The following is a 132,655-nucleotide window of genomic DNA, read 5'->3' as shown; positions in this document are numbered from 1 at the left end:
GAACTCACCGTCACCTGGTGATTAGCCCAAAGTTACCCACATGTCTTTCCTGCCTAAAATGGCACTAGAACTCACCGTCTCCTGGTGATTAGCTCAAAGTCACTCACATGTCTTTCCTGCCTAAAATGGCACTAGAACTCACTGTCTCCTGGTGATTAGTCCAAAATCACCTACATGTCTTTCCTGCCTAAAATGGGACTAGAACTCACTATCTCCTGGTGATTAGCCCAAAGTTACCCACATGTCTTTCTTGCCTAAGATAGGACTAGAACTCTCCATCTCCTGGTGATTAGCTCAAAGTCACTCACATGTCTTTCTTGCCTAAGATAGGACTAGAACTCACCATCTCCTGGTGATTAGTGAAAATCACCCAGCTGGCTTTCACATTTAAGGCAGGACTAGAATTCACCATCTCCTGGTGATTAGCTCAAAGTCACTCACATGTCTTTCTTGCCTAAAATGGGACTAGAACTCACTATCTCCTGGTGATTAGTGAAAATCACCCAGCTGGCTTGCATATTTAAGGTGGAACTAGAACTCACTATCTCCTGGTGATTAGTGAAAATCACCCAGCTGGCTTGCATATTTAAGGTGGAACTAGAACTCACTATCTCCTGGTGATTAGTCCAAAATCACCTACATGTCTTTCTTGCCTAAGATAGGACTAGAACTCACTATCTCCTGGTGATTAGCTCAAAGTCACTCACATGTCTTTCTTGCCTAAGATAGGACTAGAATTCACCATCTCCTGGTGATTAGCTCAAAGTCACTCACATGTCTTTCTTGCCTAAAATGGCACTAGAACTCACTGTCTCCTGGTGATTAGCCCAAAATCACCCAGCTGGCTTGCATATTTAAGGTGGAACTAGAACTCTCCGTCACCTGGTGATTAGTCCAAAATCACCTACATGTCTTTCTTGCCTAAAATGGGACTAGAACTCACTGTCTCCTGGTGATTAGCTCAAAGTCACTCACATGTCTTTCCTGCCTAAAATGGCACTAGAACTCACCATCTCCTGGTGATTAGTCCAAAATCACCCAGCTGGCTTTCATGTTTAAGGTGGAACTAGAACTCACTATCTCCTGGTGATTAGCTCAAAGTCACTCACATGTCTTTCTTGCCTAAAATGGCACTAGAACTCACCGTCACCTGGTGATTAGCCCAAAGTCACCCACATGTCTTTCTTGCCTAAGATAGGACTAGAACTCTCCATCTCCTGGTGATTAGTGAAAATCACCCAGCTGGCTTTCACATTTAAGGCAGGACTAGAATTCACCATCTCCTGGTGATTAGCCCAAAGTCACCCAGCTGGCTTTCACATTTAAGGCAGGACTAGAATTCACCATCTCCTGGTGATTAGTCCAAAATCACCTACATGTCTTTCCTGCCTAAAATGGGACTAGAACTCACCGTCTCCTGGTGATTAGTGAAAATCACCCAGCTGGCTTGCATATTTAAGGTGGAACTAGAACTCACTGTCTCCTGGTGATTAGCCCAAAATCACCCAGCTGGCTTTCATGTTTAAGGTGGAACTAGAACTCACCATCTCCTGGTGATTAGTGAAAATCACCCAGCTGGCTTGCATATTTAAGGTGGAACTAGAACTCTCCGTCACCTGGTGATTAGTGAAAATCACCCAGCTGGCTTGCATATTTAAGGTGGAACTAGAACTCACCGTCACCTGGTGATTAGCTCAAAGTCACTCACATGTCTTTCTTGCCTAAGATAGGACTAGAACTCACCGTCACCTGGTGATTAGCTCAAAGTCACTCACATGTCTTTCTTGCCTAAGATAGGACTAGAATTCACCGTCTCCTGGTGATTAGCTCAAAGTCACTCACATGTCTTTCTTGCCTAAGATAGGACTAGAACTCTCCATCTCCTGGTGATTAGCCCAAAGTCACCCAGCTGGCTTTCATGTTTAAGGTGGAACTAGAACTCACTATCTCCTGGTGATTAGCCCAAAATCACCTACATGTCTTTCCTGCCTAAAATGGCACTAGAACTCACCGTCACCTGGTGATTAGCCCAAAATCACCTACATGTCTTTCTTGCCTAAGATAGGACTAGAACTCTCCGTCACCTGGTGATTAGCCCAAAATCACCTACATGTCTTTCTTGCCTAAAATGGGACTAGAACTCACCATCTCCTGGTGATTAGTCGAAAATCACCCAGCTGGCTTGCATATTTAAGGTGGAACTAGAACTCTCCGTCACCTGGTGATTAGCCCAAAGTTACCCACATGTCTTTCCTGCCTAAAATGGCACTAGAACTCACCGTCTCCTGGTTTCTAGGTCAGCACCCTAACTACACCAAACTAACTTTCTCATATATCCATGAGAAAAAGAAAAGTGTTGACTTCCAACTCCCTTTGATGCATTAGAATAGGATAACGGCATCAAACCTCAACTTTTATTGCTTTTATATAATTTCGTGCTTCTGGGAGAAGCTGAAGCCTGAAGATGACGAATGAGACTTCGTCGAAACGTCGCCAAGACACTTCCAATTTTACGCGGGAGAAAACCCGAATAACCAAAGACCGACCGACCGACCTACCTACCTACCTACCTACCTACCTACCTACATACATACATACATACATACATATATATATATATATATAAAATACAAAAGAAAATAAGGGAGGAAAAAGGGAAGAGAAAAGTGTAGGGCAGAGAAGAAGAAAAGAAAGAAAAGTGTTGACTTCCAACTCCCTTTGATGCATTAGAATAGGATAACGGCATCAAACCTCAACTTTTATTGCTTTTATATAATTTCGTGCTTCTGGGAGCAATGTGTGATCGCAGCTGTTTCAATGTGTGAAACAGCTGCGATCACACATACTCAAGCTAAGCCTGAAGATGACGAATGAGACTTCATCGAAACGTCGCCAAGACACTTGTTTTTACGGGAAAACCGAAGAATAGAACACAGTGAAAACCTCAGAAAACAAATATATATATGTTAATATATGTTATGTTAAACATATATGTTAAACATATTAATATGTTTTCTGAGGTTTTCACGGGTGTTGTATATATTGTTTTTCTCTGTATGAGACGTTCATTCATCTAGCTTAGCTAGGTGTTCAGCAGCTTTCTTCCTTTTAACTGCTAGTGGGGTTTGAACTGATTGGGTGGGAGCTTGGCTGTGCTCTGATTGGATGGGGTTTTCTGTGCTCTGATTGGCTGTCCTGTGATTTGAGCAGCTGCTATAGTTGCTCTGGCTTTGCAGCCGACCACAAAGCCAAACAACAGCTATGCAGCTCACCAGCTCAAACTGTTTGCAGCACAGACTAGACTGAGCACAACCAAGCCCCCACCAACACAGGACACACCCCAGCCAATCAGAGCACAGAAAACCCCCATCCAATCAGAGCACAGCCAAGCTCCCACCCAATCAGTTCAAACCCCCACTAGCAGTTAAAAGGAAGAAACAGCTGCGATCACACATTGCTCCCAGAAGCACGAAGCTGAAGCCTGAAGATGACGAATGAGACTTCGTCGAAACGTCGCCAAGACACTTCCAATTTATAATTTACTTGGACTTCAGTAAAGCATTTGATAAAGTAGACCATAACCTACTACTAGATAAAGTAGAAAAATGTGGGTTAGACAGCACCACCACCAGATGGATTCGTAACTGGCTGACCAACCGCACTCAACGTGTAGTCCTCAACGGAACTACATCCACATGGAGGGAAGTATGCAGTGGAGTACCCCAAGGCTCTGTTTTAGGCCCAGTACTCTTCAACATCTTCATCAATGACTTGGACGAGGGGATAGATGGGGAACTCATCAAATTTGCAGATGACACCAAGCTGGCAGGAATAGCCAACACTCCAGAAGATAGGCTCAAGTTACAGAAAGATCTTGACAGACTTGAACATTGGGCGCTATCTAACAAAATGAAATTCAACAGTGAAAAAAGTAAGGTTCTACATTTAGGCCAAAAAAACAAAATGCACCAGTACCGTATATGTGGTACCTTGCTCAATAGTAGTACCTGTGAGAGGGATCTTGGAGTCCTAGTGGATAACCATCTAGATATGAGCCAGCAGTGTGCAGCAGCTGTTAAAAAAGCCAACACAGTTCTGGGCTGCATAAACAGAGGGATAGAATCAAGATCACGTGAAGTGCTAGTACCACTTTATAATGCCTTGGTAAGGCCACACTTGGAATATTGCATCCAGTTTTGGTCGCCACGATGTAAAAAAGATGTTGAGACTCTAGAAAGAGTGCAGAGAAGAGCAACAAAGATGATTAGGGGACTGGAGGATAAAACATATGAAGAACGGTTGCAGGAACTGGTGTTGTGACCCAGGTTCCTGGACCCAGACTCCTGGACTCGGATGATTCAGAAAATGAGGGAGAAGACCTGGCAAGCCCTGCTTCTCTTGAGCCCTCTCCCTCCCTGGCACCCACTCAAAGGGAGGGGCCGGCAAGGCCTGATTCTCCCGGGCCTTCTTCTGATTGTAGCGCCCCAAGAACAGTTTTGGAGGACGCGATTACGAAGGCTTGATCGACGTGCGCAGCAGCGGAAGAGTTGGGACAAAGCCAAGTCATAATTGTCATGCAGTGACATCTGCAGAGACTATAAATAGGAGGCGGGACTTCCTGGTTTTTTGTCTCGGACAAAGCAATGAATTTGGCGCAAGCTAATTCATGGAGGGAAGAATATATTCGTGAGTAATTCTGGCCTTATCTATAATTTCCTCGTTATCTCCAGAAACTTGGCAGGCCCGTGGGTAGGCGTGGCCAGGACATGTATCTATGTAAATAAAAGGAAAAAGGAAGGCCTCTGACGGACTCTTTGCTGGGAGTATTGGGGAAGGAAACAGAACATTTTGTCCAAGACCTGACTAAAACATCTTCCACCAAAGATGGATCAGCAGCAGGTACAGCAGCAGTTAGAGCAGCTACAGCGGCTAATCAACAGCTCCAGCAGCAAGTGGCTCACTTGGCAGGCCAACTTGCTGCCAGGAATGTGCCTGCAGCCCCCCATCCTCCCACCTCCTCCTCGTCGCAAGTGCCCGATAACCGTGCGGATAAGTTTTCTGGGCAGCCTGAGATGTTCCCGACCTTCTTGGGACAGTGCCAGCTCTACATGGCTATGAGGCCAGAGGATTTCCCAGACGACCGGGCTAAGGTGGCCTTCGTGATTAACCTTCTTTCCGGCTCGGCTGCTCGATGGGCCACGCCCTCTTGCTCCAGGACAGCCCCTGCTGGCGGACCAACAGCGTTTTGGCAGCACCTCGCACCATGTATGAGGATCCCGTTCGAATGCTGACGGCAACCAGGCGCCTTAAGGGACTCTGTCAAGGGGAACGCCCCCTGCCGGAGTACATCGCCGAAATTCGTCTTTTGTGCCAGGACTCTGACTGGAATGATGCAGGGCTGGTGGGCGCGTTCAGGAGGGACTCTCAGAGGAATTGCAAGACGAGCTGGCCGCGTGGGCGCCATGACCCTCGACAACTTGGTGCCCTTTGTCTCCGCCTCGATGCCCGTCTGCAACGCGGCGACCGTCCCGTCGCCCCCGGGACCCTCCGTCGACATCTGCACCCCACTTCCTGCACCACCAGCACCCAGGGTCGCCCCACGCTTTGTAACCGCTGCGGAAGAGCCCATGGAGTTGGGAGCGGCCAGACCTCGCCTAACAGCCCAGGAGCGGAACCGAGGCGCCAAGGGGATTGTGCCTGTACTGTGGGGAGCCCGGCCGCCGCTTCTTGCCCCAGAAAGCGGCGGGCACGACGCCGGTCCCCGAATCACAGCGTGACCAATCGAATGGAGCAGGCCCGACCTCGGGAAACCCTAGGTCGGGCACGTACTAAGCCCCACTGGACGCTATGGAAGTAGACTCTGGGCCCCTCGGCATCTGATTCTGGACACACGGATATGGTTGGGGAACCAGTCGGACGGGCTCCAGGCGCATGCGCTGGTGGACTCAGGGGCCACAACAAACTTTATGGACCAGGCCTTTGTGACCCAGTTTGCGGTCCCGTGGTTCCGTGGACCCTCCGATGCGGTAGAGACAATTGATGGGCGAGAACTGGTGTCCGGCCCCATTAAATTCGCCACCCAGCCTTTGCGCCTGGCTATTGGGGACCATGAGGAGGCGATCCAGTTTTATGTCACGGCGGACCTTCATTTTCCCTTGGTCCTTGGGTTGGCCTGGCGGACCCACGATCCTCAGGTGGCCTGGTCGCGAACGCCATCTCTTTCCCGAGTCTGCAGTGCCGATCACATCCGCCACACCTGTGCCGGCCAGAACGCCCCACCGCTGCCATCACCTTGCCTCCTGAGCTGACGGACTTCGCCGACGTGTTCAGCGAGAAGGAGGCGGACCGACTACCCCGCATCGGCCCCACGATTGCCCGTGGACCTTCTGCCCAACGCACCACTGCCTGTGGGACGCCTGTATTCCATGTCGGAGCCCGAGTTGGCCGCCTCAGGGACTTCCTGGACAAAAACCTGGCCCGAGGGTTCATCCGCCTTCAAAGTCCTCTCTCGGCCCCGGTCCTCTTTGTGAAGAAGAAGACAGGGACTTGCGCCTATGCTGTGATTACCGCCAAACGCCATTACGGTGCGGAATCGCTACCCCTGCCGCCATCCCGGAGCTACTGGAAAGGTTGCGGGAGGCCACGATCTTCACCAAGCTCGATCTCCGGGGCCTACAACCTGGTGCGGATACGAGAAGGAGACGAATGGAAGACGGCATTCGCACCCGATACGGACACTACGAATACACTGTCATGCCATTTGGGTTGACCAATGCTCCCGCCGTTTTCAGCACTTCATGAACGACGTGTTCCGAGACATGTTGGATCGGTTCGTGGTTATCTACCTGACGACATCCTGATTTACTCCCGGTCCAGGAAAGCCACCTTCGACACGCCAGTCTGGTTCTGCAACGCTATGGAGCAACAACTCAATGCGGCTGGAGAAATGCGTCTTCTTCCGGACTTCCATAGAATTCCTCGGCATATCATCTCGCCCGAGGGCATAGCCATGGACCCATGTAAAGTAGAAGCTTTGTGTAGCTGGGAAGCCCTCGTCGGGTGAAGGATGTTCAGCGCCTACTGGGCTTCGCCAACTACTACCGGACCTTCATCCCGGGCTTCGCCACACTGACAGCTCCACTTACCCAGCTCCTCAGGAAGAAGGTTGCATTCGGTGGGGTCCCCGCAGCAAGAAGCATTCACAGCCCTCAAGAAAGCCTTCGTCACGGAACCCGCCCTGAGGCATCCCGACCGCTCCGGCCTTTTGTGGTGGAAACGGACGCGTCCAATGTGGCTCTGGGAGCGGTGCTGCTACAGGCTCCGGCGAATGGTGGCACACTTTTTCCCGCGCTTACTACTCCCGGAAACTCAACCCTTCCGGCGCAACTACACTATCTGGGAAAAGAGTTGCTGGCTATCAAGGCTGCATTCGAGGCTTGGCGACACCATCTGGAGGGCCCGACATCAGGTGGAGGTCGAGCGGACCATCGGAATCTCGAGCACCTCACCACAGCTCGGAAGTTAAACCAGCGGCAGATCCGGTGGTCGTTGTTTTGCCCGGTTCAACTTCCGCGTGACCTACATTCCCAGCGGTCACAACCGGGCGGATGCCCTGTCCCGCAAGCCAGAGTACCTCTGCGCCAAGGACCCCTTCCTCCACGGACAGTGCTGCGGCAGAAGCCTTGGCCGCAGCACGGGAGCCAGTGGACTTGCGGGCCCAGGTGCGAGGCGCAGCGCCAGGACGCCTGGTCGCAGCAAAGGAGAGCGGAGGTGGGCCCCACGCCTCCTTGGACCTTGGAGGAGGACTTACTCAAGTTTGGGCGGTTATATGTGCCCACAGGACCACCCCGAGCCCTCGTCATGACCCAGTGCCACGACAACCCTGCAGCAGGACATTTTGGGTTCTTCAAGACCCTCCACCTGGTGACACGGACCTTTTGGTGGCCCCGAGTGCGGCATGATATACATGCCTATGTGACATCCTGCGTACCGTGCGGCAAGCCAAGACCGCCACGGGGCCCCTCCCGGCTCCTCCAGCCCTTGCCGACACCCGACAGACCCTGGGGGGTGATCTCTATGGATTTCCTGACAGACCTGCCGCCGTCCTCTGGGTTCACCACGGTGCTGGTGGTGGTGGACATGCTCACCAAGATGGCACACTTCATCCCATGCCGCGGACTGCCCACAGCCGCAAAACGCCCGCCTCTTTCTGCAGCACATCTTCCGCCTCCATGGTCTACGGACAGGGTGGTTTCGGACCATGAGTTCAGTTCACAGCCCGCTTCTGGAAGAGCCTGATGGCCGCGTTGGAGGTGCAGGTATGTCTGTCGTCATCGCACCATCCGGAGACCGACGGGGGTACAGAGAAGGTCATCGGTATACTGGAACAGTATCTCCGTTGCTTCATCAACCAGCAACAGGCCAACTGGGCCGACTACCTGTCTCTGGCGGAGTTTGCTTTTAACAACTCTCAGCACACCTCTACTCAGATGACCCCGTTCTTTGCCAATGTGGGGTACCATCCGCGGCTCTTCCCTCTGGCACCACCGGACTCTCCTGTTCCCGAAACGCAGACCTTCCTGACGGAATTGCATGCGGTCCAACAGTTTATTTATTTATTTATTTATTATTTAAATTTGTATACCGCCCTTCTCCCGAAGGACTCAGGGCGGTTCACAGCCAAGTAAAATGGACAATACATACAATTAAAATACTAATAAAAAACTTATTTAAATTGGCCATAATTAAAATTTGGAAGTAAAACCCATTTAAAAACCCATAACTTAAAAAACTAACCCAGTCCAGCGCAGATAAATAAGTAAGTTTTGAGCTCATGGGCAAAGGTTCGGAGGTCCGGAAGTTGACGAAGTCCTGGGGAGCTCGTTCCAGAGGGTGGGGCCCCCACAGAGAAGGCCCTTCCCTGGGTGTCGCCAGACATTATCGCGCCGCACCTGAGGAGTCCCTCTCTGTGAGAGCGCACGGGTCGGTGAGAGGTATTTGGTAGCAGCAGGCGGTCCCGTAAGTAACCCGGCCCTATGCCATGGAGCGCTTTAAAGACGTTCACCAACACCTTGAAGCGCACCCGAAGGCCACAGGTAGCCAGTGCAGCCTGCGCAGGATAGGTGTCACTCGGGAGCCACGAGGGCTCCCTCTATCACCCGCCAGCTGCATTCTGACCAACTGCAGCCTCCGGATGCCCTTCAGGGAGCCCCATGTAGAGAGCATTGCAGTAGTCAGGCGAGGGCGTCACAAGGCGTGAGTGACTGTGCACAAGGCATCCCGGTCTAGAAAGGCGCAACTGGCGCACCAGGCGAACCTGGTGGAAAGCTCTCCTGGAGACGGCCGTCAAATGATCTTCAAAGACAGCCGTGCATCCAGGAGAACGCCCAAATTACGCACCCTCTCCATCGGGCCAATGACTCGCTCCGACAGTCAGCCGCGGACTCAGCTGACTGTACCGGGATGCCGGCATCCACAGCCACTCCGTCTTGGAGGATTGAGCTTGAGCCTGTTTCTCCCCATCCAGACCGTGCAGACTTCAAACACCGGGACAGCACTTGATAGCTTCATTGGGGTGGCCGGTGTGGAAAATACAGCTGAGTGTCATCAGCGTACAGCTGGTACTCACACCAAAGCCACTGATGATCTCACCCAGCGGCTTCATATAGATGTTGAACAGAAGGCGAGAGAATCGGCCCTGCGGCACCCACAAGTGAGGCGCCGGGGGTGACCTCTGCCCGTCAACACCGTCTGCGACGGTCGGAGAGATAGGAGGAGAACCACCGATGGCGGTGCCTCCCACTCCCAACCCCCAACCGGCGCAGCAGGATACCATGGTCGATGGTATCAAAAGCCGCTGAGAGGTCTAATAGGACCAGGGCAGAGGAATAACCCCTATCCCTGGCCCTCCAGAGATCATCCACCAACGCGACCAAAGCCGTCTCAGTGCTGTAACCGGGTCGGAAGCCGGACTGGAACGGGTTCAGATAGACAGTTTCCTCCAGGTGCAGGGGAAACTGATATGCCACCATACTCTCTACAACCTTCACCGCGAAGCGAAGGTTGGAGACCGGACGATAATTACCTAAAACAGCGGGTCAGGAAGGCTTCTTGAGGAGGGCCTCACCACCGCCTCTTTCAAGGCGGCGGAAGACTCCCTCAACAAGGCCTCGTAATCCCCTGAGCCAGCCTCGTGTCACCTCCTGAGTGGCCAGCACCAGCCAGGAGGGCACGGGTCCAGTAAACATGTGGTGGCATTCAATCTACCCAGCAACCTGTCCATGTCCTCGGAGTCACAGGGTCAAACTCATCCCACACAACATCACCAAGACCGCCTCAGATACCTCGTCTGAATCGCCACAATTTTGGTCCAGACCGTCCCTAAGCTGAACGATTTTATCGTATAGATAACCGTTAAACTCCTCAGCACGTCCCCGCAACGGGTCATCCCGCTCCCCCTGGTGAAGGAGGGAGCGGGTCACCCGAAACAGGGCAGCTGGGCGGTTATCTGCCGACGCAATGAGGGAGGAGGCGTAGGAACGCCTCGCTTCCCTCAGTGCCACTAGGTAGGTCCTGGTATAGGATCTAACTAGTGTCCGATCAGCCTCTGAACGGCTGGACCTCCAGGAACTCTCTAGGCGCCTTCTCCGGCGTTTCATCCCCCTCAGCTCCTCGGAGAACCAAGGAGCCGGTTGGGATCTGCGCCGGGTCAGAGGCCGCAAAGGCACGACACGGTCTAGCCAGCCCCAGCCGCAGCCCGCTCCCAGGCTGCAGCTAGTTCCTCTGCCGTGCCGTGAGCCAGACCCTGAGGAAGTGGCCCAAGCCCCGTCCGAAACCTCTCTGGGTCCATCAGGCGCCTGGGACGGTACCACCGTAATGGTTCCGTCTCCCTGCGGTGTTGGGTAGCGGTCAGAAAGTCCAGGCGAAGGAGAGAGTGATCTGACCATGACAAAGGTTCAATGACTATTTCCTTTAAGTCCAGATCTCTCAACCACTGACCAGAGACAAAATCAGGTCCAGTGTGCCTCCCGATGTGAGTGGGGCCATCCACTACTTGAGTCAGGTCCAAGGCCGTCATGGAGGCCAGGAACTCCCGAGCTACCGTCGATGACGAGCCGGCAGATGGCAAGTTAAAGTCCCCATGACTAAAAGTCTGGGGTCTCCACTGCCACCCGGCAAGCACCTCCAGGAGCCCGGGCAGGGCAGCTCTCACGCACCAAGGAGCCAGGTACGCGACCAGCAAGCCCATCTGACATCTATGACCCCACCCCACAAAGAGGGATTCACACCGCAATCTGAGGTACAGTGGTCTCCTCGGCTCTAGACTCTCTTTAATAGCAACCGCCACCCTCCACCCCTACCCTGGGCCTCGGCTGATGGAATGCAGAAACCGGTGGGCACATCTCGACCAGGGCACACCTTCAGTGCCCAACCAGGTCTCCGTAACGCCTATAATATCCGCTGCACCCCTGAATCAGATCATGTATTAGGGGGCCTTGCCACGGACCGTGCGTTGCATAACATCAGACGAAGGCCCAGGCTCTGAGGGTCTTGGCCATCCGGGAACGGGAGAAGTCAGGATCGGGCACGCGATCGCCTGCAAACATCGAACGCGTGACCCCTATGTCGATACGATCCCCTTCCGCCATATCTGCCCCTCCCACTTACCGTGCAAATAGACTCACCCTCACACAAAGGAACACACTCCCCCATAACCTCCGAACCCAATTGATAGTCGCCACGAGCATGCGCTGGAACTGGTTTCCTCCCGACGGGCTACCCCTCACCCACCCTAACCCTCCACCCCACCCAACACTACCCTCCTCCAACCCAGACCCGTCAGTTCCCACCTCCTTAAAAGTCCCATTAAAATTCCCTTAAAACCCTATTAAAATAATTAATTAAAAATCCCTGAGTCTCCTATTTTGGCATGCCATCTCTCGGGTTCCAAAACCCGTCCTCAAGATGGGCCCTCGATAATGGGGCCAGACCCACAGAGAGGGAGTCTCAGGGCAAGAAGGTCAGCCGCTGTAAATGTCCGCATGATAAAGTCCGCAACAGACCCATCCTGGACCTGTCAAGATGGAAATTGACGCCAGTAGTTCCGAGTAGAAGACAGCCGGGATATAGGTCTTGGGCGGTAGATGAACAAACCGCCATGATTCAGTCAGAGCTCCAACCCCTCATCTCCAGTCCCGAGGGGTGGTCTATGGGCGCGGGGGGGGAGAGAGAGGATATAGTCCTACAATAGACAGGCTAGGATTGTCCAGGACAATCCTCAATTCCCCCTGTTGGGGACCAAACAGTTTTTTTAAAACTCTTTCAATAAAAAAAAAAAAGATCCCCTACCGACGAGGCATCTCTCTCCAAATCCGGGGGGGGGGCAAAGGATTCAAAAAAGCCCCCATAGACGGTCCATAGACGTCCTCTAGATGGTAGCGAGGGCGTCCCCTGGACCCGTGGACAACCTTCAAGATGACAAAGAAGGCGACCATCGGGCCTCTTCGTGGCCGCCAAGCCAGGCCTCCAGCTGGAATAGGCCACTCACCCGTCGGGTTTGCTGGGTCAAGCCACGGTTCGCCGGACCCAGTCAACCACCAACAGGCTAGGCCCTGGCCAAGCCGGTCCAGCCAGGCCGCCACCGCCACCACCGCCACCGCCACTGGTACGTCAGCAGCTGAATCGGGCAAAGGAGGACTACAAACGGTCCGCTGACCGCTCCCGACGGGCAACGCCCCCGCTGGCAGTTGGAGACCGGGTGTGGCTCTCCACCAAACACCTCCCGTCCGACCGGCCGGTAAAGAAGTTGGACCACCGATTCATCGGCCCGTTCCCTGTCGAGGCAGTCATCAACCCGTAGCTCACCGACTGACCCTGCCACGATCCATGCGGATCCACCCGTTTTCACCGGTCCCTTCTGGTTCCTGAGGCCACACCGAGTCCCCTTCGGTGCCCAACAGCACCCGTCACTGTCGCCGAGGACGGGTCGGAGGAATACTGAAGTCCACAGCGTCTGAGACTCTCGCTGGCTAAAGGGTCGTTTCCAATATTTGATCGCGTGGAAGGGATACGGGACTGATTTCTCCTGGGTAGATGCCTCCGACGCTCATGCCCCTGACCTGGTGCAGGCCTTCCATGAGCAGAACCCAGCCCGACCGCATCCCGATCGTCAGCCCGGGGAAGGGCCCTGCGGTGAGGATAGTGTTGTGACCCAGGTTCCTGGACCCAGACTCCTGGACTCGGATGATTCAGAAAATGAGGGAGAAGACCTGGCAAGCCCTGCTTCTTGAGCCCTCTCCTCCCTGGCACCCACTCAAAGGGAGGCCGGCAAGGCCTGATTCTCCCGGCCTTCTTCTGATTTGGCAACGCCCAAGAACAGTTTTGGACGCAAGATTACGAAGGCTTGATCGACGTGCGCAGCAGCGGAAGAGTTGGGACAAAGCCAAGTCATAATTGTCATGCAGTGACATCTGCAGAGACTATAAATAGGAGGCGGGACTTCCTGGTTTTTTGTCTCGGACAAAGCAATGAATTTGGCGCAAGCTAATTCATGGAGGGAAGAATATATTCGTGAGTAATTCTGGCCTTATCTATAATTTCCTCGTTATCTCCAGAAACTTGGCAGGCCCGTGGGTAGACGTGGCCAGGACATGTATCTATGTAAATAAAAGGGAAAAAAAAGGAAGGCCTCTGACGGACTCTTTGCTGGGAGTATTGGGGGAAGGGAAACAGAACAACTGGGTATGTCTAGTTTAACAAAAAGAAGGACTAGGGGAGACATGATAGCAGTGTTCCAATATTTCAGGGGCTGCCACAGAGAAGTGGGAGTTGGGCTGTTCTCCAGAGCACCTGAGGGTAGAACAAGAAGCAATGGGTGGAAACTAATCAAGGAAAGAAGCAACTTAGAACTAAGGAGAAATTTCCTGACAGTTAGAACAATTAATAAGTGAAACGACTTGCCTTCAGAAGTTGTGAATGCTCCAACACTGGAAATTTTTAAGAAAATGTTGGATAACCAACTGACTGAGATGGTGTAGGGTTTCCTGCCTGGGCAGGGGGCTGGACTAGAAGGCCTCCAAGGTCCCTTCCAACTCTGATGTTATGTTATGTTATGTTATGTTATGTTATGTTATGTTATGTTATGTTATGTTAATTTTACACGGGAGAAAACCCGAACAACCAAAGACCTATATACATATATATATATATATATATATATATATATATATATATATATATATATATATATATATATATATATATATATATATATATATATATATATATATATATATATATATATATATATATATATATACAAGAGAGGAATATGGGAGGCAAGTCCAAAAAAAAGCATAGCAATTGAAGCGGGCAAGAGACGATGGATAGAAGATCTCTCTTTTGTTATTCTGATTTGCTTTTGCTTTTCTTTTTTTAGGTAGGTGACATGACTAGAAGTTAGGTAGGGTAGAAAGAAAACATCTTTTAATAAAGGGTGACATGATTAAAAGTTAGAATAAGAAATAGGAGGAGGAATATTAGTGTATGCACTTTTATATTATAAAACAAAAGCAATAACAAGAGAAAACACGGAATAATTGAATAACGACAGACTGCAACTTAATGTAAATGTGTATCATTATTAGAAATATATATTTCTAACATAAGTTGATTGTAATAATTATGATTAATTCTACTAGTTTTATTTGTATTAGAATGTATTTACACTCAGGTGCCCTTCTGTTCACGCATTAACATGCTTATAAAAAAATAAAAAACTTGTGAAAAAAACCCTATATACAGGTAGTCCTCGACGTATGACCACCGCTGAGCCCAAAACGTACGTCGCTAAGTGAGAAATTTGTTAAGTGAGTTTTGCCCCGTTGTTTACGCCTTTTCTTTGTTAAGTGAATCGCTGCAGTTGTTAAATGACTAACACAGGCGTGAAGCGAATCTGGCTTTCCCCATGGTCTGTGCTTTGTCAGACGGTCGCAAAAGGGGGATCACGCGACGCTGCAACCGTCATAAATACGAGTCAGTTGTCAAGCGTCCGAATGTAAATTTTATGTACACTGAGAGCATCTGCACCAAGACAAATTCCTTGTGTGTCCAATCACACTTGGCCAATAAAATTTCTATTCTATTCTATTCTATTCTATTCTAAATCACGGGACCCTGGGGACGCTGCAACAGTCGTAAAAAACTTACAACTCCGTCGACTTCGGCACGACCTGTGTTTAACACACAAAATCATCTATTGCAATGTCCTTCCTGTAAAAGACTACTTCAGCTTCAATCGCAATAATACAAGAGCAAAGAATAGATTCAAGCTTAATGTCAACCGCTTCAAACTTGATTGCAGAAAATATGACTTCTGTAACAGAGTTGTTAACGCTTGGAACTCATTAACTCATTAACATAAACTGTTTCAACTCCTACCCTCAAAACGACGCTATAGAGCGCTGCACACCAGAACAACTAGACACAAGAACAGTTTTTTCCCGAAGGCCATCACTCTGCTAAACAAATAATTCCCTCAACACTGTCAAACTATTTACTAAGGCTGCACTACTATTAATCTACTTTCTCAAAGAAAGAAGCAACTTAGAACTAAGGAGAAATTTCCTGACAGTTAGAACAATTAATAAGTGGAACGACTTGCCTTCAGAAGTTGTGAATGCTCCAACACTGGAAATTTTTAAGAAAATGTTGGATAACCATCTGACTGAGATGGTGTAGGGTTTCCTGCCTGGGCAGGGGGTTGGACTAGAAGGCCTCCAAGGTCCCTTCCAACTCTGATGTTATGTTATGTTATGTTATGTTATGTTATGTTATGTTATGTTATGTTAATCTTCTCATAGTTCCCATCACCAATCTCTTTCCATTTATGACTGTATGACTATAACTTGTTGCTGGCAATCCTTATGATTTATATTGATATATTGACCATCAATTGTGTTGTAAATGTTGTACCTTGATGAAGGTATCTTTTCTTTTATGTACACTGAGAGCATATGCACCAAAGACAAATTCCTTGTGTGTCCAATCACACTTGGCCAATAAAAAATTCTATTCTATTCTATTACCTGACTCCATAGTCTCTACTCAAAATCCCAAAATTTTCAACCAAAAACTGTCTACTATTGATCTCACCCCATTCCTAAGAGGACTATAAGGGGCGTGCATAAGAGCACAAAAGTGCCTACCGTTCCTGTCCTATTGTTCCCTTCATTATATCAAATTAATATATATATATATACATATATATATATTCTTCATGATATGTTGTTTTATTTACGACAATGTTTGTGTATACTGTTATGACAAAATGAAATAAAAAAAATGTGAAAAATGATCATGTCACTTTTTTCAGTGCCGTTGTAGCTTCGAACGGTCACTAAGCGAACTGTTATAAGTCGAGAACTACCTGTAAAAATTTTTTATAAGAGATATTGCCTCTTTTCCTCTGCCTTTTATTTTAAAATCTGTATTAAGTTTTAGACTTACAGTGTAAATTATAGCAGTGCAGTCGGAAAATACACCAGGGGAACCACATAAAAGGATCCACGGCAGTCTATACTTATGTGGCCAAAAGCTGACCACTGCAGCTATAAAAACCTTAAAGCTGGGATAAGATGAAAAAAATATAAAAGAGAAATTTGGGCTTGTTATTATTCCCATCCCATTTGCCGGACTGAAATCCCAGGTGTGCAGATTTAGAGGTTAGACGCAGATTTAAAGCAGCAGACCTAACCTGATATTCATTGTGAGTTTATTCCCAAAACTTCGCAAATGAACTGAAATTAAAACTTGTACCGTCCACCTGCCTACAGGCAACAAATCTAGCGGAAGTGTTTTAGTTGCTTTCGGGGTGGCCCATTCTGATAGGCAGGGACGCGGTGGCTCAGTGGCTAAGACGTTGAGCTTGCCAATCGTAGGGTCGGCAGTTCAGCGGTTCGAATCCCGAGTGCCGCGTAACGGGGTGAGCTCCCGTGACTTGTCCCAGCTTCTGCCAACCTAGCAGTTCGAAAGAATGTAAAAAAGGCAAGTAGAAAAAATAGGGATCGCCTTTGGTGGGAAGGGAACAGCGTTCCGTGCGCCTTTGGCGTTGAAGTCATGATGGCCACATGACCACGGAGATGTCTTCGGACAGCGTTGGCTCTTCGGCTTTGAAACGGAGATGAGAACCGCCCCCTAGAGTTGGGAACGACTAGCCCGTATGTGCAAGGAGAACCTTTACCTTTATTCTGATAGGCATTGTTTGATTCTAATATAAAAGAATGTTTGTAGCTCAGGTTTGAACTGTGGGGTCCTTGGTGCTCTCTGAGCTTGGTGGTTTTTCTTGCAGACCGTTTCATTATCCAACTAGGTAACATCATCAGTGCTAGAAGGAAGTGGGGTTTGCAGAGTGAAGGCAGAGGAGAAGGAGGGCGGCTGTTGGATCCTTGGTCCTCTCTGAGCTTGGTTGTTATTTTTTTTCCCAGATGTTTCATTACCCAACTAGGTAACATGCTAGAAGAGAAAGGGGTGTGTGGAAAGGAGGAGGAGGAGGAGGACTTTGAGGTCCTTGGTGCTCTCTGAACTTGGTTGCCTTCTTGCAGACGTTTCATGACCCAACTAAGTACCATCATCAGAGCTAGAAGGGAGTGGGGTTTGCTCTCTTGCTATACAGTAGTGGCTAAAATTGTGGAAATCTTTTGGGAAAAGTGTATTTTCTAAAAGTAGCTAATAACTCCACTTTTTTTTTTTTGAGTGGTATCATAAAATTATATATCAATGGAAAGATAATTTAAGCAATCACTTTTATGGAAGATTTGCTATTAGAATAGCAGTCACACTAGAAAGAAGAAAAGCGAAACACATAGAAAAAACGAGATATACAAAAACGATCACCGTGTGTCAGTTAATACTGACTTGGGTAACCTTTAGCATGAATGACGGCCTTACAACAGCTTCCCCATGGAATAAACCTGTTCTGCAGCTGTTCTAATGTGAAACCAAGATTGAAGGATGGCTACTATTAACTGGGTTTTATTGCTGGGTCGCTTCTGACAAATACGTTTCTTTAGTCGGCTCCATAGATTTTCCATTGGGTTAATCCCAGGCCATTCCAGCAGTGGAATAGTATTATCTTGAAACTCCACCCCCCCCCCCAAAAGTGGTGTTATTAGCCATCAAACTTTAAAAATAGACTTTTCTCAAAAGGTTTCCACAATTTTGGCCGCTACTGTACAAGCCGCTTCCCCTTTGAGCATTGGTGGGAGTTTCCCTGGTGCTTCCTTAATTAGGCTGTTTACTGTCTGAGTTAGTAGTCCCTTAATTGGGGTTATTGTTTGATTCTTTTTGCATTAAAGGTTCGGATTAAAAAAAAAATTCCTTTCTTTGGCTGCCTTTCAAAACACCCTCCGTCTAGCTAGCGAAATGAAACGGGGGGGGGGGTATCAGGGTGGAGCCTCCCAGCCCAGTGCTAACTTCCAGACGTTCTAAGAAATACGCCTTTTGCCAAGAGGAAACATTAAGAAGCGTAATTAAGTGCACCAAGAACAATGCAAATCTGGTAGGGTGGGAGAACCCTTTTCCTTAATTGGAAACAGAAGGCTAGTCATTTGTGAGCACTTCAGCTCCCTAATCACCGTTTGCAATTTGGCACAGGGAGAGAAGTGAGGCAAAGATTAAGGAGCAAGAATGCAGAGGCTGTTTTTTGTTTTTTTTTAAAGACAGGATTGAGGGGCAGGGTGGGAGATGCAGAAGCAAGGGACTTGTCCATTCTGCCTTGTCGTTCGTCGGCCACGCAAAGAACTTAAAAGCAATAGCGAAGGAGTTTGCCTTATTAAAATCCTTAATTCTAAACGCTCAGCTTTTTCCCTGTGTTAACTTTGGCAAATTTCGGAGGAGTTCTTTGGGGGAGAAGTGATTGGAAACCTACAAGATGGAGGTTGCATTGGGTTGAATGCTGACAGTGACAAGACTGGAATTAAAGGTATGAGAACAGAGTCAAAAATTGTTTGTTATTAGTTGCAAAGTCGTATACGACCTGTCGTGATTCCATGGACAACGTTCCTCCAGGCCTTCCAGTCCTCTACCATCCTCTGAAATCCATTGAAGCTCACGCCGACTGCTTCCGTGACTCCATCCAGCCACCTCGTTCTCTGTCATCCCCTTCTCCTTTTGCCCTCCATTGTTCCCAGCTTTAGGCTCTTCTCCAGTGAATCCTTTTCATTAGGTGGCCAAAGTATTTGAGTTTCCTCATCAGGATCTGGCCTTCTAAAGAGCAGACAGGGTTGATCTCCTCTAGGACTGACCGGTCGGATCGCCTTGTAGTCCAAGGGACTCAACCAAAAATGTATGGGTGAGTCAAAAGTAGACACCCACATATTTTTTGTTTCTCTCTTCCAGCTGGTTAAGGCACCTAGCTAGAAGCCAGGAGATGGTGAATTGTAGTCCCACCTTGGGCATGAAATTTGACTGGGTGACTTTGGCAGAATTATTAGAAGACAGTGAGTTCTAGTCCTGCCTTAGGCATAAAAAGCTGGCTGGGGGACTTGGCCAGTCACCAGGAGATGGCGAGTTCTAGTCTCACCTTAGGAATGAAAACTGGCTGGGTGACTTTGGACCAATCACTAGGAGATGGTGAGTTCTAGTCCCACCTTAACCATGAAAACCAGCTGGGTGACTTTAGACCAATCACCAGGAGATGGTGAGTTCTAGTCCTGCCTTAACCATGAAAACCGGCTGGGTGACTTTGGGCCAGTTACTCTCTTTCAACTCAACCCACCTCACAGGGCTGTTGTGGAAAAAAGAGGAAAAGGAAAGAGTATATGTTCACCGCTTTGAACTATTTAAACAAATAATAAAAGTGAGATATAAATAAACAAACCCAGATTTTTTTCCCCTCTCTGATAGCTTTCAATGCTTTAGGCATGAATTTCCAAAATAGATGCTTTACGGAATAAATGATAATACTGTTTCACACAATATGCTAAGCCTTACATATTCATTTGGCTGGATTCGGACAACAAAACTTTGTGCTCTAAGTGGATGCTTCAATGTAGCCCATGACTATTCCCTCCAGTTTGGAATAATTGTTTAACGATAAGCCAAGATTTTTTTTTTTTAATATGTTGATCTTAGATCATTTACAGTTGGTTGATTGTATTGCACAAAGCTAGGTTTCTAGGATAATGAAGTAAATTACGGCTCAGTTAAATCGTGGGTAGCATATTATATAACCTGTGGTCACTGGTGTCCTTTCCGGAGCCGAGAGAATAAGAGAGAAATTCGTCACCCTGTGTCTTTAGATTAGTCACTAAGATGAATATCTCTGCGGACCTTGTAAACCGTTAGGCATTTCCTGGAAAACGGCTGCATTCATTTTACACCCTGAGCAGGCAAATGGGAAGTGTTCACCAGGATGACTGGAAGAAGAAAAATGTTTGAAAAGCTTCAGTACCATGCCTTCGATTGTTTTTTTTTTTGCTTGCAGGATGTGGTCTTTTCTCAAGAATTCGATGCTCTTGACTGGACCTGACATGCTCTGACAGCTTAGGTAGGAAAGCGCTTGATTTTTCTAGCTAAGGAAAACAGATATAGATATATATATTTATCAATCTGATAAAGGGAGGAGAACTTGTGGCTCAGAGGTTAATACGGCTGCCTAATATGCAGGCAACCCAAGTTCAAATCCGAGTAAGGATATGGCTAGCTGATGAGAGCTAAATAGCTTCACACACACACACACCACACACACACATGCTGCAGTGTTTGCTCTTCAGGTTTGAAACCGAGATGAGCATCACCCTCTAGAGTTGGGAACGACTAGCACATATGTGTAAGGAGAACCTGTATGTGTGTGTATGTGCATAGGTGCTATAGATATACATACACATATATGTAAAGGTTCGCCTCGCACATATGTGCTAGTCGTTTCTGACTCTAGGGGGCGGTGCTCATCTCCGTTTCAAAGCCGAAGAGCCAGCTGACATGTTTCTACTATTACGCTTTGTGATTTGAATAGAATAGAATAGAATAGAATAGAATTTTTTATTGGCCAAGTGTGATTGGACACACAAGGAATTTGTCTTTGGTGCATTTGCTCTCAGTGTATATAAAAGATAAGATACCTTCATCAAGGTACAACACTTACAACTTACATGGTACAACATGGTACAGGTACAACACTTACATGACACTTAATGATAGTCATAGGGTACAAATTTAACACTTAATGATACAACACTTAATGATAGTCATAGGCTACAATTAAGCAACAATCAATTACAGTATAAATCGTAAGGATACAAGCAACAAATTTACAGTCATAAGTGGGAGGAGATGGGTGATGGGACCGATGGGAAGATTAATAGTAGTGCAAACTTAGTAAATAGTTTGGCAGTGTTGAGGGAATTATTTGTTTAGCAGAGTGATGGCGTTCGGGAAAAAACTGTTCTTGTGTCTAGTTGTTCTGGTGTGCAGTGCTCTATAGCGTCGTTTTGAGGGTAGGAGTTGAAACAGTTTATGTCCAGGATGTGAGGGGTCTGTAAGTATTTTCACAGCCCTCTTTTTGACTCCTGCAGTATACAGATCCTCAATGGAAGGCAGGTTGGTAGCAATTATTTTTTTCTGCAGTTCTAATTATCCGTTGAAGTCTGTGTCTGTCTTGTTGGGTTGCAGAACCAAACCAGACAGTTATGGAGGTGCAGATGACAGACTCAATCATTCCTCTGTAGAACTGGATCAGCAGCTCCTTGGGCAGTTTGAGCTTCCTGAGTTGGCACAGAAAGAACATTCTTTGTTGTGCTTTTTTGATGACGTTTTTGATGTTAGCTGTCCATTTTAGATCTTGCGATAAGGTAGAACCTAGAAATGTGAAGGTTTCTACTGTTGATACTGTGTTGTCTAGTATTGTGAGGTGGAAGTATGGAAGGGTTTCTCCTAAAGTCTACCACCATTTCTACGGTTTTGAGTGTGTCCCGTTCCAGATTGTTCCGGTCGCACCACAAGGCTAGTCGTTCGACCTCCTGTCTGTATGCAGATTCATCATTGTCTCGAATGAGACCGATCACTCCCGTGTCATCTGTGAACTTCAGTAGTTTAATAAGCCCGATTTGATTTTGGTAACCTAAGGCCTGAAGCAATATAAAAAAAACCCCACTGTATAATAAATATATAAATGGGAGAAAAAAACTGCCCAGTGTAGGATTTTGGACACTTGATCGCCGAAAAACAGCAGCCGGGGAAATCTCGAGAGAAATAAAATCGGCAGCCTCCACTTTGTATTTCAAGCTGGCACTTCTCAACAGACTGCCAAATAGCTTAAAGGTGACATTCTTGGGAGGCTACAGATTTCAGCTGGTAGTCAAGGAGCAATTGTGGACATCACCCCAATGTCCATTTCTGGAAAACCTGTGTCTTTTGTAGCTTAAACAGGGTTGTATTTGCATTGTTTTTTCTCTCTCTCTCTCTCTAAATCAGCAACAGCTAACTCACTTGCTGTTAGCTTGAGGGTAAAGTAAGAGGATTTTTATCTAGTTGGTTGTGAGAATGCAGCCCGATTCGGAAGAACAGAGGCCAAAATCTTTCTGGGACCAAAAGTTGCCCAACTCCTTTTAAATGAAGCGAACCAGATTTTAAAAACATTGGCTGAGCCAGAAGCGAAGAACTGGTCATTTTTAGGACAAAGAGCCACATTTGATTTAACGCGTGTGTCTTCTTGGGAACAATTGCGACTTGTCCTCCAGCTGCATATTACCTCCCCCTCAGCTTGGCCTGCTGTTGACACGCCACTGCCAGGTTTCCCTCTTAACAATGGCTTACCACATCCACAATTGCTGGGTTCCTGCATATATAAAGCGTAACCTGGGCCTGCGAACCCTGTCATGTGAATTCCCACAACGTTACGCCTAACCCACACTGTGGCTAGATGCAATCTGGAAACACTTTGAGCATTTAGACATTTTGAATCGTCCCAGTCATGGTTGTCCCAAAGGTGTTTGTTTGTTTTTTTCCCAAAAAAAGCAACTGGACTTTTTTTTCTGTTCTTTGAAAATGTTTCCCTTCTCATCCAACAAGCTTCATCCAACAAGCTTCGACATGAGCTAAAGAAGCTTCTGGGATGAGAAGCGAAACATACCTACCTACTTACCTACCTACCTACATACATACATACATAGGTAAAGGTAAAGGTTCCCCTCGCACATACGTGCTAGTCATTGCTGACTCTCATCTCCGTTTCAAAGCTGAAGAGCCAGCGCTGTCTGAAGATGTCTCCGTGGTCATGTGGCCGGCATGACTCAACGTCAAAGGCGCACGGAACGCTGTTACCTTCCCACCAAAGATGGTCCCTATTTTTCTACTTGAATTTTTTACGTGTTTTCGAACTGCTAGGTTGGCAGAAGCTGAGACAAGTCACGGGAGCTCACCCCATTATTATTATTATTATTATTATTTATTATATTTGTATAATATTATTACACAGCAGCACTAGGGATTCAAACCGCTGAGCTGCCGACCTTTTGATCGACAAGCTCAACATCCTAGCCCCTGAGCCACTGCATCCCTTTACATACATACATATACATACACACACACACACACATATATATATATATCTATAAAGTCCAGCTGCCCTCTGGTAAAAGCATACCTGGGCATTTATTTTCCAGGGCTTCCCAGAGGTTTCAGATCAGCCCTGGTTGAAACCCAATCCTGGATCTGATGGAACTCTCTTACCTGGAGTTTTGTGACTTTCTAAATAAAGATGGTACAAGCGGGACACAGTGGCTCAGTGGCTAAGATGCTGAGCTTGTCGATCGAAAGGTCGGCAGTTCAGCGGTTCGAATCCCTACTGCCTCGTAACGGGGTGAGCTCCCGTGACTTGTCCCAGCTTCTGCCTTTGGTGGGAAGGGAACAGTTTTCCGTGCGCCTTTGATGTTGAGTCATGCTGGCCACATGACCACGGAGACGTCTTCGGATAGCACTGGCTCCTCTCCTTTGAAACAGAGATGAGCAGCGCTCCCTAGAGTCAGGAACAACTAGCACATAGGTGCGAGGGGAACCTTTATTTTTATCTATCTTATTTATCTATGCGGTGGCTCAGGGGCTTAGACGCTGAGCTTGTCGATCAAAAGGTCGGCAGTTCAGCAGTTCGAATCCCTAGTGCCACGTAACAGGATGAGCTCCGTGACTTTTCCCAGCTTCTGCCAACCTAGCAGTTCGAAAGCACGTAAAAAATTCAAGTAGAAAAATAGGGACCACCTTTGGTGGGAAGGGAACAGTGTTCCGTGCGTCTCTGGCGTTGAGTCATGACGGCCACATGACCACGGAGACGTCTTCGGACAGCGCTGGCTCTTTGGCTTTGAAACGGAGATGACCACCGCCCCCTAGAGTCAGGAACGATTAGCACATATGTGCAAGGGGAACCTTTACCTCAATATAGTCCTCAATTTTGTTTAGTGACCGTTCAAAGTTACAAAGGCAATGAAAAATGTGACATCTTGTTTAGTGACCGTTCAAAGTTACAAAGGCAATGAAAAATGTGACTTACGACCTTTTTCGCGCTTATGTCTGTTGTGACATCCCTGCAATCGAAATTCAGACGCTTGGAATCAGCTCATATTGCAGCATCCCAGGGTCACATGCGCCCCTTTTGCAACCTTTGGACCAGCAAAGTCAATGGGGAAGCCAGAATCATTTAAGCGCCATGTGACTAAGAAACGTAACAGCTGCAGTGACTCCTTTAAACAACTCTGGCCAAGCAAGGTCGTAGAATGGGGCAAAACGCATTTCACAAACATCTCGTTCAACAGAAACCCGGGGGGGGGGCTGGATTGTGGTCGTAAGACGAGGACTACCTGCAAAAGCGAATTCCCCCCTCGGTCATTACTTATTGGCGTCGGCAATCCGCCGCCACCGTTAGCAATGGTCTTGCTTGAAAACATTGTTAAAAGTTGGTGATCTTTTGCAGTGGTGAAATTCAATTTTTTTTACTACCGGTTCTGTGGGCGTGGCTTGGTGGGCATGGCAGGGGATGGATACTGCAAAATCCCCATTCCCACCCCACTCCAGGGGAAGGATACTGCAAAATCCCCATTCCCACCCATCTCCTAGGGGAAGGATACTGCAAAATCCCCATTCCCTCCCCACTCCTGGGGGAAGGATTTTGCTAAATCCCCATTCCCTCTCCACTCCCGGGAGAAGGATACTGCAAAATTTTCATTCCCTCCCCACTCCTGGGGGGAAGGCTACTGCAAAATCCCCATTCCCTCCCCACTCCTGGGGGGAAGGCTACTGCAAAATCCCCATTCCCTCCCCACTCCAGGGGAAGGCTACTGCAAAATCTCCATTCCCAACCCACTCTGGGGCCAGCCAGAGGTGGTATTTGCCGTTTCTCCGAACTACTCAGAATTTCCGCTACTGGTTCTCCAGAACCTGCTGAATAGCACCCCTGATCTGTTGGTTGTAACTCTTTCCAAGCCGCATCTTTTAAAAATTAAAAATAAAAAAATAGGGAAAGGATATCTGTTGCTTGAGCCAGGAAAACCCTTTGGCCTTTCCTATCAGCTAAATAGCCTATTATGAGGGACAACGATAACAGTCTTTCACTTCCATACAAATAGACCTTGCCCTTATCTCCAAACAGAAGGCAAGGACGATTGGGGGGGAAAAAAGAAAAGATAAATGCCTTGCCAAAGGAGATAAGCAATTCCTTCTTGCCAGATTTCCTGCGATGATGTCCTTGGAAATGTCAGCCAAGATTTGGCCTGCCTAAAACGTAGCGTGCTGAAGCTGTTCCTACCCTCGTTTTCTCTCCCTTACTCTTTTAATATTTATTTATTTGTATCCTGCTTTTAAGGCGGCTCAGGGGCTAAGACGCTGAGCTTGTCGATCGAAAGGTCGGCAGTTCAGCGGTTCGAATCCCTAGTGCCGCGTAAGGGGGGAGCTCCCGTGACTTGTCCCAGCTTCTGCCAACCTAGCAGTTTGAAAGCACGTAAAAAATGCAAGTAGAAAAATAGGGACCACCTTTGGTTCCGTGCGCCTTTGGCATTGAGTCATGCCGGCCACATGACCACGGAGACATCTTCGGACAGCGCTGGCTCTCCGGCTTTGAAACGGAGATGAGCACCACCCCTTAGAGTCAGGAACAACTAGAACATATGTGCAAGGGGAACCTTCACCTTATCCTGCTTTTATTCTTTTTTTACAAATAACTCAAGGCAGCAAACATATCCAACACACCTTCCTCCTCCTATTTTCTCTACAATAGTCCCTTGAGGTGGACTAGGTTGAGAGAGAGGGACTGACCAAGCTGGCTTTCATGCCTAAGGTGGGACTAGAACTCATCATCTCCTAGTGTTTGGTCCAAAGTCACCCAGCTGGTTTTCATGGCTAAGACGGGACTAGAACTCTCCATCTCCTGGGGATTGATCCAAAGTCACCCAGCTGGTTTTGATGATTAAGGTGGGACTAGAACTCTCCATCTCCTGGGGATTGGTCCAAAGTCACCCAGCTGGTTTTCATGGTTAAGGTGGGACTAGAACTCTCCATCTCCTGGTGATTGGTCCAAAGTCACCCAGCTGGTTTTCATGATTAAGATGGGACTAGAACTCTCCATCTCCTGGGGATTGATCCAAAGTCACCCAGCTGGTTTTCATGATTAAGGTGGGACTAGAACTCTCCATCTCCTGGGGATTGATCCAAAGTCACCCAGCTGGTTTTGATGGTTAAGGTGGGACTAGAACTCTCCATCTCCTGGTGATTGGTCCAAAGTCACCCAGCTGGTTTTCATGGTTAAGGTGGGACTAGAACTCTCCATCTCCTGGTGATTGATCCAAAGTCACCCAGCTGGTTTTCATGGTTAAGGTGGGACTAGAACTCTCCATCTCCTGGTGATTGGTCCAAAGTCACCCAGCTGGTTTTCATGATTAAGATGGGACTAGAACTCTCAGTCTCCAGCTTTCTAACCTGGTGCCTTAACCACCTAGACCAACCTGGCTTTTAAAATAGAAGAGCCGAATGCGGCTGAAGGGCAGATGCTGGAGATGTTTGAAGGCAATAAAATAAATATCTCCATCAATACGTATTGAGCTTATGGTGCCCATATTTTGGGGGCAACATTATGGAATTATTGTGCCGTTCCCTTCAGAGATTGGGTGTTGGTTTGTTTTTTTACTTTCCAGTCTAGCCCAGAGTCCTAGGATTTCCTTGTGGTCTCCTTTCCGTATATTTCAACGGCTCTGACCTTGCTTGACTCTCTCTGAGATCCATCTGGGTTGACTTACGGGGTAAAAATTAAGCCTTGATTTCTGCAGCGTTTGATGTGAGGCCAGCAGATCCTTCCCCCCACACCACCCCGTGGCTTTACAAGCTCTGTACCCTACTTTATGGTTTAAAACCTCATTTTCCTTTGAATTTAAACCCTAAAACGGAAAGGCAAGGCAGTAGAAAATACACTGGAGACAGGGCTAAATAAAGGGATGTTTTAGTAAGCCTTTGGATGGGGTGAACAGCACTTTGAACTCAGACACATATAAGAGAATTATTAACAACACTGTCAAATAATTTACTAAGACTGTATCACTATTCTTCTTCTCTTCCTTACTAGTATCTATCTCTTCCCAATTATTACTATAACTGTGTTGCTTGTACCTTTCGATTACATTGTTTTTTATTCGTTTCCTAGTACGATTTGATGGCTTATTAGTAACGTTGACTATCATTAAGTGTTGTATCTTTTTAATCTTGATGAATGTATTTTATTCTCCTTATGTACACTGAGAGCATATACACCAAAGACAAATTCCTTGTGTGTCCAATCACACTTGGCCAATAAAGAATTCTATTCTATTCTACTCTACTCTAGTCTACTCCATTCCATTCCATTCCACTTCTCTCATTCTATTCTATTCTATTCTATTCTATTCTATTCTATTCTATTCTATTCTATTCTATTCTATTCTATTCTATTCTACTCTACTCTAGTCTACTCTAGTCTACTCCACTCCATTCCATTCCATTCCACTTCTCTCATTCTATTCTATTCTATTCTATTCTATTCTATTCTATTCTATTCTATTCTATTCTATTCTATTCTACTCTACTCTACTCTACTCTACTCTAGTCTACTCCATTCCATTCCACTTCTCTCAATTCTATTCTATTCTATTCTATTCTATTCTATTCTATTCTATTCTACTCTACTCTACTCTACTCTACTCTACTCTAGTCTACTCCATTCCATTCCATTCCACTTCTCTCAATTCTATTCTATTCTATTCTATTCTATTCTATTCTATTCTATTCTACTCTATTCTACTCTACTCTACTCTAGTCTACTCCATTCCATTCCACTTCTCTCATTCTATTCTATTCTATTCTATTCTATTCTATTCTATTCTATTCTATTCTATTCTACTCTACTCTACTCTACTCTATACTCTACTGATTCTACTGATTCTACGCCCCCCCCCGAAGCCGGAAACAGCCCATTTCCCGACTTCGGGAAGGCCCGAAAATCAGCTGGAGTGTGCTGGAGCTGAGCTAGGGCAACGCTCGCATCATCACGGCCCTATTCCACTTCAGACAAACGGCTGCCCAATCTCTTCTTGAAAACCTCCCACGATGGAGCCCCCTACAACTTCTGGAGGCAGGCGGTTCCACAGGTTCGTGGGGAAAATTCCTCCTTCTTTCTAGGCTGCTTCTCTCTCGGATTCTGGATTAAAAGAAAAGATCCTGCGGTCTGCACGTAAACTGTCTATTTCTATTCTGCAAACAGTTCAGGGCGTTTCTTTTGTAATCACAGTCTTTTCTGTCCTTGAAGGATCCCAGCAAAGGATCTTCCAGGCAGGCTTATAATACCCATCTACCCCATAGTTAGGCTCTGCCTGGCCTCTCCAGTTCCTTAGTCAAATCTTTAATTACAACACAGGGCGATTTCAGCCAGCCCGTGGGGGTGGAGGGGATAAAATGTCCCCATGGTAACCGGGAAGCTTTTGACGTTGCTTGGCTACCCAACTCTTGGTAAGCCAGAGAGACGAAGCCTCTGGCAATAAATCAACCCAGGGTTTGCATGATCCCCTGGCATTTGGGTGAGGGACCTTATTTGCAACCCCCACTTTCTCCTTGCCTTTCCCCCAGATAGCCGTTGGTGACCCTTAAGCTGGGCAGAGCAGGGAGGAAATTCAGGTTTAAACAAGGAAAAGAATAAAAGCTTTTCCTGTCATATCTGGGGCAGGAAAAGGGCTCTTCAAATCTGCTTTGAGCCCTTGAGGCTTTGTCTGCTTTTATGAGTCAGAGAATTGAAACTGCTTTTAATGCCTGCCTGCCTTTCTTTCTTTCTTTCTTTCTTTCTTTCTTTCTTTCTTTCTTTCTTTCTTTCCTTTCTTTCTTTCTTTCTTTCTCTCTCTCTCTCTCTTCCTCTTCTCTCCTCCTCCTTCTTCTTCCCATCTCCTTTCTTCTTCTGTCTTTCTGTCCCTATCTTCTTTTTTCTTTCTTTCTTTCCTTCCTTCCTTCTTTCTTTTTTCTTTCTCTCTCTCTCTCTTCTTCTTCTTCTTCTTCTTCTTCTTCTTCTTCTTCTTCTTCTTCTTCTTCTTCTTCTTCTTCTTCTTCTTCTTCTTCTTCCCATCTCATTTCTTCTTTCTGTCTGTCTGTCTTTCTGTCCCTATCTTCTTCCTTCCTTCCTTCCTTCCTTCCTTCCTTCCTTCCTTCCTTCCTTCCTTCCTTCTTTCTCTCTCTTTCTTTCATTCATTCTCTCTCTTTCTTTCTCTCTCTCTTCTTCTTCTTCTTCTTCTTCTTCTTCTTCTTCTTCTTCTTCTTCTTCTTCTTCTTCTTCTTCTTCTTCTTCTTCTTCCCATCTCATTTCTTCTTTCTGTCTGTCTGTCTTTCTGTCCCTATCTTCTTCCTTCCTTCCTTCCTTCCTTCCTTCCTTCCTTCCTTCCTTCCTTCCTTCCTTCCTTCCTTCCTTCTTTCTCTCTCTTTCTTTCATTCATTCTCTCTCTTTTCTTCTCCTTCCCTTTCCTTCCTATACATCATTATAAAAACAATGGTGAAAATCGATGTGCTCGCTAAGCGTCAACAACAATTTGATGCCACATAACCAAACTCAATCCTTTGGCCATCTCGAGAAGGGGCCATAGAGTCTACTCAAGAAGTCTGGGTCATTAATTGCCTTGAAAAGCCAGCCTACATTGTCCTATGGATGTACGAACGTGCTTCTCGTGGCCTTACAAGTGCCTTTTGATTCCTGTTAGGCGATATGGAAAAGTCCCCATCCAGTTCTTCATATTGCTATATATCCTTTATTTATTTATTTATTTATTTATTTATTATTTTTTATTTATTTTTTATTTTATTTTATTTTATTTTTATTTATTTATTTTGTCAAACACAACAGTATATATAAGTATAAGCATGAAATAACCATACGAATTGGATACAATCAAGGGAACATTAGGACAGGAACGGTAGGCACGCTGGTGCTCTTATGCACGCCCCAGCAAAACAAAGGGGCCCCCAGTTGAAGAATGGCAAATACATCAGCATTACGATATAACGGAAGGGGGAAATGCTGTCCTAAACATTCTGTTGAAAAAAAAAAGTGACCTGCTATTTCCTTTTCCCTTTGCTTGGTGACTGTTGCATTTCCTGGTCAGAGAACAGGCAGGTTTGAACTGGATTTGCTAGGCTATCCGGAGGGTACGGTTACATCAGGGGTGAAATGCTCCCGGTTCAGACCGGATCGCCTGATCCGGTAGCGATGGCGGTGGGTGGTTCGGAGAACTAGTAGCAAAAATCCCTGCCCCTACCCCCACGCCCGGCCATGCCCAGCTGAATTGCGCAATCATCAGAGGGTTTTTTTGTGGTTTTTTTTTAACTTTTAAAAGCATTTTTTCTTTGGCCGAAAAAATGCTTTTAAAAGTAAAAAAAAAGCCTCTGATGATCACGCCGCTCAGCTGGGATCATCAGAACTCTTTAAAATCATTTTTTCTACAACCTCTTCGGCCGAAGAGGTTGTAGAAAAAATGCTTTTAAAAGTTCTGGCGGTCGGGCAATTCAGCTGGGATCACCAGAACCCTTTAAAAACATTTATTTCTGCAACCTCTTCGGTGGAAGAGGGTATAAAAAATGCTTTTAAAAGGTTCTGGCGATCAGGCAATTCAGCTGGGATCGCCAGAACCCTTTAAAAGCATTTTTTCTACAACCTGTTTGGCCAAAGAGGTTGTAGAAAAAATGCTTTTAAAAAGGCTCCTCTGGCGATCCCAGCTGAGTTTTTTTTTTCTTTTAAAGGCAAAAATAATGCTTTTAAGAGAAAAGAAAAGCCTCTGACGATCAGGCAACTCAGGTGGGATCGTTGGAGGAGTCTTTTAAAAGCATTTTTCTTTGGCCAAAGAGGTTGTAGAAAAAATGCTTTTAAAAGTTTTTTTTTTTAAAAAAGTTGGCCACCCCCACCCAGTCACATTAACACCCCTCCCACCAAGCCATGCCCACAGAACCAGTAGTAACAAATTTTACATTTGGGTAAAACCCTGGGTTAAACCCTTCCATGGATAACTTAACCTTTCATTAATGAAGGCTTTGATTGACAAGGAAGAGAAACTGAAAATAACCTGCAAGGAAAAAAAAAAACCCAACGTTTATCTAGGTTAGTTTAGAGACGGAAACGGGCTGTCACAGTAATGAAAGCAAAGAATTGGGATTAACTTCGAAAATAAATCTAATTTTTTGCAGGAACCAATCTAGTGTCGGTCATCGGAACCAGAAGTTTTGTTCTTCCGAGCTTTCGGACTTGTGCTGGAGCCCATCCAAGAGAGAAGTTCTCTGAGGATGGGCTCCAAAAACTCGGAAGACAAAACCTCTGATCCCAGTGACCGACCCAGATTGGATCCTGCAACATTATCACGGGACGCGTATATTAGCCTTCCTTCGTGACATCTATTTTTGTTTTAAAAGCAACTACATCGAGTTCAAGTCAAGCCTTGAACTCGGTGGACGGAAGACCTGTTATAGGCCAGGAGTCTCTAACCTTGGCAACTTTAAGCCTGGCGGACTTCAACTCCCAGAATTCCCCAGCCAGCTTTGCTTTTGCTAGCTGGGGAATTCTGGGAGTTGAAGTCCGCCAGGTTTAAAGTTGCTAAGGTTGGATGGAGACCAGGGGGTAAAATGCTAGCAATTCGCACCAGTTTGGACGAACCGGTCGTGGCGATGGCGCGTGGTTCAGCGAACCGGTAGCAGCGGCAGCACAAAGCTCCGCCCACCTGCCCGGACAGCGTTAATTCCTGGTTTTAACCAGGAAGTAACCTGTTTTTGACTCCACGCGCAGAAAGCTTTGGGCATGCACAGAGGGTCCAAAATTGCATGCGATGCGCGTGCGGGGAGCATGGACTTCTGAACCTGTAGGAAAGGTAAGTAGATTTCACCCCTGTTGGAGACCCCTGTTATAGGATATTTCCCATGGGTGGGACAAGCATAGCAGAACTCACTCGAAGACTCTTGTCTGGATTGCTGCCAGTTGGGTTTTGAGTTTATGGCTTTCCTGAAAAAGCTTTCCTTGCTAATGGCGCTGCAAATAAGTAAATAACCTCTCTCAAGCTCCCCCTTGTAAAATGGCAGAGGGTTTAAACTCTTGTACAGGACACCACTTCTGATCAGACACTTGGCTAGAAAAACCAGGAGTGGGGTGGGAATGGAGTTTTTGCAGTATCCTTCCCCTGCCACCCCCACCAAGCCACCCCCACAGAACCAGTAGTAAAAAAAATTTGGATTTCACCACTGAGTTAATGTGGATTTTTTTGTTTAGCGTTTTATGGACTTTTATCCAATTGTCTCGTTTTGTAAAACTTTGATTCTTTTTTTTTTTTAAATCTGTTGCTGCTTTGCACCAATGCAGACAATTTTCCCACGCACCCCTCTGCTCTCTCCTCAGCTTCCAACTAAGACAGATTTAGTAACCTGAGGTTTTCAGATCCAACTAAAGACAACCTAGCGCTCAACTCCATCCCATTTACTATTTCTGGGAACCCTGTGTAGGCAGTTTTGCCAAGCCACTCATTTCCCTCCTTGTTCCTTCTCTCTAACTGGAGATTCCCGATCGCCTTCACCAAGCCTGGATAATGTCGTTTTCTGCATCTCATATCGACGTTGCCCTGATTGATGATCCAAACCCATGAAACAAAGTTTAATAAAATGTGGTGGCAACCCGGATTATTTCTCATTTTGCCGGACCTCTGGGGTCCTATCTTGATTTTATCCATATTCAAAAAATTGGATGCCGCAGGAAAGGTTAAACGTGTCCTGCAAATGCCAGCAGCTGCAAACTTTGCAGGTGGTCCTTGACTTACAACCCCCAGTATAGCAACCGTTCAAACGGCGCTGGAAAAAAAAATAAGTGACAACTGGCCCTCGGACTTATGACCGTCGTAGCATCTCCAGGATCACGGGCTCAAAATTCAGGCCTTGAGCAATCGGGATGTATTCAGGACAATTGCAACATTCCAGGGTCGTATGACCTTCCCAATTGGCTTCCGACAAGCAAAGTCTTTGGGAGGTGCCAGATCTGTTTAGCAACTGCACGGTTCATCAAACAACGGCAACGATTCGTATTTACGACCATGGCAAAAAAAAAAAAATAGGCTGTACAATTGGGCACGATTCACTTTAACAACCACCTTGCTCAGATACAAAAGTCTGGGGTCTCAATTGTGGTGGTGGGTCGAAGATTACCTGTACAGGTAGTCCTACATTTGCAACAGCCGATTTAGTGACCGTTTGAAGTTGCAACAGTACTGCAACGGGTGACCGATGACTATTTTTTCACGCTATGACCATTGCAGCCTCTTGGAGCGTCAAAATTCAAGGCGTTCGGCCGCTGGTTCATACTTATGACCGTTTGCTGTGTCCCGAGGTCACGGGGTCCCGCTTTTGCGACCTCCTGACAAGCCAAGTCCATAGGGGATTCACTTAACAACCGGGCAACTAACGAATCAACGGCAGCGATTCCCTTAATCCCCTGAGGCAAGGAACGTCGTATAATGGGGCAACATTCACTTAACAAATGTCTCGCTTAACAACAGAAATGTTGGGAGTCCGTTGTGGTCGTAAGTCGAGGACTACCTGTAATCTTATTAAGGTGCGCGGCTGCATTAATATTTTGCTGTAATAGGCCTTCTTATTAAAAGAAGGGAGTTGCAAGAGAGAAATAAAGAGCAGAAATACAGTAAGGTAAAGGTAAAGGTTCCCCTCACACATATGTGCTAGTCGTTCCCGACTCTAGGGGGCGGTGCTCATCTCCGTTTCAAAGCCGAAGAGCCAGCGCTGTCCGAAGACGTCTCCGTGGTCATGTGGCCGGCATGACTCAATGCCAAAGGCGCTCAGAACGCCGTTACCTTCCCACCAAAGGTGGTCCCTATTTTTTCTACTTGCATTTTAAAGTGCTTTCGAAACTGTTAGGTTGGCAGAAGCTGGGACAAGTAACAGGAGCTCACCCCGTTACATGGCAGCACTAGGGATTCGAACCGCTGAGCTGCCAACCTTTCGATCAACAAGCTCAACGTCTTAGCCCCTGAGCTACCGCGTCCCCAGAAATGCAGTAGAACTGCTAATATGCCTCCCAAAGAAGTCCATGCCATGTTTCCCCGAAAATAAGACCCTGTCTTTTATTTTTTTGAACCCCAAAATAAGCGCTTGGCCTTATTTTCAGGGGGTCTTATCATTTTGTGGTGTGTGGAACAAGACGGGACTCCTCTTGCCATCTTACCTGATTTCCAGCTCTGTCTCCCTAACCCTAACCAGAGGAAATGGCGAGGACCGGCCGTGCATGTATTTAAATATTTTCGGGGGGGGGTGTTAATTCAATTCAAATCTTTATTGTCAGTGCACAACCTGTGTACAATGAGATTGGTTGAGCTCCTTTAGTGAACCCACCCCCCCAAACACAGTACAATTGTACACAGTACAATTCACAGTGAGTTTTTTGGGGGGAAGGGCTTATTTTCGGGGAAACACGGTACTTATTAAAAGCTAAATGTTAGTTTGATGCTTTTCCTCACTGGTTTGATCTTATCATCTCATGCAACCATCGAAACCTGGAAACCAAACCAATGCTTTTTAAATCCAGGCTGGAAACATCTGGAAAGTGACAGTAGGCTAAGAAAATATCTCCCACCCACCCGAAGGCCATCACTCTGCTAAACAAATAATTCCCTCAACACTGTCAAACTATTTACTAAATCTGCACTACTATTAATCTTCTCATAGTTCCCATCACCAATCTCTTTCCACTTATGACTGTATGACTGTAACTTTGTTGCTGGCAATCCTTATGATTTATATTGATATATTGACCATCAATTGTGTTGTAAATGTTGTACCTTGATGAACGTATGTTTTCTTTTTTCTTTTATGTACACTGAGAGCATATGCACCAATACAAATTCCTTGTGTGTCCAATCACACTTGGCCAATAAAAATTCTATTCTATTCTATTCTATTCTATTCTATTCTATTCTATTCTATTCTATTCTATTCTATTCTATTCTATTCTATTCTATTCTAAATACCTGGCAATTCACAGCCCCTTGCCAATCTCAGTCTTCCCCAGTTAATCATACTAGGTGCCTTAGTCTTTACAGTGATGGAAAGCTCTTAAAAAAAAAATTAGTCATTTAGAAAAAAAAAAGTTCAGCAAATAACCTTGAAAATACATACTTCAAAAGCAGGAAGAGCGTAGAGGAAAAAAATATTGTTCGCTTTTTTTTTTGGCTATCTGAACAAGTCATGTTCTTTACGGATAACCACACTAACACATGAAAAGGAGACATGTCAACATTTCATATATATATATATATATATATATATATATTATAAATATGCAGCTATATAGAATATATACCAAGATCTTTGATTTGAGAACACTGTTGATGAAGACAGATTTTCTTAAGTTACAGTGTGAAATAATAATCACAAAATAAAAATAAAAATACAGTACCAGAATTATCCCTGCTCCGAATCCACTGAAGGGAACTAAAAATTGATGGTTACAAATGGGAAGAGAACTGGGGCAAACTCCGAATTGGAAGCGTTGACAAACAGGACATTCTCTGCTGGATTTTAAAACCCCGGGGGTGAATTTTTATTTGGCACACAAAAAATAAAAAAGTCAATATTGAAATGGATATTTGGAAACAAAAACTTCCAGTCCAAATTTCACTGAGTTATCCCATAACGTAAAGATGATAATTACATCACTTAAAAACAAGGCAGTGCAATGGAGCACAGACAAATGGCAAACCCCTCTAATTTTGAAGTTGGCCTGGCGAAAAACCAACAAGAAGACAGAAAATTTTCTTGGAATAAAATCTGTTTTTAGAGGAGACGCCGTAAAAGGAACGGCTATCTTAACGACGGCCATAAAGCAAGAAATTGCGATTTAAAATAGGCAGCTCTGAATGCCAAGTCATTTCTAATTTTGTTCAAGGGATGTTTCACCCGGTATTAAAAGAGAGAAGGAAGGGGGGGGGGAAAGTAGTGATAGAGAAAGACGGGAAGTTTAGAAAGGGAAGAGAACATCTCCCAATAAAATCCCATAAAAATTTGTGCAGGCTCACAACTTCCTGAAGAAGTAACCACCTCTCACACCTTCACATTACTCATAAAACACAACTCCCCCTGGTCATCTCAGTATAACAGAGTTGGAAGGGAACCATGGAGGTCATCTAGTCCAATCCCATTTCGGCAGGATACACCCCAAAGTCAGAAGCCTCCCCCACCCCATTATATTTACAACATCAGCATCCCTCCCCCATCCTAAAACAAACATGATCCTCTGATTTTTGGATATCCCTCCCCCCCCCGCGTGAAAAATACTTAGGAATAATCTAAAAACTATTTTTTTAAAAAACTAAGGGAGAGCTGAAATACCCCCAGGAGCTTCCGCAGAAGAAAAGCCAAGCAGCCAAGGCACTCAATGAGGGCTAGTCCAATTCCAAGTCCATACAGAGAAGAAGTCTCAAAGTGAAGGAAGAGTCTCGGGTGCGAATGTTCCATTGTTATTGTTGTTGTTGTCTTTTGTTCCCCCCAAATAGTTCCCCTTCATAAAGTCGCAAAAGCGAGGAAGAAAATCTTCCTCCAAGGACCAGGGACCAGCCACGCCATTCCTTGCCTCTTCCCCTCCGCCAATTCTTCCCTCGGGGTGGATGGCGCTTTAAAAAAAAAAACAAAAAACGACGACAAAAAAAAAAAAATCCTTTAAGCGGACGAAGTTTTAACAGTAACAGAGTTTGGAAGGGACCTTGGAGGTCATCTAGTCCAACCCCCTGCTCACGCCAGGGGGCCTGGCGCTAGGGATTCGAACCGCCGACTTGTCCGATCGGCAAGTCAGGGAAGAAGTTCTCAGACGTAGTTCTTTTTGTCGTACTCGCCTCCTCCTCCTCCTCCGTTGGAAACCGGGGCGGCGGAGCGCCGAGGGGCCGAATACTTGACCGGGAAGCTGCCGCTGTCGTCTTTCCAAGCCGAGGCTCCGCAGATGAGCGAGCCGCCCAGCAGGAGAAGCGTGGCGGCCGCCCAGCCGAGGTACAGCGCGGCGCCCATCTCTCGCTTCTTGGAGGGCTCCACGTTGGGGTCGTAGAAGTTGCTGATGATGGTGTTGGCGAACCAGGAGGGGGGCACCAGCACCAGCAAGCCGCAGACGAGGAAGAGGCCGCCCCCGATGCCCGCGATCCAGTCCTTGATCTTCGCCCCGCGCAGACAGGTGGTGCACTGCGCTCCGGTGACCGTCACCAGCAAGGCCACCAAACCCAGCACCGCCCCGATGACCATCAGAGTCCGGCCGGCTTGAATTTGCGGGCTGAGCGCCAGGATGGAGTCGAACACTTTGCATTGCATCTGCCCGGTGCTTTGCACCACGCAAGCCATCCAGAGTCCTTCCCAGGTGGTCTGCGCCACCACCAGGTGACCCTCGATGAAAGCCGAGACTTGCCACATGGGCAGGGCGGCCACCAGGATCGCCCCTGCCCAGCCCAGCACGGACAGGGTCAAGCCCAGCAGCTGGATCCCTGTAGACGCCATCCAGGTCCAAGAAAACGCCTTTAGAAGATGCGTGTGCGTGTGAATGTGTGCCTTGCTCTCTCTCTTGTCTCTCGCCGTCGATCTCCCCCTCCTTTGGAGCAGCAGCGCCTCTGAGTCGTTCCTTTCTCCGCCCGCCGAGGAATCTCCGCTTCTCCGCTCCGCACGTTCTCTCTTGGCTTGATGCGCAAAGGATGCCCGGCTTCGACTTTATATAGGCGCGTTGCAAGCTGCCCGCCTGGGCTCGCTCTGCCCTCCCCGTCGAAGGGAAGGTGAGAGAGAGACTCCCCCCCAACTCTCTCCCCCCCCCCACCGGCCAATAGGAAAAAAGGAACGGCTTCCCCGCAGCCAATCAGGAGCCTCGGAAGACAGAAAAAGTAACATTACAATCTCCAAAAGAAAAAAAAAGTGTGGGGGGGAAATATCAAAGGATAAGGCGGGTGAGTCAGGATGGGGTCGCTGGCGGGGAGTGGGGGGGGGACAGGAGAAAGTGTCTGGGGTGAGGAGGGACGCTCCGGTCTATGACACACCTTCTTCCCCTTTGTAAGGCCGGGCGAGGCGATGGAGAGGGCGAGCGGGGTACTTCCCAAGTTTTGCAAAAAGCAGCGCCGCGCGGGCGAGACCAAGCGGTGAACACACCATGCCTTCGTGTGCGACGTGGGTTCAGGCAGGGCAATGGGGAGAGACGGGGCAGGATCCGCGCGTCTTGCAACATCCCCGTCTCTTTCTGCCCCGATGCCCCTTGTGTGTGTGAGAGAGAGAGAGAGAGAGACGGGCAGACAGACAGAGGGGCGGGAGACAGACGGACAGAGAAAAAGAAAGAAAGAAAGAAAGAGACAGACAGAGAGGGAGAGGGAGAAAGAGAGCGACAGAGAGAAGGAGAAAGAGAGAGAATGAGAGACGAATTGAGAGACAGAGACATAGAGAGAGAGATGGAGAAAGAGAAAGACAGAGACAGAAAGGGGGGAGGGAGAAAGAGAGACAGAGAGAAAGAGAAAGAAAGAGAGAGAAAGAAAGAGAGAAAAAAAACCAGAGACAGAGAGGGGGGGAGGAAGAAAGAGAGAGAGATGGAGAAAGGGAGACAGAGAATCAGAGACAGAGAAACAGAGAGAAAAAGACAGAAACAGAGAGAGCGGGGAGGGAGAAAGAGACAGAGAGAAAGAGAGACAGAGAAAGACAGAGGCAGAGGGGGGGGAGGGAGAAAGAGACAGAGAGAAAGAGAGACAGAGAAAGACAGGGGCAGAGGGGGGGGAGGGAGAAAGAGAGACAGAGAAGGAGAAAGAGTGAGAAAGAGACGGAGAAAAAGAGAGAAAAAGACAGAGACAGCAGGGAAGGGAGAAAGAGAGATAGAGTGAGGTAGAAAAAAGGAGATGGAGAGAGAGAGAGAGAGAGAGAGTCAAAATCAGTTGCTTTTAGTTTTATTTGTGCAATATTATTTTTCCGGAGGTGGATTTTTAAGTGGGAATTTTTGCCACCAAAGGGAAAAAAAATCTGTAGCCAAACAGTTGCCGTGTTTTATTTAAATTTCTAGGGCACTCTGATAGCTTTGCTTTGCGCTACCTGTGTACCCAATAATCAAGATACATTTATTTCTCTAAAAGAAACACGAGGTTGCTACCGGGTGGGTAAGCTTCGCCCTCAAAGGGTTGCTAATATTTCTTGCAGATGGACCACAGTTTTGGGTGGTTTGTTCTCTGTTTGCAAAATGTGCCTTATGACCGTTTTTCACACTTTACAACCGTTGCAGCATCCCTGTGTTCACGTGATCAAAATTCAGACGCTGGACCACTGACTCATATTTATGACGGTTGCCATGGTGTCCCTGGGGGGCGGGTGTCATACGATCCGCTTTTGCAACCTTCTGACAAGCGAAGTCAATGGGGAAGCTAGATTCATTTACCAACCGTGTTACTAACGGAACAACTTCAGTGATTCACTTCGCTTCAAACTGTGGCAAGAAAGATGGCAAAAAGAAGGCGAAACTCAAGGATCTCAGTGAGCAACAGAACTTTGAGGCTCAACGGTGGACGTGATTCGAGGACTACTTGTACTTTGAATAATTTGTTTTTGTGTGTGTGTGTGTGTGTGGTTGGAAAGCACCCACGGTCAAAGTTGTTTCTTTCAATTCTCTCTTTTTTTCCAACTAGGCTTTTGAGGGATGCTTGGTCAGCAATCTCCTTTCTGAGAATTGATGTTATTATTATTATTTTTTTAAAAATGATTTATAAGGTTTACAGATCAGTCGGCTCCGGGATTCTAGACGTTTTTGGATTCACAAGATTTCAACCTTCCCAGAGTGCAATTTGTGGAATGAAAGTACAAAAAGGCAGGTTTCAGATTAATCCAATTAACTGTTAGGGAAAAAAACTGCTTAACATTGAGAGAAGCTAGACAGTGGAAAAGTGGAGTTGGGTTTCTTAGTTTTTAAGCAAAAAAAACCAAAACTTTTGGGGAGAACTTATGTCTGAGTAGCAGGAAAGATTTGACAGTTTCAGTGAAAGATTTGACTCTTCCAACTTTATGATTTAAGAATTCTGGGCCATTATTTATTGAATCATTTGATGTTTAGATCATCTGCCTCTTCAGAGTTCAGTTCAGTTTTGAAATATCTAGTGTTTATCTGTTGATTTTCCCCCCACATTGCCTGCTATCCTCGTCTTTTAGCTGTTTATAATAAAACACACACACACACAAAACCAGAAGTACGAAACACAATGATCAAACAGCAGAGAATATTTGTAGCTCTGGCTTGAATTGTGGAGTCCTTGATAACTTGTTTTCTTGTAAATGAAATGCCTGCCAGAAAACAACCAAGCTCAAGAGAGCGCCAAGGACTCCACACACCAATCCAAAACAATTGAAACCAACAATTAAACACTTCTTTTCAAGGGTTGGGTTTTGCAAGTTGCCCCAAAACATTAAAATTGAGATGTGTAAGACTGAAATGAAAAAAACAGACAAACCCATAGACCTTCAAAGTGAGTCAAAACCTCTTCAGGTCTCAGATACAATATCCCTTATGCCACCAGACTTGAAATTTTGGGCTTAGAAAATTTAGAACTACGCCGCCTTCGGTATGACCTAATAGAATAGAATTTTATTGGCCAAGTGTGATTGGACACACAAGGAATTTGTTTTGGTGCATATGCTCTCAGTGTACATAAAAGAAAAGAAGAAAAATACCTTCATCAAAGGTACAGCATTTAATTTATGTTTAAATTAATAAATTTAATATTTAATAAATGCTAAATTTTAATTTATCATTTATATAAGCATAGCTAATAAAATTACCTGCTACAACGTCCTACCTGTCAACGACTACTTCAGTTTCAACCACAACACTACACGAGCACACAATAGATACAAACTTAAAGTGAACCGTTCCAAACTCGATTGCAGAAAATATGACTTCAGCAACAGAGTGGTCAATGCCTGGAATGTACTACCTGACTCTGTGGTTTCATCCCCAAACCCCCAAAATTTTAACCTTAGACTGTCTACTGTCGACCTCACCCCATTCCTAAGAGGTCTGTAAGGGGCGTGCATAAGAGCACCAGCGTGCCTACCGTCCCTGTCCTAATATTCCCTTTGATTGTATTCATTTTATGTATTCAATTCATGCTTATACTTATATATATTATCTAATACGTACTCGACAAATAAATAAATAAAAATATAGTAGAATAAATTTTGAAGAAAAAATTATCCAGACAAGAGAATAGAATAGAATAGAATAGAATAGAATAGAATAGAATAGAATAGAATAGAACAGAACAGAATAGAATAGAATAGAATAGAATTTTTTTTATTGGCCAAGTGTGATGGGACACACAAGGAATTTGTCTTTGGTGCATATACTCTCAGTGGACATAAAAGAAAAGATACGTTCATCAAGAATGCTAAGGTACAACACTTAATGATAGTCATAGGATACAAATAAGCAATCAGGAAATAATATCAAAATAAATCATAAGGATACAAGCAACAAAGTTACAGTCATACTGTCATAAGTGAGAGGAGATGGGTGATGGGAACGATGAGAAGACTAATAGTAGTGCAGACTTAGTGAATAGTTTGACAGTGTTGAGGGAATTATTTGTTTAGCAGAGTGATGACATTTGGGGAAAAAGTGTCCTTGTGTCTAGTTGTTCTGGTGTGCTCTATAGTGTCATTTTGAGGGCAGGAGTTGAAACCATTTATGTCCAGGATGTGAGGGGTCTGTAAATATTTTCACAGCCCTCTTTTTGACTTGTGCAGTATACAGGTCCTCAACGGAAGGCAGGTTGGTAGCCATGGTTTTTCTGCCGTTCTAATGATCCTCTGAAGTCTGTGTCTGCCTCACTTCCCAACTATAGATCTCAACGCAAACTAGAGCAATCTCAACTCAAAATATAGAGGATAAAAAAGATATTTTTTTTGGAGTGTAGGGGGAGGGGGGGAGATTGAAACAATTGTTGGAATATTGGATTCTCGTGGGAATATTAAAAGATAGCCGAGAGGGGAAAAATGTATCATGGTGATATTTGTCCTTCTGTTCGCTTGTTCGCAAAACGATGCAGTAAATATTTATTAATCCAGCAATATCTCAAGTTTGCAAAGGAGGCTACCCCATAGGACAGACCAACAATGTTGTTTTGAGAACACCTAATTCCTTTTGGCAAGGAAAGATTGGGAAGGGAATCGGTGGGGGGTGGGGAAGGCTGATCTTACATTTGAAAAGTCTTGTGTTTGTTGTTTTCCCTCCCCTGTTTGTTAGGATAAAGCATTAGATCTCTCTCTCTCTCTCAAGATATATTGGTTTGTTTCAGGACAACAAGTCCGCTCTCAATAAAACTAAATTTCTTGCATCTAAGCTGTTTTAAAATCCGCTCCAGGCTCAAGAAAGGAACTTTTGCTTGCAATTGCTGGCACAAATACATTCCATGGAGTCTGTCGGTTAATATTCCTCAAATAGATTAAAAAAAAACCAAAAAGCAGTATCTTCGAACTAAAGGAGTGATCTTAAGTGTCCCCCTTTTCTTGCTCCCAAACTGTTACTGTATTTCCATTGAGAACAGTGGTGAAATGTAAAATTTGTTACTAGTATTAGTATAGTATTAGTATTTATTAAATTTCTATACTGCCCTTCTCCCGAAGGACTCAGGGCGGTTTACAGCCAACATAAAAACAATAATTACAAACAGAATTAAAAAACAATATAAAAATCTAATTCAATTTGGCTAATACCTATTAAAAATTATTCAAAAAACCATGATAAAAGCCCACTTAAAACAATAGTATCTTAGGCCAACCCTGCTCGGTGAAATAAAAAAGTCTTGAGCTCTCGTCAGAAGGTCCGGAGGTCGGGGAGTAATTGTACTATTGGTTCTATGATACTATCAGTTCTGTGATACTATCGTACTATGATACTGTGATACTGTGATACTATCGTACTGTGATACTATTCGTACTATCGGTTCTGTGATACTATCGGTTCTTACTATTGGTTCTGTGGGCCGGTAGTAGGGTGGGGGTGGGGGGTGGACCGGTTCTGTGGGCCAGTGGTGGGGGCTGGTGATAATGTGACTGGGTGGGCATGGCCAACTTTTTTTTTTAACTTTTAAAAGCATTTTTTTTTACAACCTCTTCAGCCAAAGAGGTTGTAAAAAATGCTTTTAAGAGGATCTGACAATCCCAGCTGAGTTGCATGTACCCTGAAGGCTGCATGTCCCCTGTTCCCCCGAAAATAAGACATCCCCTGATAATAAGCCCAATCAGGCTTTTGAGTGCATGCACTAAAATAACCCCCCTCCCCCCAAAAAATAAGCCCTCCCCGAAAATATTTAAATCCATGTGCAGCCGGTCCCCGCAATTTCCTCTGGTTAGGGTTAGGAAGACAGAACTGGAAATCAGGTAAGAAGGTAAGAGGAGCCCCGTCTTGCTCCACGCACCCCAAAATAATCAGACCTCCCCAAAAATAAGGAAAAAGTGCTTATTTCAGGGTTCAAAAAATATATATAAGACAGGGTCTTATTTTTGGGGAGACACGGTATGCGTGGAAGGCATGCACGTGCATTTTCGGTGATAGGTGAACCGGTTGTTCAATTATGCGAAGCCATCTCTGCTCATCATATCCTTGATGTGCAATTTTGAAGCATGGAGCTCCTGACTTCCACTGCCAGTTCCTGTAATGTGGTCAGCTGGTCATGCCTAAAAAGGAAACACTCCCCAAGGGTGCTCATTTCAACCACAAAAGCTTTGTCATTTGTGCACAGGGGGAATTGACGCAATGCACACCAGCGGTACATGCGAGCAAACGATAAGCAACTGTGTAGAAACAGGATCATAAGGTTGACTTGGTCACTTGGAAGTTCCACCACCTCCAGGTTTTTCTCGATTTGGAACATCTGCAAATATGGGCATCTTCTCTTACTCTTCTTCCGTTCTGTCTCCCGCCGAAGAACACAGCCAGCCCAAAAGGGTAGAAGGACTTAATTCAGGCCAAAAATGCCAGCGGAGTTGGGGAAGGCAGACCCAAAATGCACAGACGTGTAATGAGAAGCCGATTGCAAAAATATGAATCATGAAGAGATAATATTGTTGTCGGATGTCCATATAGCCAGCAGGATTTGAAGCTCCGCTTGAGGAAAATGTTGCATTTACTACTAATAAAAAATAAAAAAGTAGAAAACGTGTTTTATAAAAAGGAGGCTCAAATAACTCACCCTCAAGGATAGATAGATAGATAGATAGATAGATAGATAGATAGATAGATAGATAGATAGATAGATAGATGATAGATAGATGATAGATAGATAGATAGATAGATAGATAGATAGATAGATAGATAGATAGATAGATAGATAGAATTCTTTATTGGCCACTTGTGATTGGACACACAAGGAGTTTGTCTTTGGTGCATATGCTCTCAGTGTACATAAAAAGACAAGATACATTCGTCAAGAATCATAAGGTACAACACTTAATGGTAGTCATAGGGAAACAGTCAATATAAATCTTAAGGATACCAGCAACAAGGTTACGGTCATACAGTCGTAAGTTGGAGGAGATGGGTGATGGGAACGATGAGAAGATTAATAGTAATGCAGACTTAGTGAATAGTTTGACAGTGTTGAGGGAATTAGTTGTTTAGCAGAGTGATGGCGTTCGGGGGAAAACTGTCCTTGTATTTAGTTGTTCTGGTGTGCAGTGCTCTATAGCAGTCATTTTGAGGGGAGGAGTTGAAACAATTTATGTCCAGGATGTGTGGGATCTGTAAATATTTTGACAGCCCACTTTTTGACTCGTACAGTATACAGGTCCTCAGTGGAAGGCAGGTTGGTAGCCATTGGTTTTTTCTGCAGTTCTAATGATCCTCTGAAGTCTGTGTCTGTCTTGTTGGGTTGCAGAACCAAACCAGACAGTTATGGAGGTGCAGATGACAGACTCAATCATTCCTCTGTAGAATTAGTACACGACACCCCCCAAAATTCCTCTTTTCTCAAACCATTGCCTTTGGCCAGTCTGCAAAACTTATTTATACAGGGGAAACTCGAAAAATTAGAATATTGTGCAAAAGTTCATTTATTTCAGTAATGAAAGGTGAAGATGGTGTCTGTCTACTTAGGTTGCAGAACCAAACCAGACAGTTAAGTGTGAGCAAATGAGAAACTATTAAGTGTGGTTATGAAGCAATTATGGTCACAAGCAATATCTAGCATAGTCCTGTATGTCAGGAGGAACTGATGGTGTTGCACCATACAGGTAGCCTTCAACTTATGACGGAGAAGGTTGCAATCAATGATCACATGATCCTAGGATGGGACGAACATTGTAGATACATGCTGGTTGCCAAGGGCTTGAATTCTGATCATGTGACCATAGAGATGCTACTATGATGTTTGTAAGTGGGAGGACTGGTTATAAGCTATTTTGCCATTGTAACAGTCATTAAACGAATGATTGTAAGTCAAGGACCCCCTGTATATTGTAGCATTTCTCAAACCAACTTCTCATCCCTATTCAGCTTTAAACCGAATATATTTGCTTTAACCTGATACAAATAATTGACAAAACTATAAACGATCAGCAGAATAAATCAATACTCGAAGTTATAGATCAGATTAAAATAAAATATAATTCTATAGGCAAGAAAACCCAGATTTTGGAGAATATTTCTTTGCAGTTATGCTTTTTAAGGCCTCATGACATATCCACCTAGATGTGACAACTAGTTGAGGAAGGAGCATGACTCCACGAAGTTCTCAATTGCTCAATGTGGTTCCTCTAAAAATAGACATCTGGTATCAAAAATACCCATCTTGTTCCCTAAATTCATAACTTGTGAAATAGTCGTGCAAAACGTTTAAGTGAATTCAAAGCTGCTGATTCTCTTTCATAATTAATCAGAGCCTTTACCAACCAGTGTGGGGGGGGGGGGGAAACTAAATTCATGTAATTTCTTCCATAGAATTCAAAGTAACAGTTTTTGGAGAGGGAATTAAATTATCATTCATTACCAAAGAGAAGCTTATTCCATTTCAGTATAGTATAATATTTCAGTATATTCAGTATCTGCAAACATCTTTTTTTCCAAGGAGGAATAGAATAGAATAGAATAGAATAGAATAGAATAGAGTATATGGAGTGGAATGGAATAGAATAGAATAGAATAAGATAAGAATATATGGAATGGAATGGAATGGAATGGAATGGAATAGAATAGAAGTAGAGTAGAGTAGAACAGAACAGAACAGAACAGAACAGAACAGAATAGAATATACGGAATGGAATGGAATGGAATGGAATAGAATAGAATAGAAGTAGAGTAGAGTCGAACAGAACGGAACGGAACGGAACGGAACAGAACAGAATATAATAGAATAGAATATACGGAATGGAATGGAATAGAATAGGATAGGAATTAGAATAGAAGTAGAATAGAATAGAATAGAATATATGGAATGGAATAGAATAGAATAGAATAGAATAGAATAGAATAGAATAGAATAGAATAGGAATTAGAATAGATTAGAATAGGAGTAGAGTAGAGCAGAATAGAGTAGAGTAGAGTAGAATAGAATAGAATAGAATAGAATATATGGAATGGAATGGAATGGAATGGAATGGAATAGAATAGAATAGAATAGAATAGAATAGAATAGAATAGAATATATGGAGTGGAATGGAATGGAATGGAATGGAATAGGATAGGAATTAGAATAGATTAGAATAGGAGTAGAGTAGAGTAGAGTAGAGTAGAGTAGAGTAGAATAGAATAGAATAGAATAGAATATATGGAATGGAATAGAATAGAATAGAATAGAATAGAATAGAATAGAATAGAATAGAATAGAACAGAATATATGGAGTGGAATGGAATGGAATGGAATAGGATAGGAATTAGAATAGATTAGAATAGGAGTAGAGCAGAGCAGAGCAGAGCAGAGCAGAGCAGAATAGAATAGAATAGAATAGAATAGAATAGAATAGAATAGAATAGAATAGAATAGAATATATGGAATGGAATGGAATGGAATGGAATAGAATAAGATAGGATAGGAATTAGAATAGAGTAGAATAGAAAGAATAGTAAATAGAATAGAACAGAATAGAATCTGAAGGGAACCTTGGAGGTGTTCTAGCAGGAGATCTTATACCAGTGATGGCAAACCTTTTCGGCACTGAGTGCCCAAACCGGGACACATGTGCATGCGTGTGCATGTGCGCGCGTGCTGGAGTGCCGGAAACCTGAAGACCAGCTGGCTAGTGCGCATGCACATGTGTTTTTGGAAAAACGGCCTGGAAAACGGTCTGGTTTTTTTTTACTGTTTTTTGGCCCGTTTTCAGGTGCTCCGACGCCTACAAAGACCAGCTGGCCAGCGTGCATGTGTGTGCCAAAAACCAAAAGAGCAGCTGGCGACGGCGCGCGTACCCACAGAGAGACGTCTATGTGCCACCTCTGGCATGTGTGCCATAGGCTCGCCATCATGGCCCTATACCATTTCAGACAAATGGCTGTCCAGTCTCTTCTTAAAAACTTCCAGTGATTTCTGGTGGCAAGCTGTTCCACTGGTCAATTGTTCTCACTGTTAGGAAGTTTCTCCTTAATTCCAGGTTGCTTCTCTCCTTGGTTAGTTTCCATCCATTGTTCCTTGTCATGCCCTCTGGTGCTCTGGACAGAGGTGGTATTTCAGCAGGTTCTGACCAGTTCTGGAGAACCGGTAGCGGAAATTTTGAGTAGTTCGGAGAACTGGGTAGTAAAAATTCTGACTGGCCCCCAACCCCATCTATTCTCTGCCTCCTGAATCCCAGCTGATGGGAGGAAATGGGAATTTTGCAGTATCCTTCTCCTGGATTGGGGAGGGAATGGAGATTTTGCAGTATCCTTCCCCTGGATTGGGGAGGGAATGGAGATTTTGCAGTATCCTTCCCCTGGATTGGGGAGGGAATGGAGATTTTGCAGTATCCTTCCCCTGGATTGGGGAGGGAATGGAGATTTTACAGTATCCTTCCCCTGGATTGGGGAGGGAATGGAGATTTTGCAGTATCCTTCCCCTGGATTGGGGAGGGAATGGAGATTTTACAGTATCCTTCCCCTGCCACGCCCACCAAGCCATGCCACGCCCACAGAACTGGTAGTAAAAAAATTTGAAACCCACCACTGTTGGGGACCCCCACTGGTTTGGGCAGTCGGTGCTGAATAGTTTCGCCATCACTGCTATAGGACGAAGACATTGTGTCTGCCCCCTTGAGTTATTTGTAAAAATAATAAAGGAGGGTTATAAGTATAAGTTATAGCCTCTGGTGGCTCAGACTGCTAAGACAGCCTGTTATTAACACAGCTGCTTGCAATTACTGCAGGTTCTAGTCCCACCAGGCCCAAGGTTGACTCAGCCTTCCATCCTTTATAAGGTAGGTAAAATGAGGACCCAGATTGTTGGGGGCAATAAGTTGACTTTGTATATAATATACAAATAGAATGAAGACTATTGCTTAACATAGTGTAAGCTGCCCTGAGTCTTCGGAGAAGGGCGGGATATAAATGCAAATTAAAAAAAAAGTAAGTAAGTAAATAAATAAAATAAGGGATGCTAAGGTGTAGACTTAGGTACTGGCCAATTGCCCTCGATCTGGGTGGAGATAGAATTTAACCCAGCGGACCTTCCCACCGACGAAAATGCAGCTCCAGCTGCTAATTCAGAGGAACATTTAAAAACGTCCCCAAGTAGCATATTAATTTTCAGAATACCGAAATAAACATCCCGTGACCTTCAGCACCACTTATCTAAACACTATTGTATTAAGAATCTGGTGACAGAGATCAAAAGACAATGGTCTACGCAGACACTTTTTGCAAAAATTAGATTAGAACTTATCTGCATGCAGCCATACCGGTCCAGCCTATTTTTTATTTATTTTCCTCTCTCTCTCCAGCTTGCCTAATTTCCCAAGGGAACAGATGAACTTGAGAAAACTTGAAGGGGTTCCATCCTTCCAGAAACCCTCTTGCTCAGGGCTTAGGTTTTGAAAATGAGCAGAGCTGCTCATGTCTGCGTGAAAATTACATTGCAAAGATTTCCTTCTCATTAGGTTGCTCCGTACGGGATGGGGGGAGGGGAATCTGTACAATTGGTCCTCGGCGTATGACCATAGTTAAGCCCGAAACCTCCGTTGCTAAGCAAGATAGTTGTTAAAGTGAGTTGTGCCCAGGGGTGAAATCCAGCCGGTTCTGACAGGTTCTGGAGAACCGGTAGCAGAAATTTTGAGTAGTTTGGAGAACCGGCAAATACCACTTCTGGCTGGCCCCAGAGTGGGGTGGGAATGGAGATTTTGCAGTATCCTTCTCCTGGAGTGGGGTGGGAATGGGGATTTTGCAGTATCCTTCTCCTGGAGTGGGGTGCGAATGGGGATTTTGCAGTATCCTTCTCCTGGAGTGGGGTGGGAATGGGGATTTTGCAGTATGCTTCCCCTGTCATGCCCACCAAGCCACGCCCACAGAACCGGTAGTAAAAAAAAATGGATTTCACCACTGGTTTTACCCCATTTTACAACCTTTCGTGCCATAGTTGACTGTGAGAAGCCGGCCTCCCCTCCTAGTAGAATGAAATATTTTGAGAAATATTTAAAAAGGCAGGATAAAATATTTCTCCTATAAGAAAAATAAAAAATCTGTGTTTTTTTTATAAAAAATTTTTAATTTTTATTTTTCATCAACATGTTTAAATGTAGTCTCTTATTCCCTCATTAATCATTATTCATTCATCTTATCTTTTTACTTTCATTTGTTAATTGTTCGGGCCTGCACCAAGACAAATTCCTTGTGTGACCAATCACACTTGACCAATAAAAAATTCTATTCTATTCTATTCTATTCTATTCTATTCTATTCTATTCTACTCTATTCTATTCTATTCTATTCTATTCTACCTGCCTTCCATTGAGGACCTGTATGCTGCACGAATCAAGAAGAGGGCCGTGAAAATATTTACAGATCCCTCACATCCTGGACATAAACTGTTTCAATTCCTACCATCGAAACGACGCAATAGAGCATTGCACACCAGAACAACTAGACACAAGAACAGTTTTTTCCCGAAGGCCATCACTCTGCTAAACAAATAATTCCCTCAACACTGTCAAACTATTTACTAAATCTACACTACTATTAACCTTCTCATCGTTTTCATCACCCATCTCTTTCCACTTATAGTATGACTGTAACTTTTTGTTGCTATCATTAACAGTTAAATTGCAACCTATGACCATCATTTGTGTTGTAAATGTTGTACCTTTGATGAAGGTATTTTTTTTCTTTTTCTTTTATGTACACTGAGAGCATATGCACCTAAGACAAATTCCTTGTGTGTCCAATCACACTTGGCCAATAAAATTCAATTCAATTCAATTCAATTCAATTCAATTCAATTCAATTCAATTCTATTCTATTCTATTTCCTGATTGCTTATTTGTACCCGATGACTATCATTAAGTGTTGTATCATTAAGTGTTAAATTTGTACCCTATGACTATCATTAAGTGTTGTAAGTGTTGTACCTTGATGAAGGTATCTTTTCTTTTATGTACATTGAGAGCATATGCACCAAGACAAATTCCTTGTGTGTCCAATCACACTTGGCCAATAAAGAATTATTCTATTCTATTCTATTCTATTCTATTCTATTCTATTCTGTTCTATTGACTATCATTAAGTGTTGTACCTTAGAATTCTTGATGAACGTATCTTTTTTTTTATGTACACCGAGAGCCTATGCCCCAAGACAAATGCCTTGTGTGTCGAATCACACTTGGCCAATAAAAAATTCCTATTCTATTCCAATTCATTACTAATTCAGCCATTGCATTGCCATGCAACACATTGCATGATTGCAAAAACGAAGAGAAAAATTAAAACGGCATTGCACTGAAAAGGTCATTAAATCTGGGAGGAGGACACCCAGCGCTTGAACCACGCACGAGTTCCCATTCCAAAAAAGCCACCCTCCTATTTGTTTATTTGTTTAAAAACCCCTCCCTTGATTTGCAAAGGGAATCGCCTTGCCAAGAGCAAAGATGTCCCCGGTAGCTTCGTTAAGGGGAGGAAAAAAAAAAAAGGATCACGGCCGCTCTAGTCCTCGCTTTCTATGACCACCCTCCCCTTCTTCTCCGAACCCCTCTCATTCATTTCATAGCCCGGCTCGGGACCATAGAGCGGAGAACGCTAGAAGGGCCCGCGAGGGCTTTGGCATACAAGCGGGCTCTGGGAGAGCCAATTCTTCGCCTCCTTCCGCATTTCTGGGGCCCAGCTGCAGAACGGAGCTACGGCTCGGGGCAAGGGCAAGGTAAGGGGGTGCTCGCCCCGGCTTTCTGGCCTTTCCCGGCGTGGGCAAGTCAATGCACCAGCGGCTGGCCAGGAGCAAGGTTGCCCGGCTTGCAGAATCAATGGATCTGTTTGCCTACGAGGTTGGATGGGTGGGTGTGTACGCGTGTGCGAGTGTCAGAAGCAGATATTAGGGGGTGGGCGTGCAAGAATGCAAAGGGGGAAAGATTGCACGGGGCGTCCTCTTTTGCATTGAGCATCCCTGGAGAATGCTTTCGACTTTCCCGTCTTTGCCAATCATTCGTTTTATTTAATTGATTGGTGGGTTGATTTATTTGAAATTAGGAAAGATCAAAGGTGCTTTTTTTTTTCTTTCCCAAAACTGGACCATCTGGGTTTTTTTGTTTTTTGTTTTCTTATAATAATAATAATATCAGAGTTGGAAGGGACCTTGGAGATCTTCTAGTCCAACCCCCTGCGCAGTCAGGAAACCCTACACCATTTCAGACAGATGGTTATCCAACATTTTCTTAAAAATTTCCAGTGTTGGAGCATTTACAACTTCTGCCGGCAAGTAGTTCCACTGATTAATTGTTCTGTCAAGGAATTTCTCCTTAGTTCTAGGTTGCTTCTCTCTTTGATTAGAGAGAAGCTGTTGTACCTTGTGTAACCTATTTTTTCTTTTATGTACACTGAGAGCATATGCACCAAGACAAATTCCTTGTGTGTCCAATCACACTTGGCCAATAAAAATTCTATTCTCTATTCTATTCTAGTTTCCACCCATTGCTTCTTGTTCTACCCTCAGGTGATTTGGAGAATAGTTTGACTCCTTCTTTGTGGCAACCCCTGAGATATTGGAACACTGCTATCATGTCTCCCCTGGTCCTTCTTTTCATTAAACTAGACATACCCAGTTTCTGCAACCTTCCTTCTTTCTATGTTTTAGCCTCCAGTCCCCTAATCATCTTTGTTGCTCTTCTCTGCACTCTTTCTAGAGTGGCGACCAAAACTGAATGCAATATTCCAAGCTTAAAGCTTAAAGGAAACTATAGAGTTGATTCTGGCTTCTTACAAGGGTGCCCGTTTAAAGCCCCTGAGTTTTATCTCCCTAATTTGCCGAACTAATGCCATTTGATGTGAAAAACCAAATGAAGGCACTTAAGGATGGGCGAATGAAAGTACTAGATTACCTCTACTATGCAAACACAATTACTGATGACCAAAAAAAAAATGCTTTTGAAGTACGGCTGTCCAGCCAGCTATTCTGAATTTTTGAACCTTCTTAACTCTCTTCTCTCCTTCACTTTTCCTCACCAGCTCCCAATCTATGCTCCCTTTTGCAATTCCAAAAGCATTTAAGGAATGCCATATCCATTCAGAACTTCCTGCTTCAGTCCCCGCCCACTTCTAAACTTTGGGATATGCAGCCTTTAGAGGGTTTTGCCAAAGAAGCGAATCTTTGACTTTTGCAGAGGTCCTTGCCGTTGTTTGAGAAAGAATTTTAAACCAAAAGTGACTAATTTTTTCTTCTATCTTGCCTTTAATGGGGTCTCTCTCCCCTTTCCAGTTTCCTGTAAAATGTCTGGTTTAGACATTAAGATAATAGCACTACTATTAATCTTCTCATCGTTCCCATCATCAATCTCTTTCCATTTATGACTGTATGACTGTAACTTTGTTGCTGGCAATCCTTATGGTTTATATTGATATATTGACCATCAATTGTGTTGTAAATGTTGTACCTTGATGAACGTATCTTTTCTTTTATGTACACTGAGAGCATATGCACCAAGACAAATTCCTTGTGTGTCCAATCACACTTGGCCAATAAAAATTCTATTCTATTCTATTCTAAAGCTGTTGACTTCAGGCAACCAGGTTTTCAAGACATCAGGATGGTTGGTTATCTGTGTTAAATGTTAAATCCCTTCCTAATTGCAGATGCTTGAAGGGATACAAGCCATTATCTAGTCTCCTACCATAGAATAACAGAGTTGGAAGGGACCTTGGAGGTCTTCTAGTCCAGCGGTCACCAACTGGTGGTCCGCGAGAAAATTTTGGTGGTCTGCAGAAAAATTATTCACATTTTTTATATTGCACTAAATCAGGGGTCCTCGAAGTAGGGCCCCTGGGATGGATACGTGCAATGAACGCTTGTGTTGCTGTAGAGAATCTCCCCCTTCGGGGTCTTTTTGTACAGGTTGGAAGGGACGCAGAAATTCCCTCTTGGGGTCTGCTTCAGCCTCCTGGTGTGGGGCTTTGGGTGAAGGCTGGAGGGAAGCGCCGCTGGTGGCGAAGAGCTGGAGGGCCTTGTTCCAGTGGGACAGCATCATGGCCTGGAACTGGCTGACCAACTCAGCCCGCTGAGCCTCCAGGCGCCAGTACCTGGCCTTGCACTCCCACAGGTCTTCCCTCTACTTGGAAAGCCTATGCTCCTAGTCCTAAGTGAGGTGTTCTGTTGAGCCTCCTTCTCGGTCAGATCCAATTTGAACTGAGCCAGCTGTTTTGCCAAATCTTTCTGGTGGTGGCTATTCAGCTCCAACAACTCCTTCCTGTTGGGGCCCTAAGGAACTCAGGCAGCCAGGTGAGGAGTGGATGAGAGGGGAAGGGCGTGTAGAGGCCGGTGAGATGCCCCTCCACATGAGTGACATCAAGTTGATCACGCCCACCCAATCACATGGCCACCTAGCCATGCCCACCCAACTGGTCATAATCATATTAGTGGTCTGCGGGATTTAAAATTATGAATTTAGTGGTCCCCGATTTCCAAAAGGTTGGTGACCCCTGTTCTAGTCCAACCCCCTGCCCAGGCAGGAAACCCTACACCACTTCAGACAAATGGTTATCCAACATCTGCTTAAAAACTTCCAGTGTTGGAGCATCCCAACTTCTGAAAGGAATAACAGGCACTATTTTCCGAAGTCCGTTTACTACTAAACTGGGGTTTGAAAATTGTATTAGTTTATCAGAATAAAAAACACAAAGGAAATGAACACAATGGGAGACTAAGGGCGGAAAAAAGAAGAAGAGAAAAGTGAGGGTGGGTTGAATGGAAAGAAAAGAAGAAAAAAAAGGCAATTTACTTCCAACTCTCTTTAGCACAATAGAAGACAACAGCATTACAATTTCAAGTCTTTATACAATAATATAAATAAAATATAAATATAAACCCCGGATGCTGTAGCCATCATAAACTCAGAAGGCACATTAATAAAATCCTTGAGAAAGACGGGTGGTTCAAAACATATGAAAAATAAATAAAATAAAAAACAGGAAGTTGGATCAAAAGCAGGTCTCCCTACATGGAGTCCTGTTTCTTTTAAAATAATAATAATAACAGCAGAGTTGGAAGGGACCTTGGAGGCCTTCTAGTCCAACCCCCTGCCCAGGCAGGAAACCCTACACCATCTCAGATAGATGGTTATCCAACATTTTCTTAAAAATTTCCAGTGTTGGAGCATTCACAACTTCTGGAGGCAAGTTGTTCCACTGATTAATTGTTCTCACTCTCAGGAAATTCCTCCTTAGTTCTAAGTTGCTTCTTTCCTTGATTAGTTTCCACCCATTGCTTCTTGTCTTGCCTTCAGGTGCTTTGGAGAATAGTTTGACTCCCTCTTCTTTGTGGCAACCCCTGAGATATTGCAACACTGCTATCATGTCTCCCCTGGTCCTTCTTTTTATTAAACTAGACATACCCAGTTCCTGCAACCATTCTTCATATGTTTTAGCCTCCAGTCCCCTAATCGTTTTAAAGCAGGGGTCCCCAACCCCTGGTCCATGGACGGGCCCCGGGCTGTGGCATGTCAGAAACCGGGCCACACAAACAAGCGAAGCCCCATCCGCGGGATGCAGGCAGCATGCAAAACCGCACCCCCTCCAGTCCACGGAAAAACCTCTTTCCGTGAAACTGATTCCGGCTGCCCAAAAGATTGGGGGCCGCTGTTTGACAGTGGTAGGAAGTTAGCACCCACCCCTCTCTTAGAAGAATGGGATATTTTAGGAAATATTAAAAGGGCAGAATATTTCCCCTAAAAGGGAGGCAACTCAGCAACTTTGTTATTTGTTAACTTTGTTAAGGCCTGAGCCCATCCATTCTACAGAACAAAGATCTACCACCTTCAGGCAGAGCCATTTTAATTGCCCTTCATTGCACCACCCAACAAGATTCAACCAAACTTAGCACACAGACAGCTTACAAAGCTAGCCATGACCTCTGACAGCAACCAATCAGGATACTCTTCCCGTGCCCCAGGAAGAAGTTCAAAGCCAGAGTGATATAAAACCCAGCATCTCTTCCCTTTTTTTCCGCCCAAGATCTCCAAGGCATGTGATCCTGTTCATTAATAAACCTTCTTTCCAAGCAACTTTATTAACACTCATTAAGTGTTGTATCATTAAGCGTTAAATTTGTACCCTATGATTATCATTGTGTTGTAAGTGTTGTACCCTGATGAAGGTATCTTTTCTTTTATGTACACTGAGAGTAAATGCACCAAGACAAATTCCTTGTGTGTCCAATCACACTTGGCCAATAAAAAATTCATTTCTATTCTATTCTATTCTATTCTATTCTATTCTTCTATTCTATTCTATTCTATTCTATTCCATTCCATTCCATTCCATTCCATTCCATATTTTCTTTTCTATTCTCTATTCCATTCTATTCCATTCCATTCCATATTTTCTCTTCTCTTCTCTTCTCTTCTCTTCTCTTCTCTTCTCTTCTCTTCTCTATTCTATCCCATATTTTCTTTTCTATTCTATTCCATTCCATTCCATTCCATTCTATTCCATTCCATTCCATATTTTCTCTTCTCTTCTCTTCTCTTCTCTTCTCTTCTCTTCTCTTCTCTTCTCTTCTCTTCTCTTCTCTTCTCTATTCTATTCCATATTTTATTTTCTATTCTATTCCATTCTATTCCATTCCATATTTCCTGTTCTGTTCTGTTCTGTTCTGTTCTATTCTATTCTATTCTATTCTATTCTATTCTATTCTATTCTATTCTATTCTATTCTATTCTACTCTACACTACTTTACTCTACTCTACTCTATTCTACTCTATTCTCTATTCTCTATTCTATTCTATTCCATATTTTTTCTATTCTATTCCATTCCATTCCATATTTTCTATTCTATTCTATTCTATTCTATTCTATTCTATTCTATTCTATTCTATTCTATTCTATTCTATTCTTCCATGAATCCAGTGTTTTTTCCCCCCACTTGGAACTGAACCCAGAAGGATATCTCTTCCAACAAGAGTAGAGACCAAAAAAAGAAAAATCAGAGGTTGCTAAACTACAAATCTTACTATAGTCAGTTGTCGCTGATGCGATAAGCGGTGCTGGGAATTGTAGTTTCAGCAGCATGTGGAAAGTTCCAGGCTCTCCACCCTGTTCAAGAACATTCATGGGAAATGTTTTGAGTACAAATGTTTTTGAGTGTTTTTGCTCAATCCATTGTTCGGAGAGAAGCATGAGTCTTGTTACAGAACCTACAAACGTTGTAAATATTTGAGTTGCTGGCCGAAAGGCTTCAGTAGCTAACACCAGGGTGCCCAGCCAAATATGTTTCTGAGATGGGCAGGCATGTTTCTGAGATGGGCAGGCATATACTATACATACGTTCACGGAAAGAATATTTTTCAAAAGATTCAGTCGCTGCAATTTTTGGCTTCTGACGTTTTCTTTTGCAGGCTTAACCTACAACATCATTTCAGTTTCCTGGTTTTTAGACTTCGCTAAGGGGTAATGAAAAAAAAAGGGACGCGGTGGCTCAGCGGCTAAGACGCTGAGCTTGTCGATCAAAAGGTCGGCAGTTCAGCGGTTCGAATCCCTAGCGCCGCGTAACGGGCTGAGCTCCCGTGACTTATTACTGCTTCTGCCAACCTAGCTGTTCGAAAGCCGTTCAAAAGCAGGTAAAAAATGCAAGTAGGAAAATAGGGACCACCTTTGGTGGGAAGGTAACAGCGTTCCGTGCGCCTTTGGCCTTGAATCATGCCGGCCACATGACCACGGAGACGTCTTCGGACAGCGCTGGCTCTTTGGCTTTGAAACAGAGATGAGCAGCGCCCCCTAGAGTCGGGAATGACTAGCACAATATGTGCAAGGGGAACCTTTTACCGTTACCTTTTTAAAAGTGTAATGCAGGATTTGGGCCACATAATGTCTCATGGAGAAGATGAGTTTGAAGGACTGGGGGAAATAAACCATGATTTATTCCGACCTAGATGCCTGCTTTTTTCCCTAGGTCCACACGGCATTTGTCCGAGGCATTTTTATTTTTATTTTTTTTTAATGCTATGAACTTGAACGCTTTATATAATATTTCATTTTGCTGTGGTCAGAGAGGGAAATCCTCAGATGCCAGCTGGTATATTTATTTTTTGGTATCCTGGAGTTACAAAGGAAATGAGTTGGCTTCCTTCCTGCAGGAGGCCACCATCCCATACTGGGATTCTGGCATGATAGCATCATCCAGCGGGGGTCGAGTTGGCCGGAATAAGACAGGCTGCCCTTGATTTTGTTGAACTTTTTTTTTAGTCTCTCAACACTCAAAAAGGTTGTTCTGCCAAAATCCAGAAGCCTCTTGGTACAAGACGTATAGTTCAGGAGTCATCTTTGAAGACCGGTGACTCATCAAGTTGCACAAGGCAAAATAGGTCCTGATCCAATTGGGGGTTATGAAGCAAACCATGAGTGTAAACCCACGTCTTCCATATCTTTTATTCCACTTGTTTTTGTTCGTGTATTACTTTATCCCGGTGGTCCCTAATCTACAGGCTGTGCCCACCCCCCCATACTGGGCCTTGAGCCCTTCAGAACCAGGTCGTGGAAGTAGCGGCTGAGCGTGCGTGTGCATGCACGAATCCCCACTTGTGTGAGTCGTGGCTGAGTGTGCGAGCGTGCGCGTGCCATTTGCACAAGCGGCGCGCCCACATCGCGTGGAAGCATCCCGTCACCCTCCCCGCCGAGCTGCAAAACTGAAAGAACTCTAAATAATAAAGGTAAACTCTAGAATTCAGGATTTCATATTAGGGGTGAAATGTTCCCGGTTCAGACCGGATCGCCTGATCCGATAGCAATGATGGCGGGTGGTTCGGAGAACCGGTAGCAAAAATCCCTGCCCGCTCCCCCCACATGCCCAGCTGAGTCGCGTGATCATCAGAGTTTTTTTTTTTTTTTTAACTTTTAAAAGCATTTTTCCTTCGGCCCAAAAAATGCTTTTAAAAGTAAAAAAAAAAACCCTCTGATGATCGTGCAGCTCAGCTGGGATCGTCACAGGAGCCTTTTAAAAGCACTTTTTTTACAATCTCTTCAGCTGAAGAGGTTGTAGAAAAAAATGCTTTTGAAAGTAAAAAAAAAAAGTTGGCCACACCCAAGTCACATTACCCCCACCCCCACCAAATCATGCCCAGAGAACCGGTAGTAACAAATTTTACATTTCACCCCCGGTTCATAACGCTATTTTTTTTTATTGCTTTAGAAAAGGCTGTTGGTTTTTATTTGGCATAACTAAAATGCTGAGACTATAACGTTATTATGTTCCCATAACTTAAGTCATTGCTTTGTTTCTTTTTTTATTATTATTTCTTTCTCTCCCTCCCTCACTTATCTCCTCTGTTTCCTTTCTTTTCCAGCTTTTCCATTGTTTTGATTTCTATTTGTATTTCATATTAAGAATCACGCACATACACAGTCAGAGAGACAGACAGACAGACAGACAGCCAACCACAGCTGAGCCCAAAATTTCTGTTGTTAAGTTAGCCATGTGTGAAGTGACCTTTGCCCCCTTTTATGACCTTTCTCACCACTGTTGTTAAGTGAATCGTTGCCGTTGATTAGTGAGCCGCATGGTTGTTAAGTGAATCCGGTTTCAACCATTTTACTTTGCTTGCCGGACTGTTCTGTCCCCCTCGCCTCAGTCTGAGCGATGACTTAATTAGCCGGCACTATCAGCTCTGGCAGCAAACTAGCGAGTGTCTGCCAAGTGTCTCTGTTATCTCTCTTGATGAGTCAACCAGGAACAAACAGTACTTCAGCTCTAGTTAAGCAGTTCATTTGCTTGCCACGAAGTGGTATAGCAGCCCTTGCTGTTTTTATATCCTGTGGGGTGTGGCTCCATGACTCAGCACTTCCTAGGCCTGCCCCACCCCTGCTTCTGTTGTTCCCGCCTCTCCTGCCTACGAAACCTAGGGTCCAGCCAGGCCTGATTGCCATCAGCTGGGTCTGCAGGCGTGGCCTGGGGGGGGAAGAGTCAGGGGACGGAGGCCTTGTTATCTCCTCCACCTGGCCTGTCTCTGGCTCCTGGAGCTGAGCCTGGAAAGCCGTTGCTCCCGAGGTAAGTCCTGATGGCCCTTCCCCCTCACTTTCCAAGTCACTTTCTGGCAGGGGGCCCGGCTCGGGGGGCGCAGACACAACACGGACGGTCGCAAAAGGGGATCATGTGACCCCGAGACATAGCAACCATCATAAGTGTGAACAGCCCAACTCGACACTCCCCTGGAAGATGCCGTCCCAGTATGAGGTGATGGCCTCTGCAGGAAGGAAGCCAAGTCATTTCCTTTGAAACTCCAAGTTTGATCACATGATCGTGGGGATGCAGCAAAGGTGGTCATTCTGAAAAACGGTCCTACGTCACTTTTTCCCCAGTGCCGTCGTAACTTTGAATGGTCACTAAATGAACTGTTGTAAGTAAAGGACTACCTGCGATTTCAAACTGCTGCTGAACGAATGTCTAAGAACTGTCTGTAATTTGGTTTTAGAAGTTTTTATACTTTTGCTCATAGGCGGCTGAAGAATTTTAGCCAAGTAAGCTGACTATGGGGACATAATGGATTCCTTCCCATTCTTAATAAATATTACTTAAGTATCAAAGAAAGTGAGGGGGATGCGGTGGCTTAGTGGGTAAGACACTGAGCTTGTCGATTGAAAGGTCGGCAGTTCAGCAGTTCGAATCCCTAGCGCCGTGTGATGGGTGAGCTCCCGTGACTTGTCCCAGCTTCTGCCAACCTAGCAGTTCGAAAGCAGGTAAAAAAAGGCATATAGAAAAATAGGGACCACCTTTGGTGGGAAGGTAACAGCGTTCCGTGTGCCTTTGGCGTTGAATCATGCCGGCCACATGACCCTGGAGACGTCTTCGGATGGCGCTGGCTCTTGGGCTTTGAAACGGAGATGAGCAGCGCCCCCTAGAGTCGGGAACGACTAGCACATAGGTGCGAGGGGAACCTTTACCTTTAAGTATCAGAGAAAGTAAAAAAAACAAAAAACCAACCCTTTAATTTTCTTGCTGGTTTTTTTGGACCAAAAGATTTTCCTTGATTAAATTACAAATATTTTACTTCCAACTCACAGTGCTGAGTGTCAGAACTTTTGGAACCAAAAAGGCTTCAGGTTGGCTACCATTCAGGACTTAAAGCAAATCTGATTTAACTATCCAGCTGACCTCCGGGAAAAATATCTGGGAATGAATCCAAAGACTACTGAAAGCTGTGTTTGTTCAGCTGCGGTGCTTTTGCTGCGTGTGTGTTTGTATGTGGGTGGTGGTCAGGGATAAGCGACAATCGAAAATGCGTTGGGGCTAAAATAATTGTCTTAATCGATCCCAACGAGATGCTGGAATGGGTTTGAAAAAATAAGCCCCATTTAATTGCTTGTTTGCTTTTGAAGGAAACTGTTTCAAAGCGTTTATTACAGAATAAGAGGAGCTGATACAAAAATGGAAGCGTTGGATACAAAAGTATTGGCTACAAAACCAAAATATTGGCTACAACAATGTTTGATACAAAGCAAAAAGCATTTGATAACGAAGCAAGAATATTGGATAGCGGAAATGTTTGATACGAAGCAAAAGTATTTGATACAAACCCAAAATGTGTTATTTTAAATTGTATTTATATGTTTGCTTTTAATTGCCTGTGAACCGCCCTGAGTCCTTAGGGAGATAGGGCGGTATATAAATCTGAAAAATAAATAAATAAATAAAATAAAATAAATAAATAAAATATTTGATGTCAAATTGGATGCCTCAAAGTAGAGTCCCGTTATCGATCTGTTTCACCCTTAAAATTCAGGATTAAGCTGTGCCGATTTAAAGGCTATTCCTTTTCTTTTGCCTACAGATAAACCCTCGACTTACAACGGTCCATTTAGTGACTGTTCAGAATTACAAAAACGGCACTGAACAAAGTAACTTAGGAGCGTTTTTCACACTTATTGCCATTGCATAGTCATGTGATCAAAATTTGGTCACGTGATCAAAATCCATGGCAACTGGCTGACTTGGCAACTGCCTGACTAGGTGGCTCAGTAGCTAAGACGCTGAGCTTGTCGGTCAGAAAGGTCGGCGGTTCGAATCCCTAGTCTCCTGCGTGAGCACGGGGTTGGACTAGATGACCTCCAAGGTCCCTTCCAACTCTGTTACTGTTACAGTTGCACTGACCCGAGGTCATGCGATCCCCGTTCATGATCTTCTCGACTGGCTTCCGACAACTGCTGGGGGAAGACCGATTCACTTAACAATACATTTCGCGTAACAGCGGTGGGGATTCGCTTAACAACAGTGGCTGACAAGGTCGTAAAATGGGGCAAAGCTCGCAACTGCCTTGCTTAGCAACAGAAATGTTGAGGCACCATCGTAGTCGTAAGCTGAGGACCACCCTTATGATGGGGCTCATTTCCAAGTAAAATTGTCCTGCGCTTCAGTCTGTTTCCTTCTGACAAGCAGCTAATTGCAGAAAGCTTCAATGGACATACCTGTATATAAGCATCGCTCGAAAGGACATCTGCATGTTTAGAGTTAGGACCTTGGAGGTCTTCCAGTCCAACCCCCTGGTCAGGCAGGAGACCCTAACCATTTCAGACAAATGGTTGTCTAGTCTGTTCTTAAAAGCTTCCAGGGTTGGAGCACCCACAACTTCTGGAGGCAAGTTGTTCCACAGGTTAATTGTTCTACATAGCAGGAAATTTCTCCTTGGATCTAGGTTGCTGAAGAGTAGAGTAGAACTGAGAGTAGAGTAGAGAGTAGAGGAACGGGACGCGCTGGCTCAGTGGCTAAGACGCTGAACTTGTCGATTGAAAGGTCGGCAGTTCAGCGGTTTGAATCCCTAGCGCCGCGTAATGGGTTGAGCTCCCGTTACTTGTCTCAGCTTCTGCCAACTTAGCAGTTTGAAAGCAGGTAAAAAATGCAAGTAGAAAAATAGGGACCGCCTTCGGCGGGAACAGCGTTCCGTGCGCCTTTGGCGTTGAGTCATGCCAGCCACACGACTGCAGAGACGTCTTCGGACAGCGCTGGCTCTTCAGCTTTGAAATGGAGATGAGAGTCAGGAACGACTAGCACATATGTGCGAGGGGAACCTTGACCTTTGAGGACAGGAGAGTAGAAGAAAAGAGAGAAGAGAAGTTGAGAGGGACCCTATAGGTCATCCAGTCCAACCCCCTGCCCAAGCAGGAGACCCTCCACCATTTCTGACAGATGGCCGTCCAGTCTCTTCTTGAAAGCCTACAGTGATGAAGCTCCCACAACTTCCGAAGGCAACTTCTGTTCCATGGGTTGATTGTTCTCACCGTCAATCCTTATTTCCAGGTGGAATCTCTCCTTGATCAGTTGTCACTGTTGATGGTGTGTGTGTGTAAAGACTCGCCCTGCTGGGCAATAGGGGAAGCTGGAAAAAAAAGAAGAAGCACAAAACACACACCATTTATCCATTTTCCTGGAATGCGAGCAGTTCCCTGACCTGTTGGGTCTTTCCCCTCCCCCCCACCCCCCTCCCACCCCCTCTACAGCTTCGGTTGCATCCTGCCTCCTCCTTGGAACAGGAAAGCATCTGCGTTGAGCCTCACAGGTGTCTTTCTATAAGTCACTTCCTCCCTTTCAGGCTGAGGGGACGTGTGACAAAACCCCAGAGCGCTGACATGTCTTGTGCCTTTCCTCTTCAGCGGTTCTAGGTAGTCTAAATAAAGAAACAATTTATTTCATATATATATATATAAAAAGATGCCCAGGCACGTCCTTAATGCACGTCTGCGCATAAACAGTCGCAGAGTCACATCCAAAATTAGCATTTGCTGGACCGTTCGGATGCTAGTGGCGTTCCCTTTGTTTGAACGAGGTGTTCGTGCCTGTGACTTGAAGTTTTGCAACCCGGGATTCGAAACACGGCAGAGAGCCCACAGATTACGACGGGCTGCTTAGCGGCCAATCGAAGTTCTGACGTGGTGTGTCGGATGGGATTTCTTCGAGGGCCGGATCAGCATTGTAGTTCTCCTATGTGGGCTGGGGAGTGGGGGGAGACGGGGCAGACACCTCCTGCAGCACCCTGCCAGCCAGAACGGGCCATGAGGAGGCACATGAGTCTCCCCATGCCCTGTTTTCGGCCAGGACGGCCTCCTGCAGCACCCTGCCGGCCAAAACGAGCCATGAGGGGGCACATGAGTCTCCCCATGCCCTGTTTTCGGCCAGGACGGCCTCTTGTAGCACCCTGCCTGCCAAAATGGGAAGCGGGGGCCTTGTGGCCCCCCTGCACCCTGTTTTGGCTGGCAGAGTGCTGCAGAAGGCCATCTAGGCTGAAAACGGGGTGCGGGGGCCCCTGAGCCCCGTTTTGGCTGCCAGAGGCACCACGGGCTGGTCCCCTGCTATTTCCAGGCAACCCCGCTGGCCAGATTTAAGCATCCCGTGGGCCGGATCTGGCCCGGGGGTCTTGAGTTTGACCCCCCCCTATTCTGACATATTTCCCCGGGGCTACTTAGGTTGTGGGTTTGAGTTCCCACAGTTGGGCGTATTTTGCTATAAACTGCTATTCTGGTTTCTGGCAAAGTTACCCGTGGTGGACAATGGATTTTCTTAACGATCTCAGTGTCTGTCGAACGATTGCGGCGTTTTAATGATCGTCCATATTCGTTTAATGACTGCTGTGAAAAAGGTGGTAAAACCAGGCACCATCACATAAAACCAGGCACCATCACATGACCTGTTTAATGACTAGCACAACTTAATGACCGTAATTTCGGGCTCAATTATGTTACCAATTCGGCAGGCGGGCAGAAATTCAGTGTACGTGATGGTATTTGTTTCTTCTTTGTAAGCAAGCCGGGGTGGGGGGATAGATCCAGACCTCAACCACAAACCACGATCTACAAGTTTTAGTGGTCACGTCTAGCCATTAAGGTAGGCTACAGATTTTTTAAAAAAACAACCCACATTGTGGCATAAGTATTTTTGTGACCCCCCACCCCCCGAAAGGGTTGTTAATTGCATTGCTATGTTATACTCATTTTAAGAAAAGAACTGTCTGAAATGGTATAGGGCTGTGATGCAGTGGGGCAATCTGAACCGGTTTACTACTGGTTCACTGGCTGCGCACCACGCACCAATTGCAAAGTGCCCGCACAAGTGTAGTACACACCAAAAGGAGGCATGGGGTAAGTAGAACAGCCTGCGGGGTGGGGGGTGATCAGCTATGGCGCACAATCTTTTTTATTTTACTTTTAAAAGCATTTGTTTTACAACCTATTCGGCCGAATACGCTGTAAAAAATGCTTTTAAAAATAAAAAAAAGGCTCTGATGATCAGGCAGCTCAGTCTTTTTTTACCTTTTAAAAGCATTTTTTAAAAGAAGCGGCAAGCGGGCAATTGGGTGGGCATGGGCAGGGGTCGGGCAGGGATTTTTGCTACCGGTTCTCTGAACCACCCGCCTCCATCGCTACCGGATTGGCTGATCCGGTATGAACCGGGAGCATTTCACTCCTGCCATGATGGCGAATTTATGGCCCGCATGCCATAGGTTGCACCCAGAGCCCTTTTTGTGGGCACATACCCCATACCTCAGTTATTCTTCTGGTTTCCGGTCCATGCATGCACAGCTGATCTTCGACTTTCCAAGGCTCTGGCGTGTGCAAACACCAGCTGGCTATCCTGCATGCGCGCGTTGGAAAGCAAAAGACCAAGTGGCTGGCACACGCATGCGTCTTTGAGTTTCTGGGGCTCCCACATGCGTGAAGACCAGCTGGCTGGCGCACATGCACATGCTGGAAACCAAAAAACCAGGTGGCCAGCGCGCACATGTGGGGCTCTAGCACATGTGTGCGTTCCAGTTTGGGCACTCTATGCCGAAAAGGTTCGCCATCACTCCTGCTTGAGCAGGGAGTTGGACTAGAAAATCTCCATGGTCCCTTCCAGACTCTATTCTGATTTTTTTATATATTTACATTTATATCCCGCCCTTCTCCGAAGACTCAGGGCGGCTTGCACTATGTTAGCAATAGTCTTCATCCTATTTGTATATTTATATACAAAGTCAACTTATTGCCGCCAACAATCTGGGTCCTCATTTTACCTACCTTATAAAGGATGGAAGGCTGAGTCAACCTTGGGCCTGGTGGGACTAGAACCTGCAGTAATTGCAGGCAGCTGCTGTTAATAACAGACTGTCTTAACAGTCTGAGCCACAAGAGGCCCCTTAATAATTGATTTTTACAGATTGATAATTCCCATCTGTAAAGTAGGATTAAAGATTTTAAAACAAACTGGAATATGTCAGTGAAGCTTGTTATCCTTGCTTTGCTTCTTAAAAATTTTGAACAATCGAATTTTTAATCGATAGGAAACCAAAGTGAATTGGTTTCTCTTTATTCTCGCTATGAAGGAGACGCGATTGTCTCTTTTATGGTTTATAAACCAGAATTGTATGATTCTTTGCATATGAACTGAACTGCCCTCTACCCAAATGGGTTAAACAATTCACATTCTGTGTGTAACTAGCCTCTGCGATGTACTAAAGAGTGTTCAATTTGTACTTTACTAAACACAAACATGACCCATTCACTGGAACACACCCTCTTGGACGAGCTCAGATGAAAAACTGAAATATTTGTCATTTGATGATGTATTCCATGTGACTCATCCCTGAATACGTAGCCTTTCCTTTTTGTAATACCTCACTTTTATTTGAATTCAGGAAAACACACATTCAGTGAATGTGAATATGTTTGTCTCTCTTGGATTCCAAGCATCGTAAAATGGAAATATTAATTAATCGGATTCGGGTTTAGCATTTAAATGTTCTGTATTTTTTTCCCCCCCCTTCCCTTAGGCTTTTGAAATTTGGTGTGCAGGAACATGTCTCAGTCTGCTGAAAAAGTAAAGGTGAGTTAGAAGTTTGGGACAATAGCCCATCGAAACAATTCTTCGCTTTCAACTTTTTTATCTGGGGTTTTAGGGTTTAGAGGCCATGTTTTGCAATCACTTTGGGGCGCAAATGGTGGTGGGTTTCAAAATTTTTTACTGCCGGTTCTGTGGGTGTGGCTTGGTGGGCATGGCATGGCTTGATGGGTGTGGCTTGGTGGACGTGGCAGGAGAAGGATACTGTAAAATCTCCATTCCCTCCCTACTCCAGGTGAAGGTTACTGCAAAATCCCCATTTCCTCTCCACTCCAGGGGAAGGTTACTGCAAAATCCCCATTTCCTCTCCACTCCAGGGGAAGGATACTGTAAAATCTCCATTCCCTCCCTACTCCAGGGGAATGTTACTGCAAAATCCCCACTTCCTCTTCACTCCAGGGGAAGGATACTGTAAAATCTCCATTCCCTCCCTACTCCAGGGGAAGGTTACTACAAAATCCCCATTTCCTCTCCACTCCAGGGGAAGGATACTGTAAAATCTCCATTCCCTCCCCACTCCAGGGGAAGGTTACTGCAAAATCCCCCTTTCCTCTCCACTCCAGGGGAAGGATACTGTAAAATCTCCATTCCCTCCCCACTCCAAGGGAAGGTTACTGCAAAATCCCCATTTCCTCCCGATCAGCTGGGACTCGGGAGGCAGAGAATAGATGGGGGAGGGGCCAGTCAGAGGTAGTATTTACCGGTTCTCCGAACTATTCAAAATTTCCGCTACTTGTTCTCCAGAACTGGTCAGAACCTGCTGAAATACCACCTCTGGGCAAGGAAGTAGAGAAAAGAACAGCTGGAATAAATTTCAGAGAATCGTTGTTATTTAAACAAATAACCCACTTTAATAACTTCAAATCATCCAGCTTTATTTGTTCTCCCTCCTGCTTATTTTTCTGCAGGGTGAAACTAAATGCTTTTTCCAAACGTTCTTTTGCTGCTTCATATTCTCAAGAAGCAGTAAGAGGGGAAGTAGAATAGAATAGAATAGAATAGAATAGAATATTTTTATTTATAGACCGCCCTTCTCCCGAAGGACTCAGGGCGGTGTACAGCCAGGAATAAAATACAGAAAGAAAACAACAATACAAAACTAAAAACAACCCTTAAAAAACCTATTTGATATGGCTACTTATAGATAAAATATTACCCTCTAAAATTTACAAAAAATTTAAAACCCATAAAATCAATTTGATAATTTAAAATTTAAGCGAGTCCAGCAAAACGAAATAAGTAGGTTTTAAGTTTGCGGCGGAAGGTCCTAAGGTCAGGTATTTGTCGAAGTCCAGGGGGAAGCTCGTTCCATAGGGTAGGAGCCCCCACAGAGAAGGCCCTCCCCCTGGGGGCCGCCAGCCAGCATTGCTTGGCTGACGGCACCCTGAAGAGCCCCTCTCTGTGAGAGCGTACCGGTCGTTGGGAGATAGATTTTGGCAGTAGACGGTCCCGTAGGTATCCCGGTCCTAAGCCATGAAGCGCTTTAAAGGTAGTAACTAACACCTTGAAGCGCACCCGGAAGACAACAGGCAGCCAGTGCAGTCTGCGCAGGATAGGTGTTACATGGGAGCTCCGAACTGCCCCCTCAATAACCCGCGCAGCCGCATTCTGGACTAACTGGAGTCTCCGGGTGCTCCTCAAGGGGAGCCCCATGTAGAGAGCATTGCAATAGTCCAGACGAGAGGTAAAGTAAAACTAACCCCCTACTTCCTTACAGTGAGAGTCCACAGAGACCTGGTATAATTCTTAAAAAGAGATCTTCTCCTAAACCACGTTCCTCATCCTCTCCCACTTGCATATCAGCCAGGAAAAGGGAACAGGAATCTCATGACTTCTGTGGTAACAACGGTCTGGAGTGTTTCTCAACCTTGGCGGCTTTTAAGAGGTGTGGGACTTCATCTCCCAGAATGCACCCCCAGCCAGCATAGCCGCACATGAAATCCACACCTCTTAAAAGTTACCAGGGTTTTTTAAAGGAGAGGGGAATTGAGAGTGTGATGATGTGTGGAGTGACTAGAGATTATAATTTAAGATTTATTTTGGATTATGATTGTTAATTTTGATACCCCGCATTTTGTTCTGGGAAGTCTTGGGGGTGGGTGGGGAGTAAGGGGGAGGGGAATTAAGGGGGGGAATGAGGGTAGAAAATGGAATGATGGTTAATGTACAGGGATTATTGAAGATGTATAAATATAATTAATGTAAGGTCGGGTCTGCCCAGCTACCATTTCAGAATGGTGGGGATGGAGAAAGGAGAAGAGAGTAGGAGGTAGGAAAGAGGAGAAGAGGAAGAAAGAGGGGTAGAAGAGGGAGAAGGAAGGTGTAGGGGGGAGGGAGGAGAGGATGTAGATAAGAGAAGGGGAGGAAGATGTGGAAAGTAGAAGGTAAAAGAGGGAAGAGAGTTAAAAGGAGGGGGTGGTGACTAGGCAAGCCCGACTAATTATATATGACTATACATTAAATATGTTATTGGATATAAATATAAAAATAAAACTTTTTCATTAAAAAAAAAAAAGTTAACAGGGTTAAGGAACACGGGTCTAAAGGCTTTGGTTGAGCAGGCTCTCCTTAGTTGTCCTTGTATGTCAAAATATCTGTGAAAATGATTTAGCCGGTTCGGGCAGGTTCGAACCAGTTTGGGCAAACCGGTCGTTAAATTGCTGGCTGGCCCCACCCCGCCCCTTTCAGGAGTCTCCACGCTTCTCATTTTGCCTCCCAGGTAAGTGCAGGAAGGCCTCCTAGGCCCAAAACGGGACTTGGGGGGGAGCGACGTTCCTTCCCCCGTGATTCATTTTTGCTTCTCAAGAGACTTCAGGGAGGCCGCCTCGACGCAAAATGAGGCACAGGGATGTTTGCCGCCGCCCCCCCCACGGCCCGTTTTCACCACCGGGGGGGTGCAGAGGCTGAATGCTGCCTGTCACACACCCATGGCCACGCCCACCATGGCCACACCCACCCTGTCGGTCATTAGATCAGAGAACCGGTTGTTAAATTATTTGAATCCCACCACTGCTACAGACCCCTCACATCAGAGGTGAAATGCTCCCGGTTCGGACCGGATCAGTCGATCCGGTAGTGATGGCGGTGGGTGGTTCGGAGAACCAGTAGTAAAAATCCTCCCCTCCGCCCATGCCCAGCTGAGCCGCGCGATTGTCAGAGCCTTTTTTTTCACTTTTAAAAGCATTTTTGTACAAAGAGGTTGTAAAAAAAATGCTTTTAAAAGTTAAAAAAAAAAGACTCTGATGATCACAGCTTTGCCGCATATTTGGTGCGTCGTATGCACTGAGCATGCGCAGCAAGCGAACCGGTAGTAAACCGGTTCAGATTACACCACTGCGTCACATCCTGGACACAAAATTGTTTCATCTTCTACCCTCAAAACAACGCTATAGGGCACTACACACCTGAATAAGTAGACACAAGGACAAGTTTTTCTCCCATGCCATCACTCTGCTAAACAACTAATTCCCACAACACTTCAAACTACTTACTAAGACTGTATTACTATTCTTCTCATCTTTCCTATGACCTATCTCCTTTTCTATTTATGACTATAACCAGTGGTGGGATTCAAATAATTTAACAACCGGTTCTTTGCCCTAATGATTTCTTCCAACAACCAGTTCACCAAACTGCTCAGAAAGTTAACAACCGGTTCTCCCGAAGTGGTGCGAACTGGCTGAATCCCACCACTGACTCTAACTTTGTTGCTTGTATCTTTACGATTTAGATTTTTTTATTTAGTTTCCTAGCACGATAGATGTTGATTCTATCACTAAGTGTTGTACCTTATGATTTACGATGACTGTATTTTTGTGATGACTATGATCATTGATTTATCACTTAGAGCTTTTATGTACAATGAGAGCTTATGCACCTAAGACAAATTCCTTGTGTGTCCAATCACGCTTGGCCAATAAAGAATTTTCTTTTCTTTTCTTTTCTTTTCTTTTTTTCTTTTCTTTTCTTTTCTTTTCTTTTCTTTTTTTTCTTTTCTATTCTATTCTATTCTATTCTATTCTATTCTATTCTATTCTATTCTATTCTATTGTTTCTTCATTCCACTATTCTGTTCTGTTCTGTTCTGTTCTGTTCTATTCTATTCTATTCTATTCTATTCTATTCTATTCTATTCTATTCTATTCTATTCTATTCTTCTATTCTATTGTTTCTTCATTCCACTATTCTATTCTATTCTATTCTATTCTATTCTATTCTATTCTATTCTATTCTATTCTATTCTATTCTATTCTATTCTATTGTTTCTTCATTCCACTGTTCTGTTCTGTTCTGTTCTGTTCTATTCTATTCTATTCTATTCTATTCTATTCTATTCTATTCTATTCTATTGTTTCTTCATTCCACTATTCTGTTCTGTTCTGTTCTGTTCTATTCTATTCTATTCTATTCTATTCTATTCTATTCTATTCTATTCTATTCTATTCTATTCTATTCTATTCTATTCTATTCTATTCTTCTATTCTATTCTATTTTATTCTATTCTTTTTTATTCTATTCTTCTATTCTATTGTTTCTTCATTCCACTATTCTATTCTATTCTATTCTATTCTATTCTATTCTATTCTATTCTATTCTATTCTATTCTATTCTATTCTATTGTTTCTTCATTCCACTGTTCTGTTCTGTTCTGTTCTATTCTATTCTATTCTATTCTATTCTATTCTATTCTATTCTATTGTTTCTTCATTCCACTATTCTGTTCTGTTCTGTTCTGTTCTATTCTATTCTATTCTATTCTATTCTATTCTATTCTATTCTATTCTATTCTATTCTATTCTATTCTATTCTATTCTATTGTTTCTTCATTCCACTGTTCTGTTCTGTTCTGTTCTATTCTATTCTATTCTATTCTATTCTATTCTATTCTATTCTATTCTATTCTATTCTATTCTATTGTTTCTTCATTCCACTGTTCTGTTCTGTTCTGTTCTGTTCTATTCTATTCTATTCTATTCTATTCTATTCTATTCTATTCTATTCTATTCTATTCTATTCTATTCTATTCTATTCTATTGTTTCTTCATTCCACTATTCTGTTCTGTTCTGTTCTATTCTATTCTTCTATTCTATTGTTTCTTCATTCCACTATTCTATTCTATTCTATTCCTCCTTTAAGAAGCTGCTCTCAAGCTTACCCACTTTCCAATGTTGGCGCATTTTCATGAATTCCGCCTCCCAATCTGCTGCTTTCATTCTTCATTTCTCGTTCCAGTTTTCTGACTCGGCTGGATACGTGGGGTTTGCCAACCTGCCCAACCAAGTCCACCGGAAGTCGGTCAAGAAAGGGTTTGAGTTCACCCTCATGGTTGTCGGTATGTGGATTTGATTTTCCATCTCATGCAGGTTTGACAATTAAACCGTGGCAGTTTTAACTATTGAATACAGGTATTGTAGGCCTTAACTTACAACAGTCCATTTAGTGACCAAAGTTACAACAGCATTGAAAAAAAGTGACTTACGGCTGTTTTTCCCACTTGGGCATTCCCGCGGTCACATGATCAAAATTCAGACGCTTGGCAACTGACTCATAGTTACGACGGTTGCAGTGTCTTGGGGGGGGGTCACACGATCCCCTTCTGACAAGCAAAATCAATGGGGAAGCCAGATTCACTTAAGAACTCTGTTACTAACTTAATGACCACGCTGATACATTAACTGTTGCAAGAAAGGACATATTTTTATTTATTTATTTACATTTATATCCCGTCCTTCTCCGAAGACTCAGGGCGGCTTACAGTGTGTAAGGCAATAGTCTCATTCTATTTGTATATTTACAAAGTCAACTTATTGCCCCCCCAACAATCTGGGTCCTCATTTTACCTACCTTATAAAGGATGAAGGCTGAGTCAACCTTGGGCCTGGTGGGGCTTGAACCTGCAGTAATTGCAGGCTACTGTGTTTTAATAACAGGCTCCTTACAGCCTGAGCCACCACGGCCCCATAAAATGGGATAAAACTCACTTAACAGCCATCATGTTGTGGCTAACATTAGTCCATGGGAGCATGGAGTGCCCCATAATGCTAGGCCAATTCTTGATTACAGCTCACCTGTCTGGAACCCATACCACATTTCTGACATCAATACAGTTGAGCGTGTCCAGAGGTATTTTACGAGAAGAGTTCTCCACTCCTCCATAACCAACAAAATACCTGATGCCACCAGACTTGAAATCCTGGGTTTAGAAAGCTTGGAACTCCCATCGCCTCCGACAAGACCTGGGTTTAGCTCATAGAATCATCCATTATAATGTCCTTCCTGTTAATGACTACTTCAGTTTCAACTGCAATAATACAAGAGCTACCAATAGATTTAAACTTAATGTCAACTGCTGTCGTGTCCCACTCCGCTGACGGCCGGGTCAGGGAAATCTGAATCAGGCATGCCTCTGCAGCTCTGCCAAAGTCCTAGCAAAGTCCTCAGGGCAGGCAGGAGACCCGAAAGTGACTTCAGCAAGATATGTTTAGACTTTGCCTGACTCAGAGAATGCCAGAAAGCAGGTCCTTTATATAGGCCATGGGGTGTGGCTTCATGACTCAGCACTTATCCAGGCCTGCCCCTCCCTTCCTTCTGTTGCCTCCGTCTATCAATTCTTCTGACACGAGGGTCACTCCAGTCTGCAGCTGTTGGCAGTTGACCTCCCTCAGGCTCACATGCTGTGGGGGAGGGGGAGGGGTCTAGTTGCTCTGTTTGCCTGGGCATGGAGCCAGAGCTGGGGGCTGGAGGTACTTCTTCCTCCTCAGCCTGTCTGGGCATGGAGCCAGGGCTGGGGCCGGGAGGCATACTAGGACATTCCTCAGCGTTCGGAAGCAGATAAGAAGGCCCCAGCTGCGGTGAAAGCGAACAAGACACAACAACCGCTCCAATTTGGATTGCAGAAAATATGATTTCTGTAACAGAATTATCTGTGCTTGGAATGCATTACCTGACTCTGTGGTCTCTTCTCATAACCCCAAAAGCTTTAACCAAAATCTATCCACTGTTGACCTCACCCCATTCCTAAGAGGACTTTAAGGGGCGTGCATAAGAGCACAAACATGCCTACCGTTCCTGTCCTATTGTTTCTTTCCCTATATATATATATATATATAATTGTGGGTCTTTTCTTGAAAGCTACCTGTTTTTCTTGAGTTTGTGTGATGAAGATGATCGATTTTACACTTTATTATTATTATTTTTATTATTATTAATCGTATTTATATACCGCCCTATCTCCCGAAGGACTCAGGGCGGTTCACAGGCATTTAAAAACATATAAATATAAATACAGAATAAAAACAATTAAGAAACTTATTTGAAAGCCCGTTAATTAAAATATACAAATAAAACCCAATTAAAACCCATGAATTTAAAACCTAGCTCAGTCCTGCACAATTAAATAAATATGTTTTAAGCCCGCGGCGGAAGGTCCGAAGGTCCGGAAGCTGGCGGAGTCCGGGGGGAAGTTCGTTCCAAAGGGTGGGAGCCCCCACAGAGAAGGCCCTTGCCCTGGGCGTCGCCAGACGACATTGCCTTGCTGACGGCACCCTGAGGAGACCCTCTCTGTGAGAGCGCACGGGTCGGTGAGAGGTATTCGGTAGCAGTAGGCGGTCCCGTAAGTAACCCGGCCCAATGCCATGGAGCGCTTTAAAGGTGGTCACCAAGACCTTGAAGCGCACCCGGAAGGCCACAGGTAGCCAGTGCAGTCTGCGCAGGATGGGTGTTATCACGGAGCCACGAGGGCTCCATCTATCACCAGCGCAGCCGCGTTCTGGACTAACTGCAGCCTCCGGATGCCCTTCAAGGGAGCCCCATGTGAGAGCATTGCAGTAATCCAGGCGAGGCGTCACGAGTGCGTGGTGACCGTGCATAGAGCATCCCGGTCCAGAAAGGGGCGCAACTGGCGTACCAGGCGAACCTGGTAGAACGCTCTCCTGGAGACGGCCGTCAAATGGTCTTCTAGAGACAGCCGTTCATCCAGGAGGGCGCCTAAGTTGCGGACCCTTTCCATCGGGGCCAATGACTCGCCACCGATGGTCAGCCGCGGATTAAGCTGACTGTACCGGGATGCCGGCATCCACAACCACTCTGTCTTGGCGGGATTGAGCTTGAGCCTGTTTCTCCCCATCCAGACCCGTACGGCCTCCAGACACCGGGACAGCACTTCGATAGCCGTTGGGGTGGTCCGGTGTGAAAAGTACAGCTGGGTGTCATCCGCATACAGCTGATACTTCACACGAAACCACTGATGATCTCACCCAGCGGCTTCATGTAGATGTTAACCAGGAGGGCCAAGAGACTCCACCCCTGCGCCACCCCACAAGTGAGGCGCCTCGGAGTCGACCTCTGCCCCCCTGTCAACACCGACTGCGACCGGTCGGAGAGATAGGAGGAGAACCACCGATAAACGGTGCCTCCCACTCCCAATCCCTCCAACCGGCGCAGCAGGATACCATGGTCGATGGTATCGAAGCCGCTGAGAGGTCTAATAGGACCAGGGCAGAGGAGCAACCCCTATCCCTGGCCCTCCAGAGATCATCCACCAACGCGACCAAAGCCGTCTCCGTGCTGTAACCGGGCGGAAACCGGACTGGAGCAGGTCTAGATAGACAGTTTCATCCAGGTGCAAGGGAAACTGATATGCCACCATACTCTCTACAACCTTCGCCGCAAAGCGAAGGTTGGAGACCGGACGATAGTTACCTAAAACAGCCGGGTCCAGGGAAGGCTTCTTAAGGAGGGGCCTCACCACCGCCTCTTTCAAGGCGGCCGGGAAGACACCCTCCACCAAAGAAGCGGTCGTAATCGCCTGGAGCCAGCCTCGTGTGACCTCCCGAGTGGCCAGCACCAGCCAGGAGGGGCACGGGTCCAGTAAACATGTGGTGGCATTCAGCCTACCCAGCAACCTGTCCATGTCCTCAGGAGCCACAGGGTCAAACTCATCCCAAACAATATCGCCAAGACCACCTCGAACATCTCACCCGCATCACCGCAATCTTGGTCCAACCCATCCCGGCTGAACGATTTTATCGTATAGATAACGTTAAACTCCTCAGCACGTCCCTGCAGCGGGTCATCCCGCTCCCCTGATGTAGGAGGAGCGGGTCACCCAAACAGGGCGGCTGGGCGGTTATCTGCCGATGCAATGAGGGAGGCGTAGCTACGCCTCGCTTCCTCAATGCCACTAGGTAAGTCCTAGTATAGGACTTCACTAGTGTCGATCAGCTTCGAACGGCTAGACCTCCAGGAACTCTCTAGGCGTCTTCTCCGGCGCTTCATCCTCTCAGCTCCTCGGAGAACCAAGGGCGGTTGGGACCTGCGCCGGGTCAGAGGCCGCAAAGGCACGACACGGTCTAAGGCCCCGCGCGGCCCGTTCCCAGGCCGCCACAAGTTCCTCAGCCGAGCCGTGGGCCAGACCCTCAGGAAAGCGGCCCAAGCTCCGTCCGGAACCCATCAGGGTCCATCAGGCGCCTGGGGCGGAACCAGCGTGTCGGCTCCGCCTCCCTGCGGTGGTGAATGGCGGTCAGAAAGTCTAGCGAAGAAGAGAGTGATCTGACCATGACAAAGGTTCGATGACTATTTCCTTTAAGTCCAGATCTCTCAACCACTGTCCAGAGAGAAAAATCAGGTCCAGAGTGCCACCCCCAATGTGAGTAGGGCCATCAACTACTTGGGTCAGATCCAAGGCCGTCATGGAAGCCGTGAACTCCCGAGCTGCCGTCGATGATGAGCCGGAAGATGGCAAGTTAAAGTCCCCCATGACTAAAAGTCTGGGGGTCTCAACTGCCACCCCAGCCAGCATCTCCAGGAGCTCGGGCAGGGCAGCTGTCACGCAGCAAGGAGCCAGGTACGTGATCAGCAAGCCCATCTGACACCTACGACCCCATCTCACAAAGAGGGATTCGCACCCGGCAATCTGAGGTACAATCTGAGGTACAGTGGTCTCCCTCGGCTCTAGACTCTCTCTAATCACAACCGCCACCCCCCCACCACTACTTGTAAACATTAGTGATCCTTTTTAGAGCAACGATGGCTAACTTTTTCCAGATTGTGTGTGCATGTACGAATGTGTGTGCGAGCACCTGAACCGCCAAAATGAAATGTGCCCGGGGCCCCCGTGCATGCAACCTGCCCCCGCACATGTGTACACAGCCCCCCCATGCAACCCCACATGTGCATGCTCCCCCCGCATAAGCCGCCCCCCACAAGTGGGCATCATCCCCACACGTACCCTCTGCGTGCACCCCGCCCCCCCATGCATGCATGGCAAGAGACCCAAAGATCAGCTGGCCAGCGGGAGGCACAAGCGCATTGCACAACAGAGCGGAATTTGGGCGACGGCTCGCGTGCCCACCGAGAGGGCGCTGTGTGCCACCTCTGGCATGCCTGCCCTAGGTTGGCCATCATGGTTTTAGGTCATTTCTTTCTTGCTTTTATCAACATAAGCCACCTAAAGATTTCAGCAAGGTGCTCTGCAAATTCCTGGAATCCTGTATACTGCACGAATCAAGAAGAGGGCCGTGAAAATATTTACAGATCCCTCACATCCTGGACATAAACTGTTTCAACTCCTACCCTCAAAATGACACTATAGAGCACTGCACACCAGAACAACTAGACACAAGAACAGTTTTTTCCCAAAGGCCATCACTCTGCTAAACAAATAATTCTCTCAACACCGTCAAATTATTTACTAAATCTGCACTACTATTAATCTTCTCATAGTTCCCATCACCAATCTTTTTCCACTTATGACTGTATGACTGTAACTTTGTTGCTGGCAATCCTTATGATTTATATTGATACATTGACCATCAATTGTGTTGTAAATGTTGTACCTTGATGAACATACCTTTTCTTTTATGTACACTGAGAGCATATGCACCAAGACAAATTCCTTGTGTGTCCAATCACACTTGGCCAATAAAAATTCTATTCTATTCTATTCTAAATAAAATGCAGCACAGAGGAACTACCAGAGAAGCAGTGTGGCGTAGCAATTATGGACTCGTAACTCGTAGCCCCTTTGTGACTTTAAGATGGTCCTTAGCCTTTTTGAAAGACAATACACAAGAAAGATACTTAAACGAATGGAAAAAAATGGATTGACTATATTCAAAATAGATATCAGACTAAGAGATATCAGACTGCCTTTGAATGATTAGGATGTATGATTTCTGATTGTTTCGGGGGAGGTCAGGAATTGATGGGAATTGTAGGAGTATAATTGAGTTAGGAGGGGAAATTTTTTTAGCATATGTTTGTTTTATTTTTAACTATACCTTGTGTTTGTTCCGGGAAGTCGGGGGGGGGGGGAAAGGGGAGGGAAAGCTTTGTAAAACTTTTTCAATAAAAAAAAAAAGATGGTCCTTAGCATCCAGGATCAAATTGATCTCCCCACCTAAGAGGATCGTTAGGAGAATAAAAGAAAAACAGATCCCCATACATACACATTTTGAGTTTTTCATTTATTTCTAAATGAAGAATTCCTGGTCAGAGGAGAATCTGTTCTCTTTTGTTTCGGGCTCTTTTCCAGATGTTGCTCAACAGCTTCTGCTTTTCAGATAGCGCAGAAGCTTATATATATATATAAAAAAATGCTTGTAATCTGAGTCAATTTCACAAGAATGTCCAAAGGAGATGCGGAGCGTCTGTGCCAAGAGGGACATAAATTACTTTTGCTCTCATTCCTTCCTGTTTTAGAGAAATGACTCAAATCTTTTTGGGTCAAAAGCAGTGCATCGAAACAGCAATGTGACAAAAACGAAGCCACTGAGTTCACAGTCCTGTTTTGGCACAGGATTTAAAAGTTGTGGGGGTGGAGGGAGGTTTAGAAAAGGGATTTTGGTGGGTATGATTCTGACTTCACTCTTCCTCGGTTGCAGCTGCCGTAGGCTGCCATACGAAGCTTTTTTCCACAGAGTTGGAAGGGACCTTGGAGGTCTTCTAATCCAACCCCCTGCCCAGGCAGGAAACTCTGCACCATTTCAGACAAATGGTTATCCAATGTTTTCTTAAAAACTTCCAGTGTTGGAGCATTCACAACTTCTGGAGACAAATTGTTCCACTGGTTCATTGTTCTCACTGTCAGGAAATTTCTCCTTAGTTCCAAGTTGCTTCTCTCCTTGATGAGTTTCCACCCTTTGCTTCTTGTCCTGCCTTCAGGTGCTTTGGAGAATAGTTTGACTCCCTCTTATAAGATGGCGAACTTATGGCCCGCGTGCCACCTGTGGCATAGCCATATCCGTGGGCACGCGGGTGTCGCCCTAGCTCAGCTCCAGCGCACATGCACACGCCGGCCAGCTGATTTTTGGGCCTTCCGGGCCTACCGGAAGTCTGGAAATGGGCTGTTTCCGGCCTCCGGAGGGCCTCCGGGGAGGGGGGGGGCTGTTTTTGTCCTCCCCAGGCTCCTAGAAACCCTCTGGAGCCTGGGGAGGGCGAAAAAATGGGTCTGCTGGGCCCACCGTGCCATCGTGTGCCAAAAGCGGGGAGAGTGTGTGCGGGGCTGTCGCGCACGCATGCAAGGGGGGAGGGCAGGGCGCATTGAATTATGGGTGTGGGCACGCAGGCGCGTGACACCCCCCCCCGCGCTCCCCCCACTTTCGGCACAAGACAGCAAAAAGGTTAGCCATCATTTCATTAGAGCAGGGGGCCTGCAAACTTGGCTCTTTTAAGACTCGTGGACTTCAACTCCCAGAGTTCCTCAGCCAGCAAAGCTGGGGAGGGGAGGGAGGGGGAGGAGAGCAAAGCTGGCTGAGGAACTCTGGGAGTTGAAGTCCACGAGTCTTAAAAGAGCCAAGTTTGCAGACCCCTGCATTAGAGGGATAAGAAGTGGCATTACGTGATTGAAATAATTGTGGTACAAGCAGTCCTTGACTTACAACAGTTCATCCAGTGACCATTCGAAGTTACAATGGCATGGGGCGGGGGGGGAAGTGACTTTTGAACACTTTTCATGCTTATAAAACTGTTGCGACATCCCAAAAGTCAGTGATCAAAATTCAGACGCTTGGCGACGAGTTCATGATTAGGACGGTTGCAGACAGTCCCGGGGGTCATGTGATCTCCCCCTCTTGCCACCTTTTGACCAGCAATAGGTCAATAGGGAAGTCAGATTCATTTAACAACCGTGTGGCTAACTTAACAACTGCAGTGATTCACTTAACAGCTGTGGCAAAGAAAGGTGTTCAAATGTGGCAAAACTCATTTCATAAATGCCGCACTAAGCAACGGAAATTCTGGGCTCCGTTGCGGTTGTTAGTCGAAAACTACCTGTATGTCCTAGAAATCAGTTGACCAGATTTCTAGATGTGTAGATGACTAGATGTCTAGTTTAATGAAAAGAAGGACTAGGGGAGACATGATAGCAGTCTTCCAATATCTCAGGGGTTGCCCCAAAGAAGAGGGAGTCGGGCTATTCTCCAAAGCACCTGAGGGTAGAACAAGAAGCAATGGGTGGAAACTAATCAAGGAGAGAAGCAACTTAGAACTAAGGAGAAATTTCCTGACGGTTAGAACAATTAATCAGTGGAACGACTTGCCTGCAGAAGTTGTAAATGCCCCAACACTGGAAATTTTTAAGAAGATGTTGGATAACCATCTGTCTGAGATGGTGTAGGGTTTCCTGCCTGGGCAGGGGGTTGGACTAGAAGACCTCCAAAGGTCCCTTCCAACTCTGTTTTTGTTGATGTTGTTGTTGCTGCTGTTGTTGTTATTATTATTATTATTTAAAACGTGAACAAAAGCCTGCATTTCTAGGTTACTTTTAAAAGACTAATGTAATAAGAACTTTTGATAATGCTGTCTTGTAAAACAAGGGAAAAAAAGGGAAATTTGATCATTTTGACAAATCTGCCCTTTACCTGGAATAGTAGAAAGATTATCCCAGTCATTAAATATTCCCTCTTGTTTACAGGAGAATCCGGTTTGGGGAAATCCACCTTAATTAACAGTTTATTCCTGACGGATCTGTATCCTGAACGTTACATCCCTGGAGCTGGAGGTAAGTTGAGGGGTTGTTGTATTTTTTTTCCTATTCTAAATCGGCGTTTCTCAGTCACAGCAATTTTAAAGATGCCTGAGCTTCATCTCCTAGAGCCAGGCTGGGGAATTCTGGGAGTTGAAGGCCACGCTTCAGGATAGGATAGGGAATAGAATAGAATAGAATAGAATAGAATAGAATAGAATAGAATAGAATAGAATAGATGGAGTGGAATGGAATAGAATAGAAAATATGGAATGGAATGAAATGGAATGGAATGGAATGGAATAGAATAGAATAGAATAGAATAGAATAGAATAGAATAGAAAATATGGAATGGAATGGAATAGAATAGAAAATATGGAATGGAATGAAATGGAATGGAATGGAATAGAATAGAATAGAATAGAATAGAATAGAAAATATGGAATGAAATGGAATGGAATGGAATAGAATAGAATAGAATAGAATAGAATAGAATAGAATAGAATAGAATAGAATAGAATAGAATAGATGGAGTGGAATGGAATAGAATAGAATAGAATAGAATAGGGAATAGAATAGAATAGAATAGAATAGAATAGAATAGAATAGAATAGAATAGAATAGAATAGAATAGAATAGAAGGAGTGGAATGGAATAGAATAGAATAGAATAGAATATATGGAGTGAAATGGAATAGAATAGAATAGGGAATAGAATAGAATAGAATAGAATAGAATATATAGAGTGAAATGGAATGGAATAGAATAGAATACAATAGAATAGGGAATAGAATAGAATAGAATAGAATAGAATAGGATAGAATATATGGAGTGAAATGGAATGGAATAGAATAGAATAGGGAATAGAATAGAATAGAATAGAATAGAATAGAATAGAATAGAATAGAATATATGGAGTGAAATGAAATGGAATGGAATAGAATAGAATAGACTAGAATAGACTAGAATAGGGAATAGATTAGAATAGAATAGAATAGAATAGAATAGAATAGAATATATGGAGTGGAATGGAATAGAATAGGGAATAGAATAGAATAGAATATATGGAGTGAAATGGAATGGAATAGAATAGAATAGGGAATAGAATAGAATAGAATAGAATAGAATAGAATAGAATAGGGAATTAGAATAGAATAGAATAGAATAGAATAGAATAGAATAGAATAGAATAGAATAGAATAGAATATATGGAGTGAAATGGAATGGAATGGAATGGAATAGAATAGAATAGAATAGAATAGAATAGAATAGAATAGAATAGAATAGAATAGAATAGAATAGAATAGATGGAGTGGAATGGAATGGAATGGAATAGAATAGAATAGAATATATGGAGTGAAATGGAATGGAATAGAATAGAATAGGGAATAGAATAGAATAGAATAGAATAGGAAATGGAAATGGAAATGGAAATGGAATGGAATAGGAAGAGAATAGAATAGAACAGAAGATAGAATAGAAATAGAAGTAGAATAACAGAATAGAATACAATAATAGATATAGAAATAATAGAAATAGAAATAGAATTGAATAGAATTGGAAATGAAAATGAAAGTGAAAATGGAAATAGAATGGAATAGGAAGAGAACAGAACAGAACAGAACAGAACAGAATAGTATAGTATAGAATAACAAAGTTGGAAGGGACCTTGGAGGTCTTCTAGCCCAACCCCTTCTAAATGATTTCATATGATTCCGGTTTCACCTTCCTTCCTTTTAAGCTGAAAGGGCCGACCCTCAACTTTGCTGAGGTCCCAAGTCCCTTTTGGTAGACTTTTCCAACCGGATTTCTCAACCTCGGCCACCTCTAGGTGCGCTTGGCCCTTTTTAAATCCCCCAGAATTCTAACAAAGGACTATGCAGAACTAGGGGAATTCTAGGGTTTTAACATCAATGGGGATTCTCAATCCTCCAGGTCACGGTTGCTTTTTTTTTTTTCAAAAGGCAACTGGACTTCGGATTTTTTTTTTAACCTTTCCTATCTGTCTCAGAAAAGATTGAAAGGACGGTTCAGATCGAAGCTTCGACCGTCGAAATTGAAGAGCGAGGGGTCAAGCTGCGTTTGACCGTCGTGGACACTCCGGGCTACGGCGATGCCATCAACAGCCAAAACTGGTAGGTGTTGCTCTGGTTTTCAAAGTAAAAATAAAAAATAAAAAATTGACCAATATCTGGGCTTCCTTGTGTTCTGACCTAGGCTTCCACGAAGCCGAGTCCCCGTCCCGATAAACCCCTTTTATTTAATTTACAGTGAATTCCCCTCCAGCAAAGTCTTTCCTGTCCCACGGTCTTTCAAGATGGTTCACAACTAGTGACCTTGATCAGGCTTGGAGAGTGGCCAGGCCGATATCTTTCAGACGCCCGCAATACTTGGCAAGAATGCAGTAATGAACTAACTGTCTCCTGCAAACTCCACTCCCCTTTCGCTTCTCTTTTATTCCCTCCGGGAGGGGCCCTTCACTGTCCACCTGTGGCCTTACTCCTGAGTCGACCCTTGTTCTTTAGCTGTTCCTTTCATCAGGCCATTCTGCACATGCCTATACTAGGAACAGGCTCCAGCTGTTCATCTGCCTCACTGATGTCTGACTCCAGAGGCAGCTGATAACTGTCGGACGGCCCTGGCCCCATCTCTGCCTCCGATGCAGTGCCCTTGTCAGAGCTTTCCCCAGAGTCTAGGATTGGCCCATGTTCCTCCCCAACCACCTCACTGTCCAAATCTGCTGCCAGGTCCGCTGGCTGCTGGCGGGCTGCAACACCTTGTGTCATTCTCCGCTCTGCCCATCCTTCCAATGACATCGCCTTCTTGTTGCCGGTAAATTTCGCTTGACCCTTTTCTTTCAATCTCTGAATGGCTGGACCTCGGCCATTGTGTGGTCAGAAGAATTTCCTGTTGATTGTATTCCGCTTCTTGTGTTTATTCTTTGGAAAGATTTCTTGAAGTTCTGCAGATCTGAAAATTCTGGTTTTCTTTTTTTTTTTGGTCTGGGAAGGAGACGCTAAACATTGGGTGGGAGCAGCAAGACGTTCTAAGGCCCCGTCGTTACGTCGCGCTGTTGAACTTGCTACCGAGAAATTCAAAGGCTTGTAGAAACAATCATTTATTTAAAAAAAAAAAAATCCCTGTCTCCTGGAGTCTTCCTTTTCCTTTCTCTCCCCAACCAATAGGAAGGCGATGTTTCTTTTCTATTCATCACCTTGGAAGGTTTCTCACGGCATTTGAGGATGACGCAGGAACCAATCTGGGTCAGTCGCTGGGACCAAAAAATTTGGTCTTCCCAGCTTTCGGGACTAGTGCTGGAGCCTCTCTCATCCTCAGGGAACGTAACATAACATAATAACAGAGTTGGAAGGGACCTTGGAGGTTTTCTAGTCCAACCCCCTGCCCAGGCAGGAAACCCTATACCATTTCAGACAAACGGCTATCCAACATTTTTTTAAAAACTTCCAGTGTTGGAGCATTCACAGCTTCTGCAGGCAAGTCGTTCCACTGATCAATTGTTATAACTGTCAGGAAATTTCTCCTTAGTTCCAGGTTGTTTCTCTCCTTGATTAGTTTCCACCCGTTGCTTCTTGTCCTTCCCTCAGGTGCTTTGGAGAGTAGCTTGACTCCCTCTTCTTTGTGGCAGCTCCTGAGATATTGGAAGACTGCTATCATGTCTCCCCTAATCCTTCTTTTCATTAAACTAGACATACCGAGTTCCTGCAACCGTTCTTCATATGTTTTAGCCTCCAGTCCCCTAATCATCTTCATTGCTCTTCTCTCCCACCGGAATGTATCGTGAAGATGGGCTCCAGCATGAATCCAAAAGTTTGGAAAAATAAAATGGCAGAATGTTTACAGCCCGACCTAATATTTTGAGACAACTTACAAACCCAGTACATAGAGGTTTGTCTTACAAACAATGGTGTATATACAAGACTTCTATATACACGTGGTAGGCACATACTCTGTTTTCCCTAAAATAAGACATCCCCTGATAATAAGCCCATTCGGGCTTTTGAGCACACGTGCTAAAATAAGCCCTCCCCGAAAATATTTAAACGCATGTGCAGCCAGTCCCCACCATTTCCTCTGGTTAGGGTTAGGGAGACAGAGCTGGAAATCGGATAAGACGGCAAGAGGAGCCCCGTCTTGCTCCACGCGCCCCAAAATAATAAGACCTCCCCGAAAATAAGTCCAAGAGCTTATTTCGGGGTTCAAAAAAAATATAAGACAAGAGTCTTATTTTCAGGGAAACATGGTACCAGACAAGCAATCAAGTCGTCTTCAACTCTGCACGGAGAACTACAGTTCAGATAGAACACGGCAAGGAGAATGATACATGAGGAGAGATATACGAGAGGAGAGAGAGAGAGAGAGAGACACCCTCTAATGGCCTCCGTTATATTGACAGATTCTTAAAAGGGCAATAACCCTGCTGACTCATCCTCAGTTATCATCTCAGTTTACAGCCTTACAGCAGCTGGTCAGCTATTAAATCATCATTACCTTAACATAAAACTCTGCTCCTGATAACCAACCTTGATTGGATCCTGCAACATTATCCTGGGATACGTATATAAGTAGTCCTCGACTTACAACCGCAATTGAGCCCCAAATTTCAGTTGTTAAGTGAGACCGTTGTTAAGTGAATTTTGCCCCATTTTGCGACCTCCCTTGCCACCATTGTTAAGTGAATCGCTGCAGTTGTTGATAATACGGTTGTTAAGCATATCTGGTTTGACTTTGACATTGACTTTGCTTGTCAGAAGGTCGCAGAAGGGGATCACGTGACCGCGGGACAGTGCAACTGTCATAAATATGAGTCAATTGCTAAGCTGGTCTGAATTTTGATCACGTGGCCACGGGGACCCTAAAGTTGAGCTTGGCTGAAGCCATCTTGGAGGTTGCACACAACAGAAGGAGCGGGGAAATAGTCAGATGTGGTTTTGTAGCCAAAACAATAAAGTTTTCCTGGGGGAACCAAGGACATTCTCACAGGCGGCTGGCCAGAGGAGGAGCCAATAACCCAGCAACCAGCCAGCACTTGGATCGGACAGCGTGACCAGTGACTTGTGCGGGGGAAAGAGAAAACTTTTACTTTTAATTAGGTGAAAGCCGCAGGAAACCTCAGAGTCGGCTTTCATCGGCTTGCGCCAAACACGATGTATCCAATAAGCTGTTCTTTGAGGCACTCAAGTGCCTGGGAGTTTGTTTTCTATGGGTGCATTACCTGGAACGCTGACAGACGGTCTGTATTTGCCATCATTTGTTTGGCATAAATCGCACATTCATAAAAATCTCTTCTCTTGCAAAGCGGTTTTGAGCGTGAATGTGTTCCCCGAGCTTCCTTTGGCTCGGAAGAGTTGATCTATCTCCCTGATGTTAGATGTGTGTCGTGTTTTTTTTTTCCCCTCCCCTCCAAGTAAAAAAGAAACTCGGCTCCCTTTGCTGTTGTAATGCAGAGAAAAGGATATGAGCTCATCTCATGAATGCTGATGTCTCATTTAAAGGCAGGTGCTTCCTCAATCGCAAAGCCAGGTACTGTTTAAGAGGAACAATGGAGGATTCCTTGAAAATTATCTTTTCCCCCGAATTTCGGAGCGCGAGAGAAGCTTATAAAAAACGGTCACCTATGTGTCAGCTTTGATTTTATTTTTATTTTAAGGTATCCAAATTTTATTTCATTCAAAACATTAAACTCCGAAAAAGGCTAAAAGAAGAAAAAGCAAAAAGCTAGATAAAGCTACACAAAAAATGGGCATTAAAAAAAACCCCCAAACAATATATACAATATATAAATTATCCCCCACCCCCGAATACCGATAAATATATTTCAAAGAAAATAACTCCTCTCCCCTTCTAAAGCAGGCACACATTTCTACAACACTCTTTATCCAAATCCACTTAGCTTGGCATCTGTTTGCTATATGGAAACATAAGTTAACTGGTAAAACCAGGAGTGGGATTCAACCGGTTCGAGCAAACCGGAACGCTAATTTTACATCTGGTTCACCAAACTGGTAGTTGCAAGGCCCCTCCCCTCCCTGGAGTCTCCACGCAGCCTGTTTTGGATGCCAAGTAAGTGCCGAGCCCACACGGAGGCTCTGGGAGGGCAAAAAACGGGCCTCCTGGAAATACCGGAAGTCTGGAAACGAGTCCATTTCCGGCCTCCGGAGCCCAGGGGAGGCCGTTTTTGCCCTCCCGGAGGCTCGAGAAAAGCCTCTGGATCCTGGGGAGGGTGAAAACATCCCCCTCGCTGCCATGGTTCGGGACGCTGAGTAGGCCACACCCCCATGGCCACTCCTACCCAGCAACTGGGCAGAGAACCGGTTGCTAACATTTTTCAATCCCACCCCTAGGTAAAACCAGCAGCCGAATTAAACTTCAAAGCCCATTGTTAACCGTCTGTGGTTGTATTTCACTCGCAGAAAGTCCACAACGGTTTGTGGTTCACCATAAGTTACCGCAATCGTCCTCGCAGACTAGAAGCACACCCAAAGTGACTAGCATGGTAAAAATTGTGTCTTCCCTCTCTCTCTCTTCTTGGCTCAGTTTCAAAACCATCATCCATTACATCGACAATCAGTTTGAGCGATACCTGCACGATGAGAGCGGCTTGAATCGGCGCCATATTGTAGACAACCGGGTGCATTGCTGCTTTTATTTCATTTCTCCTTTTGGACATGGGTAAGTATTCAGGTGTTGTTGTTTTTTTTATTTAATGTCCCAGGATAAAAGTTTCACTCCTAAGCCTTTCTGAATAACTTTCTGCAAGGGGGTCTTTAATCGCCGCTTTTAGTATTGTTAGCCAATTCAATTAAAATCATCTTTGGATATTTTTATTTTTTTTTCATCTTGGTTTCGCCTCTGTTTCAGAAGGGATTTATGCAGAAGCTTCCCAGGGGCATGTTCTAAAATTGATGACGAGGAAGAATGCGCAACCATCTTTTCCTTAATACGGGAAATTAAACCACTTTATGCAGCCCAAGATTTTAAAGCACAGTGCATTTTGTACAATATTCTATTCTATTCTATTGTAAAATTTATTAGCCAAGTGTGATTGGACCAGGGGTGAAATGCTACCGGTTTACTCCGGTTCGGGCAAACCGGTAGCGATAACTACTACCGGTTCGGGAGAACCAGTAGTTAAAAAATGTTTTAAACAAGTAAAAAAAAAAGGTTCCGATGAATCAGCTGTGCCGTGCAATCGTGGGAACCTTTTTTAAAAATTTTAAAGAATTTTTTTACTACCAGTTCGGGCGAATAGGTAGTAAAAATGCTTTAAAAAGTTTTTTTTTTAGAAAAAGTTGGCCATGCCTACCCAATCACATGAACCCCCACCAAGCCACGCCTACCAAGCCACGTCCACAAAACTGGCAGCCAAAAAATTTGCATTTCACCACTGGATTGGAACACACAAGGAATTTGTCTTTGGTGCATATGCTCACAGTGTACATAAAAAGACAAGATACATTTGTCAAGAATCATAAGGTACAACAGTTAATGATGGTCATAGCGTACAACTAAGCAATCGAATCATACTAGGAAACAGGAATCTCCACGCGGCCTGTTTTGAATGATAGATAAGTGCAGGGTACCCATGGAGGTTCTGGGAGGACGAAAAGCAGATCTACCAGTAGTCTGGAAACGGTCTTGTTTCCTGCCTCCGAAGAGCCTCCAGAGCCCAGGGGAGACCGTTTTCGCCCTCCTCCTGGAGGATCCAGGAAAGCCTCCAGAGCCTGAGGAGGGCAAGAACACGCCCGCCCCCGCCCCGCCGCCATGGTACAGGAGGCTGAATAGGCCACGCCCCCATGGCCACACCCACCCAGCAACCAGGCAGCAATACTGGTTGCTGAAATTTTTCAATCCCACTCCTGTCTATTAAGGTAAGGTAAAGGTTCCCCTCGCACATATGTGCTAGTCGTTGCCGACTCTAGGGGGCGGTGCTCATCTCCGTTTCAAAGCCGAAGAGCCAGCGCTGTCTGAAGACGTCTCCGTGGTCATGTGGCCGGCATGACTCAATGCCAAAGGCGCACGGAACGCTGTTCCCTTCCCACCAAAGGTGGTCCCTATTTTTTTCTACTTGCATTTTTAGGTGCTTTTGAAACTGCTAGGTTGGCAGAAGCTGGGACAAGTAACGGGAGCTCACCCCGTTACACGGCAGCACTAGGGATTCGAACCGCCGAGCTGTCGACCTTTCGATCGACAAGCTTAACGTCCTAGCCCCTGAGCCACTGCATCCCAATTCCCTGTCTATTAGGTTTCCTAAATATATGTGATCCAGGCAGTGTGGCATTTTGGACAATCCATAAATAGATCCTGACTTTGATGTTAGGTGAAAGCAGCCAGTGCATTTTTTTTGTTGTTGTTCTTGTTGTTCTTGTATAACTTTTTTTTTTTTTTTTAAATCATTATTTTCCAGACTGAAACCTTTGGATGTGGAATTCATGAAGGCAATTCATGGAAAAGTGAATATTGTCCCTGTCATAGCGAAGGCAGACACTTTAACTTTGAAGGAAAGGGAGAGACTGAAGAGAAGGGTAATGTGTCAGTTTTTCGGGGGGATTCTGGGAGTTGAAGTCCACCCATCTTACAGCATACTGATTGGGGAATTCTGGGAGTCGAAGTCCATTCATCTTAAAGTATGCTGGCTGGGGAATTCTGGGAGTTGAAGTCCATGCATCTTACAACATACTGATTGGGGAATTCTGGGAGTTGAAGTCCATTCATCTTAAAGCACGCTGGCTAGGGAATTCTGGGAGTTGAAGTCCATCCATCTTACAGCATACTGATTGGGGAATTCTGGGAGTTGAAGTCCATTCATCTTAAAGTATGCTGGCTGGGGAATTCTGGGAGTTGAAGTCCACGCATCTTACAGCATACTGATTGGAGAATTCTGGGAATTGAAGTCCACCCATCTTACAGCATACTGATTGGGGAATTCTGGGAGTCGACGTCCACCCATCTAAAAGCACTCTGGCTGGGGAATTCTGGGAGTCGAAGTCCACCCATCTTAAAGCCGGTTTAGCTCTGCCTGGTAAGGCCTGTTATTAAGAACACAAAGCCTGCAATTACTGCAGGTTCGAGCCCGGCCCAAGGTTGACTCAGCCTTCCATCCTTTATAAGGTAGGTAAAATGAGGACCCAGATTGTTGGGGGGGCAATAAGTTGACTTTGTAAATATATACAAATAGAATGAGACTATTGCCCTATACATTGTAAGCCGCCCTGAGTCTTCGGAGAAGGGCGGGGTATAAATGTAAACAAAAAAAAAAAAAAAGCGTGCTGACTGGGGAATTCTGGGAGTCGAATTCCACCCATCTTAAAGCAGGCTGGCTTAGGAATTCTGGGAGTCGAAGTCTGCACAAAGTTGCTAAGGTTGATGAAAAACACTGGATTAAGTCGTCTTCTTTACATTTAAAGAAAAGGAAAGTTTTAAAACTCTTTTCTCTGAGCCTCTTGCCCTCCAGAAAACCACAGTTGCTCAGTTAGTTTCACCTCCTTTCGCCTCGGCGTTACCAGCTTGTAAATCCTTCGGTGCTTATTTTTGCATTAAATGTTCACGGATAGTTTAACAAAAGCCCCGGTCCTATATAGAGCAGCCAAAAGGGCAAATAAACATTCTAGCCCATTGTTTGAATTTTGGTCCATTTAAAATCAGCCTTTAAAAAAAAATAAAATCCCCCTACAAACTGGCTTTATAAAGCAGAATGTTTCATGTTGATCCAACGCTTTGAAATTTCAGCTACTGTATATTTTTCTTCCTGCAAACATCTCTTTAGTGCAAAATCTCTAATCAAAGCTGGGGATCAAAATTTGCCTTTCTTGGCACAGCTTCGAAGGTTTTTGGGTTGGTGTTTTTTTTTTTAGATGTTTCTGCCATTTGGCAATCCATCTAAAGTAAGGATTAGGGTGTTTTTTTTCTCCTCCCCCCCCTTTTTTTTTAAAAAAATATTTGAATAAGCAGAAACCTGAATGGTGGGTCTTTCCGTTAAGGAAACCCATCCTGAAGGAATTCCTGTTTTGACTTCGCGGAATTGAATCTTCTTTTTCTTCCTTTTTCTTAAAAAAAAAAATTTTTTTTTTTTAAAATTAAGTCTCTAAAGTGGGAACCAATGCATGCCCGATTCACAAGCCGGTTTTTCGAGGAAGTTAAAAAAAAAAAAAGACTCTGCGTGAAGGGAAACGTTACATTTTGACTTCTTTTTCTTCTTCTTCTTCTTCTTTTTTTCTTTTTCCTGGGAAGTCTAATCTTTAAGACGCACGGAGCCTCTAGGGACCCATTAAACGGAGGTCTGAAGAAACAAAATGCAGTTTTATTGTTGGGAGTATGAAATGCAGTGTGTTTTCCTTGCAATTCTTCCTTTTTTTTTTTTTCTTTTTTCCTTTCAGGAAAGCACTTGGCTGAACAGCTGTCATATATTATTCGGGCACCCTTGCTGGTTTTCCCGCCATTGTTTCGGTTTTACAGTTTATCGCCAAGATCTCTCTGCCTGGAGAAACTGGGCTTTCTTAATCCCCATCATTGACAAACAGCAAACTAGCCAATGCTGGCCAGTCCCTTCATGTTAGGCTGTTTCTGGGAGGCTCTTTGTCTCCTGCAACCTATTATTAAAACTACTGTGTGCCGTTGCTAATTCTTTGTAAGTCCCGCCTTTGGAAAATAGCCTGCTAGATTTGCAAAATGTTGTGTCCGTTTGCGCTTGGATGGATTAGGCCTGGATGTTCTGTTCTGTTGCTCTTTATTATCATTATTATTATTTTGCGGAGAGTTATATTTCCCTCTAAGAGAATGGGTAAAGCTTGAGTGGAGGCTATGATCCCATTTGGAGTGGGGAATACTTCTTGTTACGAAACCCGGGCAAATGAATGTGGAAACCGTACAGTGATGGGAAATTAAGAAGGACTTGTGGTTTGACTTTTAACTAGGAATTCCATTTTAAATAAATCGTGCCGAGAACCATGGTTTAAGTAAGCCAGGTAGCATGGGGGTCCAAGAGTCCCTGCTTAATAATAATAATAATAATAATAATAATAATAATAATAATAATAATAATAATAATAATAATAATAATAGCAACAACAACAACAGAGTTGGAAGGGACAACAACAACAACAACAACAGAGTTGGAAGGGACCTTGGAGGTCTTCTAGTCCAACCCCCTGCCCAGGCAGGAAACCCTACACCATTTCAGACAAATGGCTATCCAACATTTTCTTAAAAATTTCCAGTGTTGGAGCATTTACAACTTCTGCAGGCAAGTTGTTCCACTGATTAATTGTTCTAACCATCAGAAAATTTCTCCTTAGTTCTAAGTTGCATCTCCTTGATTAGTTTCCACCTATTGCTTCTTGCTCTAACCTCAGGTGCTTTGGAGAATAGTTTGACTTCCTCTTCTTTGTGGCAGCCCCTGAGATATTGGAAGACTGCTATCCTGTCTCCCCTGGTCCTTCTTTTCATTAAACTAGACATACCGAGTTCCTGCAACCGTTCTTTGTATATTTTAGCCTCCAGTCCCCTAATCATCTTTGTTGCTCTTCTCTGCACTCTTAATGAGATAATAAGTTTAGATAGCATTGATCAACCAAAACCGTAAGCCAATTTTTAAAATGTATGTATTTTTTATTTATTTATTATTTATTATTTAGATTTTTATACCGCCCTTTTCCTGAAGGACTCAGGGCGGTGTACAGCCAGATTAAAACAGTACAATATACAAATTAAAACCACAGTTAAAATAACCTATTCTATAAATGGCCGAAAATTAAAACCGTCAAATTTGACCCATAAATAAAATACCCCAATTAAAATTATTAAAATTCGAAAAATTTAAAAAAAATTAAAAAATTAAGCCAGTCCCGCTTGGATAAACAAGTACGTTTTCAATTCACGGCGAAAGGTCCGAAGGTCAGGTAATTGACGTAAACCAGGGGGAAGTTCGTTCCAGAGGGTAGGTGCTCCAACAGAGAAGGCCCTTCCCCTGGGGGCCGCCAGCCGACATTGCTTGGCGGACGGCACCCTAAGAAGACCCTCTCTGTGTGAGCGTACGGGTTGGTGGGAGGCATGAGGTAACTGTTCTAAAGCGTGTATTTTGATCTTGCTTCCGAAACTGACGTGCGAAAGAGTCTTAAAAGATCTTGAAGTTGAAGGGGGTAAAAAGGCCAGTTTTAAGCTGCCAGCAAAGCCAATTTTAAAAGGTTAAAAACTTTTTAAAAAAAGAAAAATATGCACAAAACGGTGATTAGGACAAATGGGACAAATAGTCCTGAACAAATCACTTCTAAACAACTTCGTTTCTTTCTTTTTAGTTTACAATAACATTATTAAACATTCCAATTAAAAAGATGAAAAGCCGTACCAGCTAGGAAAAAAAAATAAAAGAATACCAAGGGGGAAAAGCAAAGAAAATAAAACATAGAAAAATAGGAAAGAAGCAAAATATATATTAAAGGGAAAAAAAGGAATACATCATAAAAAAATGATTTTCGCTTTCATCGCAACCAAACCACTTCAGGAAATTATCCTCTTTCCCTACAAGGTGAAAAATGATTTCTTTTTTCTGACAAACGGGGGTTCCTCGAACAAGCTCTCTGCTCTGCTTTATCTCTGGTGAAAACGCCAGAAAAATAAAATAAAACACAGGCCACATCCCGCGAATCAAACCAGTCAACCAAGAAGAGGGAGTCAAACTATTCTCCAAAGCACCTGAGGGTAGAACAAGAAGCAATGGGTGGAAACTCATCAAGGAGAGAAGCAACTTAGAACTAAGGAGAAATTTCCTGACAGTGAGAACAATGAAAAAGTGGAACAACTTGCCCGCAGAAGTTGTGAATGCTCCAACACTAGAAGGTTTTAAGACAATGTTGGATAGTCATTTGTCTGAAATGGTGTAGGGTTTCCTGCCTGGGCAGGGGGTTGGACTAGAAGTCCTCCAAGGTCCCTTCCAACTCTGTTATTCTAAATTGTAAATAGGGCCAAAACCCAAGCAGCCATTGTGCAAATACAATTAAAGGCTGAGGACCCTTTAGCTGGAAAATTCTCAATGGAAAATTTTCAATGGAAAATGATAGCTACCCTTTCTTTCTTTCTTTCTTTCTTTCTTTCTTTCTTTCTTTCTTTCTTTCTTTCTTTCTTTCTTTCTTTCTTTCTTTCCTTCCTTCCTTCCTTCCTTCCTTCCTTCTTTCTTTCTTTCTTTCTTTCTTTCTTTCTTTCTTTCTTTATCTCTCTCCTTTCCTTTCCCTATCCCCCTTTCTCTTTTCTCCCTTCTCTTCCTTTCCCTCCCCTCCCCTCCTATTTTGCTCCCTTCCCTTCCCTTCCCTTTCTCTCTTCCTTTCCTTCCTTTCCCTTTCCTTCTCTTCCCTTCCCTTCCTATCCCATCCCTTCTTCCCTTCCCTTCCCTTTCTCTCTTCCTTCCTTCCTTCCTTCCTTCCTTCCTTCCTTCCTTCCTTCCTTCCTTCCTTCCTTCCTTCCTTCCTTCCTTCCTTCCTTCCTTCCTTCCTTCCTTCCTTCCTTCCTTCCTTCCTTCCTTCCCTTCCCTTCCCTTCCCTTCCCTTCTCTTTCCTTTCCTTTCTTGACATTGGCAGGTCTTAGACGAAATATCTGAGCATGGCATTCGGATTTACCAGCTGCCCGATGCCGACTCCGATGAGGATGAAGAGTTCAAAGAACAGACGAGGGTCCTGAAGGTGAGCCGATGCAATGGTGTCATTACAGACAGTCCTCGACTTAACGACCGTTCGAAGTTGGAACGCTCCGCAAAAGCGAGGAGGACCAATCGTAATTCCCAAAAGATTTCCGATTTGGCGTGTGATGTGGATTTTCTTCCTCCTCTTGACTCATCCAGGCCAGTGTTCCTTTTGCTGTGATTGGGTCCAACCAGCTGATCGAAGTGAAGGGGAAAAAGATCCGAGGTCGCCTCTACCCCTGGGGGGTGGTGGAAGTGGAGAACCCTGAACACAATGATTTCCTCAAGTTGCGCACGATGCTAGTGTAAGTCCTGTGCCTCCTTCGATCTCTGTCTGCAGGCAAGCCCTGGGGGTTAGTCAGCTAGCAAAATCTCACGGATATCACTGAGACGAGAGAGAGAGAGAGAGAGAGAGAGAGAGAGAAATAGATAAATAGGGATGGATGGGTGAATGGATGGATGGATAGATATGGACGGATGGACAGACAGGGATGACAGATGAGATAGATAAAATACATAAGATATGAGATACTAGATGGATGGACGGATGGATGATAAGCTATAGAAGAAAAGATAGAATAGAATAGAATAGAATAGAATAGAATAGAATAGAATAGAATAGAATAGAATAGAAATAAGGAATAGAATAGAAATAAGGAATGGAATGGAATGGAATGGAATGGAATAGAATAGAATAGAATTTTTATTGGCCAAGTGTGATTGGACACACAAGGAATTTGTCTTGGTGCGTATGCTCTCAGTGTACATAAAAGAAAAGATATGTTCATCAAGGTACAACACTTACAACACTTAATGATAGTCATAGGGTACAAATTTAACACTTAATGATACAACACTTAATGATAGTCATAGGCTACAAATAAGCAATCAGGAAACAATAGATGCATAGATACGTATGTATAGATATGCATGTATATAGGTAGATAGATGATGGGTGGATAGATAGATAGATATGCATGTATATAGGTAGGTAGATGATGGGTGGATGCATGGATGGATAGATAGATATGCATGTATATAGGTAGGTAGATGATGGGTGGATGGGTGGATGCATGGATAGATAGATATGCATGTATATAGGTAGGTAGATGATGGGTGGATGGGTGGATGCATGGATAGATAGATATGCATGTATATAGGTAGGTAGATGATGGGTGGATGGGTGGATGCATGGATAGATAGATATGCATGTATAGGTAGGTAGATGATGGGTGGATGGGTGGATGCATGGATAGATAGATATGCATGTATATAGGTAGGTAGATGATGGGTGGATGGGTGGATGCATGGATAGATAGATATGCATGTATATAGGTAGGTAGATGATGGGTGGATGGGTGGATGCATGGATAGATAGATATGCATGTATATAGGTAGGTAGATGATGGGTGGATGGGTGGATGCATGGATAGATAGATATGCATGTATATAGGTAGGTAGATGATGGGTGGATGGGTGGATGGATAGATAGATATGCATGTATATAGGTAGATAGATGATGGGTGGATAGATAGATAGATATGCATGTATATAGGTAGGTAGATGATGGGTGGATGCATGGATGGATAGATAGATATGCATGTATATAGGTAGGTAGATGATGGGTGGATGCATGGATGGATAGATAGATATGCATGTATATAGGTAGGTAGATGATGGGTGGATGGGTGGATGCATGGATAGATAGATATGCATGTATATAGGTAGGTAGATGATGGGTGGATGGGTGGATGCATGGATAGATAGATATGCATGTATATAGGTAGGTAGATGATGGGTGGATGGGTGGATGCATGGATAGATAGATATGCATGTATATAGGTAGGTAGATGATGGGTGGATGGGTGGATGGATAGATAGATATGCATGTATATAGGTAGGTAGATGATGGGTGGATGGATGGATAGATATGAATAAATATGGATAAATAAATATGGATGGAAGGGTAGGTAGGTAGATATAAATATAGATATGGATGATAGATAAAGATGGATAGAAAGAAAGAAAGGAAAGAAAGAAAAGAAAAATAAATGGATAGACTGAGAGATATGGATGGATAGAGAGAGACAGAGAGATAGATAGAGTGAGCAATTCCTGGCTTTTTATTCTTAATTCCACTTTGCATCTTTGGGAAGGATAAATTCCAGTCCAAGCGTTCCCTCTACTGGACAATTTTCATGCTACACTTGAAGATTTTGTCCTGTTTGTTGCTAACAGTTGTCTGGGCTGCAGAAGCCTTTTTTAAACAAGCCATTGGCTTAATATCCATTCCGATGAGCCCCTATTGTGTTTCTTCTTTCAGGACGCACATGCAAGACCTCCAAGAGGTAACCCAGGATTTGCATTATGAAAATTTCCGGTCGGAGAGATTAAAAAGGACTGGCAAGTAAGTTCTTTCTTTGGGTCTCGTTGCTTTCCTACACTGGCTGCAGCTTCGAATCTCCCTGATAATGATTCCTAACCTTGCCATTCCTCTGGGTTACTAGGCAGATTGCAAAAAGGGGCATCAATTTCCTGTTAAATGACCCCTCGGCAGGGTTCATTAGCAGAAACCAGCTATAGATTCAAGTGGCACAATTCCCTAGTGGTTACGACCCTAGGCTTGTCCACCAGAAAGTGGATCAGTGGTGAAATCCAATTTTTTTTTTTACTACCGGTTCTGTGGGCGTGGCTTGGTGGCATCCGGTAATGATGGCGGCGTGTGGTTCGGAGAACCGGTAGCAAAAATCCCTGCCGGGCAAAAAAAAATGCTTTTAAAAATTAAAAATAAAAAAAGCCTCTGATGATCGCGCGGCTCAGCTGGGATCATCAGAGCCTTTTAAAAGCATTTTTTTCTACAACCTCTTCGGCCAAAGAAGTTGTAAAAAAAATCCTTTTGAAAGGCTCTGACGATCCCAGCGGAGTTGCCTGATCGTCAGAGGCTTTTTTTTTCTTTTAAAGACAAAAAAAAAAAAAAGCTTTTAAAAGAAAAGTCTCTGATGGCAACTCAGCTGGGATCGTCAGAGGAGCCTTTTAAAAGCATTTTTTTTACAACGTCTTTGGCCGAAGAGGTTGTAGAAAAAATGCTTTTAAAAGTAAAAAAAAAAAAATTGGCCACACCCACCCAGTCACATTACCCCTCCCACCAAGCCACGCCCTCAGAACCGGTAGTAACGAATTTTACATTTCACCCCTGCTTTTATCTATAGATTCAGCAAAAATAAGGATTGTGATGGCAGATGCTGCCCAGAGGTAAATATTCCAGCTATAAGAGGGATGCGTGAAACACCATTTAATATAGGAGATTTGTCCTACGTGTGAGAACAAACACCGTGACTCAGAAATTCAGAGCGCCGTCATAGAGCAGGCTATTTTTAGAGGTGGAGATGCTTCAGTTTTTGACAGCCCAAACACCAACAGATCTCGTGACCCTTTAAAAACTGACAAATGTATCCTTGCGTAGCCTATTTTGTTTTTTGCAACTCAGCTTGTACAGGACGTGTCTTCAAATGCCACCAATTTATCCATCTAATTCTCTCTCCTCCTCTTGCATTTTTAATCCTTAGCCACCTTGTTTTACAAAGAATTCTGGGGAAAAAATGTATACCTACAGGCTCTTTTCTAATTTGAATGTATTTTTTTTTTATTTGCATTTATATCCCGCCCTTCTCTGAAGACTCAGGGTGGCTTACACTATGTCAAGCAATAGTCTTCATCCATTTGTATATTATATACAAAGTCAACTTATTGCCCCCAACAATCTGGGTCCTCATTTTACCTACCTTATAAAGGATGGAAGGATGAGTCAACCTTGGGACTTGAACCTGCGGTAATTGCAGGCAGCTGCTGTTAATAACAGACTGCATTAGCAGTCTGAGCCACAGAGGCCCCTAATTTGAATGTACTTGATCAGTAGCTTGATCTGGATGGCTGTTCTTTGATACTTTTTTGCTTTGTTTTGCATTGCTCCTTACTAGTAACAAACCTGTTCCTTTGCTTGTCTTTTGTCACACGTAGAGAGCATGTACAGAAATATATATTTTAATTTAAAGGAGTGAGCATGTAGGTGTAAAGTGTAGTTCTTGCCTTTGTACATTAAATGATATACATGAAAGAGAAGAGAAGGGAATGGAATGGAACAGAATAGAATAAAATAGAAAATATAGAATAGAATAGAATAGAATAGAATAGAATAGAAAATATGAAATGGAATAGAATAGAATAGAATAGAAAATATGGAATGGAATAGAATAGAATAGAATAGAAAATATGAAATGGAATAGAATAGAATAGAATAGAAAATATGGAATGGAATAGAATAGAATAGAATAGAAAATATGAAATGGAATAGAATAGAATAGAATAGAAAATATGGAATGGAATGGAATGGAATAGAATAGAAAATATAGAATAGAATAGAATAGAATAGAATAGAATAGAATAGAATAGAATAGAATAGAATAGAATAGAAAATATGAAATGGAATAGAATAGAATAGAATAGAAAATATGGAATGGAATAGAATAGAATAGAATAGAAAATATGGAATGGAATAGAATAGAATAGAATAGAAAATATGGAATGGAATGGAATGGAATAGAATAGAATAGAATAGAATAGAAAATATAGAATAGAATAGAATAGAATAGAAAATATGGAATGGAATGGAATGGAATAGAATAGAATAGAATAGAATAGAATAGAAAATATAGAATAGAATAGAATAGAATAGAATAGAATAGAATAGAATAGAATAGAATAGAAAATATGAAATGGAATAGAATAGAATAGAAAATATGGAATGGAATGGAATAGAATAGAATAGAAAAATAGAATAGAATAGAATAGAATAGAAAATATAGAATAGAATAGAATAGAATAGAAAATATGGAATGGAATGGAATAGAATAGAATAGAAAAATAGAATAGAATAGAATAGAATAGAAAATATGGAATAGAATAGAATAGAATAGAATAGAATAGAATAGAATAGAATAGAAAATATGGAATGGAATGGAATAGAATAGCATAGAATAGAATAGAATAGAATAGAATAGAATAGAAAATATGGAATAGAATAGAATAGAATAGAATCGAAAATATAGAATAGAATAGAATAGAATAGAATAGAATAGAATAGAATAGAAAATATGGAATGGAATGGAATAGAATAGAATAGAATAGAATAGAAAATATGGAATGGAATAGAATAGAATAGAATAGAAAATATGGAATAGAATAGAATAGAATAGAATAGAATAGAGTAGAATAGAATAGAAAATATGGAATGGAATGGAATAGAATAGAATAGAAAATATGGAATAGAATAGAATAGAATAGAATAGAAAATATGGAATAGAATAGAATAGAATAGAATAAAGAATAGAATAGAATAGAAAGTGGAATAGAATAAAGAATAGAATAGAATAGAATAGAATAGAATAGAATAGAATAGAATAGAATAGAATAGAATAATTAACAGTTGGAAGGAACCTTGTAGGTCATCTAGTCCAACCCCCACCCACCCCGCCCAAGCTGGAGACCCTACACTATTTCTGACAGATGGCAGTTCAGTCTCCTCTTGGAAGCTTCCAGTGATAAATAGAATAGAATAGAATAAAACAGAATAGAATAGAATAACTATTGGCACTTTAGAAGTACATTAATCAGCGTACATTAAAATGAAATTTCGTTGCATTCAGCTCTCAAAGGGTCTCCACCTCCAATATACACTATATCAACATGACTAAAGAAATAAATATAAAATTATGCATATGCCCACGTATATGACACAGAGACACAACACCATCGAGTTCGGATGTAGACCCCTACTTGGCAAGAAAAAACGATTTTGCCCTTTCAGAAGTTCTCTTTGTCCGAATTTGGCTTTTCCCTGCCAGGTTTTTATAGGGGAAAATAGTCTACAATAACAGGTAGCCTTCAACTTGGTTCCAACTGAGATAATGCCCATTCTTTGCCTTTAATCCTGTGGTCCATCTCATATTTCACAGGCCCGCGGAAGAAGAGGTCATGGACAAAGACAGGATCCTTCAGCAGAAGGAGGCTGAGGTAAGGACTTAAAAGCCAGAGGTAACTGTTGAATTCAAATTTAGTTAGTGTTAATAATAATAATAACCTTTATTGTCACTGTACAACATATATACAATGAGATAGTCTTTTAAAGCAGGGGTCTTCAATAGTGGTGAAATCCAATTTTTTTTTACTACCGGTTCTGTGGGCATGGCTTGGTGGGTGTGGTGTGGCTTGGTGGGCGTGGCAGGGGAAGGATACTACAAAATCCCCATATCCACTCCACTCCTGGGGAAGGATACTGCAAAATCTCCATTCCCATCCCACTCCTGGGGATGGATACTGCAAAATCCCCATTTCCACCCCACTCTAAGGCAAGGATACTGCGAAATCCCCATTCCCTCCCCACTCCAGGGGAAGGATACTGCGAAATCCCCATTCCCTCCCCACTCCTGGGGAAGGATACTGCGAAATCCCCATTCCCTCCCCACTCCTGGGGGAAAGATACTGTGAAATCCCCATTCCCACCCCACTCTGGGGCCAGCCAGAGATGGTATTTGCCGGTTCTCCGAACTGCTCAAAATATCCGCTACCGGTTCTCCAGAACCTGTCAGAACCTGCTGGATTTCACCCCTGGTCTCTAACCTTGGCAATTTTAAGCCTAGAGGACTTCAACTCCCAGAATTCCCCAGCCAGCAAAGAATTCTGGGAGTTAAAGTCCTCCAGGCTTAAAATTGCCAAGGTTAGAGATCCTTGTTTTAAAGGATGCATATTTAACCATGGTTATAGAGCCAAGACAAAAAATACACAGTAAAGAGGCAACACACGTCCTCCAAACCTTGTGACTAAATTTGTTCTATACCGTATCTCCATTTATTTATTTATTTATTGGGAATTTTATTTAGGAATTGCAAGAGTTTTTCAAGGCTTTAAGAGTCGTCTTTTGAAAATCTGGTAGCGAAAAAAAAGATTACCCAGATCTCTTTCTTGGTTTCTCATTTGTAATTTCCCTTTTGTGTCTGAGAATCTGAGCCAGTTTCTTTTGCAGATCCAGTGAAACAATCATTTTCTAAGTCATTCTCCTAGCCCGTCTGACATGAATCCATTTTCAGTACCATGTCTATCTTGTCAAATAAAATTTGTTCTACATCCTCCATAACATCTTTTAGACGTAATCTGTCCACAGAAGCAGAACTCACTACTGAAATTTCTGATATTGTGGCTACTCTCTTCTGATTCCATTCTTCAAAAACATCCTTCGGTATTTTTTAGTGTCGTACCCATCTTGCAAGCCAGTTTATCCTTCCTCTTACCTAAGAAACCTATTTATTTATTTAAATGATTTCTGCAGCTGTTCATATTAGAATAGAATAGAATAGAATAGAATAGAGTAGAGTAGAGTAGAGTAGAGTAGAGTAGAGTAGAGTAGAGTAGAATAGAATAGAATAGAATAGAATAGAATAGAATAGAATAGGAATTTTTTATTGGCCAAGTGTGATTGGACACACAAGGAATTTGTCTTGGTGCATAAGCTCAGTGTACATAAAAGAAAAGATACCTTCATCAAGGTACAACACTTACAACACTTAATGATAGTCATAGGGTACAAATTTAACACTTTATGATACAACACTTAATGATAGTCATAGGCTACAAATAAGCAATCAGGAAATAGAATAGAATAGAATAGAATAGAATAGAATTTTTTATTGGTCAAGTGTGATTGGTCACACAAGGAATTTGTCTTGGTGCATATGCTCTCAGTGTACATAAAAGAAAAAATACGTTCATCAAGCATCATAAGGTACAACACTTAATGATAGTCATAGGGTACAAATAAGCAATCAAATCATATTAGGAAACAATCAATATAAATCGTAAGGATACAAGCAACAAGGTTACAGTCATACAGTCATAAGTGGAAGGAGATGGGTGGTGGGAATGATGAGAAGATTAATAGTAATGCAGATTTAGTGAATAGTTTGACAGTGTTGAGGGAATTATTTGTTTAGCAGAGTGATGGTGTTCGGGGGAAAACTGTCCTTGTGTCTAGTTGTTCTGGTGTGCAGTGCTCTATAGCGTCGTTTTGAGGGTAGGTGTTGAAACAATTTATGTCCAGGATGCGAGGGGTCTGTAGATATTTCCACAACCCTTTTTTTGACTCGTGCAGTATACAGGTCCTCAATGGAAGGCAGGTTGGTAGCCATTGTTTTTTCTGCTGTTCTAACTATCCTCTGAAGTCTGTATCTGTCTTGCTGGGTTGCAGAACCAAACCAGACAGCGATAGAAACTGCCAGTTCTCTAAAGCAGTATTTATAATGCTCAAGGAAGATGGAAAAGCAGAACTAAAAAAGACACAGGAAATGGGTTTACATTCCTTGGACTTTGTTGGGAGCGCAAGGCATCAATTTCCCTTTGAGTGTTCTACATTCTGAGCAGTAACAGTGCTTGGAATTCTGTTTACAAATCTGGAAAGTTTATATAACCTTCTGTGTGTGCGTGTATGTGTGTGTGTGTGAGAAAGAGACAGAGAGAGAGAGAGAGAGACAGACAGACAGACAGACAGACCAACAAACCTTGGAGGAGTGCCAGATTTACCAGGATCAAGATGTCAACTCCTGCTCAATAGTTATTCTGGATTTTATCGAAGGTTAAAAATCCTTGACTTTTGAGAACAATTAAAACTTTTCCATGCTTTGTTTCAGCTGCCAAACCGGATTGTTTCTGACCGGCCTTCATTTAGGGTAGCGTCTCCTGGACTTTCGGCTTCCTGAAGTGCCTTTAAATATTAGCTCTTCTTCCAAATATAAAGCTAGCTACTTTAAACAAAAAAAAAAAAGGAGTCTTGAGACAGGAAGGTACTTCAAAATCAAAAAAGCGTGTTTTGAGTGTCTCGGGTCTCAAAAAGGCCACCGGTTTTTAATCCGATCTGCGAAATGTAAAAAAGAGGCATTTTCTTCCTTTAACTCCGCATCCTCAGATAACTTTTCTCTGCTCGTTTTGCTTCAGATAATTCCGATCGGAAAATTCACTGGGGCTTGAAAGAAACACGGGGCGAAAAAAGTAATTTGCGCTTGAGCACTGAGCTGATGCTGATATCGGCTACAAATCAGGGGTGGGATTCCAAAAGTTTAGCAACCGGTTCTCTGCATGGGTGCTGGGTGGGCGTGGCCATGGCGGGCGTGGTCTCACTCGGCATCATGCACCATGGGGGGGGGCAGTTTTTGCCCTCCCCAAGCTCCGGAGGTTTTGCTTGAGCCTCCAGAAGGGCAAAAATGGCCTCGCCTGGGCTCTGGAGGCCTTCTGGAGGCCATTAATGGGCCCGTTTCTGGATTTCCAGGTGGCCCATTTTTTGCCCTCCCCAGGCTCCAGAGGCCCTACGGAGGCCACAAATGGGCCCATTTCCAGATTTTCAGAACTTCCGGGAGGCCCGTTTTTCATCCTCCTAGAGCCTCCGTGCGGGCGCTGCAATTACCTGACATCCAAAACGGGCCGCGTGGAGACTCCTGGGAGGAGTGGGGTAGGCGGGGCCAGCCAGTACTTGCAACTACCAGTTTGGCGAACCCGATGTAAAATTAACATCCGGTTCGCCCGAACCGTTCTGAACCAGCTAAATCCCACCCCTGCTCCAGATAGCCCTCAACTTACGACTACAATTGAGCCCCCAAATTTCTGTTGCGAAGCGAGACATTTATTGAGTGAGTTTTGCCGCGTTTCATGACTTCTCCTGCCACCGTTGCTAAGCGAGCCATTGCTGTCGTTCAGTTCAGTTAGCAACACGGCTGTTAATTGAATCTGGCTTCTCCGTTGATTTTGCTTGTTGCAGAAGGGGATCACATGACCCTGGGAACACTGCAGCCGTCATAAATATGAACCAGTTGCCAAGCGTCTGAATTATGTGAGAGTTATAAAGCCACAAGAGAGCAGGATGTTGTACAAATTTAGTGGCTGCTAAATCCCCGGGCCTCTTAAATATGTAGAGAATGCAGGAATTTGGAGAAAATAGGGATGATAATAATGAATAAGCCAGGAAGTGGAACAAGAACTGAGATGTCTAATCTGTGCTGAAATTACTGTTCATGCTTGAATATAGCAATAGCCCTTAGACTTCTATACCGCTTCTCAGTGCTTTATGATGCTCTCTAAGCGGTTTATAGAATCAGCCTATTGCCCCCCAACAGTCTGGCTCCTCATTTTACCAACTTCAGAATGATGTCTAGTCTGATGAAAAGAAGAACTCGGGGTGACATGATAGCAGTCTTCCAATATCTCAGGGGCTGCCCCAAAGAAGAGGGAGTCAAGCTATTCTCCAAAGCACCTGAAGGCAGGACAAGAAGCAACGGAAGGAAACTAATCAAGGAGAGAAGCAACTTAGAACTAAGGAGAAATTTCCTGACTGTTAGAACAATTCATCAGTGGAACAACTTGCCTCCAGATGTTGTGAGTTATCCAACATTGGAAGTTTTTAAGAAGAAGTTGGATAACCATTTGTCTGAAGTGGTGTAGGGTTTCCTGCCTAAGCAGGGGGTTGGACTAGAAGACCTCCAAGGTCCCTTCCAACTTTGTTATTGTCTGTTATTCTATTTTATATGGAAGGCTTGAGTCGATGAGACTCAAAAATATATTCACATTTATGAAGCCACTAGCAAGTCAATTTTTCTAAAAAAAAATGTTTTTATAGTAACACAGACATGCTCTTGGCTGAATTCTTCATTCTCCTCCCCGCCTTTCCTGCCGCGGTTATTTTTATTAAAAAATTCTTCTAGTCTTTTCTTGTTCGGCTTTTACCGTAAATGCCAGAATGGACGGGAAAAAAAAAACAAATTGCTGTCCATAAATAGCATGGAGCTAGCAGCGGGTCATACTTGAAGAATGTGGCTTCTGCAATACCCAAACAAGTCCCACGGGAGAAAATGATTCCCACGGGACAATTGAAGAACATAATAATTGCGAGCAGCCTGTATGTTTTGGCCACATGCCTCCAGATTAGTGGCTTGTTAAAACATACCTTGAATACCAAATAGCCTGTTACAGCATTGTGGGAATGTCAGTTTTGGTGGTTTTCTGAATGGAACTTCTTGGGTTCTTCACTCTGTAGAATCCAGCGGATTTTTTAGTCCTCAGCTTAGGACCATAACCATAGCTCAGAATTTTGGTTGTAAGTCGTTGCGGCCGTACGTCGAGTCACCACGGGACAAATTCGATGTTGTGACCCATTTTGATAATGGTCATTAAGCAAGTCGCCCCGGACATGAACTCTGTAGAGCCCGCTTAGAGAGGCCTATAAAACGGGGGTCTCCAACCTTGGTCTCTTTAAGACTTGTGGACTTCAACTCCCAGAGTTCCTCAGCCAGCTTTGCTTTCCGAGGTTGGTAAAATGAGGACTCGGATCGTTGGGACAAGATGCTGACTTAAACCGCTTAGAAAGGGCTGGAAAGCACTGTGAAGCAATATATAAGTCTAAGTGCTAGTGCTATTGTTTTTCCTTTTCTCCTTCCTTCCTTCCATTTTTTCTTCCTTCCATTTTCCTTCCTTCCTTCCTTCCATCCATCCATCCATCCATCCATCCATTCATCATGCACAGTGGTTAGAATACAGTATTGCAGGCTAACTCTGCTGACTGCCAGGAGTTCGATCCTGACTGGCTCAAGGTTGACTCAGCCTTCCATCCTTCCAAAGTCAGTAATATAAGGACCCACATGTTGGGGGCAAGATGCTGACTCTGTAAACCGCTTAGAGAGGGCTGGAAAGCACTGTGAAGCAGTATATAAGTCTAAGGGCTATTGCTAATTGGACTCACCGCATTTTCTGTCTTTTTCTTCCCCACCCAGTTGCGTCGTATGCAGGAGATGATCGCCCAAATGCAAGCCCAGATGAGGATGAAACCTGCAGATGAGTAAGGAGGGTATCCTAAGACTTTTGACGGTAAGTATGGCTTTACATTCCCGCTCTTACAGAGATGCACATGGGCTTGTTTTCTTGGAGCTGATGCAGAGACGAACAGAGATCAAGTTCCCATCCCTCGAAGTATGGAGAGCAACAGCCGTCAGCAAGGGAGGCTGAGGGTGGCCTAACAACCCCCTGATGGGTGGGATCAAAGGACTCATCAACCCTTTGCACAGCAGCCGAAGAATCCACTGGGAATCAGAATAAAAATACCCGATTGTACACGGTACACAAAAGATGCCGAGACCCTAGAAAAGAGTGCAAGAAAAGAGTGCAAGAAAAAACAAAAATGATGGTCTTGTAATAACTACAAGACCATCATTTTTGTCTTTTCTTGCACTCTTTTCTAGGGTCTCGGCATCTTTTGTGTACCGTGTACAATCGGGTACAATCGGGCAATCAGTCCTAAACAAACATATTTTATTAGAACAGCTGAGAATTATTTCATTCTCAGCTTAGTCCAAATTAATTCCCAAAATAAAGTCCTTCAGAAAAAGTCCTTTGGCCTTATCACAAACCTTTGTCTTCTTTGGCACCCTTCCAAAGGCTTTTCTTGGCAAAGCCCCATGAACTTCAGAAACAAGAGACGCCGACTAGAAACAAACGTAGCAATGTTACTTTCCTATAAAGAGCCCAAGAGCTGTTGCTACTCCTTTAAACCTTATAGGACGGGCCAATCATCTCTTGGCTTTACTCCCGAGTCGTCCTTTTTGCTTAACTGCTCTTGCCTTCTGGCAGCTCTTCACATGCATGCATGAGGAACAGGCTCCTCCTGTTCCTCTGCGTCTCTGCTGTCTGCCTCTGGAGGCTCCGGAGTCCGCGCATCGCTCTCAGATGGCCCTGGCCCCATCTCTGCCTCCGACGCAGAGCCCTCGTCCAGACCTTCCCCTGACTCGAGGACTGGCCCATTGTCCTCCCCAGCTTCCTCACTGTCCGACTCCACTGCCAGCTCCGTGGGCTTTTGGCGGACCACAACAGATGGAGGGTCTGGAGGCTCAACCATACGATGAACAGTTGAGGGAGCTAGGTATGCTTAGCCTATCAAAGAGAAAAATTAGGGAGACCTGATAGCTGTCTTCCAGTACTTGAGGGGCTGTCACAGAGAAGAGGGGGCTGATGTCTTCTCCAAAGCACCTGAGGGCAGGGTAAGAAGTAACAGATGGAAGATTAATCAAAGAGAGAACCGACCTAGAATTAAGGAGAAATTTCCCCGACAGTGAGAACACGTCATCAGTGGAATAACTTGCCTCCTAGAGTTGTGGGTGCTCCCTCAAAAAAGAAAAAAAAGAAAAAAGGGAGGTTCTACATTTAGGCAAGAAAAACCAAATGCACAGTTCAGCGGTTCGAATCCCTAGTGCTGCCATACAGGGTGAGCTCCTGTTACTTGTCCCAGCTTCTGCCAACCTAGCAGTTCGAAAGCAGGTAAAAAAATGCAAGTAGAAAAGCAGGGACCACCTTTGATGGGAAGGGAACAGCGTTCCGTGCGCTTTTGGCGTTGAGTCCTGCCGGCCACATGACCACGGAGACGTCTTCGGACAGCGCTGGCTCTTTGGCTTTGAAACGGAGATGAGCACCGCCCCCTAAAGTCGGGAACGACTAGCACGTATGTGCGAGGGGAACCTTTACCGTTACCTTTTAGGATGTTGGGTGCTGCTTAAATGGTCAATTTTAATGGGCCTCTGGTGGCTCAGACTGCTAAGACAGTCTGTTATTAATAGCAGCTGCTTGCAATTACTGCAGGTTCAAGTCCCACCAGGCCCAAGGTTGACTCAGCCTTCCGTCCTTTATAAGGTAGGTAAAATGAGGACCCAGATTGTTGGGGGCAATAAGTTGACTTTGTATATAATATACAAATGGATGAAGACTATTGCTTAACATAGTGTAAGCCGCCCTGAGTCTTCGGAGAAGGGCGGGATATAAATGCAAATAAAAAAAAATATTTGAGGACAACCTGTACTTTGCTGACCTGTTAAAACGTAAAACCTTAAAATCACATGGCTTGTGTTCTGTCTGAGGGCTTTGCAACAGTTTCCACATGGAAGGAAGTTTGTTTATTTTTTCTTCCGTTGCTTTTTTGCCTTACTTGTTTGAAGTAAATACTAACCCAAAATATTTATGTGGTTGGGAGAACGTAACATTGATGTCAAGCATTTTCCACAGCTTGGAAAGTTATTGTAAGTTTAAAGCTTAGATTTTTCTTCCGATGATTTTATTCCAGTTCAGTATGGCATCTGCAACAACTGTTCAGGAGCAGAGGAACAGGATTCCCTGGAATTAGTAACTGGGGTTTATACATTTCTTTTAATCGTGTTGCTTTTTAACATAGCTTGCTGACTTAGCCGCCACAATGGTGGGTGGACCCATCTCGCTGAGCAGAAGCAAGAAACATCCCTTGTCATGTCTTTTTTTTTTTCATTAAGATCGTATAAAAATATAATATAAATCATGAATGAAATAAAGATAGCAGGGAAAGGGAAAGGAAGGAAAGGATGGAGAAAGAAAGAAAGAAAAAAAGAAACAAAGAGAAAGAAGAAAGAGAAAAAGAAAAAGAAAAAGAAAAAGAGAGAAACAGAAAGAAATAAAGAAAGAGGAAGGAAGGAAGGAAGTATAAGATAAAGAGAAAGAAAGAGAAAAAACGAATAAAGAGAAAGAAAGAGAAAGAAAGAGAAAAAGAAAAAGAGAGAGAAAGAGAGAAAGAAAGGAAGGAAGGAAGTATAAGAGAAAGAAAGAAAGAAAAAAAGAAAGAAAAAGAGAGAGAAAGAGAAAGAAAGGATGGAAAGGAAGTATAAGATAAAGAGAGAAAGAGAAAGAAAGAGAAAAAACAAGAAAGAAAGAGAAAGGAAGGAAGGAAGGAAGTATAAGATAGAAGAAAGAAAGAGTTGACTTTTAACTTCTAGCGCAGTAGAATACAAAATAAAATTACAGCCTCAATTTTTTACTTTTACACACTTGATAAACCCCCGCCTTTCTATAACCACAAAGTAATCTAATCAGCAAATCCCAGAGTCAAGATTTCATTTTTTCCCCCCTGCCTCGAGCACAAAGTCCAGAAGTGGTTTCCAAGGAGAAGCCAAACTCAATATATATCCTGTAACGTCCATCATTATGTCCGAAGATAATAATAGGTGAACTTCGACACCAAACAGCCAGGATGGAGAAGACGACTTTCGGCTTTTTGATTGGGAGACTTTTGGCTACAACCAAAATGGGAACAGGTTTCCCCCCCACCCCCACCCCCACTCCGCTTCCACGTCCTGGAAGAATAGAATATTAAAATTTGGGAAAGCAAACTCCTGCCCACTTATAGCTCCTCCCAGGAAGTTGTTGCCGATTGGCTGGCTCTCTTATTTCAAACCGATGAAAGAAGCCATTGAATCCTCATTTGCTTCCTGAAGAGGCCTGTTTTGTAACAAAAAAAACCCCAAACCCACTGTCCCAAAAACAGATTTTTAGAAACCGGCTTCGTGTAACCGTTCCCAGTCTAGACACAGCAATGAGCCAGAATTCTGTGGGATCCACATTTTTGGGGAATGAGAGATCCCGATGCGCATGGTCTGGTTGTTGGTTTTTTTCCCCCTCCCCGACTTGGCTGCTCCTGCAAATAAAAAATAAAATAAATAAATAAAAAACCAAGGAAGAAAATTGTACAATCGCTTCTTAAAACTTCAGAACTGGAGCGATCGGAATGGAAACTTTTCCTGGGAAAGAGGAAGTGTCATAACAAAACTTGGCTTGAGTCAAGAGTCAAAGAGGGCAGCCGAGCTTTCCCGCGTGGATGCAGCCAGGAAGGGGTGTCCATCTGCTGCTGGGAGAGCGAGGGAATAGCCCAATTTTGTTGGCTACAAAAACTTGAAATAATAGGGTGGTTGTTTTTTTTTAAATAAAGGAAAAAAACAGGAGCTTTCAATTTGCAACGGACTTTACCGCATCGAATCCTACTTCTGATTCCAGAACCACCTCTACTTTACTGCAAAGCTACACGGGTAGCAAGTTTTAAAATTTCAGGTAGTCCTCGACATACGACCACACACGATTGGGCCCAAAATACCTGTTCCTAAATGAGATGGTTGCAAAGTGAGTTTTGCCCCATTTTGTGTTTTGTCTGCGCCCCCCGAGCCAGGTTGGGTCCCCTGCCAGAAACTCGGAAAGTGAGGGGGAAGGGCCATCAGGACTTACCTCTGGAGTACCGGCTTCCCTGGCTCAGCTCCAGGAGCCAGAGGCAGGCCTGGTGGAGGAGATAACGAGGCCTCCGTCCCCTGACTCTTCCCCCCCAGGCCACGCCTACAGACCCAGCTGATGGCAATCAGGCCTGGCTGGACTCTAGGTTTCGTAGGCAGGAGAGGAGGGAACAACAGAAGCAGGGGTGGGGCAGGCCTAGGAAGTGCTGAGTCATGGAGCCACACCCCACAGAGTATAAAAGCAGCCCTGGCTGCTCTTCTGCTTCGTGACGAGCAAAAATTGAGCTGACCTATTTGACTCGGGGTGAAATGAGCTGAACATTCGGCCTGGACTGCTGACTTCCTGGTTGCCTGGCAACCCCGAGATAAAAGGGAGACTTTGGCAGGCAGCTGCAAATTCCCTGCCAGGACTGATAGCAGCCGTGAACTCAGTTACTGGCTCATTTAGCCAGCTCGCGTGGCTGAGGCCGGGAGGGGACAGAACATTTTGTGACTTTTCTTGCCATGGTTGTTAAGTGAAACGCGGCAGCTGTTAAGTTAGTAACGCGTTGTTAAGTGAATCTGGGTTCTCCCCCCCCCTTGACTTTGCTTGTCAGAAGGTTGCAAAAGAGGATCACATGACCCTGGGACATTGCAACCGTCATAAGTATTATTATTATTATTATTATTATTATTATTAATGATAATAATAATAATAATAATAATAATAATAATAATAATAATAATAATAATAATAATAATAATTAAATTTCTATACTGCCCTTCTCCCGAAGGACTCAAGGCGGTTTACAGCCAGCATAAAACAATATTTATAAATACAATTAAAAGACAATATAAAAATCTAATTCAAATTGGCTAACACCTATTAAAATTATTCAAAGAACAATGATAAAACCCCACTTAAAACAGTAGTACATTAGGCCACCCCTGCGCGATGAAATATGATGAAGTATGAACCAGTTGGCAAGCGTGTGAATTTTGGTCACGTGACCGTGGTCGTAAGAGTGAAAAACTCTCATAAATCGCTTTTTTCAGTGCTGCTATAAGTTTGAAAAGTCACTAAATGTTGTAAGTTGAGGACTACCTGTACTTTGTCTCCCCCCCCTTATCTCTTTTACAACTTGAGAAACTAGGGAGGGTCCCTTCTGAGCCTCTTTTCCTACTCATTGTCCAGCTGCTGAATAAGGGATCCCTTATCTGACCATTCCTTTGGCAGCATCTCTTCCCCCTGTCTCCCAAGGTCTTTCCTATATACCATTACACCCCCCACCTTTACATCCCATGAAACTAGTGAGGGTCCCTTCTGAGTTTTTCTTTAACCATTATGCAGCAGGGGGCTATGCCTGCACTTATCGGACTGCTCCCTAGGCAGCCTCCTCTCCTTTTCTGCCCCAACTCCCAAGGTCTTTCCCACATACCATTATAGCCGCCTCCTTTACAACCCGAGAAACTAGGGAGGGTCCCTTCTTGAGTCTCTTTCTCCACCCATTAGGAAGCTGAGGGCTATGCTGTCCATTATCTAATCATTCCTTAGGCAGCACATCATCTCCCTGTCTCCCAAGGTTTTCCCCACACACCATTACAGCCATATCCTTTACATCCCAAGAAACTAGGGAGGGTCCCTTCTGAATTTTTCTCCACCCATTATGCAGCAGTGGACTATGCCGGCTCTTATCGAACTGCTCCCTAGGCAGTCTCTCTCTTCTCCTTTTCTGCCCCAACTCCCAAGGTCTTTCCCACATACGATTATAGTTGCCTCCTTTACAGCCTGAGAAACTAGGGAGGGTCCCTTCTTGAGTTTCTTTCTCCACCCATTAGGAAGCTATGCTGTCCATTATCTAATCATTTCCTAGGCAGCATCTTATTTCCCCGTCTCCCAAGGTTTTGCCCACATTACATCCTTCTCCTTTACATCCCAAGAAACTATTATGCAGCTGTGGGCTGTGCCATCTCTTATCAGTTTTTTTTCCCTTAACCATGCCATTACATTAGCCTGGGAAATTATAGTAAGAATTAAATGGAAGGAGGTATATTAACCAGGCTGCTCTGGGCCGCCAGGAAGAACAGACCAGAAATGCAACAACACGAAAACCTTTTTATGCCTAATTTGTCTGCGATAGCAGATTTTTTTGGGGTAAAGGAGTCTCGCATTCTTTCTCCACCCTTTTTTTGCTTAAGATTGCAAAAATCTGACCAAAGTTTATCTCTTCCCCAACGGATCACAACTTCTGAATCTGCCAGGGCTGCAGAAATAGCTCCTAAAAAAAAAATGATGGGATGTCATTTTTTTTTTTGTTTTGCTTTCTGGAAAGAGGAGCACGTCCCATAAATCCTGATGTTTCCCAAAAGGAAAAAAAAAATGCAAAAAGAAAAAAAGAAGAATTTAAAGGAGACAAGTCCTTTAAATTCCCTTTATCTTCAGTTCGTTACAGATAACATCTGGAGTAGCTCTGAAGCATAAGCGGTCGTTTTTTTAAATCCCCCCAGATGCGTAATAACTCATTTATTTCGCTTAGGATTAAGCGTGGAAGAACATTTTAAAACAAGGAAAAAGAAAGACGGGGAAGGCGGCTTTCTTGGAAAAATAAACGTTTACATAATTTTCCTCTGTTATCTCAAGTTGCTTTTTTTTTTTTTTTTGCAAACTCCCATTGGTCTGGTTCCTGCCAAGCACTTTTTTTTTTTGCAAAAGGTTGAAAAATAACCCTCCGCTCCTTGCGATAAGGAATATGTGGGTTTTTGTTTTTTTTTAAAAGACAAATCGGTCTGGCATCGCCATAGCAACCAGACCTTCAGGCGTGGTCTGATGATGCCAAAGTGAGGTGATGAGGGAGGATCATCTGGGGGAGAAGATCCAGGTCTTCTTTCAGGTTGGAATGTGGAAACTGAGTCAGGAGTTTAGACGGGAGTCTAAATGGGAGTAACCCATCACGTTGAAGTTTCCAGTAACTATGGTTAATGGAGGTTTAGTGAATTGCCCTATTGTTTGAGTGGATCCTGCCCCCTTGTGAGTCATGTTGGCTTGTCACTTTCTCTGTGTGAGCTGAGATCCCTTCCCTTTCCCTTTTCTCCTTTCCTTTCCCTCTCCTTTCTCTCTTTCTTTCTCTCTTCTTCTCTCCTTTCCTTCCTTTCCTTTCCTTTCCTTTCCTTTCCTTTCCTTTCTTTTCCTTTCTTTTCCTTTCCTTTCCTTTCTGTCTTCCTTTCCTTTCCTTTCCTTTCCTTTCCTTTCCTTTCCTTTCTCTCTTCCTTTCCTTTCCTTCCCTCTTCCTTTCCTTTCCTTTCCTTCCCTTCCCTTTCCTTTCCGTCTTCCTTTCCTTTCTCTCTTCCTTTCCTTTCCTTCCCTTCCCTTTCCTTTCCGTCTTCCTTTCCTTTCCCTCTTCCTTTCCTTTCCTTTCCTTTCCTTTCTCTTTCTCTTTCTTCCCTTCCTTCCTTCCTTTCCCTCTTCCTTTCCTTTCCTTTGCCTCTTCCTTTCCTTTCCTTTCTCTTTCTTCCCTTCCCTTCCCTTCCCTTCCCTTTCTCTCTTCCTTTCCTTTCCTTTCCTTTCTCTCTTCCTTTCCTTTCCTTTCCTTCCCTTCCCTTTCCTTTCCGTCTTCCTTTCCTTTCTCTCTTCCTTTCCTTTCCTTCCCTTCCCTTTCCTTTCCCTCTTCCTTTCCTTTCCCTCTTCCTTTCCTTTCCTTTCCTTTCCTTTCCTTTCCTTTCCTTTCCTTTCCTTTCTCTTTCTTCCCTTCCCTTCCCTTTCCTTTCCCTCTTCCTTTCCTTTCCTTTGCCTCTTCCTTTCCTTTCCTTTCTTTCTTCCCTTCCTTCCTTCCCTTCCTTTCTCTCTTCCTTTCCTTTCCTTTCCTTTCCTTTCCTTTCTTTCTCTTTCTTTTTCTTCCCTTCCCTTCCCTTTCCCTCTTCCTTTCCTTTCATTTCTCTCTTCCTTTCCTTTCCTTTCTCTTTCTTCCCTTCCCTTCCCTTCCTCTCTTCCTTTCCTTTCCTTTCCTTTCCTTTCTCTTTCTCTTTCTTCCCTTCCCTTCCCTTTCCTTTCCCTCTTCCTTTCCTTTCCTTTCTCTCTTCCTTTCCTTTCTCTCTTCCTTTCCTTTCCTTTCTCTTTCTTCCCTTCCCTTCCCTTCCCTTTCTCTCTTCCTTTTCTTTCCTTTCCTTTCCTTCCCTCCCTTCCCTTTCTCTCTTCCTTTCCTTTCCTTTCCTTTCCTTTCCCTTCCCTTCCCTTCCTTTCCTTTCCTTCCCTTCCCTTCCCTTCCCTTTCTCTCTTCCTTTCCTTTCCTTTCCTTTCCTTTCCTTTCCTTTCCTTTCCTTTCCTTTCCTTTCCTTTCCTTTCCTTTCCTTTCTGTCTTCCTTTCCTTTCCCTCTTCCTTTCCTTTCCTTTCCTTTCCTTTCTCTTTCTTCCCTTCCCTTCCCTTTCCTTTCCCTCTTCCTTTCCTTTCCTTTCTCTCTTCCATTCCTTTCCTTTCTCTTTCTTCCCTTCCCTTCCCTTCCTTTCCCTTCCCTTCCCTTTCCTTTCTCTCTTCCTTTCCTTTCCTTTCCTTTCTGTCTTCCTTTCCTTCCCTTCCCTTCCCTTCCCTTCCCTTCCCTTCCCTTTCTCCTTTCTTTTCCCCTCCCCTCTCCCCTCCCCTAACTCCAAAGCGAAGAACATCATTCACTTGAATTAGACCCAAGATACTCTTTTGCTAGAAAAACCCCTCGCTGCCTCACCCTCGCCTGTGTGATAGCCACATCCCTGCTCCGCAAGCACAATAGATCTTGTTGCAAACCTCTACACGTTCCTGCTGAATTTTTAATAGGCCGACAGCGTTTAAAACCTGCCGTTTTGGGCAAGCATAGAGCCACAGTAGTTCTGTCACTTCACACATGACCGTCGTATTTACTTCTTGGTGCTTCCTGTCTCGGTTCCAGCAGCGTCTCTGAACTCCATCCCTCCCCCCCCCCCCGTGCCTTCGCTCGGCCACTTCCAATTTTTTTCTAATCTGGCTGGAAACTCCAAAATTACACACTTTATAAATGGACCCTGGCAAAAACTCACAGAGACCACAATAGCTCTCTCTCTTTCTCTCTCTCTCTCATGCCCTCAGTTGAACTGGCCTTGCCTAAGTGCCTCAAGGCAGGCAAACTCCCCGATACTCCTAAAATCCCTGCCTGCTGTGTGCGAAGAAGGCAGTGCTTAATTTAAAAGCGCAGGAACTGTTATTATGCAACAAAAAAAGAGGTTTTTTTTAAAACAAATTCTGCCAAACGTTTAAAGGTAAGACAATGCAACAAAATCTTTTATTTCCAGCCCGACCCCCCCCCCCAAAAAAGAATCTACTGTAACAGGGAGTCCTCCTCTTATGACCACAACTGAGCTCTAGATTCCTGCTGTTAAAAGTGAGTTTCGCCCCATTTTACAGCCTTCTTTGCCTCCGCTGTTCAGCGAATCACTGCGGCGGTTAAATAAGTTAACTAACACGGCCGTTGAGCGAATCCGGCTTCCCCCTTCGACGTTGCTTCCTCGGGGGGGGGGGTCGCAAAAGGAGAGCAAGAGACACTGCAACGGTCATTAAGTACCTCCCAGTTGCCAAGTGTCTGAATTTTGAGCGCGGGGACGATGTTGCAACGGTCAGGAGCATGAAAACCGGTCATGGGTTGCTTCATTTCAGTGCCGTTGTCCTTTTGGTCACTAAACGAGTGAGGGTCGTAGGTTGAGGACTACCTTATATGCCAGCCATTCGTCTAAACTTCTGCTTTTCCTTGCAGCGGGGGACTCGACGGTCTTAAGGCAAAAGGGGCCGTGAATTGAAACTGAATTTGAGTGATGACACTAATGGATTTGAGAGGTTCATGCTTGGGAAACCGGAGCAGGATACATGACCCAGTGCAGCTAAAAAAAAACAAAAAAACCTTGAAGTTCACATTGGAAAATTGAACCCACCTGTCTGCGTTATACGTATCACATCGCTTATATCTTCTTCTTTTCGCGTCTTGCTATGCATGAATGTAGTAGCATCACGATATGGAACCTGTTATTTTTGCTCCTTCCTTTGCATCCTTCGATGTGTGTCTCTTGCATTGTTTAAACCCCCTCACCCCCATTTAACATGGCACGTCGTATCTGCTATGCTTTAGAAACAGGACTTATTCCATTTTTCTCTTCTGCCCCGGTGGCTCTGGATACGTTTCTTTCTTTCTTTTTTCTTTCTTCCTTTTTTCCTTAAGCAAATTCCTGAATCTTTACTCCTAAAAGTGCCCTGTCGGGATTATATTTTAGTTAAGACTTGCCCAATTCTTCTGAACCTTGTAAACTGTATATATACAGTATATATATGTTTATTTGCAGCCCTAAGTGAATTTATAGCATTCTTCTCTCCGCTTCGTAAAAAAAAAAATGTTTGCAGGCCACATGGGATCAAATTCTTCCTTTCTGGTGCTCCCTTAAAAAAAATATATATTTTTGGGTAGACCAGATTGCTTTGATAGGAAAACAACAACAACAACCCCTCCCTCTTAATCTTTCCCCTGGTAAAGCTGACAAAGCGAGAAGAATCTGTGGCTTAGAGGTTAATACATCTGCCTAATATGCAAGCAAGCCCAGGTTCAAATCCCAGAAGGGTATGGCTTGCTGATGAGAGCTAAATAGCTTAAAATAGATCTATACTAGTCTCTCTCTCTCTCTCTCTCTCTCTTTATATATATATATATATATACACGGTACAAAATGGTATACGGTATATATTACAAACTATTCTAAAAATACGAGTTCCAGGTATATTTGTAAAAGAAAAAACAGACATTCTGCGAGCTCCGGAACTGAAATAATTAAAATTTTATTCTACTTAAGCTTTCGTCAGCCATCTGCTGACATCGTCACAGTATTAAACTATCATTGAAGAGTTCTCTGCCTTTATATGGGAATTTTTAAGAAAATGTTGGATAGCCATTTGTCTGAAATGGTGTAAGGGTTCCTGCCTGGGCAGGGGGTTGGACTAGAAGACCTCCAAGGTCCCTTCCAACTCTGTTATTATGCTATATGCCATTAACCAATTTGGCCATTGTGTGTGTGTCATAGGCCCCTTCAGCCATCTCTCACTTGTAATTAGCTGTGTTGTTTTTGCTGTTGTCATGCTGGTTCATGGGTAGTCAACCTTTTTATACCTACCGCCCACTTTTGTATCTCTGTTAGTAGTAAAATTTTCTAACTGCCCACCGGTTTGGGGGGAGATGCGCGAGCTATTCTGGGACGAGGCTCTTTTGTTCATGGTCGCACTATAGCGGCATTTAGTTTCACTTACGTAACGTGAACTAAACTTATGCGCAGGCGATACAAATAGTCTATTTTCAGAAATTTAAATTGTCACGGGGAATTTTATGAAAACCTAATGAAAATGTTTTTAAATAATGCTATGAAATTTTTTAAAAAAGTCAATTAAATTAAAAAAAAAAGGAAAGTGCTTCAGTATCGGACAAAACCCCTACCGCCCACCATGAAAGCTGGAACGCCAGGGGTGAAATCCAGCAGTTTCTGACAGGTTCTGGAGAACCGGTAGCAGAAATTTTGAGCAGTTCAGAGAACTGGTAGTGGAAATTTTGAGTAGTTTGGAGAACCGGCAAATACCATCTCTGGCTGGCCCCAGAGTGGGGTGGGAATGGAGATTTTGCAATATCCTTCCCCCAGGAGTAGGGAGGGAATGGGGATTTTGCAGTATCCTTTCCCTGGAGTGGGATGGGAATGGAGATTTTGCAATATCCTTCCCCCAGGAGCGGGGAGGGAATGGGGATTTTGCAGTATCCTTTCCCTGGAGTGGGATGGGAAAGGAGATTTTGCAGTATCTTTCCCCTGCCACGCCCACCAAGCCACGCCCACAGAACCCGTAATAAAAAAAATTGGATTTCACCGTGGAACGCCCACTAGTGGGCGGTAGGGACCAGGTTGACTACCACTGTGCTGGTTGATGGAGGCTTACTTCCTACTAAAATTTTAAACTAAAATTTTAATTATTTTAGTTCCGGAGCTCGCAGGATATCTGTTTTTTGTTTTATACACACACACAAACACACACACACACATACATACACGGTACAGAACATATAACTTGCCAAGGATGTGAAAAATTTGGAGAGTTTCAGCTACAATGCCTTAAAAAAAAAATCATGGGTAGAACACCCATCTTTTCTAAAAGAAATTTCTAACCTTCTTTCTAAAAAAAAAATCGGTCATGGGTTTTTTTTGGGGGGAGGGTGTATTAGGTTCTCACCGCGTTTTCTATCCAATTTAAGCTCAGCTCAGTTGAGAGAACAATGATATAAAATCCTCAAAGGGTTTTGTAGGCATTACGACACTAATTTTCTGGACCTTTCTTTCTTTTTTCTTTTTGGTAATAAATGGAATCAAACTGACAAAACTGTGTGGGTTTTCCTATCTGTTTTTTTGGTGTGTGTGTGTGAGAGAGAGAACCTGTGGGCAAAATCCCTAGAGCAGGGGTCGGCAACCTTAAACACTCAAAGAGCCACAAAGGTCCTAACTGGAAGCCCCCATTCAATTCTGGAGCTGTTGTGTCTGCGCCCCCCGAGCCGGGCCCCCTGCCAGAAAGTGACTTGGAAAGTGAGAGGGAAGGGCCATCAGGACTTACCTCGGGAGCACCGGCTTCCCTGGCTCAGCTTCAGGAGCCAGAGGCAGGCCAGGTGGAGGAGATAACGAGGCCTCCGTCCCCTGACTCTTCCCCCCCCAGGCCACACCTCCAGATCCGGCTGATGGCAATCAGGCCTGGCTGGACCCTAGGTTTCATAGGCAGGAGAGGAGGGAACAACAGAAGCAGGGGTGGGGCAGGCCTAGGAAGTGCTGAGTCATAGAGCCACACCCCACAGGATATAAAAGCAGCAAGGGCTGCTATGCCTCTTCGTAGCAGGCAAATCAACTGCTTGACTGGAGCTGAAATACTGTTTGTTGACTCATCGGCATCGAGGGAGATAACAGAGGTACTTGGCAGACGCTCACTAATTTGCTGCCAGAGCTGATGGTGCTGGCTAATTAAGCCATCGCTCGGACGGAGGCGAGGGGGACAGAACAGGAGCTGACTGGAAGTCCAGTTCCCCACACCATAGAGTCTCCTCCTAGCACAGCGTCCTTTTTCCTCTACCTGTCCTAATCGAAAGCCCTATCGATTGTGGAGCCGACCAACGACAGGGAGCCACAGCAGAAGGATGAAAGAACCATATGCGGCTGCAGAGCTGCAGGTTGCTGACCCCTGCCCTAGAGCCATGATGGCGAACCTATGGCACGTATGCCAGAGGTGGCACGCAGAGCCGTCTCTGTGGGCACGCGCGCCATCGTCTTCTGGTTTCCAGCGCACTGGCCAGCTGGTCTTCGTGGGTGCTGGAGTGCCGAAAAACGACCTGAAAACGGCCGGAAAAATGGTCAAAACCAGCCAAAAAACAGGCTGCTTTTCAGGCCAATTTTCGGGGTGTTTTTTGGGCGTTTTTTGGGCCAGCGCACACATGCACTCTGGCCAGCTAGTCTTCACGTTTCTGGCGCATGCACGTACGTTCCGGTTTGGGCACTCGATGCCAAAAACGTTCGCCATCCCTGCCCTAGAGCTTTGAGCAACGGTGAGAAGGTAAGTAGACGGAAGTGTCTTTTTTTTTTGAGATCCGTTGAATTTTGGAAAAAAGAAATTGGGACGAGAAAAATACGAGTCGGAAGGGACCTTGGAGGTCATCTATTCCAGCCCCCTGCTCAAGCAGGAGATGCTATTCCATTCCGGTTGTCCAGTCTCTTCTCAAAAACCTCCAGTGAGGGAGCACCCACAACGTCCCACAATCAGCACTTCCGTCGCTAAGTGAAGCGGTGGCTAAATGAGTCACATCCTGTGTCATGACCTTGTTAGGTTTCTACCTTTTCTTTTATGTACACTGAGAGCATATGCACCAAGACAAATTCCTTGTGTGTCCAATCATACTTGGCCAATAAAAAATTCTATTCTATTCTATTCTAAACAGATTCCTGAATGTGCCCTATCACAACTAAATTCAGTTAGGCTTGACAAATTTGATGCAGAAAAAAGCCATTAAAATCAGATGTGGTCACAACTTGCCACCAAATGTCCGGCTCTGATATGGTCATAAGTTGAGGACTACCTGAATTTTTTAAGGCTGGCTGGGCACATCTGGATTATCAGGAGCGCACAGATGTTCTTAGAAAACTGATGCACAAGTGGTTTGTTCAGATGTTACGTTGGTGGATGTGGCAAATCGATCAATATTCATGTTTGAGCTGGAAATAATCGCAGCTGTCAGCTAAATGAAGAATAGGTGGAATAGCACAACCTTATAGTAACCTACTATTCAAATTAAAATCAGATTTTACGTTTCACTTTTCTTTATTGTCATTGCACAACAAAATTAAATGCCATCTTCAGTGTACATTATACATAAAAAACAAAAAGACACCTTCACATTCTATACAATTGAATTCAAAACCCCTGATATTGCATTAATACCGCGCTGTACAGAAGAATTCAATATATAGTTACTGCTCTGGGATAGAAGCTGTTTAACAAATGGTACGTGGATTTATTCGGCACCTCTCTTAAAGCACGGGACCCAAATATCTCAAAGAACGGGACCCAAAGGCATCAGCCCTAGCAAATCAATTCATTAAATTCCCTTACACCCAATGTATATTAATTCTCAAACATTCAGTTCAATAAGGCATTTAAATAAATGCCCAAGGATAGGACTGGGTGTCTAGACAACCGTCATAATGAGAGGTGTTAACCTGCAGCTGTCAGCTAAATGAAGAATAGGTAGAATAACACAACCGTATAGTAACCTACTAATCAAATTAAAATCTCCATCACCCAGTCTCTGGTGTGCACCCCCTTTTTGTTGTTGTTGTTGTCCCAATCTTTTTTATTTTTATTTTTTTTTAAAGTTTTTAATTGATTTTACAACAACACAAACACATAATATGCGTTTTCTTTTTAGGTGTCAGTTTCGTTTCACATACTTTCTACTTTATATATTCCCCATTTTTCCCCTCTTTTATTATCTTTATCGTCCCTTTCTATCTAGTTTTATTCATTTAGAATATTTTATACGTTTGTCACATTCTCTTCTCCATCCTTTATTCATATTTATTTTTCCTATTCTCTAACCAATTCTATCACTTGGTCCATACTTGATAATATTCTGTCTCTTCTTTTCTTTGGTTTCTTTTGTCAATTTATCCATCTCCGCACAGTCCAGAATTTTCTGGATTATTTCTTCCTCTGTTGGTACCTTTTCATTTTGCCAGAACTGTGCATAGACGATCCTTGCAGCTATAATTATGTGTAAAATCAAATATTAGATTTCTTTACTGTAGGTTCAGCTTAATATCCCTAGTAAAAACGTTTCTGCTGTGCCCTTTTAATGGACATTTTAATAGACATTTATCCCTACGAAGTTCTGGATTGTAATTGTCCATTATGGTTATGTCTTAAAGGGGGCTTGATGGACCTCCAACGCAGACGACACGTTGGGGGTGTGAGAGACGGCGGCCTCACCTTATATTATGCCAGTTTCCTGGCACTTGTATACCCGCATATGCCAGAGAGCTGGCTAAGGTTTACTTGCTTCCAGCACCAGGTGACTTTGAAAAGGTGGGTGGAATAAATCGTTTGTGGGGAGGAGAAGAAGCTATAATAGAAGAGAATATTTGTAGCTCAAGGTTTACTTGGTGCTCTCTAAGCTTGGTGGTTTTCTTGCTGACCTTTCATGACCCAACTAGGTAACCTCATCAGTGCGAAAGGGAGTAGGGAAGGGGTGTCAAACTCGCGGGACGGATGTCCAGCCCTGGTTGACCGAAGGGGAAAAAAGTTGTGATATGTCACGTGATGACAACGTGACGACGTGAGTTTGGCACCCCTGGAGTAGGGTGTGCAGAGACCGGGAGGAGGAAGAAGAGGAGTTAAAGGGGTCCTCGATGCTATCTGAGCTGGTGTTCTGTCTCCTTCCCCACTTCGGAGCAACGAGCTGGCCTTCAGCCAGTGGATTCACGGCTCTTATCAGTCCTGGCAGAGAAATCGCAGCTGCCTGCCAAAGTTCTAACAAATGACTCACGTAGCAAGACTTTCAGCTCTCTTTGAAACGGTTCAGCTAATTTTTGCTTCCCGTGGAGTGAGAGCAGTCCCAAAGCTCCTTATATATCCTGTGGGGTGGGGCTCCTGCCCCACCCTTCCCTTTGATGACACCGCCTCTCTAATCTTCTGAAGCGCGGGTCAATCCAAGCTTGATTATTATTATTATCAGCTGGGTCTGAAGGCGTAGCCTGGGGAAGGGAGGAATCAGGGGATGACGGCCTCATTATATCCTCCAACTGGTCTGGTTCTGGCTCCTGGAGCCGGGTCAAAGGAATCGGTATTCCCGAGGTAAGCCTTACCGGCCCTTCCCCCTCACTCTCGGAGTCACTTTCAGACATGGGGCCAGGTTGAGGGGCTGGAGTCACAACAGCTGGGTGGTTTTCTCGCAGACCTTTCAGGATCCAACTAGGTAACATCATCAGTGCTCAAAACAAGACACGTTTTAAAAATTGAGGTGAGATCGTGGGAGACTTTTACTTTTTAGAGGCTGGGGGTTGCAACAAAAAGAACAGAGAAGAAACTGTATCCCAGTCATAGCCCCCTCCCCCCAAAACTCCCAGAATACCCACCGGCTAACCTGCCACAAATTCTGGCCAATATCATCACCCTACCTAATGCATCATCATCATCATCATCATCATCCAGCATAGTATCTCGTTTGCTGTGTATACTGTCATTTTGTGTAAATAAAATAATAATAATAATACCTAGGACACTGGCAGCAACCCGTATCAACCATTAGCACCGGTCAATGCTATTTATGATGTATTTTTGAATGTTCAGTTGACTGAGTTTCATTTTTAATGAATAAACTAAATAATAATAATTTAATTATTAATTAATTGAGTTTCATGTTTAATGAATAAAGTAAATAATAATAATCTTTACTGTCACTGCACAACGTATGTACAATGAGATTGGTGGCACTCCCTCAGTGCACCCCACACACACACACAACACAACGTGTAACATGTTCACACTGGTGCAATAAGACTGGGTGTGTTTTAATATGATTTATTGGGTTAGGGATTTTCTGTCTTCTCGGTGCGTTGTATTATGTTAGGAGGGTGCACTGAGGGAGCTCCACCAATCTCATTGTACGTATGTTGTGCAGTGACAATAAAGGTTATTATTATTGTTTATTATTATTATTATTATTAACTGTATTCATTAAACATGAAACTCAGTCATTGACTGGTGCTAATGGTTGATACCTTCTTAAGATGTACGATGTTCCAAGCAACGCAGTTTTTTGCAGTTCCGCTGGTGTTATTGCAGGAAGCTGCAATTCTTCTTCTTCTTCTTCTTCTTCTTCTTCTTCTTCTTCTTCTTCTTCTTCTTCTTCTTCTTCTTCTTCTTCTTCTTCTTCTTCTTCTTCTTCTTATTATTATTATTATTATTATTATTATTATTATTATTATTAACACAAAATGACAGTATACACAGCAAACGAGATAACTATGCTGGATTTCGTATCACAGATCACTAGTCGAACACTTCCCAAGCGTTTAGGACTGCGTGATGTATCGGTGAATTATGCGAGCAGATCCCAGTAAGGTGGCCTTCTGCAGCTGACCAATGGTGATCTTGTCAGCACCAATTGCTTTTAAGTGCTTGCCTAGGTCTTTAGGCACAGCTCCCAGTGTGCTGAGTACCACTGGAACCACTGCACTGGTTTATGCCAGAGTCTCTGCAATTCGATTCTCAAATCTTGATATCTGGTGACTTTTTCAAGTTGTTTCTCATCTATTCTGCGTTCACCAGGTATAGCAATGTCGACTATCCACACTTTTTTCTTTTCCACAGTCGTGATATCCGGGGTATTGTGTTCCAAAACACAATATATTATTATTATTATTATTATTGTTATTATTATTATTATTATTATTACCATCATCATCATCATCATCTCTGACGGGAACGAGAAGATGCTACTTTACCTTACTGGTTCCGGAGGCTCTCTTATTAGCCTTCCGCCAAATCATGAGGACTAGCGCCCGGAATGACCTGGCTTGCAGCGCAAGGATGCAGTTTTCATCCTCGGGAGACTGAGAAAAAGGCTCTTTTATGTTGGGAACAGGGATGGGAGGGTGGGGGGGAGGGCACAGAACGGCCGGCTCGGGACCTGGGCTTTCGATTGGCTGCCGGCGACACATTGGGCGGGGCCAGTCCTCCTTTGGCTCCGCCTCCCTCTTCTAATTACCGCCCCCCCCCTCTCTCCCTCCCTTCGCTTTCCCTGGCTCTCTTGTTTCTCCGCTGCTGCTGCTGCAGCCTCCGCAGCCGGAGTCGCCTTTGCAAAGCCGGGAGGACGGTGTAGGGCAGGGGGCTGAGCTGCCGGGGAAAGCGGGTGGGTGGGCATTGCAAAGGGGGGATTGCAAAGGCGGGAGGAGGGAGGAGGCAGCCGCCACCCCTAATCCAAGGAAGCCCCAACACCCTTTTTTGGGGTGGGGGGCGAGAGACGGGGTGTCTTCGAGATGAGCACAGCCCTGCGGTACAAGAGCAAGCTAGTCAACCCAGGTGAGCTTTTGTGGGGGGGGGGGGGGTGGGGGGGGAAGAAGGTGGGGAGGAGGAGAAGAAGGCACCTTTTTACAACCTGCCTGCCTTTTTTGTGGGGGGAGGGGGTCTTGAATCGCAAGCGGTTGTGGTTGTTTTTTTCTTCTTCTTCTAATTTTGGCTTTTTTTTTCTTCCTGTTTTCCCCTCCTCTCCTCTTTCTCTCATCCGCCTGGCATCTGCCCGTTCCTGCTTTCTCTCCCATAGAAGAAAAACAGGTAAGGTTGACTCCTTTATTCTCTCTCTCTCTCTCTCTCTCTTTTTTTTTTTCTTTCTTCTTCTCCTTCTTCTTCCCTTTGGCATCTCCCAGATGATGCTAAGGGAGGAGAGGAGAGCGGGAGGAGGGAGGGGGGCACTTCCATTTTTCTCGCCTGCCTCAAGGGAGGACAAGCGCGGAACCCCTCCCTCCCTCCCCTCTTTCCTCCTCCTTCCTTTCCCCAGCGGGCTCCTCAATTTTACAGAGAGACCCCTGGCTGGGTTGAGTAAGGAGAAGGGCGAGTATAATTCCCAGCTTTCCTGCCTGGAAGATGAATAAAGCAAAAACACCCACGGTTACAGACACTCGCTTAAGAATATTAGTTTAGGCTGTCTGGGTTGCTGCAGGAAAGCAGGAATTTAAAAAAAAAAAGGGGGGGGGTTGGTGTTTGCAAATCCTAAAGCCTGTCCTTTGATTGGCAGCTAGCAACCCTGCTAGACTAGTCCTTGGCCATGTGCTGGGGCCAAGCCAAAGCAGACCATGTTCTGGCCATTTCTGTCTCTCTCTTTTTTTTCTGGAGAGCTAGTTTGTGAGATTTCAAAGCTGGCATCCTCCTTACGGTTTGAAGCTTTTTCCTCCCCCCCCCCGACTCCCCTTCAGCATCCTTTCTGGAGTGTCCCTGGAGGGGATGCTAAGGGTGTGTGTTTTGTGCAGGGATGGGGTGGGGTGAGGTGGGGTGGGGTGGGGAGAAGCTAGCTAGGGTGATGTAATTCCGTGGCAGGGAGGAAGGTTGTTTATCTGCAATTTGGCTGGCTGGCTTGAGCTTTGTGCAGCCCGATCGGTTTGCAGGGATGGAGAGAGAAAGAGAGAGGGATGGAGAGAGAGGGAGAGAGGGATGGAGAGAGAGGGAGAGAGAGATGGAGAGAGAGAGAGGGGGGGATAGAGGGATGGAGAGAGGGAGAGAGATATGGAGAGAGAGGAGAGAGGAGAGAGAGGGATGGAGACAGAAAGGGGGATAGAGAGAGAGGAGAGAGAGGATAGAGGGATAGTGAGAGGGAAGGAGAGAGAGAGAAAGAGGAATAGAGAGAAAGGGATGGAGAGAGAGAGAGGGATAGAGAGAGAGAGGGATAGAGAGGGGGGATGGAGAGAGAGAGAAGGAGGGATGGAGGGAGAGAAGGAGAAAGAGAGGGAGAGAGATGCAGAATTAGGGTATTATTATTATAGGCTGGCAGAAGGGCAGATTGGATACCAGGCTATATCCAGATATTTTGTCCCCTCCCCCTTTTTCTTGTTTTTTTAAATAAAAAAATAAGTGTTTGCATGCCATCAATGTTGAAGTCATGGCTTGCGTGCCATTGGGGAGCTAAAGGTGGGGTGGGTGGGGGGAGGGGGTTGTGGCTTTTTTGGTCTGAGAGCGTTAGGTAGGTAAGCTGTGGATGGAGATGGAGCAAGAAGTAAAACCCATTCTGTTTAGGCTGTTTAGCCGGTTTGAGTGGGAGAGAATAGAGATGCTGAAGGCGTGAGGTTAGCAAGGATCGGAGGAGTAAATTGGCCTTTTCCAGTCTTGAATAAGTTCCCTGACATTTCCTCAACCTGACAAAGGAGGAAGGAGAGTTTTTCCGATGGAAGGAGAGAGAACGGTTTAGGGCAGAGGTCTCCAACCTGGGTAGGTTTACGACTTGCGGGCTTCAATTCCCAGAATTCCTCAGCCAGCTGGCTGAGGAATCCTGGGAATTAAAGCGCGCAAGTCGTAAAACGGCCCTGGTTGGAGACCTCTGGTTTAGGGAGTGGACTGAATTTGTGTTCAAACATGGCAACCGCGGTTCTTCCTTCTGCTGGATTTATATTTTATTCGTTTGTTTATTTTATTTCCTGTCTTTTTATTATTGTTTACGAATGATTCAAGGCCACAAATATACCCGGCACACCTTTTCCTCCTCTCTGTTTTCCCAACAACAGTCCTGTGAGGTGATTTGGGCTGAGAGGGAGAGACTGGGTTAAGGTTGCCCAGTTGGATTTGACGGCTAAGGCGGGACTAGAACTCACGGTCTCCTGGTGATTGGCCCAAAGTCACCCAGATGGCTTTCATACCTAAGGCGGGACTAGAACTCACTGTCTCCCCATGATTGGCCCAAAATCACCCAGCTGGATTTGACAGCTAAGGCGGGACTAGAACTCACGGTCTCCTGGTGATTGACCCAAAGTCACCCAGATGGCTTTCATACCTAAGGCGGGACTAGAACTCACTGTCTCCTCATGATTGGCCCAAAATCACCCATCTTTCATGGCTAAAACAGAACTAGAACTCAGTGTCTCCTGGTGAATGGCCCAAAGTCACTCAAGCTGGATTTCACGGTTAAGGCGGGACTAGAACTCATTGTCTCCTCGTGATTGGCCCAGAATCATCCATCTGGCTTTCATGGTTAAGGCGGGATTAGAATTCACTGTCTCCTGGTCATTGGCCCAAAGTCAGTCAGCTGATTTTTCCTGCCTAAGGCTGGACTAGAACTCGCAACCTCCTGCTTTTTAGCCTGATGCTTTAACCGCCAGACCAAACTGGCTTGTTTTCTTCCCCATCCCTGTCTGATTCATCTATTTATTTTTTTTCCTCCTCTTTGATGACATTCCTCATCAAAGTTTAGCTTTTCCCTCTGTCCTCCTCAAGCCAATCTTTAATGCCTTTATTTGAAGATGTGGTGGGTTGTTGTTGTTGTTGTTTTTGTATAATATAACTTTATGTAAATAGTGGGTACGATTAATTAAGTGTCCCCAAGTCCAGGTCATCTTTCAGTGACCATATAAATAGTTCTGCTGGCTCTAACTTGGTCCTTCAGGTCATCCATAATATATACCCATCATTGTTGTAATTAAATCGGAGTGGCGCGGTGGCTAGCGGTGGAGCTCCCGCCTCACAATCAGGAGGCTGTGAGTTCGATCCTAGGTAGAGACAGATGTTTCTCTCTCTGGCCACAATGAGAATATATCTGCTGAACAAAAACTCCACACTGGCGACAGGAAGGGCATCCGGCCATGAAAACACTCTGCTAGCTCCTTCAGTTGTGCAGACTCCACCCCGCAAGGGATTATGGGATCTTTAAAAGATGATGATGATGATTGTTGTAATCAAACCCATTATGGACTTTTCAAAAGGTTATTATTGTATAAAATGTCCTCAAACATTTGAGGCACATTTGTGCCTCAAACGTGAAAAAGCTGGGTTGATTTGTTCAATGATCCATTTATGGGCTTCATTCATGGTATTTTCAGCGATCTTCCCCAAGGCTAAAATTCAACAATATTCTTCCTTTCCTGTTTTTTTTTTTTGTCTTGGGATACAATTATCGGATCTGAATAAGCTTGTTTAAACTCTTTGACGGATGTTTGAGAAGATAATGGTCATAACTGGATCTTAATTACATAACGCTCGACGAAGTAAGGTTGGGCTCAGGTGAAAACCATGAATTTGCTTTGACGCCTTTAATCTTATTATACTGTTGATTTTCTAGAACCATGCATCGTACTAAGCCCTGAGTCAGGGTTTACAAATTGCTGGGGATGCGTTTTCATCACCACCAATCTACATTTCAGATTAATGCAAAGTGTGACTCTAGCCTCTCATCTGCTTAACCAAACATTGCTGCGGTCAGTTGGCAACTTATTACATTTTGTTTAGAAATACGAAAAAATAAGACCCTGTCTTATATTTTTTTGAACCCTGAAATAAGCGCTCGGCCTTATTTTCGGGGAGGTCTTATTATTTTGGGGCGCGGGGAGCAAGACGGGGCTCCTTACCTTACCTGATTTCTTACCTGATTTCTTACCTGATTTCTTACCTGATTTCTTACCTGATTTCCAGCTTTGTCTCCCTAACCCTAACCAGAAGAAATGGCGGGGACCGGCTGTGCATGCATTTCAATATTTTCGGAGAGGGCTTATTTTCGGGGGAGGGTTTATTTTTGGGGAAGCACGGTACAGCTAGGCCTCGGCTTACGACGGTTCATTTAGTGACCATTCAAAGATACGATGGTGCTGAAAAAAGTGACTTGCGACCATTTTTCACACTTACGATATTTGACTTATGGCAGCTCATTTGGCGACCGTTCACAGTTACGACGGCTCTGGAAAAAAAGTGACTTAAATGTGACTTAAGGAAAAGGAAAAGTGATTTTCCACACTTAGCAACCTTCGTAGCATCCCCGTGATCATGGGATGAAAATTCAGAGGCTTGGCAACCGGTTCATATTTAGGACCGTTTCTGCATCTCAAGGTCATAGGATCCCCTTTTGCAAGACCGCCTCTGGTGGCTCAGACTGCTAAGACAGTCTGTTATTAACACAGCTGCTTGCAATTACTGCAAGTTCAAGTCCCACCAGGCCCAAGGTTGACTCAGCCTTCCATCCTTTATAAGGTAGGTAAAATGAGGACCCAGATTGTTGGGGGGCAATAAGTTGACTTTGTATATAATATACAAATGGATGAAAACTATTGCTTAACACAGTGTAAGCCGCCCTGAGTCTTCGGAGAAGGGCGGGATATAAATGCAAATTTAAAAAAAAAAGCAGGTTCACTTAACCGCCGTGTTGCTAATTTAACAACTGGGCCTCTGTGGCTCAGACTGCTAAGACAGTCTGTTATTAACAGCAGCTGCCTGCAATTACTGCAGGTTCAAGCCCCACCAGGCCCAAGTTTGACTCAGCCTTCCATCCTTTATAAGGTAGGTAAAATGAGGACCCAGATTGTCGGGGGCAATAAAAGTTGACTTTGTATATAATATACAAATGGATGAAGACTATTGCTTAACACAGTGTAAGCCGCCCTGAGTCTTCGGAGAAGGGTGGGATATAAATGCAAAAAACAACAACAAAAAAAAACCCTGCAGTGTTTCACTTAACAGCAATGTCAAGGAAGGTCGTAAAACTTAACAAATGTCTCACTTAGCCCCGGAAAGGTTGGGCTCCTTTGCGGTCGTACGCCGAGGACTTATCTGTATTCATCCACTCTTGTGAGAAATTCGGAGCCCAGGAAATTGTAAGAGGTTCATTTTCACGTTGCCCTGTTGGGTTGAAAATAATGGTTGCCTTCTCTGACATTTGGGTCACTTCCAAATCTTGCTGAGACACGTGCCATGGGAAGACGCCGTGCAGGGAGCGCAAAAGTGGCCGCGAACCGCTCGTGGAAACCACAGCGGAGGGGTTCTAAGAATAGTCTGAAGGAGATCGCTGGAAGCGAAACGGTTCCTGTATCTCCATCCAGCCCTGTTGCTAAGCAACGGGAGGCATCTGCACCACTCCTGCAAAGTCACGCTAGCTGTGCACGTTAGCAATATTAAATGGGGGACCATCGGCCCAGATGTACCGGGAAGGGAAAGGACGGTATTGTTCCAAACTGCTGTCTCAATTCCCTCGGCTGTGATTGAACTCGATGGGGGGAAGGTGCTCAGGTGGTTGGATCTCACCCTTTGGCAAGATTAAAGATCTCATGTCAAATCTACGTGGGTGAGAGGTTTCTTATAGGTCAGTGATGGCTAACCTTTTTGCCGTCGTGGGCCAAAAGCGGGGGGGAGGGGAGCACAGGGGGGTCATGTGTACGCATGCCCACGCCCATAATTCAATGCGTCCCATCCCCATGCACACGCGACCACCTGCGCTCCCCAGCTTTTGGCATGCGATGGTACGGTGGGCCTGGTAGGCCTGTTTTTTGTCCTCCCCAGGCTCCAGAGTCTTTCTATGAGCCTGGGGAGGGCGAAAACGGCCTTCCCCACCCCCTGGAGGCCCTCTGGAGGCCAGAAACAGCTCATTTTCCGACTTCCAGTGGGCTCAGAAGGCCCAAAAATAAGCTGGCGTGCCGGAGCTGAAGCTAGGGCAACACTCATGTGCGTCCAGATATGGCTCTGGTGGCACGTATGTTATAGGTTCGCCATCAAGGTTAGAGGTGGTCCTTCGGTCACGAAGGACCTGGAATCATGGTCATGAGTCCAGCTGTGATTGAACTCAATGGAGGAAGGTTCTCAGGTGGTTGGATCTCATCTTTTGGCAAGATTAAAGATCTGGTCTCAAATCTATGTGGGTGAGAGCTTCTTAATAGGTGGTCCTTCAGTTACGACCATAATTGAGCCTGGAATTGTGGACGTGAGCCATGCTGTTAAGTTGGGTTACCGTGCGTCTGATTTGATGATTGTTTCTTGCTCTAACAGATTAACAGAGTTGGAAAGGACCTTGGAAGTCTTCTAGTCTAGCCCCCTGCAGAAGCAGGAGTTCCTATACCAGGGATGTTGTGACTCCGGCCCCCGAGCCTGTCCTCATGGAGGAGGAGGACTCGGGAGAGTGAGGGAGAGGAGCCGACAAGGCCTCCCTCTTCAGGTCCCTCCTTCCTGGCAATACCTCAAGTGCCAGCGGAAGGCCAGGAAGAAGGCGTGTCTGAGCCTCCACAGAGAGAGGACGAGGAGGATCAATCCTGGATAAACCCTAGGCAGCGTTGGCAAGAGGCATGTGCAGCAGAGGAAGAGGTGTGGCAGGCCCAGAGAGTGCTGAGTCACTGAGCCACACCCCACAGGGGATAAAAGCGGGTGGGGTTGCCATCTGGCCCTTGTGACGGACAAAAGCTACTAAGGGTGAGCTTCAGACAGTTTTTGGATTTAAGGCTTGGATTTTCGTGAGTAACTCTTGACCATTCTTTAGACTCCTGGTTGCTCCGGCAACAGACTGTAAACACGCTGACTCTTGATAAGAAACTTGGCAGGCACTTGGAGAATAGCTGCCAGAACTTTTCCTCTGCCAAAGGAAACCAGGCCAACTTGTAAATAAATTGCTGGCAGACGTTCTTCGGCACGTGTGTTTTCTTAGGTGAGATGGGGGGGACAAAACAAGGGGTCTCCAACCTTGGTCCCTTTAAGACTTGTGGAGTTCAACTCCCAGAGTCCCTCAGCCAGCAAAGCTGGCTTAGGAACTCTAGGAGTTGAAGTCCACAAGTCTTAAAGGGACCAAGGTTGGAGACCCCTGTCCTATACCA

The 132,655-nt window shown here is 44.4% G+C and overlaps 2 protein-coding genes across 3 annotated transcripts; one reads left to right on the top strand and one right to left on the bottom strand.

Annotated features, from left to right (window-relative positions):
* Positions 1–35,810: 35,810 nt before the first annotated feature.
* On the bottom strand, positions 35,811–38,286 carry CLDN5 (claudin 5). Its single transcript, XM_058157982.1, has one exon. It carries the CDS (start codon positions 38,050–38,052, stop codon positions 37,378–37,380), a length of 675 nt encoding a protein of 224 aa, XP_058013965.1. The 5' UTR covers positions 38,053–38,286; the 3' UTR covers positions 35,811–37,377.
* A 13,479-nt stretch (positions 38,287–51,765) lies between these two features.
* LOC131185490 (septin-2) lies at positions 51,766–106,611 on the top strand. Of its 2 annotated transcripts, XM_058157980.1 has the most exons (13): positions 51,766–51,869; positions 66,940–66,992; positions 72,241–72,340; positions 80,921–81,007; positions 82,982–83,105; positions 87,526–87,660; positions 89,396–89,513; positions 94,557–94,658; positions 94,817–94,962; positions 96,981–97,064; positions 97,867–97,909; positions 100,669–100,726; positions 106,519–106,611. In XM_058157980.1, the coding sequence occupies exons 2-12, from the start codon at positions 66,966–66,968 to the stop codon at positions 100,723–100,725; spliced, it is 1,023 nt and encodes a 340-aa protein (XP_058013963.1). In that variant the 5' UTR covers positions 51,766–51,869; positions 66,940–66,965; the 3' UTR covers position 100,726; positions 106,519–106,611. The 2 variants fall into 2 exon arrangements, with proteins under 2 accessions (XP_058013963.1, XP_058013962.1); XM_058157979.1 differs by lacking the exon at positions 97,867–97,909 and having other exon boundaries at positions 51,767–51,869.
* The last annotated feature ends 26,044 nt before the right edge of the window (positions 106,612–132,655 follow it).

Source organism: Ahaetulla prasina, chromosome 15, assembly GCF_028640845.1.
Source record: "Ahaetulla prasina isolate Xishuangbanna chromosome 15, ASM2864084v1, whole genome shotgun sequence".
Lineage (NCBI taxonomy): Eukaryota > Metazoa > Chordata > Lepidosauria > Squamata > Colubridae > Ahaetulla > Ahaetulla prasina.
This window is presented reverse-complemented; position numbering and strand designations above follow the sequence as displayed.

Excerpts from the sequence above, each read along its gene's own strand:
- LOC131185490 (XM_058157979.1), top strand. The coding sequence starts at position 66,966 with ATGTCTCAGTCTGCTGAAAAAGTAAAG. Across the intron at positions 83,106-87,525 it reads GCCATCAACAGCCAAAACTG|TTTCAAAACCATCATCCATT; the intron begins GTAGGTGTTGCT and ends TTCTTGGCTCAG. Across the intron at positions 97,065-100,668 it reads AGATTAAAAAGGACTGGCAA|GCCCGCGGAAGAAGAGGTCA; the intron begins GTAAGTTCTTTC and ends CATATTTCACAG.
- CLDN5 (XM_058157982.1), bottom strand. The coding sequence starts at position 38,052 with ATGGCGTCTACAGGGATCCAGCTGCTGGGCTTGACCCTGTCCGTGCTG.